At 54.4% G+C, this 109,668-nt stretch overlaps 4 protein-coding genes and 1 non-coding gene across 7 annotated transcripts; 3 read left to right on the top strand and 2 right to left on the bottom strand.

Moving 5' to 3' along the window:
• Positions 1-312: 312 nt before the first annotated feature.
• On the bottom strand, positions 313-11,609 carry PHF7 (PHD finger protein 7). The gene is given in 12 exon segments (XM_036870055.1): positions 313-873; positions 875-926; positions 1,148-1,272; positions 1,699-1,815; positions 2,275-2,381; positions 2,949-3,108; positions 3,572-3,696; positions 4,072-4,173; positions 8,878-8,969; positions 9,365-9,417; positions 10,174-10,286; positions 11,470-11,609. Coding segments are annotated over 11 exon segments (1,152 nt in total). The 5' UTR covers positions 10,218-10,286; positions 11,470-11,609; the 3' UTR covers positions 313-698.
• On the top strand, positions 6,283-7,658 carry LOC118904174 (translation machinery-associated protein 7-like). The gene has a single exon (XM_036870056.1). It carries the CDS (start codon positions 6,689-6,691, stop codon positions 7,034-7,036), a length of 348 nt encoding a protein of 115 aa, XP_036725951.1. The 5' UTR covers positions 6,283-6,688; the 3' UTR covers positions 7,037-7,658.
• TRNAE-UUC lies at positions 7,051-7,123 on the top strand. The gene has a single exon. It is a non-coding gene; the product is annotated as a tRNA-Glu (tRNA).
• A 782-nt stretch (positions 11,610-12,391) lies between the features above and the next one.
• Positions 12,392-21,134, top strand: BAP1 (BRCA1 associated protein 1). 3 transcript variants are annotated; one of them, XM_036868563.1, is made up of 17 exons: positions 12,392-12,530; positions 12,629-12,658; positions 12,768-12,822; positions 13,813-13,945; positions 14,272-14,391; positions 14,858-14,919; positions 15,005-15,147; positions 15,422-15,500; positions 15,962-16,085; positions 16,396-16,543; positions 17,018-17,202; positions 17,646-17,779; positions 18,274-18,752; positions 18,867-19,027; positions 19,302-19,445; positions 19,527-19,599; positions 19,813-21,134. In XM_036868563.1, exons 1-17 carry the CDS (start codon positions 12,494-12,496, stop codon positions 19,944-19,946), a joined length of 2,241 nt encoding a protein of 746 aa, XP_036724458.1. In that variant the 5' UTR covers positions 12,392-12,493; the 3' UTR covers positions 19,947-21,134. The 3 variants fall into 3 exon arrangements, with proteins under 3 accessions (XP_036724458.1, XP_036724459.1, XP_036724460.1); XM_036868564.1 differs by having other exon boundaries at positions 12,393-12,530; positions 19,302-19,394; XM_036868565.1 differs by lacking the exons at positions 12,392-12,530; positions 13,813-13,945 and having other exon boundaries at positions 12,623-12,658.
• Positions 21,135-21,680: 546 nt separating this feature from the next.
• Positions 21,681-109,006, bottom strand: DNAH1 (dynein axonemal heavy chain 1). The gene is made up of 79 exons (XM_036868566.1): positions 108,956-109,006; positions 108,082-108,152; positions 91,019-91,388; positions 89,934-90,006; positions 87,521-87,695; positions 86,914-87,070; positions 85,851-85,983; positions 83,364-83,525; positions 82,588-82,840; positions 73,295-73,452; positions 71,707-71,918; positions 70,715-71,013; positions 69,159-69,309; positions 68,251-68,444; positions 67,930-68,155; positions 67,334-67,453; positions 66,871-66,953; positions 65,676-65,817; positions 65,088-65,243; positions 64,486-64,684; positions 64,153-64,406; positions 63,356-63,568; positions 61,654-61,818; positions 61,052-61,173; positions 60,788-60,893; positions 60,025-60,204; positions 59,211-59,351; positions 58,430-58,593; positions 58,087-58,200; positions 57,148-57,336; positions 56,749-56,854; positions 55,933-56,046; positions 55,328-55,477; positions 53,747-53,833; positions 53,471-53,657; positions 51,158-51,249; positions 50,629-50,783; positions 48,994-49,171; positions 48,002-48,196; positions 47,794-47,913; positions 47,414-47,572; positions 47,150-47,254; positions 45,882-46,022; positions 45,577-45,737; positions 45,016-45,173; positions 44,485-44,658; positions 43,654-43,692; positions 40,973-41,151; positions 39,741-39,971; positions 38,865-39,061; positions 38,293-38,428; positions 37,160-37,368; positions 36,756-36,927; positions 35,568-35,759; positions 35,055-35,165; positions 34,068-34,253; positions 33,443-33,634; positions 31,859-32,026; positions 31,578-31,769; positions 31,268-31,399; positions 30,664-30,789; positions 29,901-30,020; positions 29,629-29,778; positions 29,374-29,534; positions 28,315-28,540; positions 27,982-28,177; positions 27,517-27,668; positions 26,791-26,987; positions 26,399-26,543; positions 25,989-26,147; positions 25,774-25,905; positions 25,214-25,384; positions 24,951-25,130; positions 24,706-24,882; positions 23,909-24,079; positions 23,660-23,790; positions 22,960-23,311; positions 22,405-22,639; positions 21,681-21,848 (listed from the first exon to the last, which is right to left on the bottom strand). The coding sequence occupies exons 3-79, from the start codon at positions 91,352-91,354 to the stop codon at positions 21,727-21,729; spliced, it is 12,798 nt and encodes a 4,265-aa protein (XP_036724461.1). The 5' UTR covers positions 91,355-91,388; positions 108,082-108,152; positions 108,956-109,006; the 3' UTR covers positions 21,681-21,726.
• Between the last annotated feature and the right edge of the window lie 662 nt (positions 109,007-109,668).

Raw genomic sequence — 109,668 nt, 5'->3', positions numbered from 1 at the left:
CCCTTCTGTCCCACGTGAGCACGGCAGTCCCTGGCCTTTGAGTCCAGGGCCCCAAGCCTTGCAATAGTGGCCTATTCTCAGTCCAGTGTGTTCTCCTTTGCTGGCTCACCTTCCTGATGAGATCCTGTGTGTTTATTTGCACAACGATGAAATCTCTGTCCCTGCAAAGTCGATTTACCTGCAAAATACTTCCCTCCAAAGCAACATGTCTAAGTCGAAAGTTCTACATTTAATTCACTGAATTTTATAGAGTAGAAAGGTGCGTTTTCCTATTCCTTCACTCTACCCTCCAGATTCCTTAGTATGCTAGATAAATTCCAGAGTGAATGCATAAGGAGACAGCAATGGAGAGAAAACTTTTATTTGTATAATAACAAACGTGGGTGAAGTCAGAAGAGGTATATGAGAACAAGATCAAGGTGGAAGAATCTTGGGGGAAAAAGAAGAGTAGAAAAGACCCTCTGGGAATCAGGCAGAAAGAGCAGAGGTGCTCTTAAAGCCACAAACGCGTCCTGTGGTTGGCATCAGGACTCTGCTCTGAACTCATGTTCCCCTGGGACTTCTCTTTCTTTGGTTCAGAGTCTCACTGCTAGCCCCCTTTCCTTGTCTCACAGTGCCAAAGTGCTCCCTCCCCCAAACCTGATGGAGGAACACAGCTTTGTACTCAAATGTGCTTGGCAGCGACTACTCAGAAACTGTTACTTGGACTTTTTGCAGCTCTTAGTGATTTTGACACCCTTGGATCGCCAGGAGTGGGCCCTCGTCCTGCAACCAGAGGACTCCGGTTTTTCTAATGAGGAAGAGCCTGGCCAGTCAGTCCAAGAAGGGCCCGGATTCTGTTCCAGGCTGGTGTCTCTGCAGAAATGCCCCCTGGTGGAAGGTGCTGCTGCAACAGGGGATGTCACCTGAGTTTTCAGGTGTGCAGTCTGTGGTGAAAAGAAAGGTGGGAGAGGCAAACTCGACCCTCTGTCTCTCTCCCAGGCGCAGGTCCTTATGCCCCTCCCTAGCCGCTTTCCTCCCCAAACTAAAGTACCAACTAAAAGTCCCCATCTGATAGCACACCCTCCTCCTTTCCCAGGCACCGTAAGTCCCCCGGACCCCCAACCCCCACCCCGGTTCTGAGACCAGCCCACCCCTCCAGTCCCACCTGTGGCTTCAGCAGCAGGCGCACACTCCTCACACTCCCATTTCTTACAGTTGGATCTGAGAGAGGAGCAGTCCCTATGGGTTCCGTGGGATCCACATGTAGCACACAGAATGAGGCGCCACCTCCTATAGGAAGAGCCAAGGGAGGGTTGTGGGACAAATGTAACACTCACTACCACTCTTGGAATGTTCGCTGCAGGCCAGGCCTTTGCTGAGGGCTCCTTAGGTATCTTTTACTACACATTTTACCCGTGACGGAGATGTGGCTGAGTGCTGATCCCAAGACCTGGCGGTCAGGCACAGCCACTCGCAAGGTGGATCGTGGAAGGAACTGGCCCTGAGTGTCTCTCCATGGGGCACAAGGAGAGGAGACCCTGCAGAGAGACCTGTTCACTTGTACATGAGTGAGTCCTGAGCTGATCAAGGATGGGACTCAGCAGCTATGTTCACCCTGAGGTCTGTAGACAAAAGTAAATTTCTTGCGCTTGATAACTGTGCAAGGTCTAAGATGGCCCTGCTGAGAGATCTGTCTGGCCAGGAGGCTTTTCCTACCCTTCATCCTCAAAGCTGTCTCTGCCTTGTTCATACACACAGATGGGGGCATCACAATGCTGATAGCGCTGATACAACTCCGAGAAAGCCCCTGGCTCGAGTTCCCAGGCAGCGTCTCTGCAGTGGGAGAAGAAACAGTAAGTAAGGGACATATAATCGGGTGGTAAAACCTTTGTCCACCTGGGAGGAACTAGGAAGAACTCAAGCTAACACAGCAAAAGAGTTCAACAGATTGCCTGAATACTTTCAGCAAGGCGGGGCTAGTGGCCTGGCAGTGGGAGAGGGTTGAAGCAGATAAGTGGAACACAGGTGTTCCTTAGTTCCACACTGGAATTCAAGAACCCAAAGAATTCTGACCCCCAAAGCACCTTTTTCAGAAACATGCCCACCACCCCTGCTTCACCCCCCCCATTTCTTTTTATAATTGAAAAGCTCTCCCGCCACCCTTCCCTCTTCACTGTACATCAGTGCTTCTGCTGATTCCTCATGCTCTGAACTATCCTCACACTCACCTTCTCTCTAGAAACCTAGGCAACCCACTTCCTGGCTCAATTCCTGCTATAAAGTTTCTACTACCTGTCTGGAATATGAATTCCCATTCTTAGCATTTCTTGAGGAAATTCTTCTCGATTGTTGCAGTGTGGACATTTGAAGAAATGCTTTGCTGATGTGTGGGCATATTTCTGTAAGATAAACATGGAAGATAGTGTTTGTAAAAACACTATCTTTTATCACATTCTTCCCACCCCGCACCCTCGTCTCACAAAGAGAATGTTGCTAGGAGAGCTTGACTAAGGGTTACAGGACAAGGAATTTGGATGGGCTGGGGAGAGGGCTGCAAATCCAGGCATCAGACCAGGGACCAAGAGCTCAAGAGAGTGCCCAGGAGTGCCTCAGTTGTCATCTCCAGTCATGGGGCCTGGCAGTGCTCGACCCAGTAGGGGTCAGGTACCAAGAATACACATTTCCCTTTCCTTCAATCCCAGGAAGCATGGCTGATTTTGAGGCTACTTGACTCATTCTAGGATAAGCTCATTCGCTCCAGCCATCCTGAGGATTTTGTTCAGTCTAAATCTGATGATAAAGTCCTACAGGTCAAGGATATCCAGAGACCAGGCTAACTTTCCTCTGGAACCAGTCCTGTATACAGGCCTGCAGCACAGAGCACAAAAGCTGAGATTGCCTGAGCATTCCCAGGGTGCTCAGAACTGGGCCATTGTGGAGGGTCCCCAGTTCAGAGAAAGCCCCACCTGTATGCACTTGCGGTGGTAGATAGTTTGGCTACAGCACGGACTCTGGATGTTTTCAACACTTGCTTGGGATAAGTCTTCACAGCACAAGACACAGCTTTCCTCCCCCACATTCTCCCATCGGATGTCCTGTGTTGGGCGATGTTTCTCACAAAATGATCTGTGGGAGAGTAAATAGGCTTGGTTTCTGGTTTGTCACTGATGCAGTTTTCCAGCTGCCCGGCCTAGGAAGGGCAATCAACCACTCAGGCCAGTGTCCACTGAACCTCCACGCTCATGGGGGAGGAGGAGGAGCAGGGCGAAGAACAGCCACATTCCTTCTCATAGCTGCTTTCCCACTGAGCAAAGCTCCTGGGACTATCTCCACAGCCTCCTGTTCCTGAAAGCCCCACTTAGTTCTGAGCAGCTAAGAACCCCAGCTGTTTGTAATTTAAGGAGGGGATAGGAAGCAAGAAGCAACCCCTGTGAAATTGCCAAGTCAAGATACTGTTTCTCATTATTGAATGGAGGGACAGATTCTCTGGTGAATCGAAACAGGCCCGTGAGAACTGGACTCTGATTTCATTAGATGCTAAATAACAAATAGCAAAAGGGCAGCCCAACTTTCCTCCTTCATCACTCACTTGTACTCTCCAAAAAATTGTGAAAGGCAACCCCTTTCCTGGCCACAAGGAAGATGGAAGTTTCTGACGCATTGATCCTTCTGGCAGTTGATGGCAGCTCCCTTTTTCTTGCACACAAAGCAGATCTGCAAATGAGACCCCAGGCAGTGCTCAGGGCCCCAAAACAGACAGACATTCTGTGGCACATCATTCTACGGAATGGAAATTTTTTGAAGCAACAGCCATTCTTCTTCCTCAGTGGACCTAGAAGCACTAGGGTATGCCAAAGCTGAGCTCCAAGCAGCACTGAATTCTTTTTGGCTTTCTCAGGATGTTGCTCCCTCTCCTCACTTAGGATACTATACCCTAGAGAAGCATGGAACTTAAGAGAAGGACCAGTGGGAAATTCAAGAGTCCTCTGACTTTTAAACTAGCAATTAGGGAAAAGAATAGAAACAGGGATGATGAGAGGAGTATGAGAAGAGGCCTATCCCAAGGCCCCCATTTCAGGGGATTCTAACCTTCCTAGAGGCCCGGGCTGCCTCCTTTTTGATGTCCTCAGGCAGGAATCCGTGGAACCCTCTATTGGACTGGCCCCTCTGAGGCAGCTTGCTAGATAGGATCTAGAAGGTCAGCAGAACCAGGCTGTCAACACTGATGATCAGTGAAACAGTGCAGTGGGTGATGACAGGGTAAGAGAGCTAAGAAACAGAGCTTGGTGGAATATATATGCATTTACAGGGTAATTTATTTACTTAACAAGGCCTTACATAGCGTAAGTGTTGGGTGCTCTAAGTGCTTTTCAAATATTAACTCATTTAATCCTTGTAACAACCTTAAGAGGTAGGTACTGTCATCATCCCCATTTTATAGGAGAAATAACGTGACAGTATCAAGAGCCCAGAACCTGGGCTCTTACCCACCTTTGTGCTACTCTGCCTTTCATTCACTGAGCACTGCTTTTGTTGTGCTGAGCACTTTGGAGAAACATTCCCTCTATAGCGACTCATTGTCTGCTCACCACAACCCTGTGATACAGATGCCATTGTGATCCTCATCTTAGAGGCCACTGAGGTGTAGCGCAGCAACTGACCCGGCTGGGGTCACCCAGAAAGGAGGCAGCAGAGTCGCCTTCACATGTGAGCCCACAGAGCCCACACTCTCACTCTCCCACTGTACTGCCCCTCAGTACAGAATAAATACTCTTCTCAGAGTGTATTCTCCACAGAAAGGGAAACAGGGCTTTCAAATCTCCTGACTGTAGTCATTCTGCCTTATAGGGGAAGGGGAGGAATTGAACTTTTCTTTAAAAACATACTTTAAAGGACCTTTTGTTTCTGAAAAGCCCCCAAAGCAGAGTCTAGAATGGGAAATCAAGGGAAAAGAAGCTAAACTGTTAGGTACCCATGAACAATGAACGTGTACACACTTTGGAAGAATGTCATACCTGAGCCCCACCCCAAGAAGCTTCCAAAAATATTAAGGAGGGTGCAGGACCTACTGCAGCAGTTACATGTTATATGTAATGGGGGCTGAGGTTATTTTATTTTAACATTATAGAAAAAGTGAGCCTACAAGGTTGGATGACTTGAGGACGCTTGAATTATATCCCAATTAGGCTTAAAACATATCTATGTTAACAGTCTCTCAAGGCTTTAGGACTATATGAGTGATTTCCATTTATACTTTTAAGTGTTATTAATATTTTCTACAATGAATATGTATAATTTCTACAAACAGAAAAATCAGTAGTGAAAGATTAAAAATAATCTAAATGTCCTTTAACAGGAGTTTAATACTTTTTGGCACATCTGTACCATGGAATACCAATTAGCTATTAAAAAAATGTTCTATATGGAAAGACCTCCATAAATATATGAGGTAAAAAAAAGTAAAATACAAAACACTGTGTATAGGATGTCTATTTTATGTTGAAAATGTATATGCTTATAAATGCATTGAAGTTAAACAAGACCCGACACCAAAACAAGACAGAACTTACAGGAGTGAAAAAGCACAGACCAATTTTTCTCATGAGCATAGATACAAAAATGAAACAAAATATTGAATCCAGCACCATATAAAAAGGATTATACATCATGACCAAGCAGAATTTGTACCAGAAATGCATGATTAGTTTAACATTATTCAATCAATGTAACAAACCACATTCACAAAATAAAGAAGAAAAATCATGATCTTCTCAACAGATGCAGAAAAAGCATCTGACAAATTCAGCACACATTCATAATACCCTCAGCAAACCAGAAATAAAAGGGAACTTCTCCAATCTGATGAAAAGCATCTAAGAAAAACCTACAGCTGACATCATATTTAATGGTGAAAGATTGGATGCTGTCCTCTAATGTTAGGAACAAGATAGGATATTCACTCATACAACTTCTTTTCAACACTAGATTGAAGTTCCCAGCTATTACAATAAGGCAAGAAGAATTAAAAGACATAAAGATTGGAAAGAAAGAACTGCCTTTATTCACACGTGATTGTGTACACAGGAAATCCTAAGGCATTTACAAAAGAATTTAAAAATAAAAACTACTGAACTAATAAGTGAATTTAACAATATTGCCAAGACAAAATCAATGTACAAAAATAAACTGCATTCCTATACACCAGCAACAAACTTGAAATGAAATTTTAAAATACCATTTATACTAGCATAGAAGTCACAAAATATTTAGGAATACATTTGACAAAATATGTGAGAGACTTCTTCACTAAAAAAAAAAATTGCTGAGATAAATTTTAAAAGACACAAATTAATGGGGAAATATATCATGTCCATGGACTGGAAGATTCAATATTGTTTGTCAATTCTTCCCAAATTGATCCATAAATTCAATGCAATTCCTATCACTATCCCAACAGGCTTTTTTTTAACGAAAAATTGACAAACTAAATATAAAATGTATATGGAAAAGGAAAGCACCCAATAGCCAAAGCAATCTTGGAAAAGACTGCAGAACAAGACTTAATTTCAAGATGCTGTAAAGTCACAATAATCAAAACAGTGTGGTATTGGTAAGGATCAACACACAGATCAATGACATAAAATAAATCATCCAGATCCACAGATACATGGTCAACTGATTTTGACAAAAGCACTGAGGTAATGCAATGGGTGGGCAAAGATTTCTTGGGACACACAAACAAGCACGAACCATAAAAGGAAAAATAGATAAACTGGACTTCATCAAAATTAAAAACTTTTGTTCTTCGAAAGACATCATTAAGAAAATAAAAAGGCAGGGGGAAGGGGCAGCAGGCACCATGCTGGGCCATGAAGGTGGCAAGAAGAAGTCCTTGAAGCAGCCCAAGAAGCAAGCCAAGGAGATGGGCAAGGAAGATAAGGCACTCAAGCAGAAAAAGGAGGAGGAGCAGAAGAAACTCGAGGAGCTAAAAGGGAAGGCTGCAGGGAAAGGCCCCCTGGCCACAGGTGGAATTAAGAAATCTGGCAAAAAGTAAGCTGTTCCTGGAATTCCTTGGTGGTCCAGTGGTTAAGACTTGGTGCTTTCACCGCCATGGGCCCGGGTTCGATCCCTGGTCAGGGAACTAAGATCCCACAAGCTGCACAGCGTGGCCAAAAAATAAATAAAATAAAATTTTAAAAAAGTAAGCTGTTCCTTGTGCCTGAGGCAATGATGATTCCATTCCTGTTTAAACATCTGGATTCCCTGCCATAACATCTGTCGCCACCTATAGCTATAGCTTGGAACCTTTTGTACATTTAAGAATAAATTTTTGTAAAAAAAAGAAAATCATACAGTGGCTCATCTTGTCTTTAGTTTTTCTCAGCCATTTTCTACCTTAGCTATGAGATCCGCATAAACCCAGCGCAGAATCCTGCCAAAGTGTGTTCCTAAGTCCTTGTTCTATCCTGGATTCTGCATCACCTGGAATGAAACCAACTCATTTGAAAAATAAAAAGAAAATTAAAAGGCAAATCACAGACTGGGAGAAAATAGTGACAACACACATCTCTGAAAAAGGATTTGTAGCCAGAATATACAAAGAACTCTTATAACTCAATAAGACAAAACAACACAACTTTTTTTTTTTCTTTGGCCTCACCGTGCAGCATGTGCGATCTTAGTTCCCCTACCAGGGATCGAACCTATGCCCCCGGCAATGGAAGTGTGGAGTCTTGACCACTGGACCGCCAGGGAAATCCCAAAACAACTCAACTTTTAAAATGGACAAAATATTTGTACATACACTTCACAAAGGGAAATATGTGAATGGCCAATAAGCACACAAAAAGAAGGTCAACATTTTAGGTCATCAGAAAAATGCAAATTAAAACCGCAATGAGATACCAAAACACACTCAGTAGAATGGCTAAAATTAAAAAGACTAACAACATCAAGTCGGGACAAGAATATTGTGCAAACAGAAATCTCATAAATTGCTAGTGGGATTGTAAACTGGTACAACCACTTTGGAAAGTGATTTGGCAACTTCACACAAAGTTAAACATATAGTTAGTAATTTCACCCCTAGACATTTGCCCAAGAGAAGTGAAAACATGTTTTCACACAAAAAATTGTACATGAATATGCATAGCAGCTTTATTCACAATAGTCCCACATGAAAACAATTCAAATGTCCATCAGCAGGTGGATAAATAAGCAAATTATAATATATTCATACAACAGAATACAACTACACAATAAAAAGGCACAAGCTACCGACGCATGCAACATGGATCAATCTTCAAAACACTGTGTTGAGTGAAAGAAGCCAGACACAAAAGAGTACAAATTGTATGGTTTCATTTATATGAAGTATAAGAATAGGCAAAAGTAACCTATGGATCAGAACAGCGATCACCTCTGAGGGAACTGACTGGAAGAGGGTAGGAGGGGATTTCTGGCATGATGGAAATAATTATTTTGATTGGGGTAGTGTTTACATGGGGACATACTTTATATCCCCATGATATATGAGTTTATCAAAACGCATCAAACTGTATTCTTAAATGGGTGCATTCTATAGCATACAAACAATACTTAATTTAAAAAGAATATCAGGAAAAAATAGCTGGAAGAACTGTTGGTAGCATTTGCTGCTGGGGAGAGGGAGAAGGATTGGGAATACTACTAGGGGAAGAGACTTTCTATTGTACATACTTTATACTGTTAGGATTTTACATCAGGTACACACATTACTTTTTAAAAATTAGATTTAAAAAAAAAAAAGTCATTAAGAAAAACAGGGCAATGGATCTGAGGCTGGATGCAAAAACAGAGCACAGACTGTACAGCAAAGCCATAGGACATTCAAAGCAAAGGGGGCCTTATACTCACAAGACAGAAATAATGCACACTGAGATTGTGTTTCTGAAGAAATTCCCCTAATTTTTCGGGATCCCCAGGTTCTTGAAGGCATAGCCGGCAAACTGGAAGAAAAGATGTTAGGAATTCATTTTGGGAGCATAACGATCTCTCTAAGTACAAGGAGGAGGACAGTACTGGGAAGAGGGTCATTTTGACAAGGAGGAGGTTGGGATGAAGTGTTATTTGGTATCAGTTAGGCTTTCATATAATTTTAGCCACATCTGACGGAGTTGGCTGCAACTGCTCACTTCATATACTTTTATCTCAAGTGGCTTTAATTAACTTGTTCCTTGAACTTTGGACGTGACATTTAAAAATTACAGACTCTGAGTTCTTCAGGATCTTAGAGATTCTGGGAAGGAATTGACAGTGAGAAGAGCAAGTTTGCTGCCCTACACAGGTGGCCTTTGCTGAGGTCAGGAGGCAGCAGCCAAACAGAACCTCCAGTCTTTCTTACCAGGCCCTGAAGAAGGCTTCCTCTGGGTTACCCTCCTTGTCTTGGCAGATTTTCTATACAAGAGATGGAAAAAGTACAAGGTAGTCTTTGAGGATCCTGTTGGCATCTCTTGTAACATTTCCCTCAAAATGCTATCCATGGGTCTGATGAAGGACCAAAACAGCTAAAGACTAAGACATCAGTTTTCTTCTTCCCTTTCATATTTTTTGAAAGCACAAAACATGCCCATGGAATTATGTGAATTATGTGAGATCATAGCCATCTTTCTGTTCTAGTGCCTCTATTGCCTGTGTTGACTGAATGAATGCAAGAACAAACCCCCTTTTATTCTTTTACTGTTTCTACTGTCACCTACCCTGAATCTCAGGTGGTACCATGTTCACAAGGCATAATAAAATGATACTAAAATTGATTAAGAATTTCCTATTGCTAGGCAATATTCTTGGCTCTATATGTATTAGCTCAGTGAATCTACAGAATGTTCTAAAAAGTGGGTGCTATTATTATGTATTTTCCAGATGAGGAAACTGAGGCCTAAAGAAATGAAATAACCTGTCCCAGGTCACCTAGTTAGCAAGTGTTAGAGCCAGGATATGACTCTAGGCAGTAGGGCTCCACAGCCAGGACTTTGCCAGTAGGGACATCCCTGGGAGGATAGGTTACTGGGCAGCTTCCCAGGGACCACTGGTGTATGCGTCAACACTAACCAACCCTAGCCTCCAAGACCAAACAAAGGGGACAAAAAATGAAGCATATACTACAGGCCATTGGACAATTTCTCCCAAACTCTCTTAAGTTGCCTACTCTACCTCAATCTTTGATGTTCCTTCTTCTTTCCTATTATAGTCTTCATTCGCTGCTGTCTCTCTCTCCTGTCTTGAATTCTTCTATACTATAATGAGGACAATACCGGCTCTTCCAGCTATAAATATAAACAAGTCAGCAATTAATTCTACATTTCGTTATCAAGTTCCACAGGGCCAAAGCAACAGTGCACTTCACCTCCCCATCCATGTGACAGAATAAAAGGGACATGCCCAGTATCAATGTCAGCAATAGCCAATAATTATTAAATCATGCCCAGAACTGTTCTGGGCATTTTACATTTAACTCGAAAACCCCCTTGGCAACAGGTACCATTTTATCCCTATTTTCAAGATGAGACTGAGGCACAAGATGAGACTGTCACACAGAGGCACTTGCTCAAGATCACAGTTACCGATACACCACAGCGGTATGAGAACTTGGAACTATTGCTGGAACTGGCTAACTGGTTCTTTGCTTTCTTTGTGCCTACTAAATGTATGAGGTAGCACTCAGGAAAAATGCCTCCTTTTGCCCCCAAGTTTAAGTTCCTTAATTCCACCCAGGAAAAGCTAGATTAGGTAACTCTTTCCTAGGAAAAGGAGCCTGTGAGATTCTGGCTGCCAAAAGCGAGACCTCCCTCTAGTGAGAGCCAAGATATAACCCTGACAAATCACCCCTTGGCTCCTATTGCTTCTTTTCACCAGGCTCAGATGATCACTGAGGTCTGGCCTGTTCTCAACCTTCCTCTAGATGTGAACCAAGGTTAAAAGGCCCAGAAGTGGAAAAGACACCCTGCCACTCCTCCCCCGACCAATGTCAGCTGGCTATAAATTCAGTTTTCATTGGTTAAGGGGGAAATCCCTGAATGGGAATGGGGACAAAAGAAATAAAAAGCACTCCTCTCAAGGAAGGACTGTGTCAAGTCAGGGGAGAGGAGAAGGATAGCATTTCTTAGGAGAATTGAGTGAATTAGGTCAGTCCAGGGACACACACTCCAGTACCCATGTCCTCAGACCACAGCTGCAGAGCATGAACATCTTTAGCGACTGTCAACTGTTCTGCATGGACGTAACTACTCAGGCAACTAGCTGTTCAGCACGCTAAGGCTCCATCTCCTCTTCTAACCCATGAGTTGCACTTGCATTGGTAATGACATGTGATGGCTTCTTACTCAACAAAAGCACTAGGACAGGCTGGAAGAGGAGAGAGAAGGGCGTGCACTAGGGGATCCACTTTAGCTGGCTACAGAACAGTTCCGAGTCATTGGGGAAATCCAGATCTAGCAATAGAAATAAAACCTTGAAACGTCAGTTCTTTGCATCGCTGGACCAAGACGTTCCTTGAGTGGGATTCTGCGCACAGTGGTAGTTACAGGAAGACGCAAGGATCTTCAAAGCATGTGAGGAGGACGTTGCAAATGCTGGCTTCCACGAGCTGCTCAGTCTGAGATTTCCTAACCGATCGGATGCTCCCTTGAAACGGTTACCGAGTTGTTTCACTGGATAAGTGCTGGGTAAAACTTGAGAAAATTAAAAATAAATAAGTGTATTCGGCCCCGCCACCGCAAGAATAAACAATGGTTTATTTGGAAAATACGAGTCGGTGTGGCCACAACCATCCCCCGGAGGTAACAGCCAAAGAAGGGGCTCAAGGAGCATCCCGCAGATGCCAGACCAGGCTCATGTCGCGCCTGCCGGGCTGCTGGTGCGAGGCCGGGCTGGAGGTCGCCTCAGCCGCTCACTCCTCACGGTAGCGCACTGGCGGCCGCTCCCGGTCGGGGCCGCCAGCCCGGCTATCGCCGAGGGCGCCGCTGTCCCGGAGCTTTATTCGTTGCCGCAAGCTGTGGTAGCTACCTCACGGGCCGCCGCCCCGCGCGGTGACTGCGCCGGCGAAGGGGGTGAGCACGCAAACGGCGGCCGGGTCACGCGGACTGCAACCCAGGAACACTGCAGCCGCGGGGAGCACGGCGACGCTGACGGTTGCGCAGAGCGGGACCGCTAACGGTAGCGCGCTAACGGCCGCGCGCCTGCCCCGCCCCTTCTCGCGCCACCCGCGCTCTAGCCCTGCCCAGTCTTCTCGCCCTGCACTCCCGCGCGAGTTCGCCGGCGTCTGGAGTCGAAACTGCAGAAGACGAGGCCAGAGGCGGGGCGGCGATCGTCGCGCAGAGGTGACGTAGTGCCGCCGGCGCGGGCGGGTGACGCGACGGGGCCCGTTGTCTGTGTGTGGGGCTAGGGGCCCCGGGGGCGGCGGGGGCTCCCGGCGGGGGGCGGCGGTGGGTCGGGAGGGCCTGGACATGGCGCTGAGGGGCCGCTCCGCGGGAAGATGAATAAGGGCTGGCTGGAGCTGGAGAGCGACCCTGGTGAGGAGGGGACCGGGCAGGCCCGGAGCTGGGGAGGCCGGGTGGGTCCGAGACGCGCCTTTCTGACCACTACCCGCTCCTCTTGTCGCCCCACCCAGGCCTCTTCACCCTCCTGGTGGAAGATTTCGGTAAGAGCCTCTCCTACGCGCCGGAACCAGGCTGTGGGGGCCCACTCATGGGCCATCGCTCCACAGCCAGAGGCTACCCTTCCCGACTTCTTTCCTTACCTGATCGCAGGTGTCAAAGGGGTGCAGGTGGAGGAGATCTATGACCTTCAGAGCAAATGCCAGGGGTGAGTGGCTTGGCACGCGGCGTGGCTTCGGCCGCCCCTTACACCCCGAGGGCTAGGGAGGGACTCGGGACAGAGTGCTCCTCAAGGGAGGTAGTATCAGGGCTCCAAATTGTAAAATCTCGTATAAGGAAGCATCCCTCCTCTTTGGGTGCCTTCCTGATGAAACTGGTGCTGTGCTTTTGTTTTTCCCAGTTTTCCCTCAGCACTTCCCTTTATGTGGTAACCTCTTCCCCCCAATACAAATTCTAACCATCTCTTGGATTAAATTCATCTGCTTTTTGTGGCCTCCCAGCCAGAAACCCACTTCTCTTGACTCAGGTCACACTGTGCCTTTTGTGCAGCTGTAACTTATTAATGACTGCTTTACTGTGCCCATGTGCCGGTGGTTTTAATCCCCACACAGGGGTCTCATATTGATTGGTTGGTTTGTGGCATCTGACAAGGACTCTCCTGGGTTACCAAGGTCAGGGTCTTGTCTTGGTGGTCCTACAGAATAGAGGTGTGGAGGAACTGCTACAGTGACTAAACGGAGAAGTCTGCTTCTTTCCCTCCAGGAAAGAAGGGACTGATATGGGTGTTCATTAACTTCCCTGATTGCACTGGGGCCCAGGCCCTGGGCTTCACAAGTGAGAATTAGTGTTTAAATTCCTCATCACATTTATTGTTCTCGCCTTACTTTCTGTTCCTACCCGGTCCTGAGCCATCGTTCCAGCTTTTCTTATCCCAGAACCATAGACTTCATAAGGATACTGGGCGACTCCTGGAACATCACAGCCAGAGGCTGATGCTTGACTCTGCCTGCAGTGGGCTTCTGGGGTGCGAGGGCTCAGGGCCGCTTTGGGCAGCGTTGGGAAGAAGCCAAGGGAGAGGTGGGATCACAGGAAGGGCACCTGAGTGGTAACACAGTGCAAAGGAATAGGGGAGAGGAAAGGGAATGCAGATTGCCTTCCCCCACTTGACTGGTCTAGCTCTGTCCCTTACTTTCCCCAGCCCCGTGTATGGATTCATCTTCCTGTTCAAATGGATCGAAGAGCGCCGATCCCGTCGCAAGGTCTCTACCTTGGTGGATGATACATCTGTGATTGATGATGATATTGTGAATAACATGTTCTTTGCCCACCAGGTCTGCTGGGCTCTGTGTTCTTTCTGGAGGGTGGGATGCTGCCGTTTTCTTCGCTTGGCAAGTGGAAGTGGGGGAAGGCAGAAGGAACTGAGCTCTTATTCACTAAAAAAGGGAGTCTCTTTAGAGGAGGGTGATGTCTGAGTCCATTCTCCATGTCCCCAGACTTCTGATGGGTACTTAGTTGAATGAACAAATGTTGGGTAAAGATGAGGGGAGCTGATGAGGATTGTCCAGACATGACTGTCTCTCTCTGGGTCCCCATTCCTGATGAGTATGGGCTTGGGGTGAGGGATGCTGTGGATGGGTGACTGTTCTTTGTTTCACAGCTGATCCCCAACTCTTGTGCCACTCATGCCCTGCTGAGCGTGCTCCTCAACTGCAGCAATGTGGACCTGGGGCCCACCCTGAGTCGCATGAAGGACTTCACCAAAGGCTTCAGCCCTGAGGTAGGCCACAGTGCCTTGATCCTGACTCAGCTGACTAGGCAGATGTGACCACCAGATCTGCCACTGATAATGCCACCACACGGCATTTGGCACTATGAGGCTTTTTCAAATGATATTTACATTATATTTGACCTGTAAATTAATTGTGTAAGTCAACTTTTTTTTAAGGCCCAATTGTCAGAAAAGGAGACAGACCTGGGGAAGAGAGGAACATTCCTTAAGTGACACCTTATTAGGACTTTATCAGGCAATGTTGTTGTCCAGTGTCCACTGATTACCATGCAAGGCCAGTACAGCCCATCTTTTGGGGGCTCCAGAGCTCTTTCCTGCCCCCACTAGGCCTTCAGGAGAGGCCACCTGTGCTTCAAGTTCCTGGAATGCCCCCAGGCCTGTTCTCCTGAGCTGTTTCCCACCCGAGGCCCACCTGAAAAGTTGCTCTGATGTGGCCTTATTTTCTTCCCTCTAGAGCAAAGGATATGCGATTGGCAATGCTCCAGAGTTGGCCAAGGCACATAATAGCCATGCCAGGTGTGTGGGAGCTGTGGGAACTGATGGGGGTGGGGGCAAGGAAGGGGGTTGTACCATTCTGGGCACTGACTGTGTCCTTCCCCAGGCCTGAGCCACGCCATCTCCCCGAGAAGCAGAATGGCCTTAGTGCCGTGCGGACCATGGAGGCATTCCACTTTGTCAGCTATGTGCCTATCACAGGCCGGCTTTTTGAGCTGGATGGGCTGAAGGTTTACCCCATTGACCATGGTAGGCACTCTGAGCTGGGGGCCCATTGGATTTCTCTGCTTACCTCCTAAGGAGGTGGGGCTCAGGGTCCTCAAGCGCTTGGGACCCAGTGGTGGGGCGTGGTGGGGCGGGGGTGTCTTGAAGACATGTGGTTCTGGCAGGATGGCACCCTGTACTGCATTGCCCAACTAGCCCCTGATTCTCTGGGTCACCTGCTCTCCATCATCCTTCCAACTCCTGGCCTGCCCGAGCTCAGGGCTTCCTACCTACTGACTCCTTGTCTTGGTTTCCCCAGGGCCTTGGGGGGAGGATGAGGAGTGGACAGACAAGGCCCGGAGGGTCATCATGGAGCGTATCGGCCTCGCCACTGCAGGGTAAGGGCCCTGTGCCTGCCCTACCTTCTGGAGCTGTGCCCCCATTGGGAGGGACACAGAAGAGGGAACCAAGGCAGAGAGAGTCCAGATGGCTTGTGCAAGGCCACGTGATGAATCTGGCAAGATCAGGATTAGATCTTGTGCTCCCAACTCCTTGCCCTATTTCCCACTCAGGCTGCGTGTGGCCTGCTTCAGGATAGCCTGGGGAGGGGCAGGCCTTGGTGGAGCCCTGGGTGGCCCACGTGTGCTGGCTCACTTCCTGACAGGCCCCTCACGCAGCTTGTTGGAAGGCACCAACTCAGGTGCCTGGTGTGCATGGCCAGCTGCTGCCCGCCTGTTGGGGTGGGGCCTGTACCTGTGGCTGCAGGTGTGACTTCAGGGAGCCCTGCCAGGAGATCTGCCTCAACCTGATGGCGGGGCCAGGGTGAGAGCTGCTCTCACGGCCACGGCTGTGACTGCAGGGAGCCCTACCATGACATCCGCTTCAACCTGATGGCGGTGGTGCCCGACCGCAGGATCAAGTATGAGGCCAGGCTGCACGTGCTGAAGGTGAACCGTCAGACAGTACTGGAGGCCCTGCAGCAGGTGGGTACCCCTCCTGCCCAGGCCCTGCCCAGCCCAGCCACCCACTCCTCCCCTCCACTGGGGCGTCTGTGTCTGATTGCCACATTACTCTCTATTGTGGATCTGGGCTTCAATTAACCACTCCTTTCCTTTGCTCCCTTTGTGGGAAAGGTGATGGGACTTGGCGTGGGGAGGGGGAGAATAGCCTCTGAAAGGAGGTTTGGCTGTTTTATTTCCCTTTAAGTGAGTGAGTAGAGCCAAGGCCCTTAGCTGTCCAAGGTAGAAGCTAGGGTCTGCCTTCACTCCTCTGCACCTTGGATTTTGATTTCAGCTGATTAGGGTAACGCAGCCAGAGCTGATTCAGACCCACAAGTCTCAAGAGTCACAGTTGCCTGAAGAGACCAAACCAGTCTGCAGCAAGTCCCCTCTGGCCCTGGAAACAAGCAGGGCCCCAGCGGCCTCTGAGGGCACCCACACAGGTATTGGAGCCTCTTATGGGCCTCAGAGCCACCCCAAGCAGAGCAAGTCTTTTTCTATGGAGGCACTTGGGCAGTGGTTCAGAGGCTCCTGCAGGAGGTCTGAAGCCTGGTGCCTACAGCCCTCTCCCCTCGGAACATGGAGGAAGAGCAGTCCCTCCCTAAACAAAGGCACCTGGAAAGGGCTGCCATTACCACAGTCCCCCAAGCCTTCTCCTTAATGTATATTCCCTTTTTAGCCTCTCTAGAAGTTTTTTTCTTTCTGCCTCCTTTTTTTCATCTCATCCTTTTCCTGCCTCACTGTGGCCCCATGACTTAGAGCTTGCTGACTCTCCACCTATCAGCTGTCTCTGCTGTTCTTCTCTGAGAAGGGAAGGGGAGCAGTGCTGCGCCCCAGGACTGGGGAGACAGTGGGCTGAGGACAGCTTTTCTTGAGGGTCTGGCTGAAAGTCCTGCCCATGCCCCTCGCCCTCTCAGATAGTGCGGAGGAGGTGGCTGGTTCGTGCCCACAAGCCCCGACCCACAGCCCTCCCAGCAAACCCAAGCTGGTGGTGAAGCCTCCAGGGAGCAGCATCAATGGGGTTCCCCCAAACCCCACTCCTATCGTCCAGCGGCTGCCAGCCTTTCTGGACAATCACAACTATGCCAAGTCCCCCATGCAGGTAAGCTGGGAGGATTCCCTCCAGGATTCTTTTGAGAGGTTGCAACAGGCACTTTCCTCAGGTGATTCATTGGTGTTCGCCTTCTGTCGGGGCCTAGGTATCCAGGTTCCTCTGTCTGATACTCAGAAGCCCCTATGATGGCAGGGGTTTAGGGAAGCAGAGAGAGCTCCTCTGACTTTAAACTCTGTCTCATGGCTGTGGGGCTAAATGTTTAGGGCATGGGGTTGGATTCAGCTCTATGGGTTGGGTTCTACTGGCAAAAGAAATGCAGGTGTTTCAGGGCACTCTGTTTCTCTTAGAAGCCCTATGTAGGCAAGTAGTGTGGGTGGGCTCTGGAGCACCTGGAGGGATTCAGTGGACTGAACCTGGAGAGCCATGTTGGCTTCCTGGCTGTGGCTGCTGTCTCCAGCCTGGCTCATGGCCGCCCTGGGTCTCTGCCCCAGGAGGAGGAAGACCTGGCAGCAGGTGTGGGCCGCAGCCGAGTTCCAGTCCGCCCACCCCAGCAGTACTCAGACGATGAGGATGACTACGAGGATGACGAGGAGGATGACGTGCAGAACACCAACTCCGCCATCAGGTCAGCCCCAGCTCTGTAAGGCTGGAGGCTGAGTGCTGCAGATCCTATCTTGAATCTTCCAGCCCAGAAAATGCTGTTCAGCAGATAATGCTGAATGCCTGCTGAGTGCAGGGCCCTGGGGAGGCTGACGTGAAGGGGCCGATTCCAGGTCCCAAGAAGTTTTTGGAGGGCTTGGGCGAGGGCCGTGCACATTTAACCAGACATCAAGGCCTTTTGTCTAGGCCTTGAGAGATGGGGTGGGGGATATCTTTGCTGGAAGAACCGGCATTGGCAAAAGGCCAGAAGTGAGACAGCTGGAATAGAGGAGGTGTCCTTTGAGGACACCTGGCTGCAGCTGTCGTAGCTCAGCGTGCCAGGCTTGGCATGGCCAGGTCAGGCTGCTGGAGCTTCAGGGTCAGTCCCTGGAGGCAAAGATGTGTTCAGGTCATTCTGGGCGTTGCTGAACGTGGTCACCTGGCCCATTCCCTTGGCTTACCTTTCCTTGGGCCCCACAGGTATAAGCGAAAGGGGCCGGGGAAACCGGGGCCATTGAGTGGCTCTGGGGATGGGCAGCTGTCGGTGCTGCAGCCCAACACCATCAACGTCTTGGCCGAGAAGCTCAAAGAGTCCCAGAAAGACCTCTCAATTCCTCTGTCCATCAAGACGAGCAGCGGGGCCGGGAGTCCGGCTGTGGCAGTGCCCACGCACTCACAGCCCTCGCCCACCCCCAGCAACGAGAGCACTGACACAGCCTCTGAGATCGGCAGCGCTTTCAATTCGCCACTGCGCTCGCCTATCCGCTCCGCCAACCCCACGCGGCCCTCTAGCCCCGTCACCTCCCACATCTCCAAGGTGCTTTTTGGAGAGGATGACAGCCTGCTGCGTGTTGACTGCATACGCTACAATCGTGCTGTACGCGACCTGGGTCCTGTCATCAGCACGGGCCTGCTGCACCTGGCTGAGGACGGTGTGCTGAGTCCCCTGGCACTGACAGGTGGGCCTTGGGCTGGCTCACTGGCCTCCCAGTGGCATACTGAGGAGGGAGGTGGCCAAGTGACCACCACGTGTCCTGCACTCTGATGGGTCTTCTCGTGCCTTCTCTTCCCAGAGAGTGGGAAGGGTTCCTCACCTTCTATCAGACCGAGCCAAGGCAGCCAGGGGTCTGGTAGCCCAGAGGAGAAAGAGGTGGTGGAGGCTGTGGACAGCAGAGAGAAGCCTGGGCTGGTCAGGCCTAGTGAGCCCTTGAGTGGGGAGAAGTACTCACCCAAGGTGAGCCCCTCTGCAGCTTTCTCTTCTAATACTGACAAGGGAAGGGCCTAGGGCACTGCTGCCCAGGTGCTGGGTTCCTAGTTGGAATTTTGGTGTGAAGGGTGGTGGCTGAAGCCAGGTGCCAGGAAGCCTGTCTGGGTCGGGTGGCGGCAGGGGCCTCAATAGGCTCCAGGGACTCTGGCTGCTCGTCCTTGCCTCTAGCTGCCTGCTGGTAGTGGGGCTTTGGTGCTGGCCAGCCCCCCCCACCACGGGTGCAATTGCTGGGTTTTGGCAGGAGCTGCTGGCACTGCTGAAGTGTGTGGAGGCTGAGATTGCAAACTATGAGGCCTGCCTCAAGGAAGAGGTGGAGAAGAGGAAGAAGTTCAAGGTGGGCCCTCTCTCCAGCTGCCTGGTCCTCTGCCCGCCTGTCTTCCCAGAGGTGCGACCTGCTGGGGTCAGCTGGTGGCTGCTCTGGGGAGATGCTGCAGCGTCCTCATGTCCTCACTCTTCTCTCCCACAGATCGACGACCAGAGAAGAACCCACAACTACGATGAGTTCATCTGCACCTTCATCTCCATGCTGGCTCAGGAAGGTGAGGGGTCTCGCTGCTGCACCTTACCTGGCATGCCCTGCTCAGAGCCCTGGCCCTCAGGCCCCCTCCCTCAGGCCTCTGCCGGGGCTTGAGCAGACTGTAGTCTCAGGGAGGGCCGAGAGAGCCTCAGCTTCTGACCGGAGGCTGTGGCCAGTTGAGCGCGTGGCTGCCGGGCATCCAGCCACCCACTCAAGGGCCTGCGCCTCTCCACAGGCATGCTGGCCAACCTGGTGGAGCAGAACATCTCGGTGCGGCGGCGCCAGGGGGTCAGCATTGGCCGACTCCACAAGCAGCGGAAGCCTGACCGGCGGAAACGCTCACGCCCCTACAAGGCCAAGCGCCAGTGAGGACTGCTGGCCCTGACCCTGCCGCTCACTCTTGCCACACAGCCCTCACCAGGGCCCTCCCCTGGCCCACTCCCCCTCTTCCCAGTATTACCGAATAGTTCCAGTCAGAGAGCCCAGACCCTGGGAATAGGAGCCAGGCCAGGATTCTCTGCACGGTGCCCTAGTGCCTGCCAGGGCAGGGCTGCCCCGTCATGCTCTGGAAGCAGGAGCTGGGGCACAGGGAGGTGCTGCAGCTTCCTCCACAGCCGGCTGTGGAGTGGCAGGACCTGGCCTTTCTGCCTGGGCAGCAGAATATATATTTTACCTACAGAGACGTCTATTTTTCTGGGCTCTAACCCATCTTGCCACCACTGTGTTGACATAGTCAGCTTCCTGACTCTGAGTTCTCTCCTAACAGCTGTCATCCTGGAGGGCCAGGGTCACTCCTGCAGGGTCACAGCTGGGGGCCCTGCTGCTCTGGCCCCAGTTGTCCCTGTTGCGAGGAAGCCAGGTCTGCTCTTCATTCCTCCTGGGAGAGCTCCAAACTCAGGGACCTGGCTGCTGGGCTAGACTGGGGTGGGAGTGGGGTGTTCCAGCGGGGGTGGGGTGAGCAGCCTGCTTGGGTCCCATGGCCTGAGCAGAGAGAAGTGTTTGAGCTGTTTGGTGGCCTGGCTTTGGCCAGGCTTGGTAAGACTGCTCTCTGTGGCAAGGCCCTAGGCTCTTTGTCTTCAGTGTTGTGGCCCTGGCAAGGGGCCTGCCTTGGGCTCCTGGGCTCAGAGGAGCCTCTGCCCACCCCTCAGTATTACCACGTCTCCCTCTTAGAGACAGCAGAGACAGGGCTGCTTGCAGGAAGCTGGCACCACTCAGCTCTCCCTGCCATGCCAGCTTTCTCAGCTTCTGCAAGGCACTCAGGGTGGGGGACAATAGGACCAAGACAACCAGTTGGAGCCCCATGTTCCCAGAGGGCCTGATGCCAAGGGCTAATGGGCCCAGCACTGCCTCTGGAGCTCAGGCCCCAAACATAGCCCCATGGCCTCTGCCAGGTGGCTTTGAAGGTGATCCAGGCGGGCCCCTTATGTGTACATAGTGACCAGGGTGGGGGGCAGCTGGCAGGCATGGCAGCTGCCTCTCTGCGCTAAGCATAGCCCGACCCCTCTGGCCCCTGTAAATATTGGACTAATGAATGAATAAAACTCTCCTAAAAAATGAGCCCTCCTGTGCTTGCTGGCCTGAGGTTTGTAGGCCAGGGCTGTGGTGGGAGTGAGGACCTAACCAGACCTGGGCCCAGGGCCCCGTGTGTGACCAAAGAGGTAAGGGGAGTGCATTCTCGGGCATTCAGCCTTCTGGGGCAGAGGTTCTTGGGACCCTAGGCCTGGGACTTAGGGTCTGAACTGAGGAGGGGCTTTGGGTGGGCTGTGGAACCAGAGGAGTTGTGTGCAAGGTGTACTGTGGGAGGAGAGGGCCATGGCTTTCACCAGATCTGACAGCTTTGCAACCTGGAGAGGTGTTGGGACTCAGTGGAGGTGGCGCCTCTGTCTCTAGTCCTGCCTGGTGCGCAGTCCCTGGAGGGGCCCTGGGACCTTGCAAGGCTCACCTCTCTTCCCTTGTTGCAGGTCAAAACTGCCAACTGTGCCACTCTTCCCCCTGCTAAACACATTTTCTCTTGAGGCCACTGTAGCCTCTCACCCCCACGATTTCCCTGGCAGTGGGTTCTACAGAGGGGGCCTGGTGTAAGCAGCTAAGGCTCAGCTGGACTGCTTAGGAAATGCAACTTTAATGGCCCCAGCCCTTCTGTCTGGGTCTAGTAGTCCAGGGCACAGATGAGGGCCACACCACGCTTTACCCAGTGTCGCTGGGGCTGGTCGGTGGGGATCTCCACAGCAATGACGTAGTTTGTGGAGTGGCCTGTGGTTGATAGTGTTCCTAGAGCAGGCAAGAAGGGGGAAGGTTAAGTTGTCTGCTTCAACTAGGGCAGGAACAGGGTATAAAGAAAGGCAGTGGACTTGGCAGACTGAGCTTGGAACGAGGAAGGGGACCTGACCCAAGAGGAAGCCCGTCTGGGGAGTGTGGCCAAGGCTCAGGCCTGCCCTCAGTTACTGCACTGACGATTGAGGATGGGAATGGGAGAGTTGATGCCCCTGCTCATTCCCTGTGGACCCAGCCCAGGCCCACCCCACCTCTCCAGGCCTCGGTTACCCTCTCTGAACCTCCATGGGCAGGCTGGGGCTCCCAGGACCCAAGGTGGGTCTGCTAAGGGAGGCAAGAGGATGGTGAGCTCAGGGGCCACTCCCCACAGACTGGGCCCAGCCCCTGGGCATCACCTTGCCTACTACTGGCCCAGCTCTGTCCTGGCCTAGTCAGTCTCAGGAGTGCTGACTGACCTCTGTCAGCCATCCTGTTCAGCTAACCTGGGTCAGCCTAACTGGCCCAACCCTGGGCCCCCACCTGTGGTGTAGGCTCCCCGCCCTGGGCCCCATACCAGCACGGGTCAGTGTCTTGTAGATGGGGCACAGGTAGAAGTCCTGGTTCTGGACCTTGCGGTTGGGTGTTGGCAGGAGCCAGATAACGGCCATCTCTGTGTATAGCTCCTTGGGCCGAGACTCAGCCAGCTGGAAGGCCAGAGGGTCCCATCGGGCACCTTCCAGGAACAGTCCATGGATGAAGCACCCCTCTTTGGGTCTTGTCTTGAGCTCTGATACCGACTGGTGCATCACCTGTGGTGGGCACACAGATGCCCCCTCACATATAAACACCCAGAATCTGGGTTAGGATTTGGGTCAGGAGGCACAGCTGCCTCCTGAGGGCTCTGCCTACCTCCCCCCTTCACCTGCTGTTTCATCTGGTAGCCTACAGTCTGTGCTCTGCCCCTAGGGATTTCCCTGGGGCTTACGGTCTCTTCTATCCTGGCTCTCCCTGTCCCCCAACCCCCTCTCGGGGGTCCCCTGATTCTGCCAGCCAGCTGTGGCCTCCGTGTTCCTCCTGCCTGGGCCACACCCCAGCCTGTCACCTGACCTGGCCCTGGCTGAGTCCAGACCTTGAAATCGAAGGAGATGGTGTCAATGGAGATGACAGACTTGCGGGCATAGTTTTGCAGGGTGCCTGTCAGGAAAGCCTGGGGGAAGAAGAAGCCGCTGATCCAGAAGACGGCTGGGATGCCCTTGGAGATCCAGGTCTGCAGGAAGTCCAGGCGCTGCAGCAGGTCCATGACCCAGGAGGACAGCGGCTTGAGTGATGGGTAGGCCTTGGCATTCCAGAGCTCTGGCACAGTGTTGTTGTATAGGCTGGCAGCCATCAGCTCCAGCTGCAAGGACATCACCACCAGCCCCTTGAGTGCCGTGAGCAGGTCTCTCAGCGTCTGTGTGATCACTTGCAGCAGCCGGTTGTACCTGTGGAGCCAGTGGTAAGGAGGAAGGCAGTGGTCTGGGGCCGTGTGGCCATATCTGCACTCCCCAGTTGTAGGCCATAGACAAAAAAACAATGGCAGAATATAGGGGCTAAGAGCATAGAGGGGGGTCGAGTGGCCTGAGTACCAATTCCAGCTCTGGCTGTTAGTAAATGTATGACCTTAGACAAGTCATGTAACCTTTTTGGGCCTTGGTTTGCTCATCTGTAAAATGGAATAAAAATGTGGCTGAGTTAGAGAATGGGTTTATAGCACTTGGTGTAGCTTTTGCTGTCATTTCTCTACAGCCCAGTGGCCTGCTGACTCAGGGCTGGGGGTGGCAGGGGATTACCGGGTGACCTCCTGTACTAGCACCGTGTTCATTGACTCCTCATACAGCACAGGGTACTTGGTCATCACCCGCTGCAAGCTGATGGGCTCAGGCATCTTGAGCAGAATGTTCTGGGCCACATCCTCCACTATCTGTGGGTGCAAAGAATTCTACATGCGCAGAGTTCCTTCCCACAGGGGAACAGGCATGATGGTGGATAGGAGACTGGTCCTGCCCAACCACTGGGCCCTTTCCCCTGCTGCCACTAACCTCCTCCCGGCGCTGGCCACCTGCAGAGGATGATTTGGGTTGCAGCTGGACGATGGTGCCAAGCAGCGTGTAGGTCTCATTCTGGGCACTGGTGATATTGGCATTGTCATGCAGGCCAAAGATCTCAGGCATGTCGTTGAGTGGAAGGCTCTTGATGTAGGAGAGGTAGCCCTGGAGGGTAGGAGGGCTGCGACTGAAGCCCCTGCCCTGCTCTACCTCCAGCCTGCGGGACAGCCCTCCAATTGAGCACATCCCCTACTCGTCACCCCTGGTTGCAAGCTTTACGCATCTCCCTCTTACCCTCGGGACTCCATGGCCTCTGCTCCCTCCTAGCCCACTTCTCCCTGCTGCCTAGCTCCCTGCTTCTTCATTCAGCTGCTCAAACCTGTCACAGCCCCTCCTGCCACAGGCCCTTTACACTGCTGACCCACACTCTGGGGTGCTCCACCAACGCCTGCCTGCTCCTCACACATCTTAGCTGAAGCATCATTTCCTCAGGGAGCCCTCCCTGACTGTGGTCTGGGCTGCTTCCCGCCTCACTGCCTCACCTGGCAGCCTCAGAGGAGCCGCCCGCCCCCTCCCAGCCTCACTAAGTCCTCTCGGGCAGGGGCTGAGAGGCGGGAGTTGTCGTCTGCCCACAGAACCTGAGCTCCAGGGCTATCTCTGTGGGATGGATCAGTCAATGAAAAGGAGCTACTGGCCGGTACGGGCCAAGTCTCCCAGCACCCAGGTGTTCACGGCACCCCAGGACCCCAGCCTGGCAGGCCGTCTGAAGCACGGCCCCGGTGTGTGCTCACGTTGAGGTCGTAGGTGGGTTGGATCTGGTGGTAGACGCCCGAGGCACTGTAGCTGTGCTCGGGGAAGAGCACGGCGGGGCTGTAGAAGTCCTCCAGGATGTTCATGACGCAGCGGCGGTCCCAGTCGTCAGTGACGCGGCCCCCGTAGTTGATCTCCCCTGCCGTGTACTTGAGGACCTACGGGGTGGGTAGGTCAGGCCCCCACAGGCACCCAGCTCCCCGCCCTCAGCCCATCCCCAGCCCACCTTGTAGGGAATGTGGTCATACTCGTCCAGGAACATCTTGAGCTGGCTGACGCAGATGCGCAGGTCCCCGTCCGTGAACTCGTAGGGGATGTTGAAGCCCAGGGGCCCAAACTTACGACGCTCCAGGGCATTCCCATGGAACAAACACAGAGACAGCAGCAAGGACTTGAACTCCATCACCTGTCGGAGGTGGGGGCGGGGCGGAGGGGCGTGAAGGGCGGGGATGGAGATGGGGCAGGTTGGGGGTGCCAAGTGTGTCTCACCTTGTGACAGGAGTTGAGGAAGTCATCGCTGAGGCTGCTGTAAGACTTGAGCAGGTTGGCCTTGACCCCGCGTGGCGGCTCAATGGTCATCTTGGAGCCGTTCTGTAGGATGGACACTGGGAACTTGTTGCTGGGCAGGCTGGTGAGCCACAGGCGGAAGTCCCGGTGCACCTGGTGGCCACGCTCCACGTGAGCATTGAGACCCGTACCTGGTGGCTGCCCCAACACCAGGCTCCCTCCTACCCAAGGACCCTGGGCCACCCTCAGCCTGACTCCACCCCTGGGTTGGGCTGGGCCAGACCAGGCTGCACGGACCACTGGTAAAGAACATGGGCTTCGGCAAGTCCCAGGGTCACCCGTCTGTGCTGGGTGGCCTTGGGCGAGTCACTGGTAGCAGTAACTTGAGGGGGCCACTGGGAAGATTAATCTAGTTGATATGTGTTACATATGTCACTTCCTGAGCGCCCACTGTGTGCCGGTGGCTTGGCTGAGTGCTCTGTGGGACGATCTCATTTAGCCTTATCAGTCCTGCATGGATGTACTGTATTCCCTTGGTGTACCTTGTCAGGATTGATGTGCTCAATGAGGCGCTCCAGGACTGGCATCCAGCTCGGTGCCAGGTGGCAGTTCTGAAAGAAGACCCACTTGCCCCTCTCTATGGAGCTGCGCATCATGGCTTCCGCCCGAGGGCCCTGTGGGGACAGGAGTGCTGAGTGGTGGGGGACCAGCTGGCCCAGCCCACCAGCTCCCTTCTCCCCCACCCCCTTGCCCTTACCTGGCCCTGGCCCAGGGAGATGGCAGAGAGCTTCTTGGAGAACTTCATTTCTTCGGCAAACTTGTAGAGGTCGGCAGCCGGGTCAGTGCCAGGTGATAGCACGAAGATGAGGGGCGTGGTGGAGTTGGAGTCTTTGAACACCAATGACAGGTTGGCTGTCTGCAGGGCAGGGAGAGATGCCACCTAGAGCTTCTCCTCAGGGGCAGGCAACCAGGGAGAGGTAGGGGGGTCCTGGGGCCCCCAGAGTAATCCCAGAGGGGCTTCCTGGTGGGACCTGGAACCTCTCAGAGCTTTTTGGGGTGGCTAGGGATCCTGGCCTGACCAAGGCTGCAAAGTGGTCTGTCCAGGTGCAGCCAGGATCCTGGGACCCAGGCTGGGGATTAGCCCAGGTGCTGGCTGACAGCACTTGCCTGGGGCTCAATGAAGCGTGGCTCCAGGTTGGTGGCCACGAAGTCCTGCATGGCATTGGTAACCTTGTCCCCACGTAGGCAGCGGAGGACCAGCAGCTTCTGGAACTGGTCCAGGTACTGGTCCCAGATGCCAGGCAAGGGCTCCCTGCAACAGTGCCCACGTCCCCCTGAGAGCCAACCTGTGGGAGGGCACTGGCCACAGGGTCTCTGCTTGCTGGACAGCAGGGGAGAATGGGGTGTCCAGGGGTACATGGCCGGGGGCATGGAAGAGACGTAGTCACAGCTGCAGGGCAACCCTGTGTGGCCCCTCAGAGAAGGCTCCAGGGCAAGCCTGTTCCTGGGTCTCAGCCCCTGGATGTGCCCACCCTGCTGTGCCCTGGGTCCCAGCTCACCGGTGGGGCTCAGGGCTATCAAAGATGGCCTGGAATTCCGATAGGTGCTTCACGAAGTCAAGGGCGAAGGAGGAGAAGGCCGGCAGGTTGGAGAGTGCCAGGATGTCTCGCCAGGCCCGGTCTGACAGCCAGTCCGGGGCAGGGTTCTCACTCATGACAGGGACAGAGCCCCCGGACAGGAGGTAGCGCCACTCGCTCTGGCAAGGGACAGGGGAGGCTAGTGCCCAGGCCCTGAGGCCTGTCTCCAGCGCCCCACCCAGCAGTGCCTCCCCTACCATCCTCAGCCAGAGAAATGGAGTTCCCCTTGGGGGTGGCAGTTGCACAGGTCTGGGTTAGTGTCACCTCTTTCCCTTTCCCTGGCTGTGTGACCTTAGGCAAAGGATTTGACCTCTCTGAGCCTCTGTTTCCTCACTTGGAAAGTAGGAAGAATCAGAACTCTGCTTCCCAGGGGTTTTGTGGGGGTAGGTCAGAGGGTAGCTGTGATCCCAGCACCCGGCACACAGTGAGGGCTCAAGCAGTGGTGGCTGTGACTCTCAGTGCTTTCCAACGCACCACGAAATACCTGGGGCTCATGAGACCATGAGCTGGTAGGCTCAGGACTGTCTCTGTGCTCACCAGCACTCTCAAGGCTCTGAGAAGACGTGCACAGGAGCTGCCGGGCCATAGTTAACCCAGGGCCTCCTGGCTGTTTTCAAGCAAGGAACTGGCCGCCCCTCCATCACGCACCTGGTTGATCTCGCCCTGGTTCATCATGATGCGGGCACACAATAGGAAGGCGAACATCAGCTTGTGCTTCTCGAAGAGGCTGCGGCAGACATTGCTGTAGAGGTTGTAGGTCAGGTAGCGGTTGATGTTGGCGATGCGCTTCTTTAGGTTGTCTGCAGGGCAGAGGGGTGATGGCAGTGCAGGGAGAAGGGAGGGAAGCAAGATCCCTGGGGCCCAGCCCAGCCCAGCCCGTCTCCCCAGTAGCCAAAGGGGCAGTCTGGGCACCCCCTTGGGGCATTTGCTCCAAGGAGGGTAGGAGGGGCGTGTGTTCTTACGAAGTGTAAGTCTGATGAGGGTGTGTATGAGTGGACATGGGTGTGAGTCTACGTGTGTGTGCCCGCTGTGGAAATGCATCCAGGTGTGTCACACCTGTGCCAGGGTAGAGCCTGGTGTTTGTGTCAACATGTGCATCTGTGCCAGGGCTACCTGCCCTCTCTGAGTTGGCGATGCCTGAGAGGAAGATGTTGAGAAACCACTCGAGGGAGTACTGGTACATGGGGTCCAAGTTGGCCAAGTCAGACACGCAGAAGAAGAGGATCTGGGTGCGGATGGCCACGGGAATGTACTCCATGCGCGTGAGGTCAATGTCCTTCTCTGTCTGCTCTGCAATCCTGACCTTGGCCTGGGGGTGCAGTACAGGGGGAGCTGGTCAGGCCCAGGTAGGTTGTCAAAGGGCACCAGGCAGAGGTGGGTGGGGATAGGGCGCAGGCCTGGGGCAGGTGGGGAGAGGCAGGCAGGAGTGGGCCGGCAGTTGCTGACCTGGATCTCAGCAGCCTTCATCTTGGAAGCCTCCAGCACCTTGATGAGTTCCATGTCATCCACAGGGTTGCCCTCAGAGGAGCTGAGCCGGTACAGGATCTGGTCTTCAATGTCCTTCAGCTCCTGGCGCATCTTGGCATTATTGACAATCAGCTGGTTCTTGGCTTCCTCAAGGTCAGGCCGCTCCTCAGCCACTACCTGGCCCAGCAGCTGGTCCTCTAGACCACTGCCAGGGGCAGGGGACATTATGTCTGTGACACCTGGTGGGCCCTGGAGGGCCAGCCTTGAGCCTGCTCACCTATGTACCTGTGCTCCCGGGGCTCCAAAGAGCCTAGCATCCCTGTTGGTGTCAGCCTGGGAGGCCTGGCCTCTGTCTCAGGCTGCAGGGCTAAGGCAGAGCCTGGCTTGAAAGTGACCAGTTCTCAGTGAGACCTCAGGTGGCAGCTTGGAATCCCAGCAGGGGCCAGGCAGTTGAACATGTGAGTTGCTGGGGTCTCTGAAAAACTCCCTCTCAGCAGGAGGGGGCTGGGGGTGATGGGGAGGGACAGGACTTAAAGATGTTTTCACCCCCTTGTCTGTGGAGAGGTTCATAGTGGCCACTGGCATGGAGGCCTTAGCACTCTATGTGGGTGGTCAGCAAAAGCTACAGTGCCTGGGCTTAGGGCAGCAAGGGCAGGAAACGGCTTGGGTGCAGGGAGCCAGAGTATGCCCCCCACAGGGCTCCAGGACAGCTCTGGGGCTGAGTGCACAAGGGCTCAGCAAGGGCTGTGGGGAAAGGGTATCCGGATGAGGTGGGGCTAGTGCTGGCCAGGGAGGCTGCGGGAGGGGTTCCTGACCAGGGATCAGGATGATCTGAGGGTGGGGTTTCTCAGGTGGAAACGGTGGCAAGTAAAGGGAGTTGGTGGAGGGGCTAGAAAGACCTGAAATGCAGAGTGCCTGGGAGGAAGCTGGCAGGGCCTCAGGGGGAAACCCACTGAGTCTCTGCCTGGGGGTGGGAGGAGGCAGCCAGGCAGGCTGAGGCAGAGCTGATGCTGGGGGACCCAGGGACCAAGGGCTTACCCGGGAGACAGGGTGAAGTTGATGAGGGTGAGCTTGGTGGAGATCTCCGGCGTGTAGTGTGGGTTGGGCAGCTTGGTGGTGATGTACATCCTGAAGTCCTCGTGGTAGGGGATCACCGTGTCTCCCAGCTTCAGCACCGTGTTCCCCTGCTGCTTGTATGTCTGTGGCAGGTGGGATGGGCAAGCGCTGTGGCCTGGGCTTCACCAGTGAGGCAGGGGAAGGGGGCCGCCCCCACCCCCGCTGCTGCAGGCCCACCTGCTTGAGCAGCACGGGCTCCAGGGCGGGATCCAGCTCCTCGCCCACGTTCTCTAGAAGGCAGGGCTTGCCAAAGCGGATGGCATTCTCCATGCTGCGCAGGAAGTCGCGATCGCTCAGCTTGAACACATCCAGCCCGCTGTCCTTCTCCTGTGGGCACAGGGGGCGGGTGGGGGCCGCGGGGGCTGAGAACCAGCCTGAGGCTCAGCTACTCCCCCTGCACCTGCTAAGCCCCGCTGGGTGGGGTGGTGGCACCCGGTGGGTGGGCTCACCATGTTCTTGATCCATTTGTTGGCCTGGCTCTGAGGGTCAATGAAGTGGGTCCAGCGCTGGGAGAACTGGTTGATGACCCCATTCTCCACTGACAGTGTGTCGTTGGGGAGGCCAGCAACCTGTGGGGGACCAGGCTGGGTCGGGAGTCTCACACAGCAGGCTCAGCTGGTACATCAGCTACTCCCAGCCTTGTGCTTTGGCTGTGTTTCCCTTCTCCTTACTGCACCCTCTTGAGGGTGGAGGGCAGTCCTGAGGTCTCAGCCCCCAGTACTGGTCTCCCTCCTATTGGCTGGCTCCCGACACCCTCCTTCGCTGGGCCCGTTGTTCCTCTTGCCTACTGAGTCCTTGCTCAGTCAGACCATCTTCACGGAGCCAGTAAAGCCCATCAGCCCTCCCGGACTGTGTTCACGCTCAGCCTCTGCCTAAGCCTCTTGGTTCTCTCCTTGTGCCAGCTCTACCTGTCCTCCAGGGTCTAGCTCGGACACGACCTCGTAACCCTCACTCTGGACACTGCTCTCCCACCCCACCCCCACTCTCATAAGCACCCCTTGACCTCTCTGCCCACAGTTAGCCAGCATCTGTGCCACTCGCTCGGCTTTCTCCTCTCCTACCCACCAGCCTCTGACTGGCCCCGGGCGGGCTCAGGAGACGCATCTCTAGGCAGACCCAGGAAAGAGGGTGGGAGGGAGGCGGGAGGCTCCTGGCCCAGCCCAACCACACTGCAGGCCCAGCCCAGTTGCTCCAGCCCCCCGGGGTGGGCACCTGCCACGAGCGGATCTTCACGGGGTTCCCCAGAGTCCCGATTAGCGTGGGCTCGGAGGTGTGTGGGACATGGTGGGTCGTGAGCTGCTTGACCCAGCTGTCGTAGAGCACCGTGCGGTACTGGCCCTGGGGAGATGCCAGACTCAGGGCCACCCCACCGAGACAGCCGCGATGCCCTCCCACTTCCCCCTGTATGTACCCCAGCGCTCAGCAGTTGTGCAGAGGTCAGAGCTCAGACATGGAGACTGAGGCCTGAGCTCTAGCCCCACTTTGGGGAACATCCTCGGCCTCCACAATCCTCAGCCCCTTTTCTGTGAAACCAGCATAAGAACAACAGTGCCCAACCGTCAGGGCAGCTGTGAGGATTGAATGAGAGGCACACAGCAAGCACGGCAGTGTGAGCTCACACTTCCCTCTAGAAGGCCAGCCCCACCAGAGCAGGTTTTCTGGCTGTTTTGTGAGCTGCCATATCCCCAGTGCCTGGAACAGCACCTGGCTCAGACGGGGCGCCTGAGCAGTGCTTGTTGAATGAGTGAGAGAAGAGCCGCCCTCAGGCCACCCCTCGTGGAGGTGAGGCCTCAAGGCGGGGCCGGGGGCTCCTTACCGTGAAGGGGCCCAGGTAGGCCACAAAGCCAGCAGCCACCAGCACGTCCCCAAAGATGTTGTCGAGCGTGTGTTCCAGGTTCTCCACCGTATCCTGCCAGCGCACCCTCTCATCTGACAGTCCATTGATGAGCTGCAAGGACAGCCCATGGGGTGGGTTCTGGGAGGCTGGGCCGGGGGCCTGGGTGTCCCTGCCTGGCGCAGTCCCCGAGGTGGCCGGTGTGGGGTGTGTGGACAGCCACCCTGGGACCCACCTACCACCCGGGCCCTTCCAGCCTGTCGGGGGCAGGCCACAGCACAGGCCCTCGCACCTTGTCGGCGCGGCCCAGCCGCTGCTCGCACTGCTCACACTTCAGCTCCAGTTCCTCCTTCTTGGCGATGCAGTCTCGGTACTTGGCCTGCATCGTGGCAATGCCATCCTCCACCTTGTGCAGGCGCTGCTTCGCCTCCTCCAGGATCCTCTGTGTCACCTCCAGGTCGTCCTGGGCCTCCCGCAGGGCTTGCTGTGGGCAGAGGGCGCAGGACCAGCTTTCCTGGTGCCCAGAGGAGCCCACACCCCCTCCCCTGCCCCCCAGGTCTACCCAGCCCTCACCCGCTTGGGCTCCACGGCCTTGGCCACGAAGTGGTACTTGTGCATGGCGCGCACCCACTGGCAGATGGAGGTGCAGGCCTTGGACACCTTGGCGATGGCGGCCGGCTGGAACTCTTCATTGTCGATGTATGGCTGGATGGCTTTGATCACCGCCTCCCCAATGTTGTCCTGGGGATGGGAACCATGGGCTCAGGGGGCTGCTTCCCAGGGAGGACAGAGAAGGCTCTGCAGGGCTGAGGGGCATTCTGCTCCTGCCGCTATGCCCCGTGCAGGCCTCAGTACAGGTGTCCTCCCTAGGGAATAAACACAACCCACAAAAGCTGGCCAGAAGAGGATCTTCTGTATTCCAGGATTTCAAATAATATGATCAGAGATTTTTCTTTCTCAAGAAATGACACAACCTCAAGATCTGATAATACAGGGACTTCCCTGGTGGTCCAGAGGGTAAGACTCCGCGCTCCCAGTGCAGGGGGCCCGGGTTTAATCCCTGGTCAGGGAATTAGATCCCGCATGCATGCCGCAACTAAGACCCGATGCAGCCTAAATAAATAAATAACTATTTAAAATAAAAAAAAAAAGAAGATCTGATAATATGCAGGCCCCATTTAAAACCCATTTAGAGACAAGGGCTCCTTCCTGGCCTATAAGGAGATGAGTGAGTGGTTCTGATGCCCACCCCGGCTCACGTTCAAATGTAATAATCCCCACCCCGAGAGCTCACCATACTGTTGGAGCGCTTGTCCTACCCTGGGAGAATCCAGCTCTGTAATTCAGGATGAGCCCAGGAATCTGTATTGTTCATGAGCTCCCAGAGGTCAGAGCTTGGGACCAGGGGAACCTCAGTGCTGGCCGTGAGCCTCCTGATTTGGGCTCAATTAGAGGGATGGGGAAGCCCATACAGAGTCCAGCTGTCACTGAGATGGGCCATTGTCTCTGCCCTCCCAGTGCAGTCTGGGACGTGCCCAGGGCTCCAACACTGACACGTGGTGGGGGCGGGGGGCGGCCCGCGTGGGACTAATTTCTGGGCTGGAAAGGGGCCCTCCAAGAGGGCTGCGGGCTCCAGGCTGACCTAACCCTAAGCAGCCCCATGAGAGCGCATGCCCAAGGATACTGAGAACCCCAGATAGACAGGAAGGCAGAGAAATCCAGAGACAGACAGGCACTAAACCTCAGGTGTTGAGGCTGAGGGAGAGGCGATGACTGAGCAGCCAGGGAAGGTCTTGGCCAGCGCCATGGGGGTTTCAGGGAGAAAAGGGCAGGAGAGAGAATCTCCAGGCTGCGGAGCCTTGGAGTGACTGTGGGTGATGTCCTATGGGCATAGGAGACTTCCCAGGTCCTGATTTCCTCAACACCCATCTGCTGGTTGGTCTGTCTGTTGCCCCCACCAGCTGGAGAGCTTCTCTGGGCCAGGATCTGGCCCCATCAGCTCTGTGGCCACAGGGCTGCGTGTGTTGCAGGCAGAGTGAGATAGGACGGAAGCCCCAGCGCTGGGGGGGGAGGGGGCCAGTTCCTCTCCCCACTTCTCTGCCCAGCTGGGTCCTGCCCTCACTCACTCCCAGCTGGCCGGGTGCCTGGCACGCTCACCTTGTCAAACTTGAAGAGGCTCTCCAGGAAGCGGCCGGGGTCCTGCAGCAGCCCCTTGCCTGGCTCCCAGTAGTCATCCACCTTGGAGCCAGGCTTCTCTCCAGGCACCTTCTTGGGCTTGATGCCCTTCATGATGCACACAGCTTCTATGACCAGCTTCACGCCTGGGGGTGGCCGCTGCATGGCACGCACCTGTGGGCCAGGCCAAGAGTGGGGAAGGGGGAGGTCCATCACGGAGTGGGTACCTCCAGGCAGGGACAGCCGCCAGACAGGGTGGGCCCCACCAACCAAGTCCCTACCACTACAGACCAAGGGCACACCCGGGGATCCCCCGAGGTCTGCCTTAGCCTATGGCAACTACTGCTCCCCCATATACCCAGGCCTGGCCACGAGGCCCTGTACGCTCAGTTCTCAAGGCCCAAAGCCCTCCTCATGCACCTGCCCGGGCCCTGGGGGCTGATACAAGGAGGTAAGGGCAGGCAGCTGGATTCAAGCTCTAGTTCTGCCCTCATCTCTTGACACATGACCCTCAAGGGATATGTAGAGGGAGGGCCTAGGGGCCAGAACCCAAGAGGGCTCCAGGGAGGGATGCCAAGAAAAGCCTGGGAGGTGCCTAGCCACCCACCTCGGTCACATCATTCTTGTTGAGGTTGCGCAAACTGGCCAGGGCTGCATCCAGGGCGGGCAGAGCCTCATCCAGATCCTTCTGGGCATCGTCAGCAATACCTTGTGCCTTCCTGGCCTTCTCATTGGCCTTGATCTCCTCTGCTTGCACTGAATTCCGGGACTCCTCAGCAATGGTTGTGTCCACCTAGGAACCAGAAGTAGGGAGGACCCAGTGATGGACCGTGTCAGGGACAGGTGTGCTCTCCTCCCCTTTCTCCTTTCTCTGTCTCAGTCTCCCCAGGTGGAAGGAAATGAGGGTTGGGATGCCCCATTCTCTAAGGACCCTCTCGGCTGTGACAGCCCATGGAGATCTGGGAGTGCTAGGAACCCCTTCCAATCCTGAGTGCTCATCGTGGGCCTGGCATGGGGCTCAGGGCTTTACATGCTTGAGCATAACTGCCCCATGGGCAGGACCCCCTACACCCACAGGGCACCTCCATGCAGAACAGAGAAAGGCACTCCCCTCCCACAAGTCACTTTCTTTCCATCTGCTGGAAAAATTTTCAATACCACTGCCTTTGTAGAGCAGGACATGATTGTTTCTGCCAGAAAGCTGCCGTCATGAATATGCAAACCTGCGGAGGCTGCTGTGAGGACTGGCCCTCAAATGTGGGCCCTCTTGTAGACTCAGAGGATCTTAGAGGGAGACTCAGGCAGACTCTGCACCGCTAACTGTGGCTGCCCTGCTGCTCAGTCCGTGTTGTGATTATTGGGTTTGGATTTGTCTTGCTCATCACCATATCCTCTGCCCAGTGCAGCACTTGGCAAAGAATAGGTTCTGAGCAAGCATTTGTTGAATGAACACATGACTGAATGAGGGAACTGGGCACCAAGAGGCTAAGCAACCTGTGAGGCCGGGCAGCTAGGGATCTTGTGGTTGCATGGGGATGCCGAGCATCCTCAGACGTGGTCAGCCGTCAGGGAGGGGGCCAGGAGCACCCCCAACCTTGATCTGCTCCATGGTAAGCGTGGTCTCCTTGGCAGCCTCCTCCAGCAGGGGGCGCATAATCTCCAGCTCTTCCTGCATCTTGGCCACATCCTCTGAAGTGCGCAGCAGCTGGGGGGTGGGAGGCGGCAGGGGGCACAGAGAGGAAATCCGGTGTGACGGTGTGATGGGGACCAGAGAGTGAGTTAGGCCTGGAGGGGGCAGGGGAGAAGTCCCTGCAGGGCCGCCCTCATTCACGAGTGAGAGGCTGTGGCCAGCAACTTCAGTGGCCCCCAGGTTGCCCAGTGGACCCAGAGGAAGGGAGCAGTCCCCTAAAAATCTTTGGGGTGACCTGCTTTGGCCTTGCCCTTGGCCAGCAGCTTTTGCTCTTTTGGTGAGGGAGGAAGCCACCCATTTAAACACTGTGGGCTGCCAATTGAAAGGCCAGGCTGGGCCTCCGGGGTCAGGACTGAGACTGCATGGGCAGAACCACGGGCAGCTAGCCATTGCCCACAAGGCCCCACCCCGGCCCACCTTGTCGAGGCCACTCTTCATGCGGTTCTTAGCGGTTTTCAGCTCCTGTTTCTTCTGCCCGATGAGGATGGAGAAAATATTGAGCAGCTCCAGGTAGCTCTTGGGGGTCACATAGTTGTGGCGGGCCAGCTCGGCCAGATACTCGACACACTTCTTGGCCACTGACTGGTGGATATACACGCAAACCTGAATCTGTGAGGGAGCAGACCACTGATGCCAGTCTTGTAGAGCCCCCAGCAAAGATGGGGCACCAGGGTGCCCTTGAAGCCACTGAAGCCTGGTTCTGGGGAGGGAGCCACGTGCAGGAACCTCAACGGCCCTCACACTCACTCTCTCCTATGATCCTCATGACCTCCAGGTAAAGGTCACCTATTCTGCAGACGAAAAATCCCACGACCCAGAGAAATCAAGGGGCTTTTTCAAGTTCACACAGTTGTCAAGGGCAGAGTTCACTTTGAACTTGGACCCAGGTGTGTCCCAGCTCTTGGCCCAGTGCTCTTATCACAGCCCCTATGACCTGCCTCTCTCAGAAAGCCCTAAGGTGGGGCCCCTCTCGGAGGCTGTAGATGTGGGGAGGGAGGGCCCAAGGCCTCAGCACAGCTGGGCAGAAATGGGCTCGCCCTAGCTCTTGGCCCCCAGGTGACCATCACTCTCTCAGGCTGGACCAGACAAATCTACCCCCCACCCCATCTGTAGTCTCTGGGTTGTATCAGGAGGCTCTTTGTTTGTTAATGTGGACCATTTTTTAAAAAAAACTCTTTACTGAATTTGTTACAATATTGCTTCTGTTTTACATTTTGGTTTTCTGTCACAGAGGCATGTGGGATCTTAGCACCCCGACCAGGGATTGAACCCTCACCCCCTGCAGTGGAAGGCGAAATCTTAACCACTGGTCCGCCAGGGAAGTCCCTATATCAGCCGGCTCTTTAAAGAAAGTTTCCATGGAGCCCTCAGGGAATAAGATAAACAGTGACTGTGTAACTGTGTGCCCAGCCTCCTGCGTCACCGTGACAACCTTGTGGCACTCCCATTATACAGATGAGGAAACTGAGGCTTAGACAGGCAAAGCTGTCTGCCCAAAGGCTTCCCATCAGTGGTGGGCCTGGGACTCTTACCCAGGCCTTGGTGACCCCAAGCCCGAACCTACACAGTCCCCCACAAGGGCTTGCTCCTCACCAAGATACCTACCAGTCCTTCAATTACTTTGGGGGTGGCGTCCAGCTCTGGGATCTCGTTCAGGAACATGGTGGCCACAGACTCCAGGGCCTCTGCCGGCCACTCATTAAACCAGTCGATGGTACAGCAGTTGACCAGGGAGGGGAACTGCCTTAGGTGAGCTCGGAAGACCTCTCCAATGGGGCTGGGGAGGTGGGGGTCCAAATGAGGCCCTGAGACACAGACTTACACACCCCAGGAACCCAGGACCCAGGGTCATTTCACAGCCCTGTGGCATGGCAGCCAGGACACAACAACACAGCAGCCTGGACCCAATGGCATGGTGGCCAGACCCAGGCCACTTCCCCTTGTGGCAGGCCCAGGTGCCCCCCCACCTAAAACCACTGTCCCTGCGAGGTTGCAATGGCCACCTGTACCTCATGCACAGCACCAGGTGGATGCTGCTGCGCACACGCCCGGTGTAGGTGGCCATGAGGTTGGCCTTGGTGGGCTGCAGGCCCTGCTCCTGGACATAGGGCCGCATGGTGTTGACAATCTGGTCCTGCTCGTCCGTGTTGTAGAGGTTGGGAATGTCGCCTGAGTTCAGGACATTGTTAATGTCCTCTAGGAAGGACTCGTTCTTGATCTGGGGGGAAGATGGGGATGGAGGAGCTGAGCCTTGATGATGGCCCCTGGGTGTTGCGCTCCATGACCATGGTCTCACTGGACCTTCACAGGAGCCCCATTCCACAGACCATGCCACTAAGGCTCAGAGAAGCCCAGGGTCACACAAGTGACCACACAAGTCGTGGTCCAGGACTCACACCCAGACCTGCCCTACAGCAGAGACTCTGAACATCACTGCTGGGCTGTGGAAGGGCCCTGGGTCCTGGGTGGGAGATGTGGTGTCTTCTTCCTCTCTTGCCAGGCCTCTCTACATCTCAGTTTACTCACAGGAGAAAACCAGGCCACAGGCAGAAATGGGTCCTTACCCATCTCATATGGCCAGGGCCTAGTCAGTGCCAGAGGGCACCCTCACTTGCCTGACTATGTAAGGGGAGCCGGGGGGATAGGAGTAGGGCTGGGAGCCTTCCAGGGCTTCAGCTTCGGCCCAGTCCCGACCACCAGTCAGGTTTAAGCACTGCCCTGTTTGTCTTGAGGCCCTGGACCCACAACCTCTCCTTCTCTCAGACCTGGGGAGAGGCCTCATCTAGGGAGCTCCAGACAGAGCAGCCCCAAGAAGGGGGCCATAGGCACAGCACCTCAGGCACAAGTCCTGTGGTCCTTGAGGTAGGAAGCCGTTGACCAGTGAGTGTGGTCCCACTTGTGGTCAGCCATGGTGCCAGGGGCCTTCTTTACCCTCGGGGCATAGTAATGATGATCTATGTCTCCCACCAGCCCTGACAGGCTAGGTTTGGCCCCCTCCCCCTGGTCCCAGCCATTCCTCCCAAGATCCACCCCAACTGACAGTGACGTGGGCATGAAGGACTGACCACCTTCCAGGATGCCACACTGGGGTGGGTTGTATCCAGCCCACCCTGGATCCCGCCCACTGCCCGTGTGGTGGCACCTGGGTATCTGAGAACAGGAAGGTGATGGGCAGGCTGTGCAGGCCAGCCTTGAGCAAGACCTTCTTGACATCATCACGCCACTCGGTCATGCCGTAGTTCTTGGACAGCTCAATCTGGAAGCACTCATACTCGGCCCTGGAGACAGGTGGTTGGGTGGAGGCATGCCAGAGCTTGAGGCCAAGCGCCGCACCCCAGCCATCTGTTCCCATCCTGGGCAGACCTGCTGACTCCCGCAACCCTGAACCTGCTCTCTTGCCTCCAGACATTTGCTGAGGCTGCTCCCTCAGCCTGGAATGCCCTTCCCTTCCATCCTCCCAGCCTTGATTAGAAGAGAAGGCCCATGGCCACCTCCTCTAGGAATCTCTCCTGGATGCCTGCAGCTACCCCTCCCCCGTCCCTGCAGCATCACAGGGCACTGCTGCTGTCTCTCCTTGGACCCCAGGTTACTCTCCCAGGTCTAGAAGCCCGTGGGCCAGGTGCGTCTGCCTCAGCATAGAACATGTGGAAGAACATGAATGGAACTGAGTCTGCCACCGGCCGCCCACTGCCCACCACGCCTGGGGGCCCTCACATGTGCGAGGCCAGTCTCGTGAGGGACCTGCGGCCGCTGCCGCCCACACCCAGCAGGAGCGCGTTGCCCAGCGCCTGGCGCAGGGTGCGGCTGATGCGGCAGACGTGGCTCACGGCGTCCATGAAGAGGACCAGCCTCAGCTTGGCTGTACTGATCTGGTTGTAGTCCTCCATGTACTCCTCGATCACCTGCATCATCTGGCGGCAGGGGGGGAACGGGGAGAGCGGGGTCCTCCCTCTGTCCCCGTGCACTGTGCCCCCACCAAGGGAGCACAACACCCCGTCCCCCCGGCCCGCCCTGCTCCTCTGTGCACAGAGGGATGTTGGCCCTAAGATGCCGGGTCTGCCTGGATGAGGCCTGACCCGCTGGACACACCAAGGCCTGAGGGTCGGGTCAGAGACCTGCCTGCTGCCTCGAGGGCTCACCAGGATGTACCGACCTGGGGCCCCGTGGGAGTTCCTGGGAGCTAGGAGAGGGTCTGTGTGAAGAAACCAACAGGAGGCCCCGCACTCCAGCTTCATCCTGCCACCCTGGGGTCTTGACTCAAGACTCGCAGCGCCCGGGGCCCTGCTGCGGCTCTGTGGCTGGGATAATAGTCCCTCAAATGGGCATAGCATGTCCCTGTTTACAGAGCCTGTCTCAGTTGAACCTTAGACTTGTCCTCAGGAAAGGGCCAAGCGGGGCCTACCGCGCCCATTTGACAGGCGAGGAGATGGGACTCAGAGAGGCAACTTCTGGCCTGAAGTCCCTGAGCTGGCCTTCCAGACCAGTGTCCGACCCTCTGGTCAGAGCGTGGTGGTCTCTTAGCAGTGGCTGCAGAGGGCCGGGGTCCCGGGGGTCGGGGGTCAGGGGTCGGGCCCCAGCAGGCCCCTTCACCTTCTTCTTGCTGGTGATGAGCTCATAGGACTTGACGTCGGAGCCTGGCGACATGAAGTCCCCGTAGAGGATGGGCTGGAAGGGGCAGACCTCTTCGAAGGCCACCTCCCACTGCTCCATGCAGCTCTCCAGGAGCTTGTCAAACCAACTGCGGTCCTCCTCGTTCACCAGGCGGTCGCGGAACACACGGCAGCTCTCGTGGTACCACAGGCGCAGCAGCTGCACCTTGTCCTGTGGCCGCCCAGCGTCAGTGCCTGCTCTCGGCCCCACACCCTCGGCCACCTCTCAAAGCACCTGGGCCTGGCTCTCCCACCAAGACCCGGCCAGGGCCCTGGGTGTCTGCTGTCTCCACAGAGGGTGGAGTCCACACGCTGACGCCTGGGCCTCTCCACCCCCAGCTCCAGGCCCAGCTGTGCCTGCGGGGTTCCCAGCTCAATTAGCTTCTCCCCTCTTAGGGTCCCCACAGCTCCCCAAACCCCAAGCCCAAGAGGAATGCCCGATTCTCCTTATACCTTCCCGACACCCCACATCTAACCACTCACTTGACTCCAAAGCTCCCTCTGACTCTACCCCCATCCTGCTGCCACCTCCATGCTGACTTCCCTGCCTCTCCCTGGGTGACGGGACCGCCCTCAGGAAGCCCCAAAGCTCTTCTCTCGACTCCTTTGGCTATAGCTGGGCAGGGCCAGGGCTGGCATCTGTCCTGTTCACACTATGCCCTTGACGCCGGGCCCACACACTGACCCATCCATTCCCCATCCCAAAGTGCAAATCTGCCCCCTACCCACCCCTCCGCTCCCATCACCTTCAGGACTCTCTCCCCCTGCAGCCCACAGAGCCTGCCCAGCACACCTGACACTGCTCCCCGCTGCACTCCTGCTCCTTCCACCTGGTACCACTCACTCTTCCCCTCAATCTTCTCACACACAGGGCTTCCATCAGGAACCCTCCCTCCCTTGCCATGCCCTGGCTCCTGCTTTTGTGTGATCCCATCACAGCCAGCATTCTAGGCGTGGATTTCACCTGCAAGATGGGACTCAGCTGCATGAAGGCAGGGCTCCTGGGGGCTTGGTATTTGTTGCCGTGTCCCCAGCTCCACCCCCTGCCCAAGGGCCTGGCCAGATCAAGGCTGAGGAGTGTTTGGGTAGGAAGGCCTAAAACCAGGGAGGACTGTGAGGGCAGTGTGGGCACTCCACTGCTGGACACTGGGGAGAGGGCCCACCGGTCCTCACCTCGACCTTGGCCGGGTCGACCATGAGCATGCCCTGGAAGACCTTGGAGAGATCCCTCAGGTTGAAAGTGTAGTGGGATTTGGCTGGGGTAGGCAGCAGCTGGGAGGTGATGGTGGAGTACACCATGATGGTGGCTTCCACGAGGGGATCCGTGAAGTGGGCAATGTTGGGGGCCCCGGCTGTGGGAACAGGAGAGTGGCCCTGGGTCACAGCCCCTGCAGATCCAGTGCTGTGTTCTCTGCACATGCCTTTCCCCAGCCTGCATGCTTGGATTCTGCCCACTCTGCAGCCCTCTCGGATGCTACTTCCCCAGCAAGGTTTTCCTGGTGTCCCCCACCATGGGGTGAGGAATCTCTCACCCGGAGCGCCCCCCTTTTATATCCTTATCACTGATATAGCCTGTCCATATGTTGGGGCACTGGGACACATTCATGGAATTGAGAACACTAATGGGGCCAGACCTGAAACATGCCACTCTGAGCTGTGCATGGGGAGGGTTGCATGGCCCACACGGGGTTCAGGAGTGCACCACAGTGGACGTGGAGGCCTGGGGCTCAGCCATGACCTTGGGGGCTTATCACCCCCTTGCATTTTCACCACTAACATAACCTATTTGCTTGTGCTTTGAAAACGATCCAGTTCTTTGCTGGGAACCAAAATTCTGTCAGTGGGAATTTGGGGTAGAGGGAGCCCCCAGAAGAGGGAAAGAAGCAAAGAAGGGGCAGGACGGCTCACTAGCCCCAAAGCGGGCTCACCCATTACCACAGGGACTGTTCTAGGTGCTGGGCACAGTGGGTGGCCCCAGCAGACACGCTCCTCACCCCCAACAAGTTGACTTTCTTTGGGGGGAGACAGACTCTGAACCGACTGACAGTAAACAGGCGATGGAGAATGTGTGGAGAGAGGTTTGGGGAGAGCCAGGGCTGGGGGATTTGACATAAATGCTGGGGAGGCCTTGCGAAGGAGGGCACTTGAGCAGAGACCCGAAGCCTTAAGGTGCCAAGCAGGTTCAGAACTGGAAAAGGTGTTCCAGAGAGGGCATGGCCAGGGCAAAGGCCCTGAGGCGGGCATGCCTGGGGGGGTTAAGGACTTAGCAAGGGGTTGGTGAGAGCAGACAGTGACGAGGGGTGCCCACCACTGCCGGGACCTGGGCTCTAGTCTGCATGAGATGGTTGAGCAGAGGAGGAATGTGATCTGATTCAGCGTTTGAATGGGTCCCTCTGGCTGCAAGTGGAGGATGGATAGACCTCCAGACAGACAGACAGATGCAGGGGGTGAAGACAGAATCAGGGAGACCGGGGTGTGGGGGGCTGCTGCAGTGGCCTATGAGTGAGGGCTGGGGTGCTGAGCAGCACAATTCAGGGCGGGTTCTGGAGGGAGAGGCAGCAGGACCTCCTGAGAGAGAAAGAGAGCGAGCGAGTCCCGATGGTGCCAAGGCCCTTGTCCTGAGCGAGTGGAAGGACAGAGAGTGGCCATCAGCTGAGACGAGTGGAGCGCCAGGTGCTGGTGGGTCAGGGGCTCGGGTTTGGACATGTTCAGCCTGAGACGCCCGGTGGACATTCAAGAGGAGACGTGGGTCCGAGGTTCAGGCAAGAGGTCTGGACTGAACACACAGACTCAGCGGCATCCGCACTGAGGGGTTTATCGCCAGGGCGGGATGATGATGTCGCAGAAGAGTGTGTTTAGAGGGAGGAGAGGCTGAGAGTAAGCCCCCTGCCCACCTAGGAAGGCGACTGGGAGGAGGAGGGGTGACCCCCACAGACAGCTGACAGCCCGGGAAAGGTGAAGACCCAGCTGACCTTTGGTCTGGACGCCGTGAGGCTGCTGGTGACAAGAGCCCTCTCTGGGGACTGGTGGGGCTCAAGAGAAAGTGGGAGGGAGGGCTGGTGCCCGCAGGAGGAGAAAACGCTCTTGGGGCGTTTTGCTCTCAAGGTGACAGAGAAATGGAGCCAAGGCTGGGGGAGGGGGTAGGGAGGGGCCAAGAGAGGGGCTTGTTTTGTGTTTTGTTCTTAAGATGGGAGAAATCGGGGCGTGTCTTCACGCTGATGGAATGGCCCAGTGGAGAAGAGAACACTGATGTCGGTGGCTGTCAAGCAGACAATAGGGGATGGGACTCAGGCCTAAGAGGAGGGCTTGGCCTCATACGGGAGCAGCGAAATCTGTTCGCAGGAACAGGAGAGAAGACAGGGCCCAGGGAGGCCTGGGTGCAGGTCAGCAGTGGATATGGAGGCCTGAGGAGGTCTGGAGCGGCCAGTCACCCTGCTGCAATAAGCAGCAGATCCGCTGCCACACGGGGGACGCCCAACACAAGCTCCGGTTGCTCCTGGCTCCAGGCTCATGCCCCTCTCCTCACAGCCTCTGCTTCTTCACACAGGGTGGGACTTTGTTGGATTCCTTATTCATTCATTCAACTTGCATTCACCTTGCTTCTACTATGGGTCGGACACTCACCCAGGCACTGAAAGACTGACCGGCCATGTAACGGTGAATGAGCCTATGCAGGCCGTCGGTGCTGGGCAACCTAGCAGTGGCCCGAGGTCCCCTCAGGAGCCTGAGGATGGTTCACTGTGGCCCCTGGGACCCGGCCTCAAGGACATCCAACTGGAGTCCAGGGCTCCCCCTGGAACCAGTGCCCCTGCCCCATCCAGGCCTTCCCAGGCCCTGCCCAGGCCTGCACTTACGCACGGGCTCCCGGTAACTCTTTTCTCCGAGGAGTCCATCTAGAGGGTTGAAGGAGAGACACGGGGCTCAGAGTTAGGTGGGTCCCTTGCTGCCCACCTTGACCGGCTGTGCTCAGCTGGGCAGCCCCAGAGCAGCCACTGACCATCACCCCCCTCCTCAGAGCCACATGGCCCCCCCCTCCAAGCTGGGCATGGGGGCAAGTTCTGGCCTATAGCCCCGGGGGGCAGGGCAGGCCAGGCCAGAGGAGGGAAGGCCTGACTCCCATTACCCACCACCTGGCACAGTGCCAAGTGGAGTTCAAAGGTCAGTGTGTGTTATGTAAGAAGTGGACTGGTTGGGGGAAACTGCATCCTGGGACAGACTTTTCTTCAAGCTCCATGGAAGATCAGGACCATTCTGTCCATTCTATCTTGGTGGCACTTCCTGATTTACAAAAGTAACATCCTTTCACTAGCCTTTCTACCATATATGCATGTACTTATATGGATGAAAATACATGTAAACATATGTATAAATCATATATTCCGCAGTTACCACATGCCGGGCTTCTTGCTAGATGCTCTACATGCAGTGTCTTATTTAACCTTCACAACTCGGGGTGTTGGGCACTAATATTATCACCCATTTCAGATGAAGAAACTGAGGCTCAGAGAGGTTCATGAATTGGCCAAAGGTAACATAGCTGAGTAAGGGGTGAAGCCAGGGCTGATGTCAGTGGTTCAGCCACTCGGCCCTTCCCAGTGCTGCCCAGCTGTCCTTGGTGTGGCTTACCTGGCCGAGGCTTCTGCCCTAGCCCATGGCCTCCTACCCAACTCCTGCCCGATACTCACCCATCCAACTGCCCAGGATGGTGGAGAAGATGCGCTTCTTGCTGACCTCATCCATCTCAGCAAAGGACAGGTAGTTGAAGTGGCGGGTCAGCCGTGGAGTGATGGTATTCCTGCCTCCACCGGGGGGGCCCATGGCACAGACAAAGTTGATGTCCACCAGGCTCTTGAAGGCTCCTGGAGTGGGGGCAGGAAGTCAGAAGGCCCTGCCCAGGGCTACATTAAGACTTTTGTAGGCCCTGGGCACTTTTGCCTTCTTGGGCCTCCTCCTCCATTAAAAAATATATATATTAAAAATTATAATTCACCACAGTATTGGTACATAGACAAATATATTAATATTATGCATTTTAAATGTTCTTTGACCTAGAAGTTCATTTTCTCCTTGATTTTAAAAGACATTAAAACACTTCCGTGGACTCTCTGTGAGTCCGGTAGGCCCAGGCCCTGTGCCTACTGCGCCTAACGGGTGAGGCCCTGGCCCTGCCCAGCACACCCAGCTCCGCCCCGCTGGCCCGGGCGGCCGGCACGCACCGATGATCTTGCGGTCATACCAGCCACCGTGGTCCATCCACTGGCGCAACAGCTCGATGGGCGGCTGGGCGCCATATGTCTCCAAGGCCGGCATATTCAGGTCATCGATGAAGAAGATGAAGTTGCGCCCCAGGGGCGGCCCGAACACGCCCTTCCGCCTGTGAGAAGGGGCTGTGTGAGCCCAGCACCCACGGGTACCAGGTCCTCAGGGAATCCAGGGTGGCAGGATGGCAGCTCCACCTCTGGGAAGCCCTCACTAACTTCAGGCTACCCCGAATTGCTGGGCCTCTTGAGCAACTCCTTGTCCCATTCTGAGCGTCCTGGGACATCACACCTGGCTGCTCTGAGTCTTGCCTCTAGGCAGATGGATAACAAGTCCCGCCCGAGTGCCCAGCCCAGGGAGAGCACCCACAGAAGGGCTCGGCGGGAATTCCTGATGGAAGAAGGCTCCAGAGCAGTTTGCAAGGGAGCCCAAGGGCCACCCGGGAGGGGAGGGGGGACAGCAGCTGGCCGAGCCAGGCTGGGGGACGTCGGGACCCAGGAAGGAACCAGTGTGCCTGCCTCTTGTCCAGCTTGCTGTCGATGAGGTCCTGGGTTTGGTTGGCTGAGGTGCGGGCAGAGAAGGTGAGGAAGTGGCTGATGTATTCCAGCGGCAGGTTCTTGAGAAGCTTGTTGGAGATGGTGAGGGTCTTCCCTGTGCCCGTCGGCCCGATGCACAGCACCTAGGAGAGCGGGGGGCACAGGGTCAGAGCGCTCTCACAGGGCCCAGCATGCAGCACGAGCTGCCGCCCTGTCAGTGTGGGAGCCAGCCACTCCTGACCTAGGCCTTGGGGTGGGGTGAAGCAGGGCATGGCAGGGGCACTCACAGGCTTGTGGTTGGTGAGTAGCATGTCTAGCAGGTAGGACATCTGGATGGTGTCCATGGTTGGCACGATGATGTTGCAGTAGTTGGTATCTGGCATCATGGTGAACGAAGCTGAGGAGTCCATCCACTTCACCCAGGCAACCTGGAACCACAGGTGGCACAGGGTGGGCCTGGAGCCTCTCCCCGTCTCACCCTTGGCCAAGTGCACCAGGAGGGCAAGGAGCGGCACTGCTGGGACTCAGCAAGAGGGTCCAGGTGAGGGGCTGCTTCTGACAGAAACAGGAAGCCCTGTGCCCACTCTCCGCACGGGGTGGGGGACTCCCAGAACAAACCTCCAGGAATGGGGAGCTCTCTGCACACAGCTGCCCAAGTGAAGGCTTCCCTGCATCCAGCTACCTCAGTGGGGCCAGTCTCTGGGCCTCTGCATGAGGGAAGTACTCTGGGAACTGGACAACCCAGAATGCAAAGGTCTTTGCTGTTTAGTTTAGGCTACCCAAGCATGTGAGGGCCAGAACCATGGGGCTGGCATCACCTAGATGCTGAGAGGTCACCTGGCCCGCTCTCCCCCACCATCCCCACCTGCACACATCCCTTCACCCACAGCCCTGACTCAACTGGCAGACCTCCCTTGATGGGGGTGTTCACTGTGGTCAAACCCAAATGTCCCATTGGGAACGGTACTGATGGTTAGACTCAAACGTGCCCCGTGAGACCCCCAGCAGGACCCTATGCAGTAATCATCTCTATAGGTGCCTCTCTGGCCCCTCCTCCTTCTGGGCTGGAGTCCTGATCCCATGAGTGTAGACTAATGGGACCCTCGCTGGCTAAGAGGAGAAATGGGGACATCAAGACAGGCCATGGGGGCTTACTCCCCCACCCTTGAGGAGCCCAGCCCCTGGGCAAATGGGACTTTTAAGTAGAACTGAGCTGATTAACCCCTGGGCTCAGCATCAACACAGGGGAGGCAGTGTGTATGGTTGGGAAGGGAGGCACTCTGACAACTCCCAGTCCCAGGTTCAAGTCCAGCTCTGCCACCAACTAGCTGGGCGCGACAGTTCTGAGCCTCAATTTCCTTGTTTGGGAAATGGGCATAATAATAACCACCCTGTGGGTCTGTGAGGATTCAGGAGATGATGCAAATAACCCCAGCCTGAGACCTGTGACCATCAATGCAGCCTCTTCTCTGCAGTCACTATTCATCGAGGAGGACAGCCACCACCCAGTGGGGCCCTCCCTGTGCCGGCCCTCCCTGGGCAGGTCTGCAGTCACCTGCTTGCCCTCATCATCGTCCTCATCGTCAGTGGTGCTGCTGATGCCGCCGTCCTCCAGCCTGTAATCAAACACCAGCCCCTCCTCCGGAAAGAGCAAGGTCAGCTGCGAAGGACCAGGGGGAAAACCAGGAGGTGAGACCCGGTGGCTTGTGTGGCTACTTGTTTCTGAGGGCCTGGGCCTGGGGGACGGCCCCAAAACACCCAGCATTCAGCGTACGCATCCCAGACCTTGGACCCCAGCCCAGGAGCTGCCGCCTCTCACGTTTTCTGTCTTCATCTTGATCCTGAGCCAGTGGCTGAAGCTGATGCGACTGGCGCTGTCCCCTGTGGCACCCACACTCCAGATCAGGGAGAAGATGAACCAGGGCTCGATCAGCTCTGGGATGCGACTCAGCTTTTCGGGAGGTATTTTCTTGAAGCCCTGGGGACAGAGGCGGGGACAGAACTAAGTGGCCTGAGGAAGCCAGGGGGTGGGGGGGCAACCCTTGGCCTCTGCCGTAGTTTTGCGTCTGCAGCAGACTGGACGGGGTGTCCCATGACCCATGTGAGCCAATCTGATTCTCTCTTCCAGGAAGCTGGACTTGGGATTCAGGGCCCTCAGGTGAGGAGAGAAGGCCCCCAGCCCACTGCTCAGAGCTGTACCTCTTTAGGCAGGAAGGGCTTGAAGAAGCAGTCCAGCAGCTTGAGGAGACTCATGGTCAGGTTGCTGTTGGTTGAGGTGATCACCTCCTTCACTGAGGACCGGACGAAAGTGATGGACCCCTGCAGGGGATGGACACCCAGCTCTTGTGGCTGGTGGCCTTAGCACCTGGCTGCCCCACCTGGGCTGCCACACCGTGGCCTCACTCACCTCCAGGAAGCTGACAAAGAGGGCCTTGAACTGCTCCTCAAAGGGCTTGAGTAAGGCAGGGAGATGCCTCAGCCAGCACTCGACAAAGGGCATGAGCCCCAGGATGCTGGGCTCCAGGTACACCATACCACAGCGGGATACTGTGGCTGGGGAGGCCACTGCCAGGTCCTGCACCTCAAACATCATGGTCATCGCCTGGTGCCAAGATGAACTGCGTGAGTGGGCCAGCCGCCAGCCTCCACGGCAGGGGAAAGGGCTGCAGGGCCATGGGGAGGGGTTGCCCATCCTGCAACTGTGGGCAGGCCACGGGGCAGGCGCTGGGCCAGGAACAGGGCTGGGGTGGGGGCAAATGCAGGAACCCTTTGGCCCTCAGCTGATAATACAGCCCTCTCCAGAGGCCAAGAAGGAGTCTAAGTCAGGAGATTCCTGGGAGCCCTCTGGCCAGCCTGGGGTCAGGGCATTTTGGGGTCCCTAGAGCCCTGGGGAAATCTGATGGGAGCTGTGTGCTCTGCTCCAGAGCCCCGCACCTGTGTACATGGACACAGGGTCACACTGACCTCCAGGTGTTCTCAGAAGGACTCAAGAGACTGGCTGCTCTTAGGCTCAGGCAATACCCCTCCTTCTCTAAGAACTGCCCCACACTTCCCACCAGGCAGCTGTTCCCATGTTCTCCAGACTCCAGGCACGTTGCCAGTATGCCTAACCCAGACTGGGCCGATATGACTGCAAATGGGCCTGGGAGGCACAAGACAGCATCAACCAGGAGCTGGGGTAGTTGTCCTGGCCCTGGGCTCGGAGCATCACAGAAAGTGGGTCTGCCGAAAGGGCAGCACCGAGCAGCTGTGTAGGACGTGCCTGCAGTACAGGAGCCTGGGGATGGGGAGGGCGCTGTGGCCCCAAGAGGGAAGGGTGGAGGGGGATGAGGCTTGGCTAGCGTGGTGTGGCCTCCTGGGCTGCGGAGGAGAGCAGAGTAAGCAGACAGGCGGACACACCTCTGTGAGCTTGATGATCTCCCCAGAGCTGAGGCACAGCTTCTTGTTGTCGTCCAGCACCGTGTTCATGTTCTCAATCCAGACGGCGTCCACCGGCCCATCGAACATGTACCACTTCTTGTTGGTGTCGGAGGCGATGGCCCCCACCCGGATGAGGGAGGAGAAAATCCCATCTGTCCTGCAGCCACCAGGGAGGAGAGGGCTGTAGGTGCAGGGGAGGCAGGGCGGCAAGCACAGCTGGCTCCCAGGGAAACCTGGATCCAGGCTGGCCCTGCTCTGCTTTTGTTTTTTTCTTAAATATCTTCATTCATTTAACAATTACAGTAGGGAAAATGGGACTTTTTGGTATAATAAATGTAATGAAAATGTGTGCTTATATTCTCTCCCTGCTGAGTCCTCACTAAAGTTCTATTAAAGGAGGATGAAGAGTAATATCCCCAAAAGAAAAGGAAGATGAGGGGACTTTCCCGGTGGCACAGTGGTTGAGAATCCGCCTGCCAATGCAGGGGACATGGGTTCGAGCCCTGGTCTGGGAAAATCCCACATGCCTCGGAGCAACTAAGCCCGTGCCCCACAGCTACTGAGCCTGTGCATTAGAGCCCACGAGCCACAACTACTGAGCCTGCGTGCCACAACTACTGAAGCCCACACGCCTAGAGCCCATGCTCCACAACAAGAGAAGCCACCACAATGAGAAGCCCGCACACCGCAACGAAGACCCAACACAGCCAAAAATAAATAAATTTACAAAAAACAAACAACAACAAAAAAAACTACAGCGTCCTGGAATTTAAAAAAAAAAAGAAAGAAAAGGAAGATGGGGGAGGAGGCAACACAGAAACAGAGGTCCACACAGTCCCGGAAGACGGACAGAGGTGGAGAAGGGGTAAATGACCTCGCAGAGAAGGCAGGGTCATGAGATGTATCTAGTCCCTGCCAGAGAACTCAAGAAGCCTCAGACTTCAGAGGCACCAAATGCCAGGGAAGGGGGTGGGTAGGAGGGCATTTTTCTGGTCTGATCCCCAGGCCCCCACCTACCCACACAAGAGCCTGGAGTAGGCGTGGGTGAGACCCTTCACCAGAAATGGCGGAAGCTAGACAGGCCCACATTCAGAAAGATGGGTGACTGCCCCTCTCCAGTGCCCATCCCCCACTGGGTTCCAGGACACTGGGACCAAGAAGACACCCCAGCAGGAGACTGGAGACTTCTCTGGAGAGACAGAATAGCCCTGGAGAAAACCCTCAGGTGCTGACATCTCCCAGTTTGGTGCACTTCCCCTAAAATGCACGTCTCAGCCCAGGAGCAGAGGCCCCGAGAGAGACCACCAGCCTCTCGTGGGTACTAACAAAAGTCAACATGTACTGAGAGCTCAGCATGTGCTACACTGTCCCAGCCATCTTCCATAATAATGGTGTCATTTTTATCCCCACTTTGCAGATGAGGGACAAAGGTCCAGGGGGTGAGGTGGGTCACTCAGTGAGGAAGTGCAGTGGTGGGTAGTGTCCCAGGCATTTGGGCTCCAAAGCTGGAGCTCCCGACCTTCCACTTGGCTCAGGGAGGGTCGCGGCCCACGGCCCATAGCCTGCAAAGGTCTGGGAGCAGGACGGTCACTGGAGGGGTCCCGGGCCACTCACCACTCATGGGTGAGCAGGTCAAACTCCCCGTACAGCTGGCCCATTGTGATAGACTTGGGGTTGAGCACATAGTAGTTGACGGCCTCGTACACACCGCCGCTGATGGACGGCTGCCCTTTCAGCGATGTCATGGCAGCTGCCAGGACTCTGTAACACTGGGGAGAAGGGCCAGCTGAGAGTGAGCCTCCAAGCTCCCTGGAGAGCAGGGCTGGAGTGGGCTGTGGGTCACGGCGGGCAGGAGGGTATTCTAAAGGCCAAGGAGGCACAAGTGGGGGCCAAGACCCCTGTTGAGGCTGCTCTGCCCTCAGGCCCACTGTCTGGGCACTGGGCTGCCCAGCTAGGCTCCACTTATATTAGTCTTTTTTTTAATTTTTATTTTATACTGGAGTATAGAGAACAAACTTATGGTTGCCAGGGGGAAAGGGTGGGGGGAGGGATAGATTGGGAGTTTGGAACTGACATGTACACACTGCTGTATTTAAAATAGATAACCAACAAGGACCTACTGTATAGCACAGGGAACACTTACGTTACTCTTGCCAGAGCCTGTGGGCCCAACGAGCATGAGGCCGTGCCGTACCACCGTGGTCTCATACAGCTGGATACACTTGGTCAGGAATCCTGGAAGGACATGGCAGGGAACCCAGGGATCAGAGTGGGGGCTTAGATCCTGGTTCTGCCACTAGCTTGCTGTGTGACCTGTGATGGGTTACCTCACTCCCTGCACCTCAGTTTCCTCATCTGTAAAATGGGGATGGCAGTAGTACCTACCTCATAGGTAGAGGCAGGTGAAGCCCTGAGCACAGAGCCTGGCACAGAGCAGGAATTCTCTGCTAATGGCCAGCCATTATTTCCACTGTGACTATTATTCCCTAACATCCACTGGTTGGGTGTCCAGCTGGCACAGGCTTGCTCAGTGAGGAACTGTCACAGGCCTCAAAATCAACTTCAGCTCCAAAGCAACCACCCAGCCTACTGAGAGCACAGCCCCAGGGAAGTGCTGGCCAACACGAGGCAAAATCCCAGGGACAAGATCCAGGGTCAGGGGCTTCCCTAGTGGCACAGCGATTAAGAATCCGCCTGCCAATGCAGGGGACACGGGTTCGAGCCCTGGCACCACAACTACTGAGCCTGTGCTCTAGAGCCCGTGAGCCACAACTACTGAGCCTGCGTGCCACAACTACCGAAGCCTGCGTGCCTAGAGCCCGTGCCCCACAACAAGAGAAGCCACAGCAATGAGAAGCCCACGCACCCCAAAGAAGAGTAGCCCCCACTCACCACAACTAGAGAAAGCCCGCGTGCAGCAACAAAGACTCAATGCAGCCAAAAATAAATAATAAATAAATTTTAAAAAGATCCGGTGTCAGTCAGGGTCTCTGACTGACCAAGACCAGAGCTGTAGGGGCAGGTGCCTGCTGCAGTGGCAGGCCAGACCCACACAGGTAGGGAATGAGCACATCACTTTAGCCCAAGAAGAGGGGTCCAGGAGAGCTATGCAGGTCTGGGAGCCCCTGCCAAAGGGACAAGGTCCAGTTATTTGGTGCTGGCAAAGCTGCCCCAAGGCCGTGAGGGAGAGAAGAGTTTGAGGCTTCATTCAACTCGCCTGCTGGGGCCTCAGCAGGCCAGGGGGGGTGCTTAGGGCTGCATTTGTAATGAAGAACAGTGAAGGGCAGGGGTGTGGATAGGCTCACCATCTTCCCCCAACCCAGACATCAAACCCCATTCCCACCCCAAGCAGGTGAGGATGGGGCAGAGGAGAGCCTCTGTCAAGGAGTAACAAGGCCAAGGGTGTGGTCCAAGCTGTGACTGCTCCTCCACGGGGAGGAAGGGCAGCACCTGCTTCCCCACTGTGAAATAATAGGCAATCTCTGTATCGTCTCTGTTCCTGGTTCCTGATGCAGAGCTCCTCAAACCCGTGTAAATAGGGGTGCTTGGAGAACCTTCAAGTTCCAATACTTAGTCTCTGGTTCCTGACACAGAGCTCCTAACTGTGTAATTTCCCAAGTGTTAGGAACATCTTATGTTCTAATGAGGCAACTCTTGGTGGTGAACTCCTGGGAGGGGACTGGTCACCAGAAGAAGCTTGGAACTTTCAGGCCCACCCTCATTCTCCGGAGACGGGAGAGGGTCTGAAAGTGGAGTTAATAAGTGATCATGCCTGCATGATTAATCCTCAGAAAAAGATCCCAGAAATAAGGGTTTGGAGAGCTTCTGGATTGGTGAGCACATCCACGGGCTGGGAAGGTGACTCACCCCAACTCCACAGGGACAGACCTCGCCCTATGTATCTCTTCATCCCACTGTTCATCTGTATCCTTTTTATCACATCCTTTATTATATAATAAATCAGCAAGCGTTCGTGTTTCCCTGAGTTCTTTGAGCTGTTCTAGCAAATGATCAAGCCAGAGGAGGGGGTCATGGGAACATCAGATTTGTAGCCAAATAGGACAGAGGCTGTGGGTAACCTGGGGACCCAGTACTTGCGACTAGTATCTGAAGTGGGGGCAGTCTTGTGGGACTGAGCCCGTAACCTGTGGGGTCTGTGCTAACTCTGATTAATGTCAGGATTGAATTGAATTGTAGAACACAGCTGTGTTCGAGAATTGATGAGCGTGGGGTAAAACCCCATACATCTGGTGTCAGAAGTGTTGAATGTGAGAGTGAAGGAGAGTTTTTCCCTAGACTCCCACCACCTGAAGTGTCCCAGCGGAGATAGGGGCAGAGAGCCCCAGCCTGCCACATGCCTGGCCAGGCGGGAGGGACCCTGAGGCTGGACTGCAACCTGGGGTGGCCGGACCCAGCCCTCCTCTGGCAACACAGGACGGCAGGGCCAGGGGCTCACCATCCACGTCCTTGAGGTTGTTCTTCTCACAGGCCTTGCGTATGGCCTCGTCCAGGATGCCGTAGTCAGTCACCTCCTCCTTGATGGTGGGGAACAGGTCAGACACGATCCCAGAGAAGAGCTTGAGGTCCTCCTGCAGGAACTTGGGCACATTCACGTCTCGGATGGCCTGGAGGCAAATCAGCTCCTGCAGCAGAGGCCCAGGTCAGACACCCCTCTAGCTGTCCAGAGCCTCCCTAGAGCCCTACTCCCCAGGCACCTCTGGATGCAGCTCACCTCATCCATGCTGGGATTTTCTCGCTTAAGGTTCCCGGCAGCTGAGATCACAGTCTTCACAGCTCTCATCCCGAAGTCATAGTGATCCTGTCACCACCATACAGGAGGAGGGGTGGCTGAGCATTGTCCCTCTCGGGTCTTCTGTCTGGAACACTGTCTCCCACCTGACACCTGGCCGTGCCTCATCGCCTAGCTCGTAGCTGAAGTGTCACTTCCCCTGCAGGCCATCTGCACCCACCTGCATGCCCCAGCCTGGGCCAGGTGCCCCACTTTGGGCTCCTGTGGTGCCCTCTACTTCACTGCCCCAGTGGCCCGCTCCCCTTACCAGGTTACCTATCCTGCACCCCTGCTTGCCTCTTGGCCCCTGAGGGTGAGGAGTCTGCCTTGGTCATGGCTCAATCCCTGTGGTCCCAGCACAGCGCCAAGGGCAGGAGGCACTCAAGTTTTGTTCAAAAAGGGAATGAAGGAGTTTCCCATCTGTGCCACAAGCAGACTTGCCTCGATGGCCTTTGAGCTTCCTTCTAACATTCATCATATCTCTCCAGACCCACCCTTTCGGCCGTACTACCTTGGCTTTCCCCGCTTTTGCCTCTGGTTCTGTTTCTCTCCATTATATAGCAGGTGTGTTGGAAATAGTTAAACTTATCATTTTGCCTCATGGTGCCAGACCATGAAGCTACATCTGGACCTGACCCACAGACTAGCACATTTCCCAGAAATCTTGGACTTGGAGCTGGATGAAGAGACTGGGCTTGGCTTTGGGTCATCAGCACTTGGGAAGGGTTGACTGCATTTCCAGAACCATGTGGGGACAGCTGCTCTATTGAGGGGGTACATTTTTGAAAGTGGATGGTTAGAAAGAAGGGTGTGTGGAGGCGCTGGCACCTATGGTGCACTCTGTGGACAGCTGCTGTTTTTCCCAGTAACAGAATGCTCCTCTAGCCCACGGGTTTCGGTGGGCCCCACCTGGTCAAAGGCAGTATGGTCTCCCAAGCCACAGTGATGGGTGTTCATGCATGAGCAGGTCACCTAAAGAGAGCCCATTAGGGTGACACCAGGGACATTTTTGGAACCATTACGAAACTAAGCTGGTAGCATGTAAGCCCAGAGCTAGGGCTCCTCTCTGCCACTGCCAAGGGGGAGCCTGCCTGAGACTGGAGCCAAACAGGAAAGCTCATCCGCCAGTGCTGGTGCCTATACCAACAGCATGTGCCCCTAGAACCTGGGATCAGCTCACTGAGGGGAAGGCCCTGGTGTTGGGAGGTTCGGGTGGAGGGGGTGCTGGTTGTCCCGCTCTGGTCCCACGAGACCTAGGTGCACTTGCTCTCCAGCCTTGGATTGTGTGGCTCTTGGTCTCTTCTTGGCTGACCCTCGCTTGCACCTCAACTAGCCCAGGTGGGCATCTGTTCCTGGCTCCTGCTCCAGCTCCCCTGTGCACCACATGAGCCTGGCCAGGCTCCTGCCTACTTAGGACCTCAGTGTCCTCAGCTGAGAAGTGCGGATGTAATTCCTATCTCCTAGGGTTGCTAGGGGAAGGCAGCAGCTCTCAGACCCTGGAACCTGGTTAGGGCAGGCCCTCACCTGGGAACTGAGCTGCTCGGAGGACAGCTTGAAGGTGGTCGTGATCTTCTTGGCCAGCACATTGGCCTCGTTGAAGCCAAAGGAGTAGAGGGAGATCTCAGCGATCATGGCGTAATCCGGAACCATCATGGCCACAGGCCGGAATAGTGCCTGGGGCGCATGGTATACGTGTGAATGGAGAGGCCACCTCCCCTCCCAGAGCACCACCTGCTCTCTGGACTGTCTGGTCCTCTGAAGGAAGCTCCACTGCCCTCCTCCCCCACCGATGCTTGCATCCTCCCTCCACTGCGCCTGCCATAGCTGAGGCTTATACCCCGCTATGAGTGGATCCCTCTGCCCATTAGAAACCGGTCCTTTGTGTTGACTTGAACGTGCCCCTTACCTTCTCCCAAGCCCTGAGGACAGGCCTGGGCCCTCCTCTCCATGGCTGGGGGTGGGCTTCAGGGCCCCTGGGCAGGAGGGCTGCCATGGGGAAGCACAGTCCCTGATGTCCAGCAGCTGTGTGTACTTGCATAAGTGCTTTAGCATCTCTGAGCCCAGGCCACAGCTCTGGTGCTTCCCAATGCCCTGAGCAGCCTCCTGGACAAACCTAGGCCCGAACTCACCTTCAGGTTATCGGGCAGCTCCGTGCGACCAGCGTATCCCGGGTTCATGGTGATAAACACAGCACAGGATGGCACAAGTGGGATCTCGACGCCTTCAAACATGAAGCGGTCCACCTACAGGGGTAGGGAGGGGTTGGCTCACCTGCCCCATCCTCTGGATGTTCCCCCTCATCCCCTGTTGATGCCCCTATCCTGGCTATAACTGGTCAGCCTGTACTGGACCCCTGACCATGGGTTGGCTCCTCTCTCAGGATCTGGCCTAAGACCTCTGGTCCCAGTGGCTACCCGTGGCCTCCCAGGTCCCAGCTCCCGGAGGTCTTCACATATCTTCTTCCACCCCCATTTCCCAACACTGATTCTCCTTAGACCTGGGAAAGCTCAGCCCTTACTAGGACCTGGGGTCGGGACACCTGCCAGCCTCCCAGCTCTTATCCCCAGGAGAAGACCTCTGACCACCCTGAACAAAACTAGAAGAAGGACAAATGGCTGGGACTTTCCATAAGGGTCAGGATGTGGGGAGGGACTGCTTCATCTACTGCAGCTTGGCCTAGGAGCTGTACCCAGAGTGGGGTAAGGATATGGGGCTCCCCGACTGGCTTCAGAAGTCCCCCAGAGACAGCTCTGCTGGGGTGGGGGGGACTGCCCAGTCCCCTGTGAGATGAGAGAGGCTGGGCTTAGGGCAGGCCTGAGCACCTGGCTTCTCACCCCACCAGTGTTGGGGGGCTGCAAGGCGGCATGGGCGGGACGGGTATAGTTGAAGGGAAAACGTGGTCAGTTGCGGGAGGCGTGGACGGGGGTGGCCCCCGGGAGGCTCACCCGCTGTTGCTGCGCCTTCTGGATGGTGGTGATCTGCTGCGCCACCACAGACAGCACCTCGATATCGATGCGATTGAACTCATCGAAGCAGGCCCAGGCCCCAGCACTGAGGGGAGAATGTTGAGGGGGGATATGAGTTCAGAGCCCCCTGGCACCTCCAAGGGCCCCCGCTGACTCTGCTGGGGAGGAAGCCCTCAGTGGTGCTCTCCGTCAGCTCAGCCACAATCCCACTGCTCACCACCCCGTCCCAGTGGCCGCCAGTGGCCGCCAGGGGCCGAGCCTTTGACATCTGTTATCCCATCCCCTCCCCTCCACCATCCCGTGAGGCTCCTCTCGGCAATGTCCCGGGAGAGCTCAGCCTTCTTGCCCTGTCTGTGCCACCTGCACACCCAGCCTTACCTGGCCAGGCCCTTGAAGAACTTGCCCATGGCCATGACGTCGAGCTGGTCGGAGCAGTTGAACACAACGGTCTGGATGGCCAAGGCCTTGCCCAGGTCTTTTGTGGTCTCAGTTTTCCCTGTGCCAGCTGGGCCAGCTGGGGCACCCCCAAACTTGAGGTGCAGGGCCCCAGTCAGGGTCAGGTAGCACCTGCGGGAGTGAGAGGAGATGGGTGTGGGCCGTGCACCTTCCTCAGGAGTCCCACAGACACGAGGAGAGAGAGCCCCCATCCCCCACCGTCTTGGGCCCTGTGGAGGGGCAGCTCCTGCTCCTCCCCATTCTCAGGGCCCCAGGCGGGCCCAGCCCTGGCTGCCAGGGTCAGGATTGGAGCCCTTGGCCACCTGACCAGTGCTCCCCCACCCCATGGCCCTGCAGCGCTTGGCTCAGGGACCTGCCAGGATGGCTGACCTGTGGCCACTCTTCCCTTCCTTTCCTCAAAACCCAATTTGAAAATCCAGCTGCTACTAAATACAGGCAGCCAGAGGAAACGACTGATTGCTTTAGAAGTGTTCACTTTGTAAAGGGACTTGCCCGTTGTTTCTCTCAAGATCAATTCCTCTCTTGTGTTGAAAGGAGGACCTGACTGATAAAATCAATAAAGCCCACACCCATTAGATGCTTACTGAGCACCACACAGGTGCTAAGAGCTTTACACATCAGCTCACGAAACTCTCATAACCACCCTGAGGAAGCTGCAGAGGAAACTGAGGCATAGGGGGCGTTGAGCCACCTGCCCAAGGTCGCCCAGCCCATGACGGGCAGAGCCGGTTTTAAACCCGAAAGCTGAGCTCCTAACCTTTGATGGACTGACTGCGCCTTGTGGGCCCTGGACTCCTGGGCCAGTCAGAACTGGAGGGAGGGGCCCAGTGTGGGAGGGTACGTGGGGAGGGGGGCACTCACCTGTCTGTGAGGGGCGTGATCACCAGCCTCCCACTGTTGCCTAGGTACTCGTAGCCATAGATGAACTTGGCATTCACGGCCCGGATGTACAGGTTGTTATTCATCCAGTAGTACCTGGCTTTGCAGGGAGATAGGTTCCCAGGCCTTGTGGACCACGGGCCATTGGGCAGGGTATGTGGTAGGGGAGAGGCGTTTCTTTTGAGGAGTGAGAGCATCTAGGCGCCCAACTTGCCCCAGGGCCCCGAGGGCACGGACCACCCTATTGTAGTTGACTCTCCACATCCCCTGACCCCTCCTGCTGCTGCTCTGGCCCTGGACGTGGCCACACTGCCTGCCTCCTCACCTCAGCTGTGAGATCCACTCGAAGTCATTCACACTGACCACGTTCTCCTGGATCAGCTTGTTCACCACATCCTTAGCGTGGACCTCGATGACGATTAGCGCTGACAGCACGGCTCGCTGCATGGGGGACAGCTTCCCCCGCACCAATGCCACCAGGTCATTGAGCTGCAGGAGCCGGGGGACACCATCAGGAATGGGCAGGGCCACGCTGCGGGCAGGCTTCCCCTCCCTTGTTCAGAGGGTGGGCTTCTGCCAGGAACAACCCCTCTATTCTGGGGGCTTCTAATGGTCTGGGATGGGTGGGGTGCAGTGACCAGGCAGGGTGAGGGCAGGCAGGGCACTGGTCACATGGGAAGTCTGGCAGGGAAGTGATAAAAACGGAGGCACATGCATGGCATCTGCCTCCCTGCAGCGTATGGTGTCAAGGGCCAGGTGAGGTGGTGGGGCCTGGCGAGGAGCTCGAGGAAGGAGTGTGGTGAGGAGCCGGTGCAGAGTGAGCGCAGGCTGTGGGGTAGCCCAGGAGGGCTCCAGGAGGAGGCTCCCACTGTGACCTTCGGGAGAGGGGCATCTGCCTGTCCTCAGAGCTCCCCTCAGAGCCCCCATCCCTCTCACTTGTGGCTGGTCATGAGACACTCATTTCAAGGGTGTCTGACTTTCTACTCTTTGGCTCCAACCACAGGCCTCTTCCAGGATCAGTACACAACAAAGCTCCTGGAGGGGCTGGGCTCTCCCAGGGTGTGGGGTGTTTGTGGGGAACAGATGGTGACCCCCTTGAGTCCCACCTGCCGGGCGAGCTGGGGGAACAGCTGGGTACTGAGGTTGCTGGCCTCCAGAGCCTCTTCCACCTCCATGGTCCAGTAAGTCTGGCACCCGGCGATGGTCACCTGGCCAGGCCAGTTCAGAACCCACTGAGTCCTGAGCATCTGGGACGATAACACAGACGGGGCTGACCCAGGAAGCTGCCAGCCCTGACCCTGCACACTGTTTTTCCCTTAAATGTCATCTGTGCTTCTGGTCTCAGGTTGTTAATTCCACCTCGAAAGCAGAGAAGCCATTAAGCTCTGGGCCTCTCGGGGCTGGGCAGAGTCATTACTTCCTCTGCAGAGACCTGGAAGCAGAGGGGTGGGAGCCCAGGACGGGGGAACACACAGTCCTGGGTTCAAATCCTGACTGCCACCTATGAATCACATGCCCTTTGGGCAGGAAACACCTCTCGGCTACTTTGTAGGATAAGGCTTAACCCCCAGGCTAGCTGCTGATTGTGGGGCTGAGAGAGGTAATGGGGGTGAAGTCCCATCCCAGGGCCTGGCACACAGTGAGTGCATGAAACATAACAACAGCAACTGATTATCACTAGGAGCCAGTCTCACTTTTCAGAGGGTGTTTTCAGATTCCTCCCTGAGTGGGCCCCAAGGACCCTTTGCCCCCAGAGACACTCTGGCTGACTGAGAGCAGCAGCAGCTAAGGCTGTATGTAGTCTGAGGATGAGGTAGACAGGTAGCCCAGCCCCCGTGATAGAGGAGAGGCACTGAGAAAGGAGCAAACGGAAGAACGAGTAGGTTGGGAGGCTGCGCTGGGAGGGGAGGCACGGCTCACTGTGGGGTAGGCCTTGATGGCTCTCTCGATGATGTCCCGCACACTGGCCTTCATGCTGTGTTCCACCTCCCGCAGCCAGTCCTCCACGTTGCTGGACGGGTAGATGGAGAAGGACAACTGCACCTCCTCACCCTCTGCCGAGTACATATGTGTGATCTCCAGGTCCTCCTGGAACAGCAGCTGTGGGCAGGGGGCAGTTAAGAGTGGGGTTACCCTCAGTGTGCCCAGAAGCCCTGCCCACCAGAGCCCCAGTGCTGACCCTGCCTGTGCCCTCCACCTTCAGAAGGTGGCATTCACGTTTGGAAGAGAGCTCCACCTTGGCTGGGCCTTCCCTGACTGCTTGTGGGCAAGATGGGACTGCCTTGTCCCCAGCTGTGGCCCAGCCCACTTGGGGAAGGAGGCTAAGCCTGCCCTGCGTGTCCCCCTCCTGTGCAGGCCTGTGTGGCCTCCCTCGTAGGTGAAGATGAGGGCAAGGAGAGTCAGGAGCCTCTGGCCTCATGGGTTTCTCAGCCTAGCCAGAACCTCAGTGTATGGCAGGGGCCAGGGATCCCCTGGGTGAGCTGGGAGCAAGGGTCCCCCAACCCTGAGCCAAGGGCTCTGCAGCTGACCTTCCTCCCACAGGCCCCAGGTATGTCTCTGAGAGCCAGGAATCTCACTTGCCACCTCATTTCCTGCTAAAGAGACTTGAGGTGAGAGAAGAGGTGTGCTCCCTGGGAAGGTGCCCCAGTGCTCCTGGCCCTGAGCCCTTGGCCCAGTTACCCACCTGGGCGATGTTCTCAAAGCACTTGCGCAGGTGGGGCTGCACAGCTGTGGGGTCCTTCGTCTGGGACAAGATCTCGAGTAGCTCATCGTCAGACAGGAAGTAGAATCTGCCAGGGGAACAGGGGTGAGGGAGTGGGTCAGGCAGCCCCTGGGTCCCAGCTGCCCCAGTACCACTGACATCCCTGCACCCCAGCCTGGAGGGGCACTGGGGCCCCAGGCTCATGGGCAGGCACTGACAGAGTGGGCATGGGCCGGTGGTGCTCACCTGGGGAAGGCGCTCCTCTTGGTCTCCAAGTACTTGCTGAGGCCCTTCTGCACCATGTCCAGCAGCTTGTTGCAGTCCCGCAGGCTGTCCAGCAGCCTCTGGTCAGAGCACACATTGATCACCTGGATAGCCCGGGTCAGAGAGAAACTGGAAGTAAGAGCGGTCTGACTGGGAAGCAGCAAGGTGGGCTCAGAGAGGACCCATGCCTGCCACGTAGAGACCCTCAGTGGGGCCCGGGAGTAGATGGGGGCAGGAAAATCGCCCCGAGCCAGGGGCTGCCTCCATCACCCCTGTCAGCCCCACAGAAAAGAAGTCTATTATCAAAAAAAATTGGGTTAACCAAAGCCAAGTAATCTGATTTGCTGTAGGACTTGTCAGGGTCTTTAAAAATATTAATGTGGACTGCAAATCTCCAAGAGGAAAACCATCAACTGTTGTGTTTCTGAGGAATGTCTCTCAAGACTGGGGAGCCCACCCAGGGGGACACGGGCCAAGACCAAAGCCTTGGACTTGTCCTCCAGTCTTTCTTGTTCAGTGAGAGACAAGACCAGGAGGCTCCCCGGTGGTCCCAGCTGCCCCCTCCCATCCCCGTGTGAGCTCGCCTCCCGGTTCTCGTAGGCATTCTTCATGATCTTCCTCCAGATCCGCTCCATGGTCTGGTAGCGCTTGCTCTCTACCGGCAACTGCCGGTTGATGTCCTCAGAGCTGAAGATGGGCTCCAGGTAGAGCCAAGCCCGCTGACAGTTCAGCCACTCCTCTAGCACCTCCTGGACAGGGCATGGACTGTCAGGGCCTGGGGTCCAAGTTGGGTCCTGTCCCCCATGACCTAGACATTCTATCCCACTAGAGTTCTAGGCAGAGCACTGGGCACCAGAGCCAGTGTCCACGGGGCAATTTCTAGATGGCGCTGTCAGCCACGGTACTCCAGGGAACAAAGAGGCTGCATGGATGTCTGCCCTCCAGAGAAACCGCAAATCCCCCACAGGATGCCCAATCCTCCAACAGAGCCAGGGGAGCCACTCTTCCTATGAGAGAACCACGCCCCAACCAGCAAACCCTAAAGTAACAAGGAAAGAGCCCAGTGCACGGAAGACCAAACCAGTCTCCTCTCCTGGGAGGACTTTGGGTCTATGACCCCTGGATTCTTTGAGGTGTACTGGGACTTGAGCTTGAGATCCCCTAAAATGCTCTGTGAAACATCAGTCCAAGAGTGAGACCTCTTCAAGCCACTTTCCCCTCTGCCTCCAGATTCCCCTTTCCAAATTTATCTCTTGCCATTTCCTATCAGTGCAAACCCATTCATTCATTCGTTCATTCTCTTCTTCATGAGACGTGTGCTGCGGCCAGCCTGTGTCAGGCCCAGGTCAGGTCCATGTGGGCTCCAGAGGAAACAGAGGAGGGTATGGTCCCTGCCCTTGAGGAGCCCACCGTCCTCTAAACGGCCAGTTCTGCCTCTGAATCACCAAGGGCCCAGTGTGTGTGATGGGTTCTGTAAGAGGTACCGACCAAGGGCCTCGATGGGACTACCTTGCAGGCAGGTGTGGGGGAATCAGTGAGGGCTGCTCGATGCTGAGCCCTGGAGGAGATGGAACTCCAGGTAGAGAGGACAGTGTGAGCAAAGGACGGAGACCCAGGGACAATGCTGATGAGCTCAGGCCTCTCTGGGTGACCCGAGGAACATACAGGCAAGCCCTCCTCGCTCAGCTTCTGGCCTTCACTGGAAGTTTCTGAACAGCTCCCACAGAGGGGCTGTCAATCATACCAGTAGGCCTGGCCCTGGCACTGACCTCAGGGCTCTGCAGATAGTGCCGGCCACTGGCCTTGAGAGCCCCAAAGAGCAGCAGTCCCTAGTGCCCTGGCTCTCTTACCGTGAGCCAGCTCCAGTGAGAAGCTGAGTGAGAGGCTCAGGGCCGAGTAGAAGGGGACTCTGAGGAGCCTCAGGGCCTTGTGGTGTCCAGCCCAGAAAGTCCTGAGACTGGAGGTCCTAGCTGTCCCAAGCCTAGGCAGCACTTTGGGGGTCTGCTGGCAGCTCTCACGCCCCTCCTCAGCTGCAGCTTTGGACCAAACACTGGCCCCACCCACACGTTCTGAATTGCCTCCTCCAGCAGCCGAACCTGAGATGGAGAGCCCCATTCTAGTCCTCCTCCTCTTTGTGAGGGGCCTGTCAGAGAGCCAGGAGCTGTGCAAACCTCAGCAAGGCACTCCACCGCTTCCAAACCCACCCAGACACCATAAAGAGCAGCCCTGGGACAGGGTGCTGCGAGGGTGGGGGGATGGGGGGAGGGGAGGACAGGAAGGGCCCACCTGGGTCAGCTTCAGCTTGTTCTCCCAGGAGTTGATGCGTTGCTCGAAGGGCTTCTTGTAGGGTGAGAAGGTCATGCTCTGGGTCATGACGATGTGGTCATCAAGCAGTTGAGAGGCCTCATCTGGGCTCTTGAGGATGTGGGTCTCTGTCTCCTTGTAGGGCATCACGTTGAACAGGATGGTGGACCACTCCTTCTCCATCTTGTCCAGTGCCTGGAGTAGGGACGAGTCAAGGCTGGTCCCGGGAAAGAGCTGGCCCACACTGAGCAGCACTGGGCAGGGAAGGGCAGGTTCTACCCGGCCATGATCTTCCCTCAGGCCCCCTCAGCAAACTCTCAGCTTGTCTGGTCAACAAATCCCCCATGGACCCTCATCGGAATCCAAGGCTGACTCGCTCTCACATGTGGTGTATGTATACAACATGCATGTACAAGCATGTTGGGAGGCAGCTAAGGTACTGGTTAGGAGCTCTGGTCCCAGTTCCAGCCCTTATTGGCTATGCCACCTTGGCCAATTGCTGAACCTCTCTGAGCCTTAATTTGCTCATCTGTTAAATGAGGTAATGCCATCAGCACCTTCCTGAGAGAGGAATAACTTAAGAGGAACAACTGAGTAATAATAGGGATGGTAGACACCATGCCAAGCACTTCATATGCATTATTAACGCACTTAATAGGATGCACCTCAACCTCTGGGCCTGGTGAATGACCCCAGGGATGGGGCCCAGTACTGTCACCTTCCCACACCATTGGGCAGCATGTGGGTGGGGCAGGGCGGGCCTGCTGGTGGCGGCCCACCTGCTCGATGGCATACTCCTTGCCAGCCACCTCGGCCACCTTGCTGATGCTCTCAGTGTGGTCCTGCAGGTTCATCTCAAGGCAGCGGGTGAAGGTCAGGTTGGCCTTGGGCCTGACATTAATGTTGATCTCATTGGACAGCATGTCCCAGTGCCGGGTCCTCATGCCAGGGTTGCGCAGTCCTTGGATCAGCGGGATGTACGGCTTGAACTCCTCAATGCGGGCCTGGATGTCTAAGGCCACATCCTGGCAGGCTGCCGGGCAGGGCAGGCAGGGGTGAGAGGCAGCTGGCACAGGCAGGGAAGGAGGGGACGGGCTGGCTGGGCTGCCTACCTGGGATGTCCTTGAACTGCTTCACGCATTTGTGCATGGTCTTGAACGACTCGATGACGTTCTTCTCCAGCTGCTCTGCGTCAATGGCTGACAGGGGGTCGTTCATCCAGCTCTCCGACCAGCGCAGCCAGTCGGAGGCTGTGGTCCAGAGGTCCAGGTAGGGCTGGAACTCCTTCACCATCCTGGAGAGCTTGTCATACTGCAGGGGCAGAAAAGCTGGGGCTGTGTCGGGGTGCTCCCCAGTCTCTCTCCACGCTGCTCCTTCTGGGGCCCCTCCTTGCTCCTGGCTGCTGTCCCTGATCCTGTCCCCATGGACTCAGGCCTGGCCTCCCTTCTTCCTTCCCCCCATGGGCTCTGGGCTCTGAGTGGCTGAGCAAGGCCTGCACTGAGCCTCCAGCCTCCTGCTTGGGTCCAGGCAGCCTCCTCGCCCTGGGGGCCGGGAGACGAGGGTAAGCTCTTCTCTGCAGCCTGCTCAGTCCTGCCCCCCCAAATGCCAGGGCCCTGCCACCTGGCAGCTGGCTCCAGACGTGGCCGCAAATGCCACGGGCTCCTCCTCGAGCCCTTCTCAGGGCTGGGGGGCAGTGTGCCCAGAGGAGGCCTACGTTGGTGATGGGCAAGCCAAAGATGCGCTCGCGGTTGTTGTAGAGCATCGCCAGCTGCTGGCAGTCCTTCAGCTGCTTCTTGACCCGCCGCACCTCGTTGGCAATCTCATGCGCTCGCACAATCTCCACGTGGGTGGAGAAGCCAGCTACCACCAGCTGCAGGCCAAGGAGCAAGGGATCAGAGGCCTCTGTGGGCCCACCTATGCCCACGCATCCCCGCGCACACCCAGGGAAATTGAGGTCCCCAGAGCATCAACATCTCCCAGTTCTGAGGGGACTTTCTCCTGCAGTGAGCGGTTCCTGGCCCATCACAGGCAGCTGACCACCCCAGGGTAACACAGCAAGGTCAGATGGAGACCCAGTGCCCATGAGGACACAACAGAGGGGTTGGGGCTCTTTGCTACTCCAAAATTTCCTGGAACTTGCTGCCCAGGCACCTCTCTGACCTTTCAGTTCACTCTTTTAGCCACTTGTTCACTCACCCAGCAAACATTGACACAGCACCTCCTGACTGCAAGGGGCAAGGCCTGGCCCTGGAGAGGTGTGTGTGTGTGTGTGTGTGTGTGTGTGTTCTCAACCCAGCCCCACCTGCAGCCCTTCCAGCTTCTCCTGGAAGTTGTTCTGATCCATGATCTGGATTTTGCGGAACTTCTCCTCATCTTCCATGTGTTGCTGCCGTACCATCTCTATCTGCCCGAGGATCTTAGCAGGCCAGTTGCTGGCAGCCCATCTGGATGGGGCAGGGGTGGGTTATGGGGGGGAATGTCACACTGAAATCATGGGGTGTGCAGGCCAGGGTGAAGGGGAGAATGGGGGATCCAGGCGGCAGCTGGAGCAGCCGGGGCTGGGCAACCGGGAGGTAGAAGTGAGCCTGGAGGCAGCCACTGCCACCACTGAAGTGTGGGGCTGCCTGGCAGGGAAAGCAGTCCCCACTCTGGGATTGTGGGCAGCTTCCAGGGAGATGCACACCCAATGTGCCCAGTGCAGTGACAGGACAAGAAGGGAATGGTGTCCAAAATGAGAGAAGCGATCCTGAGTTCCCCAGGTCTGTAAGGGGCCTCAGCTCAGATGAGGCAAAGTGACAGCCTCTAGCCTGCATTTCCTTGGTGACCAGACAGGGCCACCAGACCAGCTTCCTTCATATCAACTCCCTCTGCCTGGCTGACCTGGTGGCCCTGTGGGCTTCAGAGATTCTGCTTGCAGTTGGCCTTGGGCTGCAGATCCTGGGGGAGGCCACCCTGAGCACCAGGATGTCCCATAAAGCAGGTGACTTAGGGTTCCTGGGTAGGGTTCCCAGGAGACAGTGCCAGTCTCTCCCAGACCCTGGCAACCTGGAGCCAGCCCTAGGCCATACGACAGGCTGGGCAAGGGGTCTCTTGGCCTCAGTAAGGCAGTCCCAATCTGAGGCTATTTCCTATGAGGCTCTCGAGCTGGGTGGGGACAAGTGCTCCTCCCCAGGGACCGCCCACCAGGCTGGGCTTTGCCTTCTCGCCATGCTCCCAAGGACCCCCAAGGGCCTCAACCACAAACAAGGGGATCCCAGGCCCGGTGAACATGTGTGTGTCAGGCCAATGACGGGATAGAGAATGGAGACAGGGTGGTGGGCAGCAGGGTCCCTAGACCAAGAGGGCCAAATGATTTCCTTCTGCCCCACTGGCCGCGTGGCCCTGGCCCGTGTGGAGCCGTGTGACCGCACAGCCTGCAGCCGCCATGGCTCAGCACCTCCTCCCCCACCTCCTGCTATCCACCACCCGCCTGGAGTGGGGACCGACCTCACACTCACTTGTCATTGAAGTCATCTGTGCTGAGGTTGTAAAAGAACTCGTCCATGACTTGGTAGTTGTCCATGACCTTCACAATCCGATCCTGCATGTATAGGCATTGATGAGAACTATGTGTACCTGGGAGGTGGGAGGGTAACTGGGACCAGGCTCCCCAGAGTGGTTGGGTGTTAGGGAGAGGCTGCCCTCTTCCAGAGAGGGGAGGCCTGGGGTGGTGGAGGAGGTGCTGGCATTGGGCTCAGGGCTCCAAGGGCCTGGGCCACCACACCTCCAAACTCCAGCCCTCCACTCATGCCCTCCTGACCTCCCAAACAGCATAGCTCTGAATCTGCACCGTGCACCCAGCCTCATAACCCTCCAAGCCCACCTGTCCTCTGTGTGTCTACCTCACTCCCAGCCTCCCGGCTCCTGCTCTCCCAGCCCCTGCCTGTCCCCAGCCCCTAGCCCCCTGTGTACCCGCCTCACCTCCAGCCCCACCAGCTTCTCGGGGATGCCCTTCATCCACTCACGAAGCTCAGCCAGCTCCTCAATGCTGTTGGGCTTCTCGTAGATCTTGCGGCTAATGCTGCGGAACTCTTCACAGATCTGGCAGGAGGGGGAGGGCGCTGGGGAGGCCGTGTGCCCCTCCCTTGCCTGCCCAGGGGCCTGCTCCTCCTTCTTGGTCCCAGTATCTCCCAACAGGGAACTGCCCCCACCCCACCACATCCTTCCAAAAAGAGGTGCTCCCTTCCAGCGCACTGGGGAGCTGAGGGTTACCCAGTGCGTTTCCCCATCCCCAGCCGCCTGCACCTGCACACCCTCAGCTCTGCGAAATGATCCATCTCAGGGTGTTCTTTGTGAGGGGTTTCCAGCTCTTTACAAGTCCGGGGGAAAAGATAGCAGCCCCCACTTCCTGGGACCTCCCATATGACCCCAGGCAGGGTCAAGGCAGGGTGACTTCCAGACCCTTCCATTGGCCTGGATGTCTGCAGACACCCCTGAGCCTCACTCATGGGAGTTTGCTACGTATGCACGGTGTGTGTGCTGGTGCAGTCTCTGGGCCTGGGCAGGTGGGCACCTACATCATCCACCTCCTTGTGCAGGTTCTTAGCCAGGATGTCCAGCATGGAAGTGGCCAGGGCCTTGCACTTCTTGGACAGGCTCTGTTTGACGTTGTCGACGTTGACGTAGAAGGGCCCGATGATGATGATGCTGGGCAACGAGCTGTCCAGGATCTCTTTCTCCTGCAGGTGGGTGAGCACCACCTCCCGCACCTCCTCGGCCGACGGGCACTGCGTCTGGAAGACCCTGTGGACAACAGGCACCCACGAGGGGCAGAGGGTGGTGAGAGGGTGAGTGGGGGTCACACAGACAGGCAGACACACTCCGACGCACCCACGCACTTGAGGAAGGTGCCAACATCATTGTTGTTCAGTTCCAGGTACTTTCTGTACTCCTTGGCGTAGGCCTGCAGTGGGATCATGGCCTTGCACACAGCATTGGCGATGACGGCCCGCAGCTCCTCCACCAGCAGCTCGTGAAGCCCCACCGACTCCAGCAGGGGGTCACCGCTGATGAAGATGTCCTCCATCACCAGCTGTGGGGCAAGGTGGGGAGGCGCACAGAGCTGGATGGGCCACAGTGCAGGCGGGCAGAAGGGTTGGAGTGTGGTCCAAAGACTGAGTGAGCGGCAGCGTGGCCGAGCATAGACAGCATGGTGGGGGCAGGGCAGAGGGTCTGCTGCCACGTCTCTTAGGTGAGGCTGTGGACTAATACAAGGCGGGAAGGCCCAGGAGGCACACCAAGGGGCAGCATCTTCCTCTGCCTTGCCTGGCTCAGCTCAAGGCCAACGGGACAACCAGGTCACTGATGTCTCTGACTGACCAGCAAGGGACAGAAGAGGGGACTGGAGTTACAGAGGCTGTGGGGCCTGGAGTAGCAGGCTGTGCTGTGGTGACGAATGAGGACCTTTGAGAAGGGGTCCCAAGACTGGAGGTCAGTCTCTGTCTACATCTTGAGTGGAAGAGAGAGGTCAGGAGCTGGATGGGATCTGGGTCAGACATGGCTGTGGCAGGAGTGGGTGAGCGAGCCTAGTTCCAATCGCAGGTCTGACCCTTAGCAGCTATGTGACTTTGGGCAAAACTTCTCCAAGCCTCATCTACAAAATGGGGATGTTAATGGTACCCAGTTCAGCTTGTGGTAAGGACTAAATGAGCTATCCAAGAATTAAAGGGCTGAGCACACTGCCAGCCATGATGAAGTTGAACTGCTCTGACACTGTGGCAGCACCCTGGCATGAGTGCCGCTGTACCTTCTCCAGCTGGGGCACCGCATGGGTGGCCAGGATGCCCTTGTCAAAGAGGTTGAGCAGAGAAGTCTCAAACTGCTCCAACGGCGTGCTGTAGTGCACCCCTGAGCTGTCCAGCACCAGGTCCACGATGAACAGGGGATTCTTGCGGGGCCTGCAAGGACAGCGGTCGGGCAGATTGTGGGCAGGGGCCTGAAGAGGGCTGTGCACAGGAAGCCCAGTCCCTGCCCTTGCTGCCGGCATTATGGATCTGGAGCTTCTTCATGCATGAGACTTGCCTCTGCCCTCTTCCCAGGAACCTCCAAGTTACCAGAGAGAAAGACCCACACCAACCAGACAGGCTCCTCCATTCCTGCCGCTTGTGCAGAGGCCCATGGGCACCAGGGAGAGGGAGGACGACCTCCCCGCGGTCCTGAGGTCATCAGGGCAGGTTGGAGACGCCCTGGGCACTTGTGGCGTCCACGTTCTCCCTGGGAGCCCACCATCCTTGGCTCCAGACACCCACTACATGCAACGACATTCAAGCCTAGATCCCAGCCGAGCCTCCCCCACACTCTGGATTGCCAACCACCCTGACCTCAAATGAGCATTTCAGACACTCCACGTTCCCTGACTCCCACCAGGGCTCAGTGGACCCCAGGAGTCAGCCTTGTCTCCTCCCCTGCCCTCTTCCCCCTACACATCCTCTCCCCAGCACTACGGCCTATGCACTGCCCCAAATCTGCCCTACCCAGCCCCATCACCCATTGTCTAGACAATGGCAAGAGCCTTGGTCTCACTTCTCTTCTGCCTCACTCATCCTCACAAACCCAGAGCATGGTTTTGGAATATAATTTGGATTGTTACTCCCCTCTGATGGCTGCTGACCACAATTAGAATAAATCCGGCCCCCAAACATGACCACAGGAGGCTCTACATGGTCTGGCCTGGTCCTCGCAACCTCTCCCGAGTCATCCTGACCAGCCCTCCCTGCCTTTCCCTCTCCAGCCGTAGCCACTGGCCTTTCCTTCCATGACGGCCCCAACTTTTCTCTTCCCTCCGTGCCTCCGGGCCCTCCACCTGGTGCCCCCTCCCCATCATCCCCTCATGGCTGGTTTCCTCTGTCTCAGTTCTTGGCTCAGATGCCACCTCCTCCCTGACCCCCTTGGCAACGCCCCCTCTCCTGGATATGTCAGAGGCCCTGCCAAGATCAGCAATGACTGTATCTGTTTGTTTCTTTGATTGCTGTCTGTGCCCATGTGAGAGCAGGGGCCGCACGCCTCTTGTTCCCCTAGAACCCCACCTGGTTCATGGCAAGTACTCAAAAAACATTTCTCAACTGAGGAACTCAGTGACTGACAGAGATGGAGGTCACCAGAAGACACGCCAGGCAGAGCTGCTGGGACATTCCCCAGCAACCAGGGCGGAAGCCAGGCCCACCCTGGTGTCCAGGACCCAGCAGTGCTGGGCACCCTGCCCCTGGCTGCCCTGGCCCCCCGACCCTGTACCGCCCTAGCCACCGGCACCTGACAAGGAACAGCTCTGGTGTCGACAGGTGCCTCTGCCCAGCCGAGCCCCACCTGTAGGGGCTGTTTATGAAGTCTTCGCCCCAGACCATGTCGTCGGCACAGTCGAGCACGCTGCAGCAGGCATCACTGATGAACTGCGCGAAGCTGGCGAGAGAGTCCTGCACCAGGAAGCGCAGCGTGTCCTGCAGCATGTACTTGAGCAGCTCCATCAGCCTGCGCAGCTTTGACATGAGGTACACCTCCCAGTTGGTCTCATAGAGGTTGTACCAGCCCTTGCTCATGTCACGCAGGCTGCTGCGCATGACCACCTTGAGCGTGGTGATCCAGCTGTCCTTGAGGAACATCTGCACCTGCGGTGGCCACAGGTGGCATCATGTGGCTGCCTGAGGGGCACACTGCCCACAGCCACCATGCTCGGGCACTCTCCAGACTCAGATGACCGTGAAGGGATCTCCCCACAACCCCAACTTACTGCCAAGCCCTGCCAACCAACACCCCCTATGACCCCCAGAGACCAGGGCTTCTGGAGGTGGGGGGATGAGGGAGGGAGGGGCAGCAGAAGCAGGGCTTTCCCTCCAGCCAAGGGAGAGACACAGAGACACAGAGAATGAGGCAGAGAGAGAGAGATCGAGGCACAGAGTGGAGCAGAAAGAAGGAGCTTTCCTCCTGGGCCCACTGGTGCCTGTCTCCCGTGAGGCTGCACTTCTCCCCCTCACACTCCCATGCTCAGGTAGATATGGGGGTGCATGGGGTTCTTGCTCCCCTTTCCAAGACCGGGAGTCTGCTTCAGAGGCCACCAGTGTTGGGACAGAAAATGACTAGAAAGGGAGCCCAGCCTGGTTTTCCTTTTCTCTCTAAGATGAAACACCCGGATGGCACCCGCCCCAGCTTCCCACAAGGTCTAGGAAGAGGCAAGGCCTGGTTTTAAGGAAAGCAGGGGCTCTCGGCTGATCAACTCCGGGCTTCCCAGGGCCCCTGTCTGTGCCCATCAGCTCCGAGGCCCTGGCCCGCTATCGCCCTCTGTGCCCTGGATGCCCACGCACCTGGGAGTAGGTCTGTGACTGGATTTGCTCGAACTCCTCTAGGCGGCTGTACTTGGAGAGGCTTGAGTGGAAGAGGGACATAGCGGTCACCTTGCTGCACTCTGCCCGCACCTTGCTGAGGGCCGTGATGACCTCCGACCGTGTGAGCAAGGACACGAAGGTGAAGTCTGCCTTCTGTTCCCGGAATGGGTACTGGGGGACACTCACCAGTCCTGCAGGGATGGGGGCCAAGGGCCAGTGTCAGATGGGCCTTGGATGTACCAGGGGTCAGGGCGGATCTACCGGGTATTGATGGAAGGAACAACTCCTGCCTCCTCCCTGGAAGAGACACCCATGTCCCTGGAACCCCTCTTTCCCCATGGCCTACCTGGGTGACCCCAAGGCTCCGCAGTGAAGTGCCCACTCTGGGGTGGGTAAACCAATTCCCTCCAGGTCACTCTGGATCACAGGCCCCTTCAAGGTGGGTGAGAACCATGGGCTCCCTCCTCACCCCCTCCCACCCAACCTGCACACAACCCCTGGGGCCCATCTGGGGCCTGCCCTGGAGCACCAAAAAAGGAAGACGTGGGCATCAGGCCCCTGGGAGTGCCCATGGTCTGCACCCACCCCAGTTTCCTGGGCACCTCACACACGTGGAAGCTGGGGCAGGGATCAGAGAGCTCCAAGCAAGGAGCTCTGAGACTCGGTCTGCCACATGTCAAATGGAGCTGCGGCAATGCCAACCTACTCTTGCTACTGGAGGAAGAAAAGGACTGCATGTCCCTAGGTCAGAAAATCAGAGCACTTTTCATCCACTTCTGGACAACTGCTTTCCTAGTCCATGTTTACCTTGCCACTTCTGCACCACTCAGACTACTATTTTTAAAAGAGCCTTCAGGGGGCTTCCCTGGTGGCGCAGTGGTTGAGAATCTGTCTGCCAATGCAGGGGACGCGGGTTCGAGCCCTGGTCTGGGAAGATCCCACGTGCCGTGGAGCGGCTAGGCCTGTGAGCCACAACTACTGAGCCTGCGCGTCTGGAGCCTGTGCTTCGCAGCAAGAGAGGTCGCGACAGTGAGAGGCCCGCGCACCGCGATGAAGAGTGGCCCCCGCTCGCTGCAACTGGAGAAAGCCCTCGCACAGAAACGAAGACCCAACACAGCCAAAAATAATTAATTAATTAATTAATTAATTAATTTAAAAAAAAAAAAAAAAAAAAAAGAGCCTTCAGGGACTTAGCTGGTGGTCCAGTGGGTAAGATTCTGCGCTCCCACTGCAGGGGGCCCAAGTTCAATACCTGGTCGGGGAACTAGATCCCGCATGCATGCCGCAACTAAGAAGTCCACATGCCGCAACTAAAAAGATCCCGCACGCCACAACTAAGACCCGGCACAGCCAAAATAAATAAATAAATAATAAATATTTTAAAATAAAAATAATAAATCAAAGAGCCTTCTTCTACCCCCACCCCCACCACCCCAACCCCCAGCTCTCCAGGCAGGTAGGAAAAGAAGGTGATGAATGCTGGGGACAGGGGAGGTCCCAGAGGGAGGGGCAGGAGGGGCTCTGGCTGGGGGTGGCCACGGGCCCGCCTCTGTCTAGCCAGCGTCACCTTGCTTAGGCACCTTCTCCTCCTCTTCCTTAGGCAGGGTCACATAGGAGAACGTCTTGGGCTTGGAGGAGATGATTTTGTCAAAGTTGATCTTGTTCATGCTGCGCTCGTAGTCCAGGTTCACTTCTCTGGAGAGATTGCTGAGGTGCTCCAGAACCCTGCCCATGTGGAGCCGACAGGGCGGAATCAGGGGGGCCCCACACCCCAACACACACTGTGGGCCAGCTGGGCCCCAGGCTCTGGGGACACGAGTTTGGGGCATCCCTTCTGCATTCCTGGGCACACCTCCTACCTGGCCCCCAGCCACCAGCACCCGTCGTGCCTCTTCTATGCCACCCCCGCCCCCAGGATCACATCAGTCCCTGAGTCTGCCCATTTTGCTTCCCACTCTTCACTGACCTCCCTGCCGCCCCCTCTTGCCCCCTTAAAACCCATTCTCCGCTTGGCAGGAAAAAAAAAGATATTTTAAACATGTAAATGGTCAAGCCAGTCCTCTGCTCAAAGCCCTTCCCTGACTCCTCTCTCACTGCAGGCCAGTGAACGCGTTCCTTCTTACCGCCTGCGCCTGCCTCATAGCGTCCGGCCTCCGTCTCCAGTGTCTCCCAGGCTACAGCGCCCTCTCTGGTCCACTCCGGCTGCATTAACCCCCTACTGCTCCTCACGTCCCCCAGATGTGTCTCCACCTCTCAGCTTCGACACCGTTGTTCCCTCAACCAGAATCCTCTTCTCCCCTTGCACTGTAGGCCTCAGCTCAAATGTTCACCCCAGCGAGGGCTTTCCTCACCACCTGATGTAAAGCAGCCCCTCCAAGACATCTCTATTCCCTTACCTTGCTCTGTCATCACAGTACCCATCAGAACCCAGACACCCAGCTTTCTCACTGCCTGTCTTCCTGGCTAGACCGAGAGCCCTTTGTTGGGGGTGCTCACCACTGTGCCCCAGTTCTGGCACAAGATAGGTACCTGCCACACACGTGGCTGGCCGCCTGACAGATATCCAATGCCTCCTATCTGCACCTCACTTTTGCTCCAGATTTGTTCCTTTCTCACATGACTCAGGGGAAGATGAACCATCCCCAGCTCCAGGGGTATATCTCAACTAGTCTACGTCGATCCTGGTGGGGCTTGTCCCGACTGTAATTGTTTAGGAGTGGCTACAGGACCCAGTTGTGACTGACCAGTGACTGATGCAGAGATATAGAATCAAGCCCCCTTGTCCTGTCTCCCTCAGGACAAACTCTGTGGTGTCATTCATGCTCCAGAATTCCCCGTGGGATCAGAGGCTAGCTTCTCCTAAAACCCCACCTCTGCCTAGATGCTTCCTCCATCTTATCCTGCCTCCTTCACTTGCTTGTAGATTCTCCTGAGAGGACTGCATCAAAAAATCACTTGTACATGAATCTCTGAAACAGGCTCTACTTCTAGGGAATCTAATCCACAGCAGGAGTCAATGGACTCTGGACATTGTGCTTCTGAAACTGCTGTTGCCATCTTCCCTGAGGACGAAGCCAGCAGACACCAGACAGAACCCTGAGGTCCAAGCCTGGGATGTCCTGCATCAGATTTCTTGTTACATGTAAAGAAATGAATTTCCCTGCTTTCTAAGCCAATCTGAGCCAAGCATCTTTGTAATTTATAGCCAAAGATACTCTAAATAATATAAAACTCAAGAAATGGAATTCTGGACAACCATGATAATGATGGCCACATCAATTCAACTCTCCCAGCACACTTTTTAAAAAAAGAGAAGAGGAAAAGAAAAGCAAGAAAAACAAATAGCACTACCCAAAACGTACACCTTTAGCATAACTAGAATAAAGAGAATGTCCAAACTTACATTATCTTCAAGTAGAAAAATAAACATCAACTCCCAGCACACTCTCACTCACACTCCAGCTGCAAGCCTTCATGGAGAACAAGGGCAGTCCAGGAAAAACTGTGCAGAAGAGTGGTGTATGGTATCCCCCATATGGACCTAAAATCCTTCCAGAAGAGAAAGTCTCTCCTAACTGCAAAAACAAGAGTCCCGGTAAATCACAGCACTTACTAAAAGGAAGGGATTTAGCTGCATGTGTTCAAGGCAGGATTCTCTGAAAGGCATGACTTATGAGGGGGGAAGGTAAAAGGAAAGAAGAGGAATCCTTTGGAGATTGGAGGGTGAGGGAGAAAGAAACAAAAGTGAAAATTAGAGTCCTGCAAGAGAGAACAAAAAATTTGGAAGACACATGACCCTTCCCCCCAACACCCGCCCCCCTACATGGCCATTTATTAAAAAAACAAAAAAAACCAAAAAAAACCAGTTTGCTATACTAACAGAGGAGGGCGCCCTGGGACTAGAAATCTTGTAGATCTTTACAAATCAATGAAATGAGTAGGTGAAAGACTACATTTACATAAAGCTACTATAAGAAAAAGAAAGAAAACACCTTAATTGATGAAAATTCTCACACACCCCCCAAAAAAAAGACAAAGCAGAAGAAAACTAATACAACACTTCAAACTAAAGTAAACCTCTTCAAACAAGTATTTGGGCATATGAAAAATAAAACACAGAAATAGGCAAATAACAGGAAGAAAAGAAACGATATTTAATTGGACTCAGTGGAAAAAAATGGAAGAAACTAAATTATCTTATGAAGGAAAGCTAAATTACAAGTTGGCCATGGAATAATACAGTCAAATTAAAAAGGTAATAAAATACATTTAAGAAAGTCACGAATAAAACCAAGAGAATGAAAATGAGAAAAAGAACAGAAAAGGATCAGAAAGTAGCTGAATTAGAAACAAAGAAGAAGCAACACGACAGATAAATGGTTAGATAGATAGAATGGAGTCTCTGATGAAGAGAAACAAAACAATGGAACAGAACTAATATTTAAAACTACAATTCAAGAATATTTTCCAGAAATAAAAGAATATCTGAATTTATACATTTAAAAGGCCCATTGTGTACTTGGGAAAAAATATGAGAATGATCAACTCTAGGACATACCCTAGTAAAATGATTAGGCTTTAAAGATGAAAAACAAAAAATCTCCAAGGTCTCCAAGGAAAAAAAAAATCAAACAACTTACAAGAGAAGGGGACTTTGACATCAGATGTCTCAAAAGCAACATACAAAGCAAGACAACAAGAGTTGTCTATGCAAATATATTTTAAAAACTAGGTAACATGGATAATTTTCTAGAGAAACAAAGTATACCAAAATTGACTCCATTAGAAAAAAGAAAGCTTAAATAGATCAAATTTCTGTAGAAAAATAAAGTTATAGAAAAACTAAAAAAGCCCCATGTCCAAATGGTTTTACAAAAGAATGACCACACAGCCCCAATGCAACATAAATTGTTCCAGAGTACTGAAAAAGATGGAAAATGTCAAAATTCTTTATATGAAGCAAGTATAACTTTGCTTCAAACCTGTTTAAAGAAGTACAAAAAAAAAAATTGCAAGCCAATATCACATATCAATGATAAAGTTCTAAATAGCATATTAATGGACAAAATCTAATACCACATTAAAAATGATACACGGGGCTTCCCTGGTGGCGCAGTGGTTAAGAATCTGCCTGCCAATGCAGGGGACACGGGTTCGAGCCCTGGTCTGGGAAGATCCCACATGCCACAGAGCGGCTGGGCCCGTGAGCCACGACTACTGAGCCTGCGCGTCTGGAGCCTGTGCTCCGCAATGGGAGAGGCCGCGACAGTGAGAGGCCCGCGCACCGCCATGAAGAGTGGCCCCCGCTCGCCGGAACTGGAGAAAGCCCTCGCATAGAAACGAAGACCCAACACAGCCAAAAATAAATAAATAAATTTATTTTAAAAAAAAATGATACACCATGGTTAAGTGGGATTTATTAAAGGATTGCAAGGTTGTCTCAATATTAGGAAATCAATTAATATAATTCACCATGTGAATAGATCTAAGGAGACAAACATATGATTATCTCCATGGTACTTAAATAGCCTGTGACCAAAAAAAAAAAAATTAAGAAAACAGAAATCAGCAGCTACATTATTAAATAAACAAAAACCTAAAGCTAGCATTTTTCTTAAGGGAGAAACACTAGAGGTATTTCCACTAATATTAGGAACAAGGTAATGATGCCTACTGTCTCCACTACTATTCAGTATTGTACTGGAGGTATTAGAAAATGCAATTAGACAAGAGAAAGTAATTAGAGGAATAAGAATTGGAAAATAATAAGTAAAACTATCTCTATTTACAGATAGTGTGCACTTAGAAAGCCCTAGAGAATCAATGATAAACTCAAACATTAAATGATTTCAGGAAGGTAACAGGATGTAAATTGGCATAAAGAAATCAATCAATAGACGTAAGAGTAGAGAAAGCCCATTTATAATAGCAACAAAGAAGATAAAATACTTAGAAATATGCAAAACCTATATGAAAAAAACTTTAAAGCACTACTGAAAGACACAGAAGTAGACTTGAACAAATGGACAAACATTCCTTGTTCTTGGATAGGACAACTCAGGATCCCAAAGATGTCAGCTATACCTAAGGTAATTTAAAAATATAATGCTATCACAATAAAAATACCAAGCGTTTTAAAAGTACAGCTAGACAAGTTGATACTAAAGCTCATATGAGGAAATAAGCGTGCAAAGTCCCTATCAAAATCCCAACAACTTTTTTTGCAGAAAGAGAAAAATTCATCCTAAAATTCATATGGAATCTCAAGGGACCCCCAAATAGCCAAAACAAACTTGAAAAAGAACAAAGTGGGAAGATTCACACTTTTTAATTTCAAAACTAATTACAAACCTACAGTAATCAAAATATGTGGTACTGGAATAAAGACAGACTGATAGACCAATGGAATAGAAAAGACAGCCCAGAAATAAACCCTCATATATATATAGTCAAATGATTTTCAACAAGGGTGCCAACATCATTCAATGGGGAAAAGACAGCTTTTTCAACACATTGTCCTGGGAAAACTGCATATTCACATGCAAAAGAATGAAGTTGGACCCTTACCTAAGACCATATGCAAAATTTAACTCAAAATGGATCAAAGATCTGAACATAAGATCTAACACTGTAAAACTCTTAAAAGAACACATGGGGGCTTCCCTGGTGGCGCAGTGGTTGAGAATCTGCCTGCTAATGCAGGGGACACGGGTTCGAGCCCTGGTCTGGGGAGATCCCACATGCCACAGAGCAACTGGGCCCGTGAGCCACAATTACTGAGCCTGCGCGTCTAGAGCCTGTGCTCTGCAACAAGAGAGGCCGCGATAGTGGGAGGTCCGTGCACCGCGATGAAGAGTGGCCCCCGCTTGCCACAACTAGAGAAAGCCCTCGCACAGAAACGAAGACCCAACACAGCCATAAATAAATAAATAAATAAATTAAAAAAAAAAAAAAGAACACATGGAAGAAAGCTTCATGACATTGGATTTGGTAATGATTTCTTATACATGACACAAAGTCACAAGCAATAAGGAAAAATAGACAAATTGGACTTCACCAAAATGAAAACCTTTGTGTCCTAGTTACACAAAGGACACTATCAACAGAATAAAAAGGCAACCCATGGAATGGGAGAAAATATCTTCAAATCACATATCTGATAAGGGATTAATATCCAGAGTATATAAAGAACTAAAACGCGACAACAAAAAAACAACTGGGGACTTCCCTGGTGGTCCAGTGCTTAAGAATCCACCTTCCAAAGCAGGGGACACGGGTTAGATCCCTGGTCAGGGAACTAAGATCCCACATGCCACAGGGCAACTAAGCCCGTGCGCCACAACTAGAGAGGCCGCGTGCCACAACTAAAGAGAAGCCCATGCGCTGCAACGAAAGATCCCACGTGCCAAAACTTAGACCCGACACAGCCATAACTAACTAACTAAATTAATTAATTAATTAATTAATTAACTAACTAACTAAATAAATAAAAACAACTAGATTTGAATATAGGCAAAGAATTTGAATACACATTTCCCCAAAGAAGAATATACAAATAGCCAATAAGCACATGAAAAGAAGTGCTTAACATCACTAATCATTAGGAAAATGCAAATAAAAATCACAAGGAGATACCACTTCACATCCTTTAGGATGGCTACTCTAAGGAAAAAAAAAACAGAAAATAGAAAGTGTCAGTGAGGATATGGAGAAATTTGAACCCTTGTGCCCTGCTGCTAGGAATGTAAAATGGTGCAGCTGCTATGGAAAACATGTTGGTGGTTTCTCAAAAAATTAAAAATAGGGCTTTGCCGACACCACCGATGCCACCCGAAGCCACCCTGCACTACCCCACCATGGTCAACCCCAGTGTTCTTTGACATTCGCTGTTGATGTGGCCTTGGGCCATGTCTCATTTGAGCTGTTTGCAGACAAAGTTCCATAGACAGCAGAAAACTTGAGTGTTCTGAGCACTGAGGAGAAAGGATTTGGTTATATAGGTCCCTACTTTCACAGAACTATTCCAGGGTTTATGTACCAGAGTGGTGACTTCACATGCCATAATGGCACTGGCAGCAAGTTATCTACAAGGAGAAATTTGATAATAAGCATCACTCTCAAGCATATGGGTCTTCACATCTTGTACATGGCAAATTCTGGACCCATATAAATGGTTCCCAGTTTTTTATCTACACTACCAAGACTGGGTGGTTGGGTGGCAAGCACGTGGTCTTTGGCAAGGTGAAAGAGGGCATGAATATTGTGAAAACCATGGAGTGCTTTGGGTCCAGGTTTGGCAAGACCAGCAAGAAGCTCACCATTTCTGACTGTGGATAACTCTAATAAATTTGACTTGTATTGTATCTTAACTATCAGACCATTCCTTCTCTCATTTGCTCATAATAGCCTATAATCTTTGTGCTCTCACTGCAGTTTTTTGGGTTCTAAGTTTTCCTTATCCCCTTCCAAGTCTAGCTGGATTACAGAATTAAGTTTATGATTATGAAACAAAAACTAAACAACAACAAATAGAATTACCATATGATCTAGTAATTCTACTTCTGGGTTTATACCCAAAAGAACAGAAAGCAGGGACATGAAGTTACCTTTGTATACCCATGTTCACAGCAGCATTATTCATAATAGCCAAAAGATGGAAGCAATCAAGTGTCTATCAACAGATGAATGGATAAACAAAATGTGGTATATATGTACAATGGAATATTATTCAGCCTTAAAAAGGAAGGGAATTCTGACACGTGCTACAACATGGATGATACTGAAAGGCATTATGCTAAGTGAATGCAGGATTCGCAAAAGGATAAGTATATATGATTCTACTCATATGACGTACTTAGGGTAGTCAAATACAAAGAGTACAATAGAATGGTGGTTGCCAGGAGCTGGGGGAGAGGGGAATGGGGTCTTACAGTTTAATGGGTACAAAGTTTCACTTTGGGATGATGAACATTCTGTGGATGGATGGTAGTGATGGTTGGACAACAATATGGATGTACTTAATGCCACTGAGCTGTACACTTAGAAATAGTTAAAATGGTGAATTTTGTATTATGTATATTTTACCATATACATAATGGCCCTATGAGACATTAAAACATACTGTAAAATATCTATAATTAAAACTTTAGTGGGACTTCCCTGGTGGTGCAGTGGTTAAGAACCCGCCTGCCAATGCAGGGGAGACGGGTTCGATCCCTGGTCTGGGAAGATCCCACATGACGCGGAGCAACTAAGCCAGTGCACCACAACTACTGACACCGCGAGCCACAACTACCGAAGCCCGCGTGCCTAGAGCCCATGCTCCACAACAAGAGAAGCCACTGCAATGAGAAGCACGTGCACCGCAACAGAGTAGCCCCCACTCACTGCAACTAGAGAAAGCCCACGCACGGCAACGAAGACCCAACGCAGCCAAAAATAAATAAATAAAAATAAATAAATCTATTAAAAAATTATAGAAAAAAAAACTGTAGCACAAGTGCATAAATGGACAAACAGAACAATGGAATAGAACAGAAACTCCGGAAATAGACCCAAGTACACATGGAAATTAGTGTATGATAAAGGTGGCCACAAATATCAAAGATTACTTAGTAGAGTTTTTCCTCCAAAGGGTATAGATTACCAATTGAAACTACTTTCTGTGTATTCCAGGACTGAGCAAATAAGTAAATATACTATGAGGAATCAAAGCCAATTTTCTTTTAGAAAAAGAAGTAACAAATATGTACAAGTGAGAATGAGCCCTGTGGTTTGAAGTCAACATGAAGGTATCAGTATGAACTCATGTTTTTTAACAGATAGATATATAATAGATAGATAAAGACATGTGCATGGAGGTTATATGTAACATAATGTAATATAAGAATATATGGTATGAGGGGCTTCCCTGGGGGTGCAGGGGACAGGGGTTCAAGCCCTGGTCCGGGAAAATCTCACATGCAGCAGAGCAACTAAGCCCGTGCGCCACAACTACTGAGCCTGCTCTCTATAGCCCGCAAGCCACGACTACTAAGCCCACATGCCGCAACTACTGAAGACTGTGTGCCTAGAGCCCGTGCTCTGCAACAAGAAAAACCACTGCAATGAGAAGCCCACGCACCGCAACTACTGAAGCCTGCGCGCCTAGAGCCTGTGCTCTGCAATGAAGAGTAGCCCCCGCTAGCCACAACTAGAGAAAGCCTGCACGCAGCAGCAAAGACCCAACGCAGTCAAAAATAAATTTAAAAAAAAGTTTAAAGAATATATGATATGATATAAAATAAATAAATAAAATATATATCTTAGATCTATCTGCTCTAAGGACCTCAAAGTATTGATTTCCCAGTAGCAATGAGCGCATCTTAATGTCAAAATCTTAGCTTCTAAATACCATTCCCCACCAAGAGGAACCAGGGTTCCTTGGGGAAACAGCTGATTTCAGGGCTGGGTCTGGGAAAGTAAGATGAGCCTGGAACTTCTTGCTGTGCCAGAAAGTAAAAGCATACTCAATGAACAGTAAGAACATATCAAACGGACACAGGAATCAGCCTGAAGAGGCTCCCACTGGCCAAAGCTGGGACAATTTGAGCATCAAAATTAAAAATGGTAGTAACAGATTATAACCCTTGGAATAAAATTAAGAATCCATGAGTCCATATTGATAATGAGAGATCTGGAGATGAACAAGAAATTGTTTGGGGCCCAAGAAGTCCATAATGCAGTGGGCAAGACAGCCCCAAACAGATGAGCATGGAGGGAGCATCACCCCTCCCCCACTGGGCAGCACCACTTCCCCACTGGACAGCTCCCTGGAGGACGTGCTGCTCTGGTGTGGGAAAGGGTCTGGGGGGTACTCACGAGGGCCCTTTGCGCATCCGAGGTGTGCTCATGGCCCACTGCTTGATCTTGCTCAGGCTCTGCTCATTGATGAGCCGCTGGCCCTCAGAGGGCATGCAGTCCACATACAGGTTGTATAGCAGCAGCGCCTCTGTGTTCTTGCGCAGGGCGTTGGCCTGGACCACACGTTGTGTGAACACACGTGGGTCCTCAGCACAGAAGAGAAGCTGGATCCTTGGCACCCAGTACTGGCAGATAAGGAGGGGCGGCCTTCCTAGAGTCGGGTGGAGGGAGAAAGGAACATGCAGTGGGGCCCTCTGGGCAGGAGCACTGGATTCCAGCCTGGCTCTGCCACTGATGCGTGGTGGCTCTGAGCAAGTGACCCCATCACCTCTGTGAAATGGGTATGACAACACTCCCTGAACTGCCCACGTCACAGGTTGTCATGGATGGATGTGAAAGTGCTTTGTAAACTGTAAAAAGCTGTGTACAGACAAGGAGCTATACAGGGGTGGCTATTCAAGTGCTCATTCCTGATGCCACACCCAGGGCAGACATCACTAATTGTTGGGCCTCAGAGTTGGCATATCAAATAATGGCCAATTGCCCTTCCTGGGGTCTCTGAGTGATGCGTCCTCTGGTTCTCACTGGTTGGGGGACAGACAGCCCCAGGACAACAGAGCAAGGGGGCATTCAGACCCGAGCTGGCTATACCCTGGGCAGGGGTTGGCCTCAGTCACAGGCCAGGCCGGGCCTGAGCTGGGGGTCTGCCTGAGGCAGGGGCAGGGACCTCGTACCTTCAGCCGTTACCCCTCCATTCAGGATGGGCTTCCCCATCTCATCTCGCACCAAACCATCCTCATTCGTCTTGTGCACTAGGTACAGCTCCTTCTCCTTGTCGTAGTCCAGGACGCCGACATCGTACCATTTGTACGTCAGCTTCTGACTCTTGGGGTCCTCTGAAACAGGAGGGGAGCCCACCAGTGCTCCCTGCCATGGGGTGGGAAAAGGCCCCTGCATGTGGGCAGTGGGTGCTAGGAAAGGTCTCAGTGGTCACTAGTCTGGTCTCTCTCCCACCATGCAGAGTGGGGAGCCTGCTTCCTCCCAGGTGAGCTTGCCTCTGGGGAACCAGGCAGGTCTCTCTGCCCTGATGCTCTGCATGACTCCATCAGGGCAGAGAAAGACACAGGCCAGCAGGGCTGGGACAGGAGGCAGGAAAGCCCCAAGCAAACAGGGGCTTGTTTGCTTAGTCCTTGTTTGCCTAGCCCTGTCCGAGGATCTAGGTGTAAAGCTCATTAAGTCTGAACTGGACCCCTTCAAGGCCGAGGGAAGCACTTAGGCTGCATGTGGCAGCTGAGCCCCCGGGCTCCTCCCATCAGGGCAGGGCAGGGTAGAAGACTGCTTCCCTGCAATGGCCTCAAAGTGGGCCTCAGGGGCTGTTTGGCCAGAATGGGCCTCCCACCCTCTCCCTGGGCTGAAAGCCTTTGACTACTCCAGCTCACCTCTTGCCACTGCCTCCCTCACTCATTCCTCTCCAGCCACACTGGATGTCTGGCTATTCCTATGACTTTGGAGCTTGCTCCTGCCTCAGGGCCTTAGCATTGGCTGTGTCTTCTGCCTGGAACAGTCTTCATCCAGGTCACCTCCATGCTGGCTTGTTCCCTGCTCAAGTGGCTTCTCCTTGTAGAAGCATCTCTGCCTAAAATAGCACCTTTGCCCAGGCACTTTCTGACTTGTTACCTTGTTTGTGTGTCTCACAGAGCCTAAAGTCATACTGTGTATGCATCTTCTCCTGGCTGGAATTCCAAAGAAATGCTCCCACTGACTGATGCCAGGTAGATAAGTAAAGGAGGCTGCTGTGGGATATACCTCACCAGCTTTGGCTCTGTTTTGCTTTCCCTCCTCTTCCTAATTAGTTTCCTTTTTGAAAATGCTGACCTTGTCTTGACTCAGCTTAAAGGAAAAGGTGTCACAAGAAGCCCCCAGCAGAAAGCAGAGGTCTCTGGCAGAAACGCTCCACCATTAGTGCTGCCACCCAGGGCCAGGGCCCATATGAAGCGGTGCAAGCAGAAGCACTTCAGGGAAGCCACTACCTGGTACATTTAAGGTTAATACAGCCCCAAACCTTCTGTTTTTATCACCAGGAATTGGAGATCTGGGAACAATTGAGTTAAATTATTTTTGTAATTAAGTCCAAAGTAAAGGGAACATTCTGGGTTTCTTATCTAGTTCAAAGAAATTGATTCTAGCATTAACATGTTTTTAAAACTGAAACATAAACTTACAGCTTGCACAACGGACTCGCTGTGGGGCCCCTGGAGGCTGAGCAGTCTGAAAACCAGCATGGCTCTCACAATCCTATCTCTCGCCTGGGCGCCGGCCCACTGGGCCCACTCCCCACTCCACAGCGGCATATCCACGCACTGGGCAGGGAGCAGAGAGGCCTTCGCCCTACACATGGGGACAGCCACCTCCAATCTCATAACCCAGACCTTCCTAGGATGCCTACATAGAGAGTAGTCATGCCAGCCATGGTGGCAGGCCAGGGTGGTGACCGTGGAAGGTCAGCCTGGCAGACAGCAGCAAACTGGAGAGAGTTTCCACGACCGCCAGGGCAGACCTGGGGCCAAAGGAGGGGCAGACACAGACAAGGGCAAGATATGGCAAATCTGTGCAACATCAGTGTAGGGATGTGTGTGTGGGTGTGTCAGCGGTTGTGAATGGGTGACAGTAGGCATGTGTGTGTGTGGTGAAAATGTGTATATGAGTGCAACTGTGTGTGTGTGTGAGGGACGGTGGGTGAGTGTGACAGTGGGCTTATGAACGTGTGTGTTTGAAAGCAAGTGTGTGAGTGTGAGTGTGTGACAGTGTGTGTGTTGTCCATGCAGAGGTGAAAGCCAAGAGGCCACAGTTATAGGTGGAGCAATGCGGTTTCTGGGGCAGGGGATGGAAAGGCTTGAATTGTGCCCCTTATACACATTTGAACATGTCTAATAAGCTTGCATATTTTTCATTGCCAATAAATCAAAGACTTTTTTTTTTAACATTAGACACCATCCAGCTGTCCCTTCCCCAGCCCACCCACCCATGTCATCCCTGGTCCCTGCATTTCCTTCTATGCGGCCAGCCCGCTGGCCTGTATCCCAGCTGGGAGGCCTCAAAAGGTGGGGCCCCCACCTCCCATGGTTGAGGCCCCAGGGCAGTCTAGGAGTCTACGGCTGGGCTGCCAGGACAGGATGGTGCAGACAAGATCCTGTCCCCCTGCCCTTGCTGGCCCTGCTCACCGTGCCCCAGGAAGTCATCGGTGGGCAGGAGGGCTTTTCCGGGGACAGGTTTCCTGTTCTGAGACCCTGGCTCCAAGCCCATGTTGATCCACTCACTGGGAGTCCGGCAGTCAAACTCCTCATTGTCAAATATCTGGAAGAAAACAGCAGATGCTGGGAGGAGGCGGCTCGCCCCTGGTGGACCCAGTGGGCTGGGCATGCCAGAGGGTAGGGGTGCCTGAGTAGGCCCCTCCCCAGATGCAGAAGCTGAAGACTGGGGCCCAGGGGCCTGAGTGCCTCCTCTGCTGCTCACAGGGGTCTGTGGAGTCTGGCTCTATGAAACCCTGTCCAACCAAGCCACACTGAGGTTCAGGCAGAGGGGTATCTGGGGACTCAGAGCAGGATATGGGCTCTCCCCCACCACTGGCCAGGATCACCCAGCTCAGGTCCAAGGGAAGCGGTGGCCCTTGGATTTTCCTGAGCACCCACCAGACTCAGAAACAATGGAGGTTCAGGTTGTCAGAAGGCCATCTTTATAGGGTGATATGCAACTCTGTCTCCCCATAGGGACCACCAGGCAAGAGATACTCAGGACCATGGAGAGGAAGGGCAGGGAAGTGGGTGAAAACCAGAGCAGGCTATGCTCCCTCTTTCTCCTCTGGACTCAGTTTCCCCATTGGTACCCCAAAGGGGCTACAATGGTGCCTTCCTCCACCCCAGGTCTCCCCATCCCAGTGACACCAGACGCAGTAGTCAGGGAGGCCTGAACACTACTCCACAGTCCAACTGGGCTGCTTCTTGGTGCCCGTGGGTGGGGTGGGGACAGAGCTCATGTACACAGGGTTCCCAGGCTCCCAGGGAAGAAGCAGGGAATCAGCGTCCCAGGGGTCCTGGGGCCCCTCCTGCCCCAGCCTAGGATGTCTGAAACCCCAGGAGTGGGGGTAGCGCTCTGACTATGCAGTTGTCCTGTTTGACAAGTGAGTGCTTGTGATTGCCATGGGATCCCCTTTTGAGTCTGATCCCTCCGCTGGAGTCCTGCACCCCCATCTCCTGACCATCAGCCCTCTGTGGAAGCTGGACTCACCTTCAGTGGGAGATAGATGGGGAAGAGCGGGTCATGACCCTGCTCAATGGTCTGGGGGTGGTGGGGGTCTGGGTGCCTGGGCATGAGCTTGTCGGAGTCAATGCCCTCGCTGGCCAGCAGCTGCTCAATGTCCAGGCTCAGGTACAGCCGCTTCCTCCTGGCCGAGGGCGACAAGGAAATCTCATGACAGCTCGGCTCGTGTGAGGTGTCTCCATGGGGGTCAGCAAGGGCCCAGGGAGTTGAGGCAGTAGGGGTGTGGCCCAATGACCCCTCCAGGGCCCTCCGCCCTTCTGGGACTCATCAGGAAGTGGAATGGTGGCTGGGGCTGGCGTCCTGGACCCCAACTGCCCTTGCATCCTGCCTGTCAGTTCCACCAAGTTGACTTAAATGCCACCCTCCCTGATTCCACAGCAAGGAAAGCAACTCGTTCCTATTAAGAAACCAAAGGGCTAGAGGATTTGATTTGAACACTTGCACACAGACCCATCTTAGTAACCTCTGCCATGAGGATGATCACCTAGTTGTCTACTGTCCCTCACCCCTTGAGGTGGGTGGATGCCACCTCCCAGAGGGCAGGCCCTCCCACTGCTCACCCAACCATACCTACCTCTCAATCTCAATCTTGCGGGGGCACTGGCCCGGCAGCACCAGGTAGGGCACCTGCACCTTGGGCTCATAGGCCTGCAGCGGGAAGTCAGTCTGGATGAGCAGCTTGGTGGTAGACCCGATGTGCTGATGCTCCAGGCGCTCCTCGAAGTTCTCAGGAACCTCAAAGGTTCTGACTGTGGGCAGGGGCAGGAGCTGCAGGGGCTCAGGCTGGGGCCCAACACCCCCAAAACACAGTGCTAGGCAGGTACCAGGCATGCAGCTTTGGGGCATGGGAAGCTCAGAGCTGGCCTGCGGCAGGGAGAAGCCAGATGTGCACCGGGCTCCCAAGGGATCGTGAGCCTGGAGGACCAGGGCCTCCGGAAGGTCTGTTTTGGTCCTGCTCTCCCTGCCCAGAGCCAGCATGCTCGACCATTCCCCTCCTTTCTGCCCACAGCCCTGGTGCCAGCGGCTTTTGCTCAAGCCAGATGCTGAATCAAACTACCAGTGAGGATTAGAGCTGGATAGGAAGGCGAAGTGGTAGCTCCCTGCATGTCTGGGATGGGTTCCTGCCATCCCTACCCCAGAGGCCCTCCCAAGCATCTCTGGGTCTGAATGCCATTCACTCACTGGGACTGTTTCCAGACTCAAGACATCCTGGATACTGTAGGAGTGGGTGGCACCGCCACCCCACCCCCAGGGGACCCTCAAGTCACAAAATGGCCACCCCTCCTTAGACAGGCTTCCATTCCAGGTCTGAGGACAAGGGAGCTGGTGAAGAGAGACCCATTGATAGGGTGACATTCCAGTTTCCCGGGACTCAGGATGTTAAATGGGAAGGAAAGTCTCAGGCAAGCCAAGACCATAGCGGTGGGGACGGGGGTGCAGGAAAATGTTTCGGGGATGAGCCACCTTTCCCAGGGCCTGGGTGGGCTCTGGACAGCTCAGTGATGGCTCCGAACAACTCCCCTGGGAGGCCCTAGTAACCCCCTCCTTGGGCCTCACGTCTCTGGGGTCACGATGCAGTCACACCACAGGAGGGTCTACCTTGGGGGTACCCACTGGGGCTCTACAGAAGCTTCCAGAGGCTGAGCAGAGGCCATCCACCTGCAGCTAAGTCAGCTCTCTTACCAGAGCTGTCAGGTGCTCGGGGAACCCCATGCTACCAAAACGGCCCGGCCCAGGGGAAGTTTTCAGATTCCTAATCATCTGCTCTTGAGCCTATGGGTCCATAACACATTCCACACCCAGGATCATGAATTCCTGGACCTGGCCCTGTGTCTCAGGAGCCAAGAAGGAGCCAGGGTGAGGACAGCAAAGCCCGGCCCCCGCCCCTGCTGGTCCGGGAGACCTAGGCAGGCTTCCCAGGCCTTCACGTAGCCTTCTGCCAAGAGCTCTGACGGCCACGAGCCCTGACTGCCACCACCCTGTGACCCTGCCGGGCTGCTCTTCCTCCCGTGGGTGGGGCCACAGAGCTGCTGACCAGCCCTGCCCCCATCCCTGCCATGGATGGCAGAAGCCCCATTCCCAGCTCCCCCGCAGCCCTCAATCTGTGGTTTGTAACCATTTTCTGGGCCACAGATACTTGTGAAACTGCTGACCACAAAAGGCCGGATCCTCAGATCACTGCACAGAGGCACGTACATGTGATGTTTCCTGCGCCACTTTTGGGGATTCACAGGCCCCCAGGAGGACTGTGGGTCTCAAGAAGACAAATCTGGACAGTGCCAGCACAGAGCCAGGCCTCTCCTGGGGGTAGAGTGGAAAGGCAGACAGCTGGGACCATGGAGCTTCTGGACCTGATCGAAAGGGCGTCCTGTCCGCTGGCCAGCCAGGAGGGCCCCCCCCTCCAGATCCTCACTGCCTCTCAGGGCCCCACCCAGCTCGCTGCCTCTCCTGGAGCCACCCTCTCCTCCCCTCTGCCACTGGGGACTGGCCCGCGCCCTGCAGACCTGCCCCACACCTTACAAGACTCATCACGGAGCTTGAGAGGAGTGTCCTCCTTCCCCTCTTTGGCAGTGAAATCCTGGGCGCCTTCCTGCTCCAAGCTCTGTTCTAGGTGCTGCAGCCCGAGCCAGGTAACAACTCAGACACAGTCCTGACCTCCTCCAAGCCCACGTTCCACGTTCCAGAAAACACACATGTCAATATCCTACTGTCCCCAGCCAGGCAGAGGGAAATGGGGACCTGGCCTTCAGCAGCCCCACCGCACCACAGTGCCCTTGTCACACACAGCTCTGCCAAGAGTCACAATTAAGCAGCTGTGCTTCACCGAGCACTCACCATGAGCTGGGCCCCTGCAAAGCACCTTGTTTCCTGTTATCCCCATTTCACAGTTGAGGAGATTGAAACCCTCAGCCAAGAGGAGACAATCTCCCCAAGGCCAGAGGCCCTGCTTCTAAAGGCACCCACCCACCCAGCCCCTGGGCACTGACCTCTTGGGGTGAACTTGTCAAGGTTGGCCTGCCGCAGGAGGTCCTGGTTTGTGCAGGGGCCACGACACACTTCCTGAAACCAAACCCCATAGCCCTGAGGGAGAGTAAACATCCCAAGGACAGGCAGGATCTGGTAGGGCCCCCAAGGCCAGGTGTCTCTCCCAAGCCCACCAGAGAGCATCCCAGGGGCACAGGGACAGGGATGAGGAAGAATCAGTGAAGAGGAGTTTGCACAATTCCTCATTCAAAGGCCACAGTAGGTGACAAGCTGTGGCCACCTGGGACACCCCTGGCCCAACCCCATTCTGGTCGTGCACAGTCCCCCTCCTCACTCTGAGAACACTCCTGCTGTGTGTCCAGGGGCTGAGCCACAAGACAGAGGTACTGTAAGGCCTGCAGGTGTCTCTGTGTATTCCTCCACTGCCAAGGGCACTCTGGGACCTCTGGCACAGTGGGTATCAATGGGTCCTCACCCTATCTCTATCGGCCCCTCCCCTGCCTAAAACCATCCTAAGGCTGTCTGGGACGCACAGGGCTCTTTGAACTCTCCCCTAGTTATACCCCTTCTTCGTCTTCCCCTGCCCTCCATCTCTCTCCTCTTATTTCTACTCTCCTCCTCCATGTGGGCCATGGCCTCTGTCAGGGATCTCAAGGCTCTCTATCTTCTGTTCTCCCTGCCTGGAACACTCCCCGCAGCCCCTATCTTACCCAGCAAATTCATACCTATCTTGTAAATCTCAGCAGTACACCACCTTGTCCCAGGACCCCCTCCCCCACCAGAGCTGGGGCCGGGGGAGGGAGTATTTCCCCACCAAAGCCATTGCCCCATGACAATAGGCATATGGATGACAATCCTGGTGTATTGTCACTAGGGCTTAGTCCAGGGCCTGTCACATAGCAGGTGCTCAGTAATGAATTGTTGAATGAATGGACAGAGATGGATGGTCAGAAGGATGGGCAGATGGGTGAGTGGGTGGAAAATTGCTAGACAGACAGGTGGATGGATGGATGGATAAAAGGAAGAAAGGGCAAAAAGAACCCACAAGGAAGGCTCAGGCTTGGTAGGGTATGGCTGCCACACTCACCCCAAGTTTATCCAAGCTTCCAGGGCTGAGGATGTCAGAGTAGAACCCACGCTGCTTCATCAGCGGGTACTTCTTATCAGTGCCCGTCAGGAGCAACTTCCGGGGCTGCCCCAAGTCTGAGGGCGTGGGTGGGGCTGCAGTCAGGGGCAAAGGTGGGGTCTTGGGGTCAGGGCTTGGAGGAAGCTTCTCCGACCCAGAATCTGGTCCCTGAAGAATGCTCCCCAGGTTATGCTCCAGGTCTCTCAGACTACACTCATGGCCCACAGGAGTACTGCTGCACTCTGGGCCCTGAGGGGTCCTTCCTGGGCTGTGGCCTTCTCTGTTAGGCTGCTCCATGCTGCTTCTCAGGGTGATGTCCCAGCCAGAGCTCCTAGGAGAAGATACTGGTGTCACTGGGCCCTTGCCAACCTCTGCTCATCCCCCAGGGCCACCAGGATACAGGGATGCCTAGTCTGCCACCCCACAACAAGCCCCAGCCCCCAGGCATAGATAACGGAGGGAAGGAGTACTCTTCTAATCTGAACAGACACAGAGTGCCAGGAAGGTCCTGCCAGGAGACAGCAGGGCCTTCCCTAGAAGCTGTGTGAGAAATGAGACCCCAGAGTCAGAGGTTGAACACTCTATAGATGCCCCCAACCCTGTGCATCCTTCTGTACTTTCCCACCCTTCTCTCCTGTGTTACAGAGCAAGGCCGGGCTTCTCACAAGGGGAGATAAAGAGGGAGGCCCAGAGTTCACTCACTCAATGAAGAGCCCTGTTTGGTTTTCTCCAAAATAACTTTCATCCAGTTGCCCCTGGATGAAAGTGCCCCTTACCCCCATTCCCCCAACCCCAGCCCCACCCCACCCAGTCCTGCCGGACTGCCCTGACTCTTCCCAGTGTGGGGCACTGGGCCATGCCCTGCATCCCCCATGCCCATCTCCCTACCCATGCCCATCTCCCTACCCATGCCCATCTCCCTTACCTTACCCCAGGAGCCAGAGAACTAAATCACCTCCCGAGAGGTACCCTGACCCTCTGTTGGCCCACAGATACCTCTGCCAGCAACAGAAAGCTATTCATCCACACCCTGGCTCTCAGGATCAACCCAGCTAATGAAACTGACACCCTCTTGTCTCCCCACAGGGAACAACAGATGCACCACTGGATTGCATGCACATCCAGAGGATGAGGGTTTCCAGAGTTTTTATTGTGCGGCAAGCAAGCCCTTGCCAAGCCACTGCTGCTTTTGGCCACCTCAAAATGCACCACCAGGGGAAATCCTTGGTCAGGGGAGCACTATAAGAAACTAGATAAGGGTATGAGGAAGAAGAGGTTTGTGCGTAATGCTGGTGCAAAAATAAAAAAGGCAGTCAGGGAGATCAGATCAAGATGGCAGAGCAGTAGGATGTAGAGCTCACCTTCTCCCACAAATGCATCAAAAATACATCTACATGTGGAATGTTCCTCACAGAATATCTACTGAATGCTGGCAGAAGACCTCAGACTTCCAAAAGAGCAAGAAAATCTCCACGTAACTGGGAAGGACAAAAGAAAAAAAGAAAAAAAGAAAAAATGAGAGAAAGGAAACAGGACAGGACCTGCACCCCTGGGAGGGAGCTGTGAAAAAGGAAAGGTTTCCACACACTGGGAAGTCCCCTTACTGGTGAGGAGATCAGCCTGGACAGAGGGGGAGCTTTGGGGGAGAACGCAGCAAGCAACGGGTTTTTGGAGGACAAAGCAGAGAGAGATCTGCATAGATGGTCAGGGCCATCACCTGGCACTCCCCAGCCTGAGATGCTCATCCACGGAGGCCGGCGGGGGCTGGGTGCTGAGGCTTGAGTTTTGGAGGTCAGACCAGGGAGAGGACTGGGATTGGCTGTGTCAAGAAAGCCTGAGGGGACCAGGGTGTGGTCGCCACAGCCGAGGGAGTCCGGGGATGAAGCCTGGGCCCGCCAGAGTGGCAAGGCTGGGGGCCACCCCCATGAGGAGAGGGGCAGGCCCGCCATAGGAGCTTCTTTCTCCCAGGCTCACTATCTGGCGGCAGGGCACCGCCTACAAGAGCTCCAGGGGTGGGTGGAGGGTCCTCCTTCCAGGGAGCACACGGCCTGCCGTGGCCACCACCAATGAGGGTCCCGCCACTGGGAGCCAACCTCTGTCCCCACCCTCCTGGGAGTGTGCACGGGGGCTGTGCATCTGCATACCCCCTATCAAGGGGATAACGACCAGCACACCCTGAAGAAAGAGAGGGCAAGCATCCAAGCCAAAAACAGCCCTCATGCCAAAAAAATATTAAACCCACACCAGCTATCAGGGATGCTCCCACATATAAATAGCCCTTCAAGACTATAGTGGATAATTGTTTCTCCTAAACACACAGAGTAAGAGAAATACAAGCAAAATGAAGAAGCAGAGGAACCACCACCAGTTAAAAGACCAAGAGAATTCCCCTGACGGAATAAACAATGAAACAGACCTCTTCAGTCTTATAGACACCGAGTTTAAAAAGGAGGTAATGAGGGACTTCCCTGGTGGCGCAGTGGTTAAGAATCTGCCTGCCAATGCAGGGGACACAGGTTCGAGCCCTGGTCTGGGAAGATCCCACATGCCACGGAGCAACTAAGCCCGTGCGCCACAACTACTGAAGCCTGCGCACCGCAACTACTGAGTCCATGTGCCACAACTACTGAAGTCCACGCACTCTAAGGCCTGCATGCCACAACTACTGAGGCTGCACGCTGCAACTACTGAAGCCCATGCAGCTAGAGCCCATGCTCTGCAACAAGAGAAGCCACCGCAATGAGAAGCCCGTGCACCACAACAAAGAGTAGCCCCTGCTCACTGCAACTAGAGAAAGCCCGTGCACAGCAACGAAGACCCAATGCAGCAAAAAATATAAAAAATAAATAAATAATTTTTTTTAAAAAAAGGCAGCAGAGATCCTAAATGATACAATAGAACAGTTAGACTTAATATTTTCAGGACATTACATAAAAAAAAAAAAAAAAACAGAATACACATTCTTTTCAAGTGCACATGGAACATTCTCTAGGACTGACACATACTAGGGCACAAAACTAATCTCAACAAATTTAAGGGTATAGAAATTATTTCAAGCATCTTCTTTGACCACAAGGGCATGAAAATAGAAATCAACCACAGGAAAAGAAATGAGAAAAAATGATTACATGAAGACTAAACAACAAGCTACTAAAAAAGACAATGGGTCAACGAGGAAATCAAAAAGGAAATTAAAAAATACCTTGAGACAAATGACAATGAAAACACAACCATACAAAATCTATGGGATGCAGCAAAAGCAGTTCTTAGAGGGAAGTTCATAGAGATACAGGCCTTCCTCAAAAAAATCTCATGAAAAATCTCAAATAAACAGCCTAATCTACCACCTAAAAGAACTAGTAAAAGACGAACAAACAAAACCTCAAGTCAGCAGAAGGAAAGAAACATTAAAGATAGGGAGAAAATAAATAAAACAGATTTTTAAAATATAGGAAGAAATCAGTAAAACCAAGAGCTGGTTCTTTGAAAGGGTAAACAAAAGGGATAAACCTCTGGCCAGGCTTACCAAGAAGAGAAAAGAGAGAACACAAATAAACAAAATAAGAAATGAAAAAGGAGAAATATCAACTGATACTGCAGAAATACAGAAAACCATAAGAGGATACTATGAACAATTATATGCCAACAAATTTGACAACCTAGAAGAAATGGACAATTTTCTAGAAACATACAGCCCACCAAAATTGAATCAAAAAGAAACAGATAATTTGAACAGACTGATCACTAGAAGTGAAATAGAATCTGCAATTAAAAACAAAAAACAAAAAAACTTCCTACAAACAAAAGTCCAGGACCAGATGGCTTCACAGGCGAATTCCACCAAACATACAAAGAAGAACTTATACCGATTCTTCTCAAACTCTTCCAAAAGAGGAGGGAACACTCCCAAAAGACATTCTATGAAGCCACCATCACCCTGATACCAAAACCAGACAAAGACACCACCAAAAAAAGAAAATTACAGGCAATTTCTGATGAATATAGATGCAAAAATTCTCAACAAAATATTAGCAAACTGAATCCAAGGACACATAAAGAAGATCATACACCGTGACCCAGTTAGATCACCTGGTAGCCATTTTGGTTTGCGTCAGAGGAAGCTTCAGGTTAGATTCACTGACATTCAACCCCACGTGACCTGACCACCCACCAAGTACTGGGCTGGATGGACACAGATGAACAAGGGTATTTGATCCTCACTACAGGTACTACTAGAATCACCAATCCACAAACAAGGAAACTAAGGTCCAGAGACGTCAAGAAACTTGGAAAAGACACACAGCCAAGAAGTGGCAGAACCAGAATAGAAACTGAGGTCTCCGCCTCTGGCTGACCCAAAGATTGCTGTCCTTAGCACCACAACAGTGGTTCTCAAACTGTGTGCCAAGGAGCCCTGAGGTTCTGCAAGGTGAGTGCCTAAGCAGGAGGGCTTCTGAGCCACCCACCCGTGATTCAACAAGGATCCTGCACCCTTATCGGTTTCACATATTCTGTTCGTGCTCAAATGCAGCCATTTTCAAGTAACACTGATCTCTGGAATCTCGACACCTAGCATGGGACTGGCATGGGCTTGGCACATGGTAGGTGCCTAGAAAGTGGTGAATGATTGTGAGAATGAACGAATGAATGAATGGGGTAAGTAAAGGAAGGAAGTTGATCTCTGTAAGCTCTGTGAGACAGATGCAGCAGTACTCTGCCAATTTACAGATGGGAACCAAAAGGACTAAGAAGATTGGACGTGGTCGGGCTCAGGAGAGGCACTGGTGGCTGATAAGGACCAGAATCCTGGCTTTTTCCCTGCATGGGAAAGGACAGGGAGAGGACTACATTCTCAGCATGGGGTGTGGTCACTATGGGACTTATCTGCAAGGTTGTTTAAAAGTGCACCCCACTCCCTTCCCACTGGCCAAGGCAGAGAAACGGCATGGGGGCTCGTGGACAGGGATGTGGACCCTGGGCCGGGAGGGCGTCCTCCTTTCTGTGCATTTGCCCTCTGAGACTTATCGAGGTCCCCCTGCAGGCGCTTGCCCCGCCATCCCGTGGGCCCACCGACCTACCGGCTCCACCGCACAAGTTGTGGGGTCCCGCTGCCGGTTTCTAGGGAGGGACGCCGGGCCCGTTGCTAAGGGGCGGGACCATCCGGCAAGGCTGGAGGGAGCTTCCGCCAGTGAACCTCCGCAGGTCTGCACTAGCCTCCCTACACACTCCTGACTTGGTTCCTCCCGCCTCGACTCACGCGGCTTCCCCCACCCAGAGCTTCGCCACCTCCGAGGGGCGGGTTCGGGGCCAGCGGGAAAGTGTCAGCCGTCTAGGCTCTCAAATCCAGGCTCCATTATCCATCTCCCCTCCCAGAATTTTCTAGAGAAAGAGACAAAACAGCCAAATGCTGTTTTCAAAGTGCGACAACTCTGATTGAATCCTGTTTAAAAAAAAAAAAGCTATGTAAACAACGTGGGAATAAAAATTGGGGAAATTTACCGGAAAGGGTCGTTTCTGTTCCCCCGGAGGCTCAGCTTAAACACACACACATACATACACAGCCGGGCTGCAACTCCACCTCAGCCCTCCGCTGGGTGGGCAGTGGATGAACCTCCCCCGCCCCCCCCCCCCGCCCCCGCCAGGTGCCCATCTGCTCCAAGACCTGGCATGGGTTCAGGCTTAGATCCTCCTTCCTGCCCTGGATATTATTGTTAATTTTCTCAGATGTGATAATGTTATTGTGGTTATACAGAAGACTGTCCTTGTTTTAGCTGATGTGCACTAAAGAATTTAAGGACAAATGTCAGGATGTCTGCTGCTGGGACTTCCTTTCACATGGTTCAGCAAAATTTATACATAGATAACTATATAGAGAGAGGAGATAAAGCAAAAGTGGTCCAATACTGATAATTAGGGGATCTGAAGGTATACAGATGCCCACTCTACCCACCAGTCTTTTCATTTTTCTATAAGGAAAAGAGATGGGTTACAAACCAAAGAAAATGTAAAAATCACTCCACCTTAATCTGAGAATCCCTGCCCAGAGCCTTCTCAGAACTGGCCTCATTTCATAGATGGGGAAACTGAGGCTTGGTAAGACAGGTTAGTGTTGGGGGAGGTGGTAGGACCTGATGCTCATCATGCAAATGCCCGATTTTATTTGACATTTTAGTAATGCTGACTTGGTGCCAGGCCTGTGCTGGGGACTAAGTGTCCAGATTTGAACTGGACGCTGTCCCTACCATAAAATGTCTACTAAGTGGGAGAGAGCCAGAGAGACCAGGTCACAAAGAACCCAGAGGCAGGGTATAAGCTGTGACTAGAGAGAATGATTCAGCCTTTGCACTGACTTCTGCTTCCTCTGTCCAGAACATCTCTCTCCACCAACTCCTACTCCTGGCCAACTCCTATTCATCCTTCAAGACCCAATGCTGATATAACCTTTCCTGAGCCTGAACCATAGTTTACTTTGCTTTTCTTGTTGGCATTCACACAATAGGTACTTGGTGACCATAGCAGAAGGAAGGAAAGAGTGTGAGGGGGATTGAAGGCAAGAATGGCCACAGCTCTTCGAGGGGACAGAGACCCCCAAAGCCCTGTTTTGGGCAGCTTGGCTCCTCTGTAGGTCTGGGGATAGGCTGTGTACCCCAATCAGCCTGTGGAGAGGCACCTGCTTCCCCTCTTTTGCCTGCCACTTCCCACACCGGGTACAGCTGTCCAAAAAGCTGCAGTACCCATCCAGTTACCAAGGCAACATCAGCCCATGGTGGGACGTCAGGGATGACAGGGGCAGAGCACTAATCCTGGAAAGTTGCCAAGCAACACAGTGGGTTGGTGACATCACAGGGGCCATGGCTTCTGGACAGATGGACAGGCCACTGTGGAAAGGGTCCACTCTCAGGAGATCTAGCTTACAGAGTCCCTCACCCTCTACTATGCAATGGTTACTGCTGTATCCCTCAACTGGAGATGGGCTTGAGTGGCAGGGACCAGGGGGTACTGCTTTCCCCAGCAGCCCTGCCAGCTCCACCTTGCCCCTCTACAGGTGTGGACAGTGGATGTGACTGCGTCCTTCCTCAGCAGGGGACTGTGGGTCAGTCCCCGCTCTCCTGAGTCTCAAGTGCCTACTTTCAAATGCCATCTTCTCCAATGGCAGGGCATGGGTTCAGGCTTTGATCTTCCTGCCCTGCCCTAGAAGTCACCATGTCTACCTGTTTCCTGGGAGAGGAACAAGGGGCTGAGCCATGACCCCATCCTGGGCTCCTACCCCTCCTGTGGTGGGAGGGCAGTCTTCTGCCCTATATGAGCTGGAAGGGAGGCCAGCCTTGCTCTTGTTGAAATGGGGAGAGACTGGCTTCCTGAAAGAGTTGGCGGCCGGGGAGGGGACAACTTAGGCAGACAGGCTGCTTAGGGCACCTTGGCCCAGGCCCATGCCTTTGGACCAGGGGTCTGAGGGGCATGGCAGGCCTGGGCTCCCCCCTCCCCTGTGCCTTCCTGCTGGCAGCACTGAGGCCGGGAGGAATGCTTTACTAGCTGCAGAGATGAAAGCCTTGTGTGAACAGGCAGCAGAATGGGCCCTTCACGTGGCCGACAAGCCAGAACGGAGGGCGACAGGCATTCAGACAGGGTGGCTGGAGCTACCCGCTCTCCACCTGCCCCCAGTTGGCCTCTTGCACCCCAGGATCTCTCTCTGGTTTGCTAGGCCAGGAGCTCTGAGCTGCTGCCAAGAGAAACCAAGTCACAGGCATGGAGGGTATCAGAGAGAGAGCCGGGCAAGGGCTGAGGCACGCCTTCTCCTCAGGCCTCCCCTGATCCTCCCCTTCTCTGCCATTGGCCAGCTGGCCTCAGCAGCTCTGAGAGCATTTTCTCTGATGAATAAAAATGGAGACAAATTAATTCTCCTTTCATCCACATGGTCAGCTTGACAGACAATACCTTGAAAGCCCAGAGCTCAGGGAGGAGGAGTGGAAAGGAGTTCCTGGGGGGTTGGAGGATTGAGGACCAGTCACCCATGAATGCTCAGCCCCCAGTCCAATCCCACTCCCACCTATATCCATGTGGAGCTTCGCAGACAGAATCTCCTCCCTCTTTTCATTTATCTACCACTTTCCCTCTCATCTCAAGCTACACCTCCTCAGGAAGCCCTCCCTGATTGCCTCAATCCACAGAATATGCTCACGTTCTCCTCAGGGGACCAGAGTCAGTACCACTCAGCAGGCAATCATGCAATGGTGTCTGCTGCATCCCCCAACTGAAAGGTGAGCTTGCGTGGTGGGGACCAGGGGTGCTGCTTTTCCCAGCAGTCCTGCCAGCTCCATCACTCCTGCAAGATCCCATAGGAAATGCTGAGGAGACAGAGCAATCACACCAGGCCATCACCCTGAAGATGGTGGCCGCCAACATCTGCCCAGCTGCACATGACCACACTTTACACCCTCTTCCCCAGCCTACCTCCTCCCTCTGACCTGCAATTCCAGACCACACCAGTGAACAAGGTCCAGGATGCTGAGGTTCTGCTCACCAGGAGCAGCAGCCAGGAGGGGTTCCTACCAGTCCCTAAATGCCTGGGCCAAAGCTCCAAATGACAAGCCCCGAGACAGTGATATCTTGCGCAAGACATTTCTGTGGGGCCTGAGGAGCTGCAGAAAGCTGTTTATCGTAATTAGGCTCTGAGCGCCTCTGATTTCCACTTGTCCCCAAGCAGCTCATTGAGCATCGGTGGAATGATCTCTTTGCAGGGTGGGTGGCCTCATCATCTCAGCCCTGTGACCCACTAGGTACCCCCATCCCACCCCTCCTGGGAGCCTGAGTTTGCTGAGTCTGGGGACCAGACTGCCATTCTGACTTTTTCTCCACCTCTAAAAAGGTCTATGAGCCCAGCAGGAGGCCTGGGTTCTGCAGCCGACTCACTGGGCAAGTCTCTTTTCTTGCCAGGCCTTAGTTTTTCCATCTGCATATTGGAGAACACAAATCTTGCCCAGCCCTGAACCTGGGCCTCCTGTACAGAATGGTCTGAAGTACACCAGGACTGTTACCCTATCCCAAATACCTCCATTCTTGGCAAAAGCTTTGCCTTTCCCAGACCTCTGGGAGGAAGTGTGTAAGAAATTCCAACAGTCATAGCAGCACTATTCACAATAGCCAAAACATGGAAACAACCTAAATGTCCATCAACAGATGAATGGATAAAGAAGATGTGGTACATATACACAATGGAATACTACTCAGCCATAAAAAAATGAAATAATGCCATTTGCAGCAACATGGATGCAACTAGAGATTATCATACTAAGTGAAGTAAGTCAGAAAGAGAAAGACAAATACCATATGATATCACTTATATGTGAACTCTAAAATAGGGCACAGGGACTTCCCTGGTGGTCCAGTGGTTGAGAATCCATTTTGCAATGCAGGGGACACCAGTTCGATCCCTAGTCAGGAAACTAAGATCCCACATGCTGCGGGGCAACTAAGCCCACGTGCCACAACTAGAGAGCCCATGCACTGCAACAAAGAGCCCACACGCTGCAACTAAGACCTGACATAGCCTATATATAAATAAATAAATAAATAAATTAGTGTTATAAAATAATAAAATAAAATAGGGCACAAATGAACCTATCTACAAAACAGAAACAGACTCACAGACATAGAGAACAGACTTGTGGTTGCCAAAGGGGAGATGGGGAGGGAAGGACTAAGAGTGTGGGATTAGCAGATGTAAACTATTATCCATAGGATGGATAAACAACAAGGTCCTACTGTATAGCACAGGGAACTATATTCAATATTCTGTGATAAAACAATGGAAAAGAATATTTAAAGAAAGAATGTCTATATGTATATAACAGAGTCACTTTGCTGTACAGCAGAGATTGGCACAATACTGTAAATCAACTATACTTCAGTTTAAAAAAATTTATAAAAAAAACAAAAAAAAAGAAACTCTGACCGGTCAGCAAAAATAAGTTTGTTCAAGAGAGGGAGTTCCTCATTATCAGAGAGGTGGGGCCACGGTTAGCAGTGATGGCCTGGGGGTGTTCAAACAGCCAGGGCGGCAGCTGGAGCTGGCAGTCTCCTCGGCAACCTGCTTCCACACTCTAGGTCGGCAAACTGAGGTGGCAAGAGGGGAGAGGGCCTCACCCAAGGTCACAGCAGAGTAGGATGGGAACCTGGGGCTGGCCTGCAGGGTGTAGGGAGACACTAGAAGGGGGAGACAACACAAAGACCAGTGACCACAGGCATCTCCTTCCCTCTCCAGGAAGGGGAGGGGCATCCTTCGGAGCTTTCCTCTCCTCCTGTCCCCTTGTCCCTCCTCCATTCCACCATCCGGTTGCGGTTGCGAGGGAGGTGGTATCAGAGAGCCAGATACAGATAGTTCCTAGGATCTCAGTGTCCCCACCTGAACTGGCTGTTGGATCACCAGGGACCCCCAGGCCATCCTTTCCTCATGGGGGGTCCTTGCCCCAGTGTCCTCTTTCCCTGATACTCCTAACAAGCCACTCAAGAACCTGGCACTGGGCCCAAAAGACCCATGATGGACAAAATATTGGAATCAAGCACATTCCTGCAACCCAGTGTGGCATTTGGGTTCGAACCAGCAATGGAGGTCATTTTGCTTCACCAAATTATCCTGACTCATATCCACCAAACAAGGAATGCATCTACATTTTGGAAGCTGCTCCACGTCAAAGAATAGAGTTGACCTTTGATGAACATTATTATATAGAACCATCATTTGAATGTCGGTTTGATCACTTGGGAGTTCAAGATGGGCCGTTTGGTTTCTCTCCACTTATAGATTGTTACTGTGGTGTGAAAAGCCCTCCATTAATTAGATCAACAGGGAGATTCGTGTGGATTAAGTTTAGTTCTGATGAAGAACTTGAAGGACTGGGATTTTGAGCAAAATATTCGTTTATTCCAGATCCAGACTTTACTTACCTAAGAGGTATTTTAAATCCCATCCCAGATTGCCAGTTTGAGCTGTCAGGAGCTGACAGAATAGTGCGTTCTAGTCAGGTAGAACAAGAGGAAAAACCAAAACCCAGCCAAGCAGTTGACTGCATATGGACGATTAAAGCTACTCCAAAAACTAAGTTGACATGGAAAGTTGATCAAGGGACTTCCCTGGTGGCACAGTGGTTAAGAATCCACCTGCCAATGCAGGGGACACGGGTTCGAGCCCTAGTCTGGGAAGATCCCACATGCCGTAGAGCAACTAAACCCGTACGCCACAACTACTGAAGCCCACGCGCCTAGAGCCCGTGCTCCGCAACAAGAGAAGCCACCGCCATGAGAAGCCCGCGCACCACAAGGAAGAGTAGCCGCCACTTGCCACAACTAGAGAAAGCCCATGAGCAGCAACAAAGACCCAATGCAGCCAAAAATAAGTAAATAAATACGTATATTTTTTTAAAAAAAGAACCTGGCACTGATAGGTCCCCTGCCCAGTTCCCCTGTACCCATGATGGGCCTCTGGGAAATGCCATCTCCACCTCTACACAGTGACTCTTAAGTGTGTAGGAGGCTTTCAGGTCTCCACATGGTCTAACAGAGGTGGCCCTGAGAGTATGACCCAAAACAGCCCCCTTCCCTCTTCTCTCTCCAACTGTCCACCCTGACCCAGCTCTGGGGACATCCTGGCCTCAGATCTCCTTCCAAGCAGAAGGAAACTTACTCTTGGAGACCCTGAGGGCAGAAACGGTTGCTCCCATTTTATAGGTGAGCAGACTGAGGTCCTGGAGTGGAGGTCTTGTCATGGACACACATGCTACTGGTAAGGCAGAGCTGGCTTGTCAGCTGGACCCTCTGCCCTTGACCAGGGCCGTCCCTGCTACCCATCCTGGTTGCACAGGCCCTCTTGAGTGGCCCTCAGAGCAGGCAGCTGGGCCTGGGGATGGGCAGGGAGTGCCTTGGGAAGGACGCCTGGGCTGGGGAGCAGGTGTAGTGGGGGGGCAGCAGGTGCAGGATAATGGGGCCACCAGGGGAGGCCCAGGGAGCAGGTGCCACCATGGGGGGTGAGGTTGTCATTGTTCATCCGGCTCTTGTGGGCCCCGAGCAGGAGGGGCATCTCTGTGAGCCCCTGGGCCACCTTGGCTCATGCTCAGAGGTCGTCCAGATGCCTGGGCTCAGGCACACAGCCAAGCCCCTCCCCTGGGTCCCAGCAACCCACCAGGTTGCCATGACAACCAGCACTTTCATCCTTGTCCCTTTGTCTGGTCACGGTCCAGCTTTTGTGACCAAGCCATAATTCGGGGGTGGAGAGAAAGGGGCCTTGCCTCCAGACACACTCAGCTGGGGTAGAGTTGTGAACCTGAGGCAGAGGGGACTGGAGGGCAGCTTAAAGGAAACTGGAAAAGCTGGGCTTTGCTGGCCATCAACCCCTGCAGCTTCCTCCCTTGGCTGCTGACCACCCTCTCAGAGCTGAGTCTGCGGGCCCGGGAGTGACCAGGGCCCCAGGCTCTCCTGTCCCCTCGCTGTATCTCATTTTCCCATCTATAAATGGACCACCCCTCTCCACTGATGCACCATGGCTGAACAATTTGATGACTTCCCTGTATAACTGAGGAAACCAAGGCACGGAGCCAAGCTGGGCCTTGGCCTGGATCACGTCACAGAGAGCAAGAGGAAGAGCCAGGCCTACTGGGGATCCAGGACCTCAAGCCATTAGGCCCCCACGCCAAACGACAAATCAAGCCCCACAGTTGTCCCTTCTCCTGACACCCCCATGGGGAGGAGCCTAGCCACCAGGACTAGACAGGGCTGGGAGCAGGCTGTGGCCGCCCTGGCCCCACCAGCTGTGTGACCGTGAGGAAGCCCCTTCTCCTCCTGGAGCCCCAGTCTGTAAAATCAAGGGTGTTGAGAGTAATGGGGAGCCCTCCCACCCACAGCTGGGGTGAGAATGAAGCAAGGCGCACGCTGCACAAAGCAGGCTCCATGCCGACCCCACAAACATCACACATCCTCCACTCCCAGCACCACCTCGGCCTGCCCAGAGGACTTGGCATCCCCATGTGTCCACCCTGCCGCCCTGCTCCGGGTCTTTGCACCTGTGGTCCCTCCCCTGTGGCGCTCTCCCCCCCTCACACAGGAATCTGGAAGTCCCAGGTCACCAAGAGTTGGAGAGCATGACCGCTGCTTAAATCTACAGGAATCCCCTAGAGACAAGTTCTGATGTTCAACAGGGAACCCCCGAGCAGAAGCAGAGCGTGCTCCGGGGATGGGATGGCACAGAAGAAGGGGAGCAGGCTGGCTTTAGAGACTAGGCTGTCCTTTCTTCCTGGGCTGGCTCCTCTGATCTTTGAGGGGAGCCAGGAGTTCCTGCAAGCCCCCTGCCCCAGGCTTACCACCCCAGTATCGTGGGAGGAGTCTGGGCACCCCAACAATGATCAGCACAACCTTGAGGGTTTGGTGTGAGCTTCTGTAGGGTCTGCCGCCTTCCATGGGATTCAGGGCTCTCTCTGCAGGCCCCTTAGGCTCAGGACAGACACCCACCACCAGGGCAGCCCCACAGACATGACAGGGTCTGGGGATGTACCCCAGAGACACCTCCAGGCAGACACCTCAGTCAGGGTGGGTCTGCATCCCCCCTTCTCAGCCACCACTGGTCCCCCTGAATGAGACTAGAGGAGCAGAGGGCCACAGGGGAGGGTCTTGGGCTCTCCTGCAGTGCAGTGAACACTGAGCAGAGAACCAATTCCAAACAGCAGGGCCCCGGCCCCACGTCTCAACACGGCCCGGCCATCTCAAGAAAATGTCACTTCCTCTTCCCGTGAACATCTTCCTCTGGGATTAGCTCTGCATCTGTGCTGGATGTGCTGGGGCGGCAGCAGAGTCTGCTACCTGAGGCCATCAGGTGGGTGTTGGGGCCTGGGCTGAGGCTGCACCACTGGCGGCCCACGCCAGCAGGAGGACAATGCCCGCCTCTGTAGTTATTCATTATTGCTATGGGTTAGGAAGCTGTTACTGAGGAACTAGAATGTGTCATGAGGTTTATACATCATGTCATTTAATCCTCGCACCAGCCCTGGAAGATGGTGGCTATTATTGTTTCCCCTCTTACGGGTGAGGACACTGAAGCTCAGAAATGTTAAGCTTGGGAAAGGGGATCAGCAGACCCGCCTGAGGGGTGTGGGAGGGTAGGAGGGCATAGGTGAGGTCACCGTTAGGTAGAACACAGTGCAAGACAGATCTGGGCTCCGGGTAAAACATTCTGTGCAATGGCCTGAGCCAAGGGACTGGGCTATCCAGGTGGCAGGGAGCACCTGTCATGAGAGGCATGCAAGGAGAAGCTGGATGGGGTACCTGTTATTCAGGCATCAGGATGGAAACAGAGTCCCTGTCCAAAGCATGTGAGACCCTAAGGTGTCCATCTCAGCCTCACCCCAGTCCTGGAGGGTGCAGAGAAGGCAGCACCTCCCAGGTAGGGGTTGAAGGATGGAGGGGGACACACTGCCCAGACCATCCCCCTGTTGCCTCATCTCCAGGAGTGGCTTCCACTTTCCAAAGTATGTTTTAGTGAGAAGTTTCAGAGGACCAGGGACAAGGCACAGGTGGAAACACAAGACTGGGAGTGAGTACCCCAAATTTTGCATCCCAGGCACTTGACTTGCCTCATCCTAGTGCCAGCCCTGTGGGGACACTTCAGGGCTCAGTCCCACTCCCACGTCCCCTCCCTAGGGAACTGACAGCTCTTCCTTCCCCACCCCTCACACCAAGCCCCATCAGTTCTACTCCTAAACATCCCTCAAATCCCCTCTTCTCCAGATCCACAGCCATGGCCCTGGGCACCACCTCCCTGGCCTCCCAGCCAGCAGTTACCAGTTCCTCCTACCCAGCAGCCCTTCTTAGACCCCTCCATGGCCCCTCCCTCTCCCTACTTGGCACCTTGTGCTGCCCTCTGGCCAGAGAGAGGCCCTTTTAGTTCCTGGTACACATCAGGTGCCTGCCCACTTCTCACCTGGATCATATTCACTGCAGCTCAGGCATTTTTCCTCCCAGGTCTGGGTTAAGCACCCCTGTGCTCCTACAGCCATGACAAAACTGTGTAGCCATGGCCATTAATATGTCTGCCTCAGGAATTCCCTGGCAGTCCAGTGGTTAGGACTCTGCGCTTTCACTGCCAAGGGCCCGGGATCAATCCCACAAGCCATGCAGTGCAACCAAAAGAAAAAAGAAAAAAAAGAAAAAATATATATACATATATATGTGTGTGTCTGCCTCCTCAGGGAGACCAAAGGCACCACGGGGCAGGGTCCAACCTGTCTCGCCCAGCCTTGCATCCCCAGCCCTGCTGCCTGGCACAGGGGAGATGCTCAGTGACCGAGAGCCAAATGGATGAATGAATGAGAGTGTGGCCAAGGCTGGAAGGGCTGTCCTGTACAGGCAGGTCCCCGGGGTCAGCTGGGTGTAGAAGCCAGAGCAGGAAGTGGGAGATGTCAGGGCAGGAGACTGACTGAGCCAGCAGGTCCTCTGCAGAGGCCCCAGATTTGTGTGGTCCCCCCTCCTATCCTGAAATGCAAAGAGGGGGCATCTCTAACAGCTACACATCTGCCAGAAAGGGACAGGAATTGGGGCCTTATGCCGAAGGGAGAGGGTGATTTAGGTGGATTCCTAGAGGTCTCACCCACTGCCTCTGAGTCACATCTTCCCTTTCAGCAAAGCCATTTTACAGTCGTCCTGGGGACCACCACGGGTGTGAGGGAATCCAAAGGTCCAGCCGCGGTGCACCCACCCTGCTCAGCTGGAGGGGGGATGCCTGTTGGTGGCTTTGTACAGCCCCCAACCCCGACCCCAACCCTGCCCCCTGCACAGAGAACGAGCAAGTTTGAGAGGGCAGAAGGTTTACCCTGGGCTTGGCTGACCTTGAAACTCCAGCTACTGCTCTCTGCGGGTGGTCCCGGGCTAGCCCTCTGCTGCTTCATACTCCTCTCAGCTCAGTGGCAGCCTCCTGGACTTCCTGGCGGGCTTCCAGGCCGCAGAGGAAACCACCGCCTTTGCCACCACCACTACCGCTGCCACCACTGCTGCTGTGAAAATGCAATTACAGCAAACAGCCTCACTTGAGCCTCACCACCCACACCTGGAACTAATTAACTTAATTAGGCCTTAATGAGCTACACTGGTCAGAAGGCCTATTTTTACTTAATTATCCCCTAATGTGCTTGGCATGGAGGAGCCCGGGACCAGGAGGATGGCTTTGGTGGTGGCAGCCACCTCTTCTCCGTGCAGAAGGGACACCCAGGAGTCATGCCTGCAGGCCAGGAGTGAACCTCAAAGCTGAAAGTCGGAGAGTGGGGGTGAGCCAGGGGCCACAGGCCACCCCGTGGGAACAGCGCCCCTCTCCCAGCCCCATCATTCCAGCCACCCTGCCTCAGCTGGGGCTGAAGCCACACCCGGGCCCCCCTAGCCCTAGCACATCGCCCTGTTAGGATCTTCTGCATCGCACCTGCACCACACTATTCTTTTTCCTGACTCCCACTAGAGTATAGGTTCCACGAGGGTAAGGACTTCATCTTGGTCCCTACTGAATCTCCAGCCTAGAACAACATGTGCCTGGCACATAGTAAGGACTTTTTGTTGAATGGACGTTGAGGGAAGGCCTTGACCCTCTCACAAACAGCCAGAGTCCCCAGCCCCTTCCTCGAGCTCCCCAGAGCCCACCCATCCCCACATCCTACTCTGGCCTCCCAGCCTCTGCTCACACTGGTCCTACCATCTGAAGTACATCCTCTGTGAACTGAAATTCTTGCCTGTCCCAGGCCCTGCAGGTGCCGTCTCCTGACCAGTGAGGAAGAGGGTTGGGACCTCTACTTGTTTGAACTTGGCTCTTCCTGGCACTTATCTCTGCCTACCCTTTGGAGGACACTCCTAGGGGCTGGGTCTGTCTGAACCCTGAGACCATGAGCCCCTGGATGTAGTGACCCTCATCTTTGCCGGCCCATCGCTCCCCATTTAACCCCAGTAACCAGGCCCAAGGTGGCTGGCCCATAGTCAACGATTAGCAAACAAGTTGGCCTCACCTTGATCATATGCCTCCAGACCCAGAGAGGGGCTTGGATGAAAGCCAAGTCCAGCCAGTTGCGGGTATTGCCTATAAGAGGGGGCACCACTTAGTGGGAAGGTCTGGGATGGCCCCCAGAGCCCATGCCTCCCAGACAGGATTCCCCAGTTCAGAAGGGCAGGGGGCCCAGCCTGGGGCAGTTGGAATTGCCAGTCAGAGCTGTGTCCCCAGGGGGCCTGACCCACATGCAGGGCACAGGTGGGACAGAAAGAGGAGGGACAACTATGACGACATAATTTGGAGGGAGGGAAGAAAGATGTCACATTCCTTGGGTCCCACCTCCCTGGGGCCTCTGGACAGTGTCAGGATGTCTGAAATCATAGACTCTCCCTTCACACAGGGATACTGAGGCCTGAGAGAGAGAATCCGCACAGGTGACCCAGCCAGGCAGAGTGTAGAGTTGCTGGGACCTGATTTTGGCTCTAACAGCACCTCTTGGAGGCCCTGGAGCCTCAGCTTGCCCATCTTTACAATGGTGGCACTGATTCCCATCTTCCCTCACTTCCTTCCCCCCCACCCCCGCCCAGGAAAGCTGTGAGGCTCACTGAGGGGAAGGCTGTGGATGGTCTCAGGCAGGTCAGGGCCCCGTCTCCTGGCCTTGTGGGAGGAGGCAGGGGGTGGGGAGTGCAGAGGAGGCTGAGGGAGCAGGACTCTGGGGCCCCCCCCCCCCGGTGATTCCCTGCCCCCTCCTAGGGGAAGGAGCCATGGGGCAGGAGACCTCCCTGAAGCTGAGGGGGAGCTGCCTGGGCTCGAGGAGTGTCTGGCCACGTTGGGCTGCCTCTTGGGTCAGCACTGCCACCATCAGATCTAACACCTCCCAAGCCTCAGTTTACCACAAGTCCAATGAGGATAGCAGTCCTTCCAGTCTGTGGCCTCAAAGAGCCACCCTGAGGGGCCAATAGGCTAGTGGCTGGTGTGAGCAGCAAAACCCTGAAGAGAGAAGAGACAGCCTGCTAATGATAGCATTTCAGGCAGAGAACCTGGGGGCAGAGGGGCCTAGACTGCCCGGGCCCCCGATCTCAGCCAGCCCAGCCTAGCCAGGGCCCTGGCTGTGGGGACGGCAGTGCCCATCTGTGATGGGAGAGGCTTGGTCAGGGATGCCATCAGCCCTGGAAACTGCCTTTCTGCTCCTGCCGACTCTTCTGTCCTCGCCTGTCAGCTGCTGACAGTCACCCCGCCCCACGCACACACCGGCCACTGCCTCCAAAGCAGAGGCAGCTGCTGCGGCCTCCATGCTGGAACCAAAACTGAATGAGCATTTTCACAATGTTGCCTCCCGCTGACGGCTCATAATTGCATGTTGAAGCCATGTGATGGAGCCCAACTTACACTAATTATGTCATTACCCTAATTAAGTAAATACTGTATGTGCTAATTGGCTGAAATCTCTTCGGGGGGGATGGGCAGGGGGAGAGGAAGCCCGTGTCCCCTAGGCTTTCACATGGATGGGCTGGGGCTAATAAATTCGGGGTGGAGGGGGGGCATTCCTCCCTCAGTTTGGCAGGTCCTGCCGTCACCCAGGTGGGATTCAGGGAGGACCCTCGGC

The sequence above is a fragment of the Balaenoptera musculus genome, chromosome 11, assembly GCF_009873245.2.
Source record: "Balaenoptera musculus isolate JJ_BM4_2016_0621 chromosome 11, mBalMus1.pri.v3, whole genome shotgun sequence".
Classification (NCBI taxonomy): Eukaryota; Metazoa; Chordata; class Mammalia; order Artiodactyla; family Balaenopteridae; genus Balaenoptera; species Balaenoptera musculus.
Note: the sequence above shows the minus strand (reverse complement) of the source record. Positions and strands in the feature narration are given on the sequence as shown.

Excerpts from the sequence above, each read along its gene's own strand:
- LOC118904174 (XM_036870056.1), top strand. The coding sequence starts at position 6,689 with ATGGGTGGGCAAAGATTTCTTGGGACACACAAACAAGCACGAACCATA.
- BAP1 (XM_036868563.1), top strand. The coding sequence starts at position 12,494 with ATGAATAAGGGCTGGCTGGAGCTGGAGAGCGACCCTG. Across the intron at positions 12,823-13,812 it reads CTTCAGAGCAAATGCCAGGG|CCCCGTGTATGGATTCATCT; the intron begins GTGAGTGGCTTG and ends TACTTTCCCCAG. Across the intron at positions 14,392-14,857 it reads CCAAAGGCTTCAGCCCTGAG|AGCAAAGGATATGCGATTGG; the intron begins GTAGGCCACAGT and ends TCTTCCCTCTAG.
- DNAH1 (XM_036868566.1), bottom strand. The coding sequence starts at position 91,354 with ATGGAGCAGCCTAACAGAGAAGGCCACAGCCCAGGAAGGACCCCTCAG. Across the intron at positions 38,429-38,864 it reads ACGAGACTGGCCTCGCACAT|GGCCGAGTATGAGTGCTTCC; the intron begins GTGAGGGCCCCC and ends ACCTGTCTCCAG. Across the intron at positions 30,790-31,267 it reads CCTACCTGGGCCCCTTCACG|GGCCAGTACCGCACGGTGCT; the intron begins GTAAGGAGCCCC and ends GCATCTCCCCAG.